At 40.2% G+C, this 144,179-nt stretch overlaps 1 protein-coding gene across 3 annotated transcripts; it reads left to right on the top strand.

Moving 5' to 3' along the window:
- Positions 1-68,446: 68,446 nt before the first annotated feature.
- Positions 68,447-139,119, top strand: GC5 (golgin Putative 5). Of its 3 annotated transcripts, none has more exons than XM_087663479.1 (20): positions 68,447-68,651; positions 69,088-69,282; positions 69,420-70,237; positions 70,616-70,687; positions 105,259-105,333; positions 105,604-105,715; positions 106,634-106,695; positions 106,785-106,832; positions 108,618-108,902; positions 108,986-109,045; positions 109,159-109,242; positions 116,498-116,563; positions 116,676-116,774; positions 116,875-117,093; positions 117,220-117,334; positions 117,412-117,650; positions 123,172-123,231; positions 123,309-123,422; positions 138,306-138,380; positions 138,473-139,119. In XM_087663479.1, the coding sequence occupies exons 2-20, from the start codon at positions 69,111-69,113 to the stop codon at positions 138,506-138,508; spliced, it is 2,811 nt and encodes a 936-aa protein (XP_087519605.1). In that variant the 5' UTR covers positions 68,447-68,651; positions 69,088-69,110; the 3' UTR covers positions 138,509-139,119. The 3 variants fall into 3 exon arrangements, with proteins under 3 accessions (XP_087519605.1, XP_087519603.1, XP_087519604.1); XM_087663477.1 differs by having other exon boundaries at positions 69,417-70,237; XM_087663478.1 differs by lacking the exon at positions 68,447-68,651 and adding an exon at positions 68,869-69,000 and having other exon boundaries at positions 69,417-70,237.
- Positions 139,120-144,179: the final 5,060 nt, after the last annotated feature.

Here is a 144,179-nt window from a genome sequence, read left to right as displayed (position 1 = left end):
GGGCCATACCCAAAGACGCATGTACGAGTGATAGCCTTCTCGCACTCTCCTGTGCAAGATTCTCGCCGTCTCTCCTTGAATGGAGAAAAAAATAATGAAGGGGGAGGGGTGTATTTTCAAAAATTCTTCTTGTTCTTCTTCTCCTCTCTCTCTCTCTCTTCTTCTTCTTCTTCTTCTTCTTCTTCTTCTCCTCTCTCTCCCTTCTTCTTCCTCTTCTTCTTCTTCTTCTTCTCTTCTTCTCCTCTCTCTCTCTCTTCTTCTTCTTCTTCGTCTTCTTCTTCTTCTCTCCTTCTCCTCTCTCTCTTCTTCTTCTTCTCTTCTTCTCCTCTCTCTCTCTCTTCTTCTCCTTCTTCTTCTCTCTTCTACTTCTTCTTCTTCTTCTCCTCTTCTCTTCTTCTCCTTCTCTCTCTCTCTCTCTCATCACAGGGGGGGTGGGGGGTGGGGCTTCCTTGAGGGGGGGTGCACTTCAGGAGGGAGGGGAAGGCTGTTGTAGGCGACGGGGGGAGGGGGCGTCCTGGCTAACGACGAGGGGGGGAGGGCGCTGCCTATCAAGCCGAGGGAGGGGGGCTGCGCTTCAGGAGGGAGGGGAAGGCTGTTGTAGGCGACGAGGGGAGGAGGCGTGTTGGCTAACGACGGTGGGGGGAGGGCGCTGCCTATCAAGCCGAGGGAGGGGGGCTGCGCTTCAAGAGGGAGGGGAAGGCTATTGTAGGCGACGGGGGGAGGGGGCGTCCTGGCTAACGAGGAGGGGGGGGAGGCCACTACCTATCAAGCCGAGGGAGGGGGGCTGTGCTTCAGAAGGGAAGGGAAGGCTGTTGTAGGCGATGAGGGAGGGCTTGCCTCCTTATATGGCGGGGGGAGGTGGTAAGGGGGGGGAAGACGGCCGTTAACGGCCGCCACCCCCTTCCACCTGGGGGGCTGCATGCCCCCATCTCTCTCTCTCTCTCTCTCTCTCTCTCTCTCTCTCTCTCTCTCTCTCTCTCTCTCTCTCTCTCTCTCTCTCTCTCTCTCTCTCTCTCTCTCCGCCATGCACATGGCAAGGGGAGAGAGAGGGAGAGTTAAAATTTTTGAAAAAAATATTTTAAAAATTAAGGGGGGTTCGCATGGGGGAAGGCACAGGGGCACAAGGGATATTACACGTGGATTGGTGGACAATGTGCTTCAAGTTGGTGGTTCACATTTTCTTCTTTGTTAAAATTTGTGGGCATGCTTGTGTTCCTTTGGATGGTGTTTTGCCTTGTTCTCTTTTGAAGTCAATGTGAAAGATTTTTTGAAGTGTTGGTATAAAGAAAAAGTTAAAGATGAGTGTGAAGAATATGGTGTCTTTGGATGGGTATTGATTAAGGTGGTCCAATTTGAAGTGAAGTGAAGTGAAGTGAAGGTTTGTAGTTTCTTCATCAACATGAGGTGCTTATTCTAAGGCAAAAGTGTATTTTCAAAGTGCTTGTGAGGATGCTCACAAGATTGGAAGAGGAGGAATGATGACCGGGAAATTTGTGCAAATAAAGGCACCAAAATGTGCTCACATGGAAACAACTTTTTGTAAAATGACTCATTGAAAATGTACCTCTTAGCAAAAAAATAATAATTATGAAGCAATATAACAATGTGAGTCCTTAGGCTCACATCTTAAAATATGGAAAAGAAAAGCAAGATCAAACACCTTTTGTCCCATCACAAAAATTAAAGGGTCTTTAGGCCTTAGCCAAGATGTATGCAAATTCAATTTTATATATCGAGAAAAGAAAAGGAAGAGGCTTATCGGGTGATTCGAGGAGGTGGGAGGTTGACGTGGTTACACCCTCTCTCTTCCTTTATCTTCTCCTCTCACACTTCATTTCTCTCTCTCCCATTTTTTCACAACTCTTGCTCTTTCTTTCCTTTCTTGTGTTGTCTTGCTTTATCTCTTCCATGGAAGAAGGAGAGAGTGAGGATGAAGATGATGGTCATATTTCTTGTGTTCTAGATTCTTGTGTGTGTGAGCATGGTTTCTTGTTGAGAGCAAGGGTGTTTCTTGCATCTTTTTGAGGGCACGAGCATTGTAGATGCCACCATGAGGTCTATTCTCTTGGTAGATTTGGTGTTGTCCATTGGGTTCTTCAGAAAGAGTGTCTCTTCAGCTAGTTTCATGACATTGGAACCAGTTTGGTGATTCATTAGTGAATTATGTTTATGAACAAGACCTCTTTTTCAATTGTGGTCCTAACTCGGATATATCTCTTGATAATGAGATGAGACCTAGTTGATTATGGAAACTCTTATCTGAACATGCTTTATATGGCAAGTGATGGCTAGTTTGAGTAATGTAAGTATTCGAGACCTATCTATCATTATTATCCTCAACCCATAGGCTTGTTAGATGACATGTTATATGTATATGCCTCTTACTGTATATGTAGGAGATATGGATTGTAATTTGATATACCTAGTTTAGGGCTAGGTGTCCTATTTTCTCCTTGGAATGGAGCATCTTGTTGCATACCCAATACTACTAAAGAGGGCTAATTTTTTTGGATATAAATGTTTTATTTCATTAGGCCAAGAGGGCCACTTCTTTTATAGTAAAAAATTTTACTTTGTTAGGCCACAAGGACCATGTGTCTAATTGGTGCACGTGCATTTGATGGTTGTTTGTTTTATTGCTACATTAGACAGGTTTGAAGAATCACCTAGAGGGAGCCAATTGCTTAGTGGAAACTTATTGTGGCTAGTATAGGTTGTATCTTTACTTTTCGAGTTCTTTCCCCTTAAGTAGCATGTATACGTGTATTTGGGGATATTTCTTTCTTTGTTGGGGATTGGCAGTCAAGCATGAAGTCCCATGATTAGGTTAGGTATGTCTCTGGGGGTTTGAGTAGTTTTTATCCTCCTACGAAAACATTGTCGACTATACAAAGATATATCTTAGAGGTAGCCCTAGTGACCTTCTCCTCTTGGCCTACTAGGAAGTTGGTTCTATGAATTCATGTTAGTTGTAAGGCGACTAGAAAAGCTTGATAAATAAAAGAAGAAAATGATAAATATGTCTGAAATGCATATAATACGGAGATGTGTAAAAAGGGATTCTAACTCCTAAAATAAGAACATAAAGAGAAGAATCAGAAGAGCAGATGCTTATGGCCTTGCTGGTAGATTCTTGGGGACAAATCAAACTTGAGAGTGATGCCTTGTCTTTCTAGGGGTAGCATCTAGCCAGAAGAAAATAAGGATGGTTGGAGCAAAAATAAAAGTGAGTGGGAAAAATGTATTTAGTGTTGTATCACAAGAGCTTGGTAGATTCTTAGGTGCCGAGACAAGACCTAAGGCCAATGTCGTGTTCTCCTTGGTCACAATACGCTCAGTTCTCTCCTTTTTACACATCCAAGTACCAAATAATGAAGAATAGAGAATGAGAAAAATGAGAATCTATATGAATTCAAGTGAACCAAGCTATAAGAGTCCTCGCCTACTACTAGTAGAAGTTCCTGGTACAATTGTCTAATGTTATGTAGATTAGTCAAATCACCACTTAGAATGACCTTTTTGATAGATTGTTTAGTCAATTTGTGCTAGAGCAGTTGGTTAGCAACTAGCTCTTGATCTCTTTGTCAGATTATGCCTGGCCTATCCTTTGTGGAATTCATGCCTTGATCTTTGTCAAGGGGTAGAGCGTGAGTTGTGTCCTATATTATATTGTGTATTTTATTTGAGGTAATCTAATGCTTGCTAAATAAAAGTAGTCTGATGCTTGCTATGTTCTATTTGTGTGCAAATCAATCTGTGGGTTTGATGCCCTAAGTTACCATGCGACTAGGTGCCAAAATTAAAGCAAAATATGAAGCATTTGTAGTAAAAATAAAGAGGCATCATAGTTTTCTAAGCAAAAACAAGTGGCTCACAATACTTTGAAAGGAACCGTTTGTCAATCGGAGTTCATTAGATAGCTCAGTTAAAGAGATGTAACTTTAGCATTACAAAGTAGCTACCTGATCCAAAGGCCCAAAATAGCATACAAGAGGCCAAGTCAGTAGAAAATGATGCCAGGAATGTGCTTGTACCTTGAGATCTCAAAATTCGAGCTCATTTGCTCCTCCAATTTTTTTTAAAAACCACTTGTTGATAGTGTAAATACATGAGACAAGAAATAGATAATTGTTAATTGGAAAATTTATGGGGCTAAAAATCTAAAAAACATCACAATGGAGAGGGGATTCTTTTTTTGTGCCCCTCATTTCTCATGAAATTAGGTTTTAAAGAGGAGATAATTGTTAATTGGGAAATTTATGGGGCTAGAGGATTCTTTTTTGTGCCCCTCATTTCTCATGAAATTAGGTTTTTCTAACTTTTAAAGAGGAGATGAGCACTCCTAGCCATAGATTCATGATTTTCTTTGCCTCCAATTGCCGCTTGAATTGTGCAAAATGATGCATTATGTAGAAAATTGGAAATCTAGTCTTTCTCTCTCCTCATAGTGGGTGTTCATATGAGCTGAGAGGGAGAGGGGAAAGGGTATCACTGTGTGATATGATGCAAGAAATGGAGCAAATGAGAATGAAGGCAGTTATTAGGAGATATGTGGAGCATCAACGAGCTACCTAAGCAATCCAAAATCAATTAAAAATAAAGCAATTTTATGGAATATTTTACGATAAGTCTTGTTTTATTTAAAAATGAAAGAAAATAAATGGTATGTGCATATGAAGCATTCTTGCTAAGGAAAAAATTTAAAAACATTTTCTAAATGCTTGATTAGTGTGTAAACTATAATAATAATTGGTTTTGATTTTTAAAAGGCATTCATATGAGTAAATTGAGTAAAATTGTAAAAAATAGAGTTTTGAGGAGAATTGAATAATTAGATGGATCCCAATTTTGTGGAATAATAAATATATTTGTGCAATGTTTGTATAGATTCCACGACATGGAGATTACTTCAATGTGGCCTCATATGGTGTGTTAAGGTGCATTCTTATGCGGTTTTTCTCATTTCACTACGTACCTAAGAATATGACAATGCTTGCAAAATTTGTTCAATAGGGAGTGGTGAGAAGGGAAAAATAAAATTAAATGTGCTGGTTTTTTTATCTCTTTCATGTGCATATCAGTGTAAGAAAGATAGCAACATGGGTCTTCTTAGTGTTACCTTCTATATCACAGCAATATGCGTGGTTAAAAGCATGAAAAAATATGATTGTGCAAATGGAACACGATGTTGTTTTTCTTTTATTTTTGCACTTTAGAGAATTTCACCTGCATAGAAAGAGTATAAAAGCATGATATCATAATAAACCTTTTGGATGCATAACAATTGCTTGGAGTGGAAGAGGATTCCTAACCGTAGATTGGTACATTTATTCTTGCGAAAAAGATTATGTGAGGTTATGAAAAGTATTCTGGAATGATAAATATCAAGAGAGGAGTATGTTATGATGTTTTATATATTTCATATGACACATCCTGAGGCCAATCCCTAGGGTGTAAGAGAGTCATAAGAACCATAGTAGTTGGTTGGGAGGTGCATGTTGTGTATGTGATTCGAGGTAAGATAGTCACCTACATGTGGCACACTCCTTTGCTTGGAGTTGAAGGGGTAGTTCGTTGGACAAAATCCAAAATTGCATCTACAAATACAGCAATTAGAAGAATAATTTATAGTACCAAGATGCTCCTAGCCATGTACTATAGGTACAAGACATGGATTTTGATTGAGCAATGCCTTGTAGAATAAGTACAATTAAAATACACTATAGTTGAAGGCATTTACAAGAGATTGTGGTAAATTTGGAGGCAATGTGACTTTTCAAGCCACATAGATAGCATCATTAGCGATGAAATTTACACTAATTTATTGGCATGGAGAGTAGCTCAACAATCTATTATACCTTAGATTTCAAGCTTGAAATGTCTTCTCTATCTTGCTAATAAGTGTAGCAAGCTTCTTGGTTAAGCGTTGAAGGTTATGGTGGAAGCTTTTGTGCTATATGATTCTTTCTTTGACTATATGAATACGGATAACAAGCTTTAATCTCAAATTTTATGTTTAATCTCTTCTATTTGTGGTCTTGCATCTTGGTAAAGATCATTGGTGGCTTCTATATTAAAGATTTAAGCCTATTACAACCTCTCTTCTAACCATTCTTGAAGTCGAGATTTGGCTAATTTCTTCTCTTCTTAAGCTTCATTCCTCTCTTATGAAGCATGGACAACAAGGTATTGTTGAAATTCTCATAAATCCTTAAAGATTTATCAAGAAGTCTAAATAAAGGCAAATGATACTACTTGAGAAGGTACTGAGAAGGTATTGTTGAACTTCTCATAAATCCTTAAAGATTTATCAAGAATTCTAAATAAAGGAAAATTATACTACTTGAGAAGGTACTGAGGAGAGATACCTTCAAGATTGCAAACATTGAAGCCATTGACACTCAAGAAGGCATTATTGGGCAATATTTTGGGGATTTTACATCTAGAGCTTCAATTTCTCATTAGTAAGCTTTCAAGAGAATTGAAGAAACTTCTAAGTCAAGGATTATATTCTCTACAAGCATTGGATTGAATTAATCTATGGAGATTGTGACTATGAAGCACTGTGGAGTATATGGGAGCTACTTTAAAGACAATTTTGTTGGAAATTGATCCATCAAGCTTCATTGAATAACAAAAGCTACTTAATTCTTGGTCTCTCTTCCTTTCATCCTATTCTTGAGCTATCAACCAATTGTCGGAGAGACTTAAGAATTAATTGTGCATTAGATTGAAGCCTCATTGCTTGTATCAATCATACATCTCTTCTCACTTTAGTAATCATTCAATTTACTATAGTGCTACATTGAATCCTTTTGCTTAAGAGTCATTTATAAATGGATTTCTCAATAACATATTGATGGTTGGTTGTGTGTAGTAAAAATAAAAAATCTATTTTAAAGGGTAAGTCATGTAGTGAGTCACTATATGGTAAATCCCTCTTCCCATCTATTTTTTTATTTATACATTCTCTAATTTATTAGATTGCATAGATAGAGCTAAAAGTTTCTTCAAAACTTTGCATTTCATGCTAGTTGCTTAGAATAGCATTGAGATGGCATGTCTATGATACCTATAAGGAAAAGCGAATGTTGGGTGAGATGTGAGACAAAAGAGAGATGACCCTCCCTCACATCGACAATCCCAAAGGGGTGCACAACCCAGCTTGAGGAGGAAACTTGCACACCCCTCAAGTCTTGGAGCCCATTAAACCCCTTTCCAAACACAAATAATTCAAGATGAAGTAACTTGCTAAAGACTCAACCATACCTCAATTTCCATAAGGTATTTCATATTTTAGAGTCATTTGATGAGGGAATACAAAGGATTAAATATCAAAGCAGAATAAATAAGGCACTTTACAATATGTTGAAGAGTTTACATAGGTTATTATAGATAGAGTCTTCATCGTTGGAGATGAAGTACATGTGTTAAGATTTCTCACAGGTCCTTTTCAACTCCCTAGAGGGTTGGGTAGCTTGAGAGAGTACTTATGAGGTCAAAAAATTAAAAAACATTACACTTTTAAGTTAAAATAGGGTGCAGGACTAGATAGTTCAAACTCAAAGTTTAGATGTGGGATTTTTTATTTTAAAATAACTATTCTTTGATTTGAACCAAAAAGTTTGGTAATCAAAGTTTCCTAACTCAAGTTATAGCCAATTTACTAATAGGGGGTCCTGTAGGACTGCACCACAATGACATGTCACAAAGGTAAAAAGAAGACCTAGGAGGAATATGCTCAACAAATTAGGGATTCTATGCTACATAAGACATCCCAAACAAGTCTTAAAGAACCTCAAATTTAAGGAGAGCTTGGCATCCTCACCCACACCATCTGTGAATATGAAACTAGGCATGCCCATAAACATACAGAGTTTCTCTCAAGAGTGGAACAAATGGTCATATATAATAGCCAAACAAGGTCTTCCATGGATAAACTCATGGAATCAATGGATCAAATGAAGGCTTCAATTGACAATCTTGTTGATTTCAATATTCAAATCATGATATAATTTACTGAATGGATGCAAATACAAATGGGAGATAACGATAATAAAGAAAAAGTTCAACGAAATAGTGAACCTAGAGTTCCACTTTAGCAAACTAATTCTAATTCCCAAAGGTATTATTGGATGGCAAGGTATATCCAACAGTCATGGTGAAGTAGGAGAGATTTCATAAAGGAATGAGGAATACTTGGGTAATATCAATTGTGGTAATGCACAAGCATATGTGTTGAATTATCAAGTGCCAAGAGGTCCTTTGCCTATGGGAAGGTATTAACAAAATTCTCAGCCACCCTATGAAAGAACATCATTTAATTTTGGAGGCCCAATAGGTACAAATCATGATCAACCTATTTTGGGACAACAACCTTTCCATGAACAGGTGTTAAGAGAGAAAATTATGTTGGCAAAGTATAATGGACAATCATATTCATCCTCCTCTGACATAGATGATTGGATTGATCATACTTTGATGCATTCCCTAGAAGTAATTATCAAAAAATTCACTTTTCCATGTTACATTTGAAAGGGTTTGCACACACTTGGTGGTAGTATATAAAGAAAGAGAATTTATTGGTGGAATCTTGGGAACAATTCAAGACACTTATGGCTCTAGATTGCTAATGTATCCATCATTCAATGCTACTAAACAAAGAGTTGATTCTAGGTCACTCAATGATGATAAAGTAGTCAACAATATGTTAAAAGAAAATATACATCAACTTCTCTTCTAAGTAATGTCAAGTTTATTCCTTTTGACCTTTAAGGAGCACAAGGAGAAGGGACTTTGCATCAAGTGTGAAGAGAAGTTTACTATAGATTACCCATCAAAATGTACCTATAACAAACCCAAGGTGAATAGCATGATAGTTCTTGAAGATTTTGACTACGAGCCCATGATCTGATGGTGACATGAACCAATTTTATGATCCAATGGATGCCTTTGATGATAGGTACCATTTTGATCCAAGTGGATAAAGTATTTCCATTGTAAAAAGTCATATTTAGACTGCAAGCATCTTAAAGTTCTTATTGTATCTTCTAATACAATTTTCAAAGAAGATTGTGTCAATTGATGGGCCTTGTTTCATTACAGTTGCTTGCTGGAAAATTCTCTATTTTGGGATAGATTTGACTTTGCATTTATTATAGAGAATTGAGTCATATATGTGCTGAAATTGTTTAACAAGAGCTTCATTTTGAATTATAGCATGCTTGATTTGAACAAGCTAATCAAAAGTTGTGACACATTTAATCTAGCAAGGTATATAATAGACAACACTATGTCTACCTTTTGCAAGAGCTCATTCCTGAAAAAGTTTGGGCCAAGTCATCACTTTCATGGTACAACATAGTTGTACATATATTGTATTTGGTCTTGAACTTTAGATTTATCTACTACTTGAATATTATTGAAGATTAGGATATCTTTTATGATGTCTAAGCAGGGTACTCTATCATCTCCACCATCTGGCATATTCTATAATAAGTTCTTATTTTTTCTTTAAGGACAAAAATATCTATACATGGATGGATTGTAATGAAGAGGAATTAGACATATATTTTAGAAACATTTCAATAAACACTTGTTGTCAAAATGGCATAAGTATATAGGCTACAATAGGTCATTCAGTTAAGGGGAATTTAGTCAATAATACAAGATTCTCTTTCATATCCAAGCTTCTTCTCTCAACTTCCATGGCTTCTCTCACCTCTCTCCTATCTTTCTAGCCTCTCTTGCCTTGTCAATATTTTTCTCTCCTTTTTTCTCTCTCTTTTACACTCTTCTCTCTCCTCCCTAGTCCCCTTCTTGACAATAATACTCTCTTGGTTATGAAGCCACCCTCCAAAGGGTATGCTTGATATGAAGAGTCACCAAAGCCATTGTAGTATCCTTTCATATTGTTCTACTATCAGGGTTAATTAAAGCCTTCAGCTCAAGCCTTCATCGACTACTTTCTTTGATCGAACTAGCTGAGATGAGCTTCCACTCTCCTCTTTCCAAGGAATCAAAAAATCTTTAAGCCACTAGCACATTTAGCAAAATCTATACAAATATATATATTAGGCTACAGAGGCATGTAAGAGCTTGGCAAAAAAAGGTAAACATATGGCAATAAACCCTAGTTTTAAAAAAACCATATCAATCATCCAAATAATCTCAAGGCTCATACCAATACTCTCAAAAATACTCACAAGAGAGGTAAATCCCACAACATCATAGATCAAATAAGCAATATAACTCTAAACAACAACAAAAAAAATTTCAATCATTTCAAGCATGCCACAATTTTGTTATCAATGCCTCTAAACTCAACATCATAAGATAAGCTTTGAATATTTATCATTTTCTCATTAGTATAATAGTAAATCCTACATATTTTAATATACATGTGATCAGTTTGGATCTTAATTCTTATGCACATACATACAGTAAATGTGTGAATGGTTGACTCATAAATTATGAAAACAATTTAAATGATTGACAAAAGTGATAAACAAAGGAGACAAGGGATAGTAGAGAGAGGAGAGAGTAAAGAAAGAGAGGAGAAGGTCCCAAGCTTAATAGAAGTGTTATTTTGGCTTTTGGTTGCATATTTTAGTGAGGACGTAGTCTATCTATTTATTGATGCATTTAATCAAGGATTTTTTAATGCTTTAGCAAATAGATAGATTCCATACACAAGCCTCAAACTACATCTTCATTCTTATCCTCACCAAAATATATACCTTAGTACTCCTTTTTTAGTTAGCCCTTTTTCAAAGGTCTTGATGTCTTGGACCTTGATTTAGAAGACTCGTGGTGTATCATGATTCATCTATGTAATGGAATTGCCTCTCATTTATTGGATTAGTCGAGTGGCTTCTCAAGCACTAGGTTTAGATCTAAATGTTGAATTCCTTGGGCTCTAGGTATTAGATTCCATGCATGTTACCATACAGTCTTCCCTTAGAAACTAGTAGAATTAGTTCGACATGAGAAGTTTGGTTTTACTTCACAAGGGAAGCATGGGATATCACCCCCTAACAATAGGCTAATACCACCTAAGAAGGGTCACTTTGTAACCAATCAAAGGTGAGAGTGGGCTAACACCACACTTAGGAGAGTCGAGCTATCTTTTAAACTTTCATAGTCACTAGAACATGTGCTCAACCACACTTCCATCTCCTAGAACAATGTTAAGAAAATTCTATACTATCGAATTTGAAATGCCATATTCTAGTAACCTTAACTAATGTTTAGAGAAGTTACATGATTTATGGGGTCCCCCATCTAAAGGAAATTGATAAGCAGGATCAAGGTCTCGCACATTCCTTTATAGATTCATTTTAGATACTAATTAAGCAAGAATATGATACCACATTATTTGACATATAAGAGCACCATTTTTTAATTAATCCCTTACACATGGTTCATTAATACCATCTTACATTATAAATAATTAGAGAAACAACACTTCATACTAATTCATCATGTATATTCAATAGCATCACTCTATCAAGATTGGAATAAAATTTCTCTCTCACACAAGAGTAGACAATAGTCCTGGGACCTTCTAACACCACAAGGTTGGTTCACATGTAATAACACTCCTTGTGTGATCACAAGAAACTTATGAGCTCAGAGTCCCACCAAGCTTCCCTAAAACTCTAGATCCCTTATATATAACAAGCATACTTACCACTTGATCCTTTGCTCTATCAGGTATTGGAGTGATTTAAAAAATTAAAACACCTAGCTCTTGCAAGAGCATAGGGGTGCTCTTACTCTACGAGGTAATTTTTTGGCATTCCATAAGACGCTCATGTGCATTTGTGTGGGGATACCAATGGCCTAGACCACCATAATATCTTTTCAATGGAGTTGTCACAAGCACAAATTTTTAGGATAAGATTACATCATATCCAAAATTCAAAAGAAGTCACATCACAACCATTAAACAATGCTTTTATAAACTTTTCAAATTGTGTTATGCATTAAGTATTATTTTCTCTTTTCTATGTCACATTCTTAAAAAGAAAATATTATTTCAAATTGATTTATTGGTTTTTAAGTATATTATTTAGTCAATTCTCAAATATTATAATTTTTAGAGCCAAAACAACACTTCTACTTGCCTTTTTTAATCATCTTAAGTTTATTATCTTAAATCCCCTCGATAAACTATTTTATTTAAAGATAATTAACGAAACCTAATTTATCTAAGCCTCCTTATTTTTTTTTGGGCATTTTTCATTACCTGAAATCATCATAGCTTTAAGTTGGCATGTGTCCACCAATATTTCAAGTTTCATGAGTTCCATGGCCTTATTAGATTGCAGTTCAACTTTGAGATGATCCTTAGCTTCAATGATGGCTTTGTTGATGGTGAGAGCATAAGCATTCTCCCTATGTCTCTTTGAGGCCATTGAAAATAGTCCTTGAGATGCAAACTTCATGGACACATAAGAATGGCCTCTAAAATTATGTCTGCTTTCTATTGTTCAAGGTCGAGCAAGGATACAGCAACATACACAAATTTTTCAAATATAATTCAAATTATTTTTATTTTTAGATTAGCTCTTTGGCAGGGATGGAAAAAACACGAGCTATACTAAGTGGTTAGAGTAATAGATGATGTGAATAGACTTTATGCAAGGCATAACATCACTTGTGGCTAAATAAGAAATCAAGAATAGCCAAAAAGAAGGTGCCATTATGCTAGGATACCAGAGAAGATTGCAAATAATATAGGCTACATTAACTCAAATGGATTCTCGAGGAAGTTACTATATGTATATCCTCTATATCAGGTGCATTCAAGGCCTATTTATAAATTTCCTTATCTATGAATTTTTATTAAACAAGACATAACCCTTTTCTATTCAGTTTGTAAATAACCCCTTTATATTACACCCTTTTGTATATAAAAAATGTATAAATATAGTATTTTAAAAATACCTCATTTCGAACCCACATGATGCGCACATATATTCATGAGTAACTTACCCGAGAATGGATTGTACAATTCGAATCCTCTTATTCTTGTACTCAAGTATCTTTAGGGGTTCAATCTCTCTCATGAAGTTGAGAATCTATGGCTTTTTGCCTAAAGTGGAAGGTTTATATAGACGTTTGAAAGAGAGAGAAGAGAAGATTGAGTCCAATATTCTTTTTTTCTTTTTCGTCTTTATCACTATAAATTGAGTTTAGGTTTGTTGAATATGCCCTCTCTACAAAGAGTCAAGTTGTTTTTAGCCCCTCTATTTGTTTCTTTTCTACTCCTAATTTATTTTCCCTTCTTCTATTATTTTATTGCACCAAAAGCATCTCTCTCTCTCTCTCTCTCTCTCTCTCTCTCTCTCTCTCTCTCTCTCTCTCTCTCTCTCTCTCTCTCTCTCTCTCTCTCTCATAGTGTGAGTGGTAGGAGTAGACTTGCCAATTGGCATGCACCATTAATTTGACATATTTATGTCATGAGGCAATCCTATCCTACCACTTAGTATATATGTATGTGTATGTGTGTGCACATGTGCACATATACTTGCATATGTGTGATAGAAGGGGCCATCCGATTGGCATGCACCATGATTTCAACATATGCATATCATGAGGATTGGTATGGCAATCCCCTACTATCACTTATTTTGTGTATGTATGTACGCTTTGCATACACTTGTGTGTCAAGAGAGATATTATTGATTGGCATGAATTATGCATGTCATGAAGTTATTCTCCCTTCTCATGCGTTACTTATATGTGTTATATATGTGTTGTCTTGTCACTTGTAAGTTGTTGAACATGTGAATTGACATGTGTCATATATTTGCATATAGATGTCATGATACATCTATCATGTGATGTGTGTGCATAGGACTGAATGGTGATTTGTCAAATAGGCACTTGATCTTGAATTCAGCAAGTGAGTGTCTTTTGACAAGTTTGTCTCAATCAGCTCGGTATTGTGTCATGAACTCGGCATAGACATGTTATTTTGATTATTACATCATTCCTTCCCCATTGTGCATGGATGGGCACTTGGTCATGAATTGGGCTAGATAATGTTGATATGCTAGATACAAAAAAACAAAGTGATGGAATTTTGGTCATGTGTTTGGCTAAATAACTCCTTGATACATAAATTGTTTGCTTGATGTGATGGCCTTTTAATTATGTACTTTGCTACAAAATGTCCTCACACTTTACTTCTTTGATAATACTTGATGCAATGGACATTTAATTTGTATATTTGGCCTAAAAATCAATAATGAGCACATACAATTGCAATTTTTTATTAAATAATATATACATCTCTAAAAAACTTAAATTGATATCATGCAATTGTGTTTAGAATATAATAGTATATGCAATGGTTAATCAACTTAAAACTATTTCATTCAATTGCTCATCTCGATGATTTTCATTGTCTTGTTTATATTAAGAAAAAAATAGCTCTCTCTCTCTCTCTCTCTCTCTCTCTCTCTCTCTCTCTCTCTCTCTCTCTCTCTCTCTCTCTCTCTCTCTCTCTCTCTCTCTCTCTCTCTCTCTCTCTCTCTCTCTCTCTCTCTCTCTCTCTCTCTCTCTCTCTCTCTCTCTCTCTCTCTCTCTCTCTCTCTCTCTCATGTAAATAGTAACAACTTAATGTGACCCTAAACCAACGCCAACTAAATGAGTGCTTAATGTTATGCAAATTCCAATGACATTATAGATGTCCTATCCCTAAGTAATTTTTATCAAAAGTAGAAGTATGGCTCTCTCTCTCTCTCTCTCTCTCTCTCTCTCTCTCTCTCTCTCTCTCTCTCTCTCTCTCTCTCTCTCTCTCTCTCTCTCTCTCTCTCTCTCTCTCTCTCTCTCTCTCTCTCTCTCTCTCTCTCTCTCTCTCTCTCTCTCTCTCTCTCTCTCTCTCTATCAAATACAATCTCCCTTCCCAAGCAATTAAAGACCACCATCATAAGTGGAATTCCATGCTTGGTCCCACAAGTCAAGCAGATGGTTCATCAAGGGTGGGGTGAGTAGCATTATGGATACACTTTGAAAGCATCAATGTCAACCATCAATTGGTATCCCTTTTGATACCATCAAGCTTGGCAACATGATAGGCCAAGGTGCCTTTGAAGAGTGTGTGGAGGTCACTATAGAGGGCATCACTTACTTCCCTCCCAAAATTATATATTGTGCCAAAATATACAAGGGATTAGATAACACAAAGCTATAGCAATTCTAGGTGGAGCATGGCATAAAGAAGGTCAATACATCATTATCTGATGCATTTCCTATACCTATGATACCCCCTTGTGGGTTATTATATTTTCTCTCTTCAATGGTGGCACATTAAATGATATACTTTCATGGGTCCCCCTTCACAAAATGTAAATAAAGAAGAATGATTGAGTGCATCCACAAGTCCTCATATGGTTTTGAACCTAATCCCGATGTGGAGCCTAATGCTGAGATGAAAGCTAGAATCCTAGGTGTCATAATAGTATACCTAGCATCATTCATGCACTCATAGATGGGATTAAGGCCATGCACAACACCAGCATCATCCATACTTTACATGAAAACCACTTAGTTTTAGACTTCACTAGTGATAATACCCTCAGGTTGGGCATTATAAATTAGGGCTTAATGCTCACTGCAAGCATGGTGAAACTAGCTCTTAATTTGAATGTTGTGAATCCTAATGCTGAGCAACATATCATTGAAGAACATCAATGGAGAGTAGAAGTAGAAAGAAAAAAAATGCCATGGACTGCACTTGAAATCTATGATCTACTTTTCTAGTCTGCCTATAGTAAGGAGTCTAATGTCTATTCAGTTAGTTGGCTCATTGAATTTTGGATCATTGGCACCATGGCACTTATGGCTACATAGGGAGGTATGGATTATCCAAACAAGGATATCCTTTATGCACTAGAATGGAGGGCCAAAGACCATATGATTCTAGACAATACGGCCACATAAACATCCTTTGTAGATCTTGATGCACGTTCTTGAGAGCGGAGCTCCACATAGATCCTCCAAAGGCGTAGAGACCCCTTGTTGAGCTTGGTGCTATCATAGCTCATCCTCTCTAATTCAATTTTGTAAAATAGGTTATCAATTTCCCTAGTGTATGGATATAATATCGATATAGGGTAAATATAGAGGGCCAAATTTGTGCAACACTTTGTACTCTATACACACAAAAGAAATTGTTAAGGAGTCACAATTTACCATTTGCACCTCAAATGATTTGAATTACATTGCATGAATGAGATCTCAAATGGTAAGGAGTATGGCCATGCGCAAATGCCTTCATGATGGCATGAAGGAGAATAGTAAGTCCATGTCTCTTGAGGTTTTCGGCTAACCTCTTCACAATGATGATTCCCCATTAAACCTAGAAAATATATCATATATGTATTTTATTATTGGCCAATCAGTGAACTTATTTTATCAAAGAAGACCCACCATTCTATTAAGAAAATATAGGCATATGGTGTAACAATCACTCATGATTATGATTTGCAATTGGCATTGTAGGGTATAACATTTAACTTGCATACAAGAGAGGAGGCCCTAAAAAATAAGCTAGTTGAAAGGAAACTAGAGTTTTAATAACTTCTGCAATCCCAAACACCACCCCGAGTGCATGCTTGAATTGAGGGGTAGATTGAGACACTGATAAGGACTATTGAGCATGTGGAGCACCATGTCATGGAGTGCACTTCTCAAGGGCGTGACCATGAGATCACCCCATGAGCACCATAATGTAATGTAGGAAAAAGCCTTGTAAAAATAGCCTACACTAAGCCTTATAAATATTGCACTAACTAAACTTGGGGAGATACTTATAGTAGCCATGGATTCATAGTGGTGATATTATTGGCAATTTAGCATTTTTTGTTCCCTTTCTTCTTTTCTAGGCATTAATTGTTAGTTTGTTTCAATTAGAGCAAGGTTTCATTTCATTGGTATCAAAGCAATAGTTAGATCTAGCTAGTAGGTCATTTTCAAACTTTGGATACGATGTCTATAGTTAGAATAGGTAAGTGGAGCTACAAATCTTGGTTGTTGTGCCAAGTTTTTGACTAGGGACAAACTTCTATAGTTATTTGTGGCTATAGTTGAAGGCATTATGGAAATTATTGGCAAAAGAATGTTGGTCTTCTTACTATTTTGGGAGGTCATCATCAAATCTAGAGCTATTTTGAAGGTTTATTAAAAAAAGAGGGCTACATGAGGCTAGATGGAACTAAAGTGACCTCTAATTTTTGGGAATACAGTGTCTTATGCTTCTTTCTTTAAGCTTGAAGCTTCCACAGCTATCACAGTTCTCTCTCTTTATATCTCCTCACTCCTAACTTCAAAGTCTTAGCAACCTTGGGAAAAACTTCCTTGTTCCTTGCTCTACCATTTGAGCATCCCTTTCATGAAGTTTGATGTTCATTCAACAACCTTAGGGGGGCTATATGAAGTAAATGGGTTTCCAACATCTCTACCTCCACAAAATTCATATGTTTTTCTTGTTTAATTACTTTTAATGCTTATCTACAAGCATATGCAACAAGCTTTCAAGAAACAAGGCGCTACATAGTGGGATTCTTGGCACCTTAATCTTAAAAGGAAGCTCCATTTTGACCACATTTTGTGCAGTGTATTTCATGTTGTTTTAGCAACCTTAACTCAGGAGTATTTTGCAAAATGTGCTGATGACTAGCAGAGAAAACACTTGTAAAGCTTGCAGTAGTAGCACTTTCAATTTCTACTCCAATTATTACAGTGGATAGATCTCTCTATTTTTGTCACCACTAATAGTAGAGACAACACTTGTAAAGCCTACAGCAACAACACTGGCAAGACTACAATTTCCATTTATGGTCCTAAAGTATATAGGTTGCATGTGGTCTCATGATTCCATGTGAAAGATCAAGGGCTTTAAATTATTTAGCAACCTATATTTGTACACCTGGGAGTTGCAAAGAAATGGGTGAAATTGGAGACGCATATTCATAGAGCGCTTTTGCTGGTAGATACAGTATCTCATTCCCTTTTTACAAAAGACAAATCTTTTTATCTCATTTCAACAAACTTCATGAAGTTCCAACCACGCAAGTTTCAATTGAAGAAGTAGGAGATCTTGCACCTTCTGATTCCCCTTGCCACTAAGAATTGTAGCCTGGATGGCAACACTATAAGCAACTATCTCATCAAGGTTAATGCTCTTGCAAAGATCTTTCCTATTGAAGAAATCCTCAAGTGGTTGATGCACTTTGGCCCATTGAAGAAATCTTGGCACCCTTGCTACACTTTGGGGAATGCTAATAGAACCTCCTACCAAAAACCACATCATGAATGCTGCTCTTATGCATCTTTGCTTCCCTCAACTTCTCCACTAGCTCCATACATTTCTTGAATAGATCCATGTTGAGCTCCTCAAATCTAGCTTGAGTAATGGTGGAACAGGCTTATAAATCAAGCTTTCATTTCATTGCTAAGCTATAACCTTTGAACTTCTTGCTAAGAAGACCACATCTGCTTATAAATCTGCCCAGGACATTGCGACTATTGAACTTGCTCCAACTCATCCTATTCTCTTGGAGCTTGCTTTAAACTTCTAGGTTTTCTATTAAGAGATTTTAAACTCCCCTAATAGGGCTTGCATACTTGCAAAGCAAGCTTTTGATGAAGTTATATTTGAGCTCAACACATTGGGAGAGGAATCGTATAAAGATAGCATGTTGATTATGCAACTTCTTAGAGATAACTTGATACTATGGATGTCTGGCATGTAGAAAGACATATAGTGGAGACCACAAATTTAGAGCCAAGCATATCTAAATTGAAGGTAATACATGTCATTTCTAGAGAACTTGAAGTGCAAGGCTTATGACTTGTCAACATGAGTGAGTCTCCATCTTGACGGCTATAAGACAAAAAATATATTTAGAGAAATTGACAACCAAGCAGTGCTAAATCCTCTATAGAGACCCAAAAAGACCTCTATCTGAGATTATCCTAACAAGAGTCCTAACAACAAATATTTGAAGTGAAGTTTGAGACTCAATTATAGTCTTCACTATGTCTATAGGATGTAGGCAAAGGCTAACACAAGCACCACCATCTAGAGCATTATCATGTGGTGGCAATAAAAACCATGGGGACTTGTTTTTAAAGCTTTCAGCATGATTGATATATTCCCTATTCTTAGATATACTTACAAGATTGTGAAGCTGTGTACTTGAAAGGGTGGTTTTCCTATCCATGGACATTGTTTCACCATGTGCAATACTCTCAATTTTAGACTTGGCTCTATCAACAACATCCTAGCTCTTGATGTATACATGACCCAGTGTGCATTTTATGTCTGAAGCCTTTGAATGGGAGTCTCCTCTTATTAGCCTGAAGTTCTAATTTTCAAGAGGATGTGCTTGGGAACCATACTTGAATATGTTTGCTCATTTGTTGAATTGGAACTATGAATTGGCTTGAGCTCAAATGCTACCCAATTTCATTACATTGCTTATTTTAAGGAGAAAATTTATCTTCGTCTTCTACAAGGCATTGTCATTTTCAACATCACAAGTCTGGGCTCAATTTGAAAATGATCAAATAGATTTATCTCCATGTTCTACAAGCAAGTTTGGTGCTTTGACTACAAAGCCTTGAAATAGATGCAGCTGAGCAACAGCAGGTTCTTTTACTTTCATGAGGCATTTGTAGGGCTGCAAGGCACATTCCAACTAGGTGATCTCTCTTCTATAGAGCTACAAACTAAATTATCTTTATCATCATAATGATCAAATTTGAATAATTTTTATCATCATAATGATCAAGATATCATTCTTGATGTTCCTATAAGAGCATTATTGGCTTTTGTATATAAGTCTTGTTGAAGACTACACTAGGTTGATCATTTGTACTATTTGAATGGCAAAGCTCAATGTTAGTAGAGGGGGTATCCAAACTAGCTTCTGAGTTTTTCAAAGCTAAGAAGATTTCTAAGGATTCATACATCAAGGCTACATACACTAAGATAAACAAAGTCTGCAAGCTATAGGAAGAGTAACTTAAGAGGGCAACAGATTAATAGTGGAAGGTGACTATAAGAGCCACCCATGTCAACTCCAGAACTTAAACTTCTTACAAGGTTGGTACTGGTAGTACTTTTAGAAAGGACAAGATTGTTGGATTCACTCTATTTTTCGACTCAGCTATAGCTTCTACTCTTCTATCTAGTGAGAAAGGTAGCTTGGAAAAAGATGGTATGATTGACAAGGAGATAAGGCAACTGAAGGAAGTGGTGGATCAATTTGGCCATATGCTCAATTCATAGCTACCTTCCACAACATGGAGTCAAATCTTGATAAATTGATTGATCTAGTTATGTCATTTACTAATCACTCCATCCAAAGTTCAAACCTTCATTCAACCTCTAATGAGTTCTTTTTTTGTGACTCGCAACAACACTATTATGGACAACAACATTATGCTAATGGGTATGAACTGCCATCATTTGATTTTGGCTAGCAACATGGTGATTATGCTTATGATGGTTATGGATTTGGAAAAAATGTATGCTATGACTATTGACAAGATTGTGGGAAGCAATCTTGTGAATCTAGATAACAACATAGCTACTACGAGCCTTGTATTACTAAGTATATGTTTACTCGGCATTATAGTTCTTATGAGGATTTCTATCTGAATGCACATCATGCTACTTCTTTTGATCCATATCCTAATGAGTTTGGGTAGCATACTTTTATGGGAAGAAACAATGCAAGGGTGAACATTTTACTTGCTGATGTGAGCAGTGCAAAAGTTAAAGATGAAGATGAAGATGAAGATGAAGATGAAGATGAAGATGAAGATGAAGATGTAGAAGAAGAAGAAGAAGATAATGATGATGATGATGATGATGATGATGGTGAGGAAGAACAAGAAGTTGAGGAAGAGGATAGTGAAGAGGAAGCTAAAAAAGAGAGTGACATATGAAAGGTGAGAAGGATCAAGCAAGAGAGCACAGAGGTGAGAACTATGGCAAATGGAGCAAGAGCAAGAAAGAGAGAGACTCCAAATGTGGGAACTCCAACAGTCACAATGTGTGACCGACCTTCCCTTTATTCAAATCTCATTGAAAGAATAAAGAATAAAGTGACAGTGATGGGCACCCATTGCCTGCAATGTGCAGGTGCAGCAACTATTAGTGTAGTAATACACGGGTGCCTAGGCGGAGGTGCCTTTACGCCCAACAACCTCCCACTTAAAGGTGAATTTGCCTTAGTGAGGAGTGAGAAGAAAAAAAAGAAAAAAAAAACAGTACAACATGTACATAGATACATAGATACATTTATACAAGAGGATGAGGAAAGACGTCATCTCATCCAACACCCATAACTTCTTAAGGAAGGCAAAGCGCTCTATAGAGAGGCTTTTTGTGAGCAAGTCTGTAGGATTCTGGTCAATTGAGATCTTGACAAGGTCAACAAACTTGTCCTCAATGACCCCACGAATGATGTGATACCTCACCTTAATGTGTTTTGTCTTTGCATGGAAGACTGGATTCTTGGCTAACTGGATAGCACTCATAGAATCCAAATGTAGTGTAGGGATAGCATCTGCAATACCAAGGTCAGCAACCAAATGGCCTCCTTTTTGCAAGCTTCAATGGATGCAACATACTCAGCCTCTGTAGTAGAAAGGGCCATAGGTGGACTTCCTACTATTTGCATGTCTTGCATAGTCAGAGTCAGTGTATCCCACCCCATGACTCCTGTATCCTAGCTACCATAACATATATATATATATATATATATATATATATATATATCAGCATTGCCCTTCAGGTACATGATGATACCATTCATGGCATCCCATGCCTCTTGCTAGGTGTAGCCATATAACGTACCACAACACCAATTGCAAAAGCAATATCTAGACGGGTGGCTATCATGGCATACATAAGACTGTCCACTCCAGATGCATATGGAATCTTGGCCATCTCGGCCCTCTGCTCATCTGTCTGTGGGGACAATCGGCCTGTGATACCTTCACATGAGAAGGCAATGGATAGCTAATAGGCTTTACATCCTGCATATGGAAGCACTCAAGGACTTTATGAATGTACTCTCTCTATGATAGATAGAGTAGTCCTTGATGCCTATCACACGTAATGCACATACCAAGAATATGAGAGGCCTGTCCTAGATATTTCATCTCAAAGCTCTTCTTGAGCTAAGCCTTAAGAGTGTCTAGCTCATCATGAGCTTTCCCTACCAAAATCATATCATCCACATAGAGTACCAAAATCAATAAAGATCCATCACGGGCTTTCTTTGTGTACAAGCATGGATCCATAGCACTATGGTTGTAGCCTTATGACTACATAAATGCATCGAACTTATGATACCATTCCCTAGGTGACTGCTTCAAGCCATAAAAACTTTTCCTCAATCTGCACACTAGGTATTCCCTACCAGCTCTGCAAAGCCTTTAGGTTGCTCCATGTAAATCTCATCATGCAAGTCCCCGAAAGCCATCTTAACATCCAACTGATACAAGTCCCAAGTCAAGTTGTGCAATCAAAGCCAAGACTAAGCATAGGGTGGTCATCTTAACCACAGGAGAGAAGACCTCATCAAAGTCAACACCATGCTCTTGCTTAAAACCCTTTGCTACCAATCTGACCTTGTATGCCGGTCTAGGGTGTCCAAGAGTACTTTTCAACTTGTACACCCACTTGCAAGGCAAAGCCCTCTTGCCACTAGGCAAGGAAACCAAACCCACATATGATTCCTATACAATAAGTCAATCTCAGACTGCATAGCCCTCTCCTAGGAGTGACTATCACCCCTGTTCATAGCATCATGATAGGTGAGAGGCTCTCCTGCATCTGTAACCAAGACATAATTAGGAGGTTGTCTATCTCTACTAGTCGAACACCTCAATGCAAGCTGTGCTACATATCCAATATCATGTCTGACATCCTAGCTGTAAGGATCAGCTAGTGCAGACTATCTAGGTAGCTGTGCGGGAGCATGGGGCTCCTCTTGAAAGATAACCTTGCATAACTCAACAACTTTCTCAGGCTTCATATGCATTTTGTCCTCATGGAACACAACATCATTGTTGCAGATCACTTTCTGCGCATGCGGATTCCAAAGAAAATATCCCATTTCACTTGCATCTCCATAACCAAGAAAAATGTGTTTCACACTTTTAGGATTCAGCTTATTGGGTTTATCATTGGGCACATGGCAAAAGGCCTCACATCCAAAGACACACAAATGAGCATATGAGAGAGGCTTTCCTATCCATACCTTCTTTGCAACCTGGAAATCAATACCATTGCAAGGTGACCTGTTAATGAGATGCATGGCAGTAGAGACTGCCTCAACCCAAAAACGTTGTGGTAAGCTTGGTTGGCTAAGCATACTGTGGACCCTCTCCTGAATAGTCCTATTCATACACTCAACCATACTATTCTAAGGAGGGGTGTAAGGGGTGGTCAACTGATGCTTAATACCCCACTCGTCACAAAACTGCTCAAAGGCACGCAAGACGTACTCATCCTCATTATCAATCCTTAGGCATCTCAACCTATGCCCAGACTGGTTCTTAGGTAAAGCAAGCCAATGCTAAAATACTACCAAGACATCAAACTTCTGCTTTATGGGATAAGCCCAAAACTTACATGAATAATCGTTAATAAATGTGACAAAGTACTTTGCACCCCCTAGTGACTGACAAGGCATGGGTCCACAAATGTCAGAATGCACAAGAGCCAATGATTCACCCATGCGTGACATACCAGACTTCTTATGTGAGTTCCTAATCTGCCTACCATATAAACAATGATCACATGATGCAAAGTTAGAAGATTCAAAAGGCGGGATATACTGCAAAGTACGAAGCATTTTCATTCCTTTAAGAGACATATGCCCCAAAAGAGCATACCAAAGAGATACATGTGGGATAGAACCCGATAGAACCCAGCCCCAAAACATGATCAAGAGTAGAACCAAATACAACCAAGGGGTAGACGCTACCAGACTTAGCACCTCTTGCAAGAACAAGCTTGCCACGAGTTATCTTCCATGCAGAATCACCAAAGCATATATGATAATGTGCATCATCAAGCTACCCGCCAGTAGACATAAGGCTTTTAGTTAGTGTGGGTACATGAGGTACATTATATAGAATAAAAGTGCTACCAGAGGGAAACTGTTGAGTGACATCATCAATGCCATAATAGCAAGAGACATATCATCACCTAAGCACATAATACTAGATACAGTGCAATAGGTATGAGACCACTCACAATAGGTGGTTACATGAAAAGACACACTCGAATCCAAGAGCCAACATTGTGCATGAATAGAATGAGCCTCAGTCAATTGAGAGGCATCACATGAAGAGGCTACTAAGATGTAGTCACCATTGGACTCGTCAGCTCCATGACATTTATCTCCTCAATCTTTATGCTAGACTTTGCAAGTATAATGCTACAATCATTGGATTTCTCATGCACTTTTTCTTTAATTCTCTTTTATTTGCGCTTGTCATCACACATCTTATGGCACTGTGGCCATATGTATCCTGCTTTCCCACAATAATGGCATGTAAGATCAGACTTGCGTCCATGGGACTTGTTGCATCCACTTGACTTAGACTGGGACTTCTAAGAGTCCTTCCCATGACGATCATTATCTTTCTTGCCACTTCTACCACCTCTAACAGATAAAGCATGTGAATTGCGGGAAGTATCATTGTTTTTCTTGTTAGTTTCTTTAGTCAAAAGAGCACTCTCTACATCTTGCAATTTCAACCCATCAAGTTTGTTAGTACAAATTGCAGTGTGAAATACATCCCAAGACTCAGGTAAAGTGCCAAGTAGAAACAAAGGATGCAAATTATCTTGAAACTCAATATCATGTTGAAGCTGATTCTTCATGATAGAATGAAACTGGCTAAAGTGAGCAGACAATGGAGTCCCCTCCTTCACAAGGAGATCCATCAACTGTTTAAGCCCATACATTTGTAAACCGGGGCTTCGTTTTGCATAAAGTTCCTGAATCTTTTCCCATAAATTCCATGCACTTTGATCTTCATCTTCACCAACATTATTATGGACCTCTTCAGAGAGTGATAAAATGATAATGGACTTGCATAGTGCATCTAGATCAGCCCAATCATCATCATCCATATTATCGGGTTTAATACCTTTGTTTCTTAGTGGCTTAATTTGCAATTTCTATAGCAAAACTTGCCATATTTGAGATTTCCAGTAGCCATGGTTGGGGCCATCCAACTTGGCAATGTTAAACAAAGCCATATCTTTGAGATGACTAGTCATAATGAGTCAAACAAAGGCAGACTATGCAGAAAACAACATGTTATAATTAGCAGTAAACAGGTCAAAACTGCTGCCAAAACAAGTTGAAAATAAGAGAAACTACTAGAATGACCAATTGTCCACCAAATATTACCAAAAGTATATCAAAAGGACATGATTAAGCTTAGTAAATACATCACAGTACGCATAGAACAGCTTGCTATAATAAATGACAACAGTGAGTAAATGAGAGGAAACGGTGAGCTAATAGAGATCCAATGACAACATTGACTGCCAAGTCCAATCCTACATCAAGTGGGCATAATAGAGGCACTATGGCAGTCAATGAACATGAGCCAAACACCCAAATGTGTCAAGAGAGCCCTCAGTACAACCAATACATCCCCTGAGTAATAAGCGAGATGTATACACCATTGGCAAGACCTAACAAAGGTCGGTGTATGCTCAATGAAGACGGATCAAATCAGCTCATAAGCATCCAAGAGCAGACATGGAAGCATCTACCAAGCAAATATCATGGTCAAGGGCGTGTAACACATCCGAGTCTCAAATCTCAAGTAATAGCTCAAATGCATAACCCGAAAGCTCTGGGTAAATCCAAGACCATAAGCATAAAGCTTCCACCAAGAAAAAAATCGATGGAAAATGATCAACCAAGCTCACAAATAGCATATAAATGCATAAGACATCTCACAGCCAAGACCGTACATCATGAGAGCACCCAGAGCATGTAAGTGGTCAAGCATTTGATAGCATCCAGGTACATCATATACGAACCCAAGTCAATCTCTAACAAGCCAAGAAACATCCAAAAGAGGTTCCAAAGTATCCAAGTACAAGCCCAACTAAAGCTCCAAGTGGCAAAGAAGCTCAAACAATGTAGCTAGCATGCATCACTGACATATACTTCAAAGCATGTACCAACAGGTCATGTATAGACCATAGGTATAACCTCTATCACAAAGAATGTCAGTGTAGACCAATAGTAAGTGCCAACAAATATGGAGCTCAAACAAGGCTCAAAATACATTTCAGAACCATCCAAGACATTTTCCAAGCTCCATTTGCATCCAAATCCTCATAACAAGCATTCGCAAAGCACCCGAGACCAATAGGCATAACATAACCTGAGTTAAATAGCTTCAGCCCTGCTCTACTATAGTAGTAAATTCACTATCAAATTTAGGATAAACAGGGCCAAAATTAGCACCCAATCAACGGCATATCATATGCATAGCTTCCCATAACATCCGGGCAGGATTCAGGTACCAAATGGCATCAATAGCTGGTACCAAGCGTAAACATCAAATGCTAATGTAGCATTGTTTAGGGCTGCCTATGGACTGTTATGACAATCTTGGACTGAATTATATCAGACCCAAATGTCAATTCCAAGCTCAAGCCTTCAATGCCATGGTTGAAGCATGCTCCTATGCCTCAAGTGAGACCTTTGTGTAGTGCCAATGGCCTGAAGAGGTGCTGGAGATGAAGGCCCACGTTTTTGACAAGCTAAGAAAATGGGGCAATCTACTAAAATTGTGTTTTTGATGTTGTTGAGGGAGCTAGGCACTACTTCAATGGTTAGGGAGCTTTTATGGCTCCCAAAGAAGCTTTGTAAGAGGCCTCAAAAGGCATAGAAGAGAGAGAGTTCAGTTCCAAACCTTCATGGGCTGATGAGCCATGGTTGCCCTCTTCTTTAAACCTTGTGGACTAAAATGAAGAGTGGAATGAGAGCTCCAACACTTGTAGATGAATGCCCTGAGGTTGCCCAAGAAGGCCCAATGCTTGCCTAAGAAGGATGAGACCGACCAAAAGCTCGAAAGGTGTGGCTATGGCTACCAAGAGTTAAGACAAGAGTGTAGGTATTCGAATGAATGCTGAAGGAGTGCCCCTGACCACGCTCAAGACCTTGAAGAGCCATGCTCTGATACTAGTTGAAAGGTGAGAAGGATCGAGCAAGAGAGCATAGAGGTGAGAGCTATGGTGGATGGAGCAAGAGCAAGAAAGAGAGAGTTTCCAAATGTGGGAACTCCAACAGTCACAATGTGAGACCAATTCAAATGTCACTGAAAGAATAAAGAATGAAGTGACAATGATGGGTGCCCACCGCCCTGAGTGTGCAGGTGCAGGTACTATCAGCATAGTAATACACGAGCGGCTAGGCGGAGGCGCCTTTATCCCCAACAACATAATGGATCCTATAATATAACTGAAGATCTACATGAGTCACTTAAGATAATGGCTGGTTATGCTAATCGTGTCAACTTTGTAGACTTTCAACAACCTCATGATGAGTTTATGGATGGATATTCTCATTTGGATGTATATGATGCATATGGTTTAGATGCATATTATGTGGATGCATATGAAGATGATGAAGGCGTCTTGTCTCCTTTTCATCAAGGTGCTTGTGGCAATGATTCTTCATACCCATTTGATCTAGGTGGTAGAGCACATATGCTTGGTGACAATTTCCCTATTATCAATGATCATTATGTTGGGATTCCCTTTGACTTGAGAGGCTTTCTTTTATGGGTTTTTAGCATGCATCAAGGCATTTCACGTCCAAGATTTTGTGCTACTTTATCTTCATGGTTTACTCATGCTTTCTATGGGAAGAACATTGAAGAAGATTGCATTTCCTCTATAATACAACTTCCTATATTAGAATTATTGTCGTTAAATAAAATGCCTTATCATCATCAAAGTCAAGGTTTTATTATTGGAAATGATAACCTTTAGTGTATACTTCAATATGACACCTCATTTTTCCAAATTGCATATGCCTACTGAGAGTTATGGCTCTTTTTCCATAACCTAACTATTATGATAGCATGCAAGAGGAAACTCAATGCAGTCATTTCCTTTGTACTTCTAACATCTGGGATATTTTTCATCACATAAGTTCTACGATTTTTACATTCTCTCTGTTGTATCCTTTCCCATCTTTCAAGCTTTGAGGACAAGGCTTCTCTAGGTAGGGATGGCTTGTAATGTAGGATAAAGCCTTGTAAAGATAGCCTACACTAAGCCTTGTAAATACTAAACTAACTATACTGAGGGAGGACTATAAATAGGGGAGAGAGTGCTATTGTAGGGACCTTTTCGATGATTTGACAAATATAAAGTTTCTAGCCTAATTTAGAGTAGCACTAATATTAGTTGTCTTCTTCTTTGTACTTGGCAACAACCATGGATTCACGATGCTAAAATTAATGGAAGTTTAGCATTTTCTATTCCATTTTTTGTTTTCTAGGCATTAATTGTTAGTTTGTTTCAATTAGAGCAAGCTTTCATTTCACATAATGCATCTCCATTCATTCATACAAAATGTAGATGCCCCACAAGTTCAAGCAATATGTTTTTGGGCTACTTTAAGTCATTCAATAGGGAAATGAGCTCATACTTTTTGTTGCATGGGCACTACATGCACCTTGCTTGCCTAATGCTGCAAATGATTCTAAACAACAAGTTTCTATCTTCTCTCTTTCCTAGATCTTTGTACAAGATATTTAGAATGCCCTATGCACAATCTAGAGAGGGAGATTGAGATAGTAATCATAGTGCTCCCCCCAACCTATTTCTTGATTGAAACTATTATGTAAACACCAACTTTAAATGTCAAGCAATAGAACCTTTTGAATCTATGTCAAGAATGGATTTCAAACTACAACAATCATGGAAATTGACATAATAAATTGTATCTTTCATAATTGAAACAATAAACCATGCCTTTCATAGTACAAGTTGAATGTAACATTGCAAACTTATTGCTATAAAAAACTCTAGATGTTTACAAATAAATTGTTTATAGCATTTAACATTTTTTACATCAAAGAAAAATAAGAGATGAAGCTTCAAAGTTAATCTAGTGTCACATCCTGATGTTCTAGCTCGATGAATGCTGCCTGTAATCAAGTCATCCAATGAGCGAGATGCTCATTAATGTCTACATCCATTACCTCTAGGTTGGTCTGAATCTCAATATACCTTGCAATGCTGTGACTCTCACTCTTAACATGCCGAATCTCATCAATGTTTGACACCTCAATCTCAATGCCATCACAATTATACATCCACAAGGGTATACCTTTCTTGTAGTTGTTGTTCAAGATTCCACAAGATCCCATCATTACAAAACATGTTTACCAACTTCTTAGTCCTCTCTACCAATAGTTGTTTTAAATGGTGCTATTTACATATGTAAATGCTCCAATTTTTCTTCGAAATAGCATTGTTGGCACATTGCACTAGTTTACACACAGTAAAGGTCTCAAATGTGGACAAGTCTCCCCTATATTCATGGTCCACCATTTCCATGTTAGTTGTTCCTTGACCATCTCCTACACAAAGGGATAAGAAACTGGATCTTCTCTTAGCTTGAATCTAGAGATCTCCTTAACACATTCCTTTCATGCTACCTCATCATCTACATGGAATGTGTTGATCATAGTGAGTCTACAATCACCTCCATATGTCTAGACCCCAATAGTTATGATCTAACATGTATATGACACTATGCAATGGTTTATGGGCTGCAACCCATCTCCTCTTAATATTTTTAACAATATCTTTCTCTAGCATTTCTTAAACGGTTTTTGCCAAGGCTTTGTGGTGGAGTATTTAATGTCCTCAGACCATGCCATCCATTACTTTCCCATTTTTGCCACATTCTCGTGTATGCTACATATAGTATATATGACGAGCATCATTACATGATATGCACCAACCACAAACCACTACTACTTATCATTGTTTAGATAATTAGGGTGCAATTCAACAACCTTATCCCTGATAGACTATGCTTAGCCTCCCAATCATATATGTCCATGCATGAGAATATCTCTATCATAGCACCCTTGTTTTGAATTAAGGACTCTTAAGTATAAAAATGAGTGCAAAACTGTTCCTATGTAGGAAGATTTAACATGCATGACATCTAAGCCTAGTATATATCAAATACTCGATTCTTGTGAGAACAAACTTGATAAATCACTTGCAATCATCAATAAGGCTAGCAAAGCAACTTGTGTTTTCCTTTTCATACCAATCTTTTAGTACCAAACTAAGTAAATGAGCATTGCAACCACTATTGCTAATCTTTGGATATCGCTCTTCTATAAGTCTAGCTGCATTTTTACCATTCTTTACATTATCCATAACAACTTTCACCACTTGATGATGCCCTATCTCTTCAATAGTCTTGCATAAAATCTTTGCAATGTGTTATGTTGACTTGATTTCTCATATTCTATCTATGGCCTTTAAGAATATCTCCTCTTGGTGTTTATCAATGATTGTTGCTAAACATTAACCATCCAATACAATAGTATATCTCAACATAACTAAGTTGCATAGAACAACTCTTTCAACCCACTCCTTCACCTCTTAGTGGCACTTATCAATAATATCATGCCATATTGAAGTAATAAAATGATATGAAAAAACCAACCCTGAACTCATCGATTTTCTTCTATGCATGTTTCCAATTATCATTATTCTTAATTGTCATTACACGGCTAGAAAAAAAAGGCCCTAACAAAGGCCATCTCTGCTTCTTCTAATTGCATCACATGAAAACTCTCATTGAGAAAGGATTGTTAGACACTCCCTTTATTCTTGACTTACAACTTCCCCCATCAAGTCATACTTGCAACTCTCCATATTTAGAAGCATGGGGTATTTGAGATTGAGAGGCATTCAACTAATTAACAACGTTAGTCTGTGAGCTAAACATATCAACTTTAGCAGATGACACCCTTGCAACAAAAGCCCTCTTTCTTTCATAATGTTCTCGAATGGCTTTAATTGATTGTATAGTGGCTAGGTGTTGGCATACATGCATGGACTTCTTCACACTACCAAGGAAATGGTCCCGAATCTAGGGTGCACATTAGACTTCACGATATGACAAAAATTTCACTCCCAATACATATATCCACGAAAACATTTTTGGAAAATTGCTTCTCTATCCCTAATGACTTTTTTTAAAGCTAATATCTTACTTTGCATTAGGCCGGTGAGACAAAGAAGCATTGATTGTCTTTGAAAACTAGGAAATTGGTGCCCTCATATTCTTGAATATTACAATGCACATAGAGGTAACAAGCGATCAATGGTCACTGCTCTAATAATATTATTAGCTACAAGTTACAAAAAACAAGTAATACATAAAACAATCCATGGAGCAAAGACTCAAAATAAATAGACAAATGAACTATATAACAATACATAGAATAATCAATCATTTATATTCTTAATCTTCAACACACAAACTAGGTGCAATTAAAAATAAGAGACATACAATCATATGTGATTGCTATGCCTATATCATTTTGACAACTACATATGATACACAAATACTATTTATTTTGACAAAAATTAAAAACTTGTAATAAACTTTTTGTACACTAATTATAAACATGTAATGCATATGAATCATAACATGAAAGAATTATGGAAAAGATACGTAAATATACAATAAAGATGTGAACATTAAAAGCTTTATACCTAGGGAATCCACATAGGCACAACTAAACATGCAAAAACATTTGAAACATTCATAACTTTTGTCCCGCATGAACATTATTGTTCACAAACTTATATTGTAATATTACATATTTAATTAATATGAAATGTGTATATACACAACTTTTCAATAATAAGCATAACGTTAAAATTTAAAATGCATGTTTATGTTAGATATGATCAATGCCCCACCCTCATTAGGTGCTACCAATGATCCATGGTGCTCAAAGTTGTAAGGCCCCCATTATGAGGAGAAGCCAAATGTGAGCCCGGACATTGGTTGAGTCCTGACTTGTATATCAGATGAGGTCTATGTGACCGGATGGCAAAAAAGGTGACTGTTGTGGGTCTAATCTTTGGGTTAGACGGAGTGGTTAAGCTGGTAGCAACTCGAGGCACATTGCATTGAGTTGCGTGGTAAGGGAGTTAAAAGGGGCCCCTATTGTGGGGTCCGGGGGCCGCGGAAGCGGCCCCTGGCTGGGGGGTCCCAGGGGGGCCAGCGGCCCCCCTGGCGGGGGTCCGGGGGCAGCGCCCCCGGCCCGATGGTAAAGGGAATATTCCCTGGAATATTCCCTGGCCGACTAGTGGAGGCTCATATGGTAGGTCGGTCAGCAGGCCGACCTAACGACCTTCGCGGGCTATAAAAGCTAAACCCCTTCGCAGCCATCTTACACTTATCTTTCACCCAGTCAGAGTTGTTGTTCCAGCTAGCCTTAAGCTCTTCACCTATCTTCTGTCTAGATCGCCATCTAAGCTTCATTCATTGGAAGCGCACGGGTGGACAGAGCCATCTTTGTATCAGTTGTTTGGAGTTAAAGAATTTTACTGATTCTCCTCTTATCTGTTGTGTACTCTCTATCTCTTTCTCAGATTCTGTTCGCTGCGCCGTGTAATATTTTTACATGGTATCAGAGCCCAGGGGGCTCTAGAGATCGGAGAGCGTGCAAGAGGCAAAGGCTTCAACAGCAAAGAGAAACGATGTCGACTCCGGGAAGCAGTTCTGGCGCATCCGGAAGCGGTGCAGGAGGTGGTGCTGCTGTACCGGCTATTCAAACACTGAGGATTCGTCCACCAACCTTCAGCGAAGGCAAGTTAGATGGTACAAACTACACCTTGTGGAAGTTCAAAATTACTACTATCCTTGATTCTTATGAGCTTCTGGAGACTGTGCTGGGGACTGACGCAGAACCACAGCCTACCCCCGACCCATCAAATCCTAGTGTGATGATTCCTCCGAATGCAGATCTTCTACGAGCTTGGAAACGAAGGAATGCAGATGCATTGTGTGCCTTAGTTACAAGCTGTTCTGACAGTGTTTTGACTCTGATTCAGCATACAACCAAAGCGTCGGAGGCTTGGAATGTACTAAGGAGTCAGTATGAAACACGAAACCAAACAAGGATTCAAAACTTGGAGAATCAACTAGCAGCGGAGAAGTTTGCTGAAGGAGAGACGGTTGAAGCATTCATCACTCGGATTAAGAATCTACGCGACCAGATGGCTGGCGCTGGGATACAAAAGACTAGCGAAGAGCTAGCTCGGAGGTGTCTTCGGATTTGTCCACAAAAGTTTGATGGACTAGTAACTGCCCTTAATACTCAGGTGAGACCTCAAGCTTTGACTTTTGAGGAGTTTTGTGCATTATTAATGGAGGAGGAGTTGAGGCTGAAAGCCCGAGAAGGAAGCAACAATGGAGATGCTGCATTCTCTGCCAATGCAAAAGGCAAAGGTGTTTCCTCCACCAAAAATGATGGTGACAAAAAGAAGAAGGGCGGCAAGAAGAAGTTTCAAGGAGAGTGCTTCTACTGTAAGAAGAAAGGACATGCAATTGCAGATTGTCGTGTCAAGAAGGCAGATGAAAAGAATGGTACCCTTAAAAGTAAAGGGAAAGAGACAGCCAATACGGCTGAAGCAGAGTTGGAATTATTCATGGCGACCATTGAGGAAGTGTGCTCCTCGGCGCAAGAAGAATCTACCACTGACTCTTGGGTGTTGGATAGTGGGGCCTCCCGTCACATGACCAACAAGAAAGGTCTATACAGTTCTATGCAGCCTCTACAAGAATCCATCACTGTGACGGTTGGAAATGATGCTAAATGCCCTGCTGCGGGCACAGGTACTATTTCTTTTGTTGCTGCAAATGGTGAAGTCAAAAAGCTTTCAAATGTGTTGTATGTTCCCGAAATCAGGAGAAATCTCTTATCAGTTGCTGCCATAACTGATCTTGGTCATGAAGTGAGGTTCAAGAAGACAGGTGCAGAAATTATTGATAGTGCTGGCACAATTGTTGGCAAAGGAGAAAGAAGGAACAACCTGTATGAGCTAAGTGCTCTTACAGCCACCGCTGGAGTGGGCACAAGTAAGCTTTGGCATGAAAGGTTTGGACACATCGGATTTGCAGTATTGAAGGAGATGCAAAAGCAAGGTATGGTTGCTCACCTACCTACAATAACTGAATTGAAGGAACCATGTGAAGCTTGTATGATGGGCAAGCAACAGAGAAAGGCATTTCCACAAGAAAGCAAGAATAGAGCACATGCTCCTCTAGAGTTGGTGCATGCTGACTTGTGTGGTAAGATGCCTACACAGGCCTTGGGGGGATCTTCTTATTTTATGTTGATTGTCGATGACTACAGTAGGAAGATGTGGGTGTACTTCCTTCGTGATAAGGCTCAAGCTTTTGGTAAGTTTAAAGAATGGCTAATACTTGTTGAGAATGAAACAGGGAAAAGTGTGAAGAAATTTAGAACAGATGGTGGTGGTGAGTTCAACTCAAAGGAGTTTGAAGGCTTTTGCAAGAGCAAAGGGATCAAGCGTCAATTGACGACGCCTCACACACCTCAGCAGAATGGTGTTGTGGAACGCAGGAATCGTACCATTGTGGAGATGGCAAGATGCATGCTAAAGGGCAAGGGATTGCCTAACCATTTTTGGGCTGAAGCTGTTAATACTGCAGTCTACATTCTAAATCGGAGCTACACAAAGGCTCTCAAGGGAAAAACACCTCATGAGGCTTACACTGGTAAGAAACCATCTGTTTCACATTTCAGAATTTTTGGATGTGAATGTTATGCACATGTTCCAGATGAGAAGAGAAACAAGTTACAACCAAAAAGCAGAAAATGTATCTTCTTGGGTTATAGTGATGAGCAGAAGGCTTACAAGTTATATGACCAAGAGGCAAAGAAGATCATCGCGAGCCGTGATGTGGTGTTCAAGGAGGAGCCGCATACAGTGGAGGAGGAGAAGGCAAGGTCTTCCACTTTATCATCAAGCGAAGAAGTAGTCCACTATGAACCTGTCCCGAGAGCTATCCCTATCCTTAAGGAGGAGGAAGCATCATCTTCAGATGATGAGGAAAAAGTTCACCAACCTGACATCACCCCACCGGAAAAGCCATTGCCGCGCTGGGTGAAGCAGCTCTATGACCACAATAATCCTATGCCTGCATCTGTTGAGGAGAAGGCAGACGGACCAAGGAGGTCTCAGAGAATAGAGGAGCAAAGGAGGGCTTCTGCTCACATAGTCAACATGGCCTTGATGGTTGAGATTATGAGAGAAGTAAAGGAGCCAACTGACTTAGAAGAAGCACTTGCAGATCCATCATGGAAGGCTGCTATGCAGGCGGAGTATGACAGCATAATGAAGAATGACACTTGGGAGCTAGTGGATCGGCCAGCAAAGCGGAAGATTATTGGCACCAAGTGGATCTGGAAGGTAAAGTACAAGGCTGATGGTACCTTAGAAAAGTACAAAGCTAGACTGGTTGCCCAAGGATTTTCACAAGTTGAAGGGTTTGATTTTCAAGAGTCATTTGCCCCAACTGCCAGAATGACCACTATTCGCACGGTACTTGCAGTGGCTGCCCACAAGAAGTGGCCAGTGTACCAAATGGATGTTAAGTCAGCGTTCTTAAATGGTGACCTCAAGGAGGAGGTGTACGTGGCTCAGCCACCAGGGTTTGAGGCCCCCCATTCTGAGAACAAAGTGTGTAAACTGAAGAAGGCATTGTATGGGCTGAAACAAGCCCCCAGAGCATGGTACCAACGGATAGATAGGTTCTTTTTAAACCTAAACTTCAAAAGATGTGCCTCAGATGCTAACTTGTATGTTTACAGGGATGGTAAAAAGTCTGTAGTGATTGTCCTATATGTGGACGACCTTCTTATTACAGGTGACTATGAAGATATGATCAACCAAACTCGAAAGGCTTTGAGTTTTGAGTTTGAAATGACAGACTTGGGCTTGCTGCACTATTGTTTGGGGATTGAAGTCTGGCAAGAGCCAGGAAAGATCTTCATCTCTCAGAAGAAGTATGCATGGGAGATCTTGAAGGCATTTGGCATGACCGAGTGCAAGGAGATAGCTACACCTATGGAGGTGAATGTAAAGTTATCCGTTGAGGATACATCAGCACTAGCAGACATTGGGAGGTATAGGAGGTTGGTCGGCAGTCTAATCTACTTGTGTAACACCAGACCAGATATCAGTTTTGCTGTTGGTGTTTTGAGCAGGTTCTCAAACAAACCTCATGAGAGTCATTGGAAAGCTGGGATGCGGGTGCTCAGATACTTGAAGAAAACTCTTGACTATGGTATCACATACAGTTTCGGAACTTCTCTTGTGGGGAACTGTGACTCAGATTGGGCAGGAGACATTGATTCCAGGAAGTCAGTTTCTGGTTATTGTTTCTCTTTGGGTTCAGGAATTTTCTCTTGGATTAGTAAGAAGCAACCAACAGTGGCATTGTCTTCTACCGAAGCAGAGTACAAGGCAGCTTGTTTTGCTGCATGTGAGGCCGTATGGTTGAGAAGGATTCTATGGCATATGGGAGTGCAGGATGAAGAACCAACTGTGCTGAGATGTGACAATCAGAGTTGCATCGCCATTGCCAAAAATCCAGTGTTTCATGCACGCACCAAACATATAGAGATCCAGTATCACTATGTGCGTGATTTGATGGAGGATGGGATAGTGGAATTGGTCTACTGTCCAACAGAGGAGAATGGAGCAGATATCTTCACCAAAGCACTTACGAAGGATCTGCTTCAAGTTCATCTTCAGAGACTCGGCATTGGGCCGAGGAGATAGTTCACCTATGGGTGGACATTGAGGGGGGGTGTTAGATATGATCAATGCCCCACCCTCATTAGGTGCTACCAATGATCCATGGTGCTCAAAGTTGTAAGGCCCCCATTATGAGGAGAAGCCAAATGTGAGCCCGGACATTGGTTGAGTCCTGACTTGTATATCAGATGAGGTCTATGTGACCGGATGGCAAAAAAGGTGACTGTTGTGGGTCTAATCTTTGGGTTAGACGGAGTGGTTAAGCTGGTAGCAACTCGAGGCACATTGCATTGAGTTGCGTGGTAAGGGAGTTAAAAGGGGCCCCTATTGTGGGGTCCGGGGGCCGCGGAAGCGGCCCCTGGCTGGGGGGTCCCAGGGGGGCCAGCGGCCCCCCTGGCGGGGGTCCGGGGGCAGCGCCCCCGGCCCGATGGTAAAGGGAATATTCCCTGGAATATTCCCTGGCCGACTAGTGGAGGCTCATATGGTAGGTCGGTCAGCAGGCCGACCTAACGACCTTCGCGGGCTATAAAAGCTAAACCCCTTCGCAGCCATCTTACACTTATCTTTCACCCAGTCAGAGTTGTTGTTCCAGCTAGCCTTAAGCTCTTCACCTATCTTCTGTCTAGATCGCCATCTAAGCTTCATTCATTGGAAGCGCACGGGTGGACAGAGCCATCTTTGTATCAGTTGTTTGGAGTTAAAGAATTTTACTGATTCTCCTCTTATCTGTTGTGTACTCTCTATCTCTTTCTCAGATTCTGTTCGCTGCGCCGTGTAATATTTTTACAGTTTAAACTAATGTGATAAACAGAGCTAATGACCTAATCTTTGCCCAGTTAGGTACAACATAGCCCAAATAGCATCAAACAACAATCATACCATGAACTAACATTGCCCAAGTTAGGAGATTAACCCATTAAAAAGTTCACATATATTTGATTGCTTATTTCTAATCCAATGCCTCATATCTAGGATAAAAGAAGCCCATAAGAGGACCATATACCCAAGATATAAAGAACTTTATGATTGCTCTAATGTTTTGTTTAAAAACATAAACTAAGACTATCAAACAATCAAGGATTACCTATTGCTCTCGTTGGAACAAGTAACTCAATCTTATTTGCACACACTTTGCTTTTTGTTTTTAAGTATCCCTATTCAAAGAATAGAATTCGCACACTTTGCTTTTTGTTTTTAAGTATCCCTATTCAAAGAATAGAATTTGACTCATCAAAATATTCTCAAAACCATCCACCCAATGCATGATATACTCTTGGGATTGTCCATAGAATATTTCTTCACCTAAAAAGGATATACTACCCAAGAGACTTACCTGAAAGATAGAAAAGTGAGAAATTTGGTTGGAAACCTCTATACACAATGGATTTTCTAGGGTTTGAGACTCACTGGGTTTTCTATATAACACGACAGGCCTGCAAGAAAGTACAAAAACCCCTTCAAGTTGGCCAGTAAAGCAAGTTGCACTTGGTTAACATTATTAATGTAAAAGCACAAAATTTATTATGTGTTATTATTACAAGATTATAAAAATTGTGGTCCTTGATAAGCTATATAGCTAATGGCCCTTATATGTAGTATCTTAAATACTTATGTAAATTAAATAGTCCCTTAAGCTAGGGTTGGGGGGAATGTTTGTACTTCTCTCCTAAGCTTTCAAAGGCTAGTGATCCTTACAATTACTATGATATCATTATGATTCTTATGCATTATGCTCTCAAGGGAATTACTACTTATTGCCAAGGAACATAATAAGGTTTACTATTCTAACTTTCATTGTTGGAGAGCATGATATATGATCCTACTCTGCTAGTAATACATAATACATATTTTAGTCTCCCTTATCTTATGCTTGACATAATTTCCAACTTCAAATGTGGTCAGTAATGTATCTAAACAATTACATTACAACCTACAACCGATGTGAGGCTTGAAGTTTCTATGCTCCTCTTTTGTGCCATAATCGCATAAGCATTCTATTCCATTTAGCAATTATGTTTTATGGTGCCCAAATGTCTTGGTTAGCTACAATAGTTGATTATCACATTATACATAGTATTGAATGAGAATGTTCTTATCCTCTCTCTCTCTCTCTCTCTCTCTCTCTCTCTCTCTCTCTCTCTCTCTCTCTCTCTCTCTCTCTCTCTCTCTCTCTCTCTCTCTCTCTCTCTCTCTCTCTCTCTCTCTCTCTCTCTCTCTCTCTCTCTCTCTCTCTCTCTCTCTTTGTGTGTGTGTGTGTGTGACATGCACTGTCAAGTGCTTTCATGTAAACTAAAAACCCCAAGAGTTGTGTCTTGTTGGGGTAAGATTTTTTTGTATTTGATTGTTTGTGGATTGGTTGTATTGATGCTTTTTGGCTAAATTTTTTGCTTTTGTCTAGAGTAGGAATTATTTGTGTCATTATTTTGGATTTGTTGAGCTTGAAAACTTGATTGTCTTGGTCAAGATTGGTGTTTTTTTAAATATATTGGAGTAGGATTTTAATTGTAGCTATTGGACGTCTTGATTTAGGTATACTTTCTTATTGATATCTTTATACATCACAAGGAATATGGGTTCACAAGCCTTCATGTTGCACTTTTGGATACATTGCACTCGGGTGTCATCTCTTGATTTGTTTCAATTACTTCCATGCCTTGGGTTGGGTTAATGCACTATTGCACCATTGTTGAGCACTGGCACAGCATGATGCATGTTGTAGCTATATGTAGTAAAACTTAGATGCACGTGTACTTGAGAGAGTAGCTACATTGTACATGCACTATTTTTTTACATGCATGAGAGTTGGGATATGCATCACTAAATTAGGAAACTCAAGATGAGTGGGAAAGGTAGTTGGGAGAGTTTGAGGATCATGAAGAAATCCTTCAATTGGGAGATGGGTTGTGTAATTGGTCAACATCATGAGGACTACTATTTTTCAAAGTTATTTTGTGAGATTTAGGTGGGAGGAATAGAGTGCAACATTTATTTCTTCCATTGAGAGATGAGAGGTCAGGTTAAGGATCAAAAGTAATCAAGGAACAGTGTTTGCATCTTGCATGATGCACAAGCACTTATAGCTAGGCTAGGCACTAACTCAAACAAACTCTAGGCAATTGGCCTCTAACACGACTCCTCTCCTAGCAATCGCTCTCATGAGAAAATTAATTCTTGAACAATCACATAACTTAAATCACCCTAGTAAAGAACCTAGCAATGCAATACAATCTGAGTAATCTCTAGGTTTTACCACATAGATGCAAGAGATAAAGCACAAGAACCTGGTGAACCCAATGTGAAGGCCAGGGTGAACGGTTAGGTATTGATGCAAGTATGGATGTAGATGTGCAGATACATTTTGGGCAAGATATACTATAGGTCCTCATGGAGGACCTTACACAACTACTTGAGCTTAGGTACATAGATGATGCAGTTGGGATGCAACTTTTGGTTATATGGCTGATGCTCGTTGAGGCTTATAAGTCCTTTTGGTGACACTAGACAATTCTAGGAATGAATAGATGCTTTGTATGCAAACGATATGGCAAGTGTTGGATGCTAGTGTAGAGATGAGTGAGCTTGAATATGTAACTTATGTCACTTATGAATTTTGGAAGAATTTTGAAAATTTATATAGGAGGCTTGTTGATAAGGATCAATAGCAACAATGGGAGAAACATGAAGAGGAAAAACTAGTGTGCAAATCGGATGTTGTATGCACACGTAGTGAACGTCGGAAGGTCCCCAAGAACAAAGAACTCTACTAAAACTTATAAAGTAAGAAGAAGGTTTTGCATGATATGAAGCAAAAAGACAAATTGGGTACAACCTCCCCCCATGCCTTGTGTGAGTCCTCCACAAGGCATGTATTTATAAATTTATTAATCTCCAAGCTCAAAAATAGTCCAATTTACAATTAGCATGCTTTGGCTTTTGTGTTTGCTTTTGTCCAAATAAAGAATAAAGCGGTTGGGCATCCAAAAAGTCAGATTGTGCCCAAATACAATGTCCAATAATGAAATATTTAAACCGAGTACCTATGCGCATACAAAATAATAAATGTTTGTCAAGTACTTCAATAAATAAGCATGTGTGAATAAATATTAGTTCCATGCCTTTAATGATAAGGCGCGTACCCATCAAAAATGATATTTTCTTCTAAATAATCTGAATACATGCCATCACCTAGTGCTTCCCAATGCCACCCCTGCCTACTCTACACATCAACTGAAGCATTCACAATTGTTAGAAAATAATAAAATTAAACCGACAAAAGTGAATACCTAGCAGTCTTCAACTAGAAAATAATAAAATAGGTTGGAACACTATCCTAACCTTAATTCAATATGAGTGCACTCTAAACTCATAAACATCCATTAATTTAAATATGTATTTTACAGAATTACCCACTGTGGAATCACCCACATGCACATTAAATTAATCTGACGAGCGAAAAAGACAGGCATAGGGGGGATATTGTACCCAATTTATCTTTTTATTTCATGTCATGCAAAACATTCTTCTTCTTACTTTATGAGTTTTAGTAGAGTTCTTTATTCTTGGGGACCTTCCGGTGTTCATTACGCGTGCATACAGCATCCGATTTGTGTACCAGTGGTATCAGAGCGAAGCTGAGATCAAGGGCTTCCAATTGCTTACCATCTCATGCGAAGGCGAAGCTCCAAGAACAAACGAGATCTACACGCAAGAACCGTCAATACCAGTGTGTTCCTGGTGGTGAAGAACCCCTTGCTATGTTGTCAAATTGTGAAGGACCACTCTCAGGCGATGGAGGACCACATCCCAAGCTCCTTTGCAAGTCGTTTTTTTTTTTTCAAAGAAGCAAAGAAGAAATATTATGAATTTTATAATCAATAAGCTTTATAAGCTTAAAAAGAAGCTAAAGCTCCCAATTTCAACAACGAACGGCAGCATGATGCACTAGATGGCGTTGATTCGAATGATGACATCCTAATGTCTTGTCGCAGATCAAAACAATTACTCAATGATTTTTTTTATAAAGCTTAAAGCTAAGCCTCCTAAAGCTTAAAAGTTTCAATCTTAAATCTCTTTTCCATAGCGGGCGTTTACTCCAAACTTTTCCCAAACTACTCTCAAAAACTTCAACAAGCCTCTGTTCACACCTGCACCATGACAAAGTCAATTCCCAGCAAGCAGACTATCACACGCAGTCTATTTCCCACTTGGAAGAAGATTGTCATCAATTACCATTCCTGCAAAAGAAGCAAGATTGCAAAAAGTCTCTTTTTTTTTTAAAGCAAGCCTTGTAAACCCAAATTTGAGCTATGCTCATCCCTGTAATGAGATTTCGAGTGTGGGAGGTTGTTTGAGATTTTGCAGAATGTCCGATCAAAACATGGAAGATTTTATGGCCGAATGTGATTTGCCGGAACCAACCATGGAGCAAAAATTGGACCTAATTATGATGCAACTTCAAGAGGAATGAAGAGCACGTCAAACTTTGTAAGCACAACTGGCTACACTTCAACGATCCATTGTCGATCAAGATGGAGCTCAACCCGAATATGTTATTCGACATACAATTAATGTGACACTCAAAGCACGGTCTCTCAAAAAAAGAAGCCAAGATAAGTAAAATAATTTCAAACTACATACATTTAATGGGCAACGTGACGAAAAAACTGTTCTCGCTTTTATCAGTCAGTTTGATTATTATCTCCATGAAGAGCAGTATGCTGAAAAAGATAAACTCAAATGCATCACTAACCATCTAGTAGACAAAAGCATCATTATGGTAGAGTGTTGTCCGCAAGAGTATTGATTGTCCTACTACTTAGGAGGCCTTTCAAAAGAAATTTTTGCAGAATTTTCTTCCACCTCAATTCCATGAAAAATCAATCAAACAGTGGGATCTTCTGCAACAAAGAGATCGTGAATCCATTCCGCAGTACAGTGAGTGTTTTTTGAGTGTCTTACTACAACTTCGAATGCTTGAAGATGTTCTTGAGGTGATCCACAAGCACAAGTATATGTCTGATTTGCTTGGTCACTTCTACGCGGAAGTGAACATGTTCAAGCCAAAGACTTTGGAGGATGCGATTTCTTTAGCCCATAATGCTGAAGACAAAATTCATGGACGAGAAAATTGACCACAACAATTTCCGACTAACGTTAACTTTGGTACAAAGCAATTCAATTCTAAGTTTTGAAGATTCAATCAAAATTACTTTGTTTCTTCTTCTTTCCATAAACCCTGGACTCGACCCCCTCCTTTACCATCAAACACAAATTCAAATCCTAAGTCATCTCTCCACCCAAATCCCAACATACCCAAACTCTCAACCGTTACCAATAATGTTTCCACAACGAAGTCTATAGTTTGCTACAAGTGTCAACAACCTAGGCACTTTATGATAAACTGTCAATCCAAGAAGCCAACTGTTCAAATCAACTACTTGGGAGCGACTGAAGATGAAGACCCTGAAGAAATGCCAGATTTCACGACAGATGATGATGATGTCGGTACCATTTCAAATAGCTTACCACGTATGCCAAATCGTCATTCATTATTAACAATGAAATGTCTTGTGCATGGTCATGAAAAGATTATTTTGCATGATGATGGAAGCACGCATGATTTTATTTCTACAAAGTTGGTTAAAGAATTGAATTTACATACTGTTCCAACTCATTATTGCATAAAAGCTACATTCTTAGACACTAGATACAATGGTACACAAGAAGTTCATGATTTAGAAATTAAAATTGGCGATTATGTTAAGCACAAAAATTTATTGGTTGTACCTTTGCAAGCTAGTGACATTATTTTAGGAATGCCTTGGTGTCACAAATATAATCCTAGCATAGATTATTTCACACATTCCATGAAAATTTATTCTAACAAAAACAAATTGCATTACATGGAACACAGACCTTTGATAATCTTTCCTTGCTTAGTCACACACAGGCTAAATGTGCATTGAGAAAAAGTAGCAAATCATACTTAGTATGGGTGAATGAAATTGAAGCTAAGAAAAATCAGATGCATCCTAGGCATGCACAATTTCTTTCACAATTTAAAGATTGTTTTGCTGCTGATTTACCCCCTGGTTTACCACCTCCATGTCCTGAAGATCATAAAATAAACTTAATCCTAGGTTCTCAACCACCATGTAAAGCAACTTATAGACACAATCAAATTGAATAGAAAGAAATCCAAGCCCAAGTTGAAGAACTGTTAACCCGAGGACTCGTTAGGCTCAATAGTTCTCATTTTGATGCACCTGTCCTATTAGTTAAGAAGAAAAATAATACCTATAGGATGTGCATTGACTATCGTGCCCTAAACAAGATCACTGTTATAAATAGATATCTGATCCCTAGGGTAGACGACCTCATGGATAAACTACAAGGAGCCACTATTTTTAGCAAGATAGATCTCAAATCTAGATATCATCAAGTATAATTGGATACACCTGACATTTTCAAGATTGCATTTAGAACTCAATTTGGTCATTATGAATTCCTTGTTATGCCTTTTGGTTTAACTAATGCACCAGCTACATTCAGTCGTATGATGAATCGTACATTTTTTAAGTATCAGCATCGTGTAATTGTTTTCTTTGATGATATATTGGTTTTTAGTAAGAATGAGAATGAGCATTATGAACCTTTATATTTGGTTTTCAAATTATTAAAAGAGAATCAATTATATGCTAACCCTGACAATAGTAAATTTTTCCAAACCCACATTGAATACTTAGGACATATTGTTTTTTCTAATGGTATTCAAGTTGATCCTAACAATATAGAAGCAAATTTGAATTGGCCAATCCCTAAAAATGTGCATGAGTTACGTTCTTTCTTAGGTCTTGCTAGCTTTTATAAAAAAATTTGTGAGAAATTTTTCATTACTTGCATTACCTTTAACAAAATTATTAAATAAAGGTGTTGTATATCATTGGTCTGATAATCAGCAAAAGCCTTTTGATTTATTGAAACATGCTTTAACACATGCCCTTGTTTTGCAATTACTTGATTTTAATCGACCAAAATTTTCTTTTGAAAGGCCTCCCAAGTAGTAGGACAATCAATACTCTTGTGGACAACCATAACGATGCTCTATCCACTAGATGGTTAGTGACACATTTGAGTTTATCTTTTTCAGCATACTACTCTTCATGGAGATAATCATCAAACCGACTGATAAAAGCGAGAATGGTTTTTTTGTCATGTTGCCCATTAAAAGTACGAAATTTGAAATTTCTTTTACTTATCTTAGATTCTTTCCTAAGAGACTGTGCTTCGAGTGTCACATCAATCGTACATTGAATAACATCTTCGGGTTACACTCCATCTTAATCAACAGTGGATCGTTGAAGTGTAGCCAATTGTGCTTGCAAAGTTTAACCTACTCTTCGTTCCTCTTGAAGTTGCATCATAATTAGGTCCAAATTTTGCCCCATGGTTGGTTTCGGCAAATCGCCTTTGACCATAAAATCTTCCATGTTTTGAATCGAACATCCTACAAAATCTCAAACAACCTCACACACTCGAAATCTCGTTAGACGGATGAGCGTAGCTCAAATTTGGATTTACAAGGCTTGATTTTGTTTTAATATGACTTTTTGCAATCTTGCTTCTTTGTAGGGAACGATAATTGATAACAGTCTTCTTCCAAGTGGGAAATAGACTACTTGTGATAGTCTACTTGCTGGAAATTGACTCAGTCCACGGTGCAGGTGTGAATGGAGGCTTGTTGAAGTTTTCAAGAGTAGTTCAGTAAGAGTTTGGTGTGAACGTCCACCATGGGAAAGAGATTTAAGATTGAAACTTTTAAGATTTAGGAGGCTTAGCTTTAAGCTTTTTTAAAAAAAACATTGACTAATCGTTTTGAACTACGACAGGACGTTAGGACATCGTCATCCGAATCAATGCCATCTAGTACATCCTGTCAACGTTCATCATTGAAATTGGGAGCTTTAGCTTCTTTTTAAGCTTATAAAGCTTATTGATTATAAAATTCATAATCTTCCTTCTCTACTTCTCCGAAAAAAAAACGACTTGCAAAGAAGCTTGGGATAAGGTCCTCCGTCACCTGAGAGTGATCCTTAAGAGCCCGTTTGTTCTAGGAGCTTCACCTTCATACGAGATGGTAAGCAATTGGAAGCCCTTGATCTCAGCTTCGCTCTGATACCACTGGTGCGCAAATCGGATGGTGTATGCACACGTAGTGAATGCCGGAAGGTCCCCAAGAACAAAGAACTCTACTATAACTCATAACGTAAGAAGAAGGTTTTGCACGACATGAAGCAAAAAGACAAATTGGGTACAATCTCCCCCCATGCCTTGTGTGAGTGCTCCACAAGGCATGTATTTATAAATTTATTAATCTCCAAGCTAAAAAATAGCCCAAATTACAATTAGCATGCTTTAGCTTTTGCATTTGCTTTTGCCCAAATAAAGAATAAAGTGATTGGGCATCTAAAAAGTTGGGTTGTTCCCAAATACAATGTTCAATAATGAAATATTTAAGCCAAGCATCTATGCGCATACAAAATAATAAATGTTTGTCAAGCGCGCTTAAATAAATATTAGCACCATACCTCTAATGATAAGGCGCGCACCCATCAAAAATGATAATTTCTTCTAGATAATCTGAATACACGCCATCTCCCGATGCTTCCCAACACCACTGTTGTATGCTCTACATATCAACTGAAGCATTCACAATTGTTAGAAAATAATAAAATTAAACCGACAAAAGTGAATATCTAGCGGTCTTTAGCTACAAAACAATAAAATAGGTTGGAACTCTGTCCTAACCTTAATTCAATACGAGTGTCTCTAAACTCATAAGCATCCATTATTTTAAATATGTATTTTACGGAATCACCCACGTGCACATTAAATTAATTTGACACCTGAAAAGGATAGGCGTCTCTGTCAACTTCTCTTACACAAGGAATCCACCTTGTGTACAAGCCCCGTCAAATAAATATAGTTTTATGCAATCCACCGCAAAACCTCATGGAATCCACCATGGAATAAAACCTCACGAAATCCACCATGGTCTCATGGAATCCACTGTGGAATATACCTCTTGGCATCAAAAACAAAGGAGGTGGGAAGAGGAAGAAGCACGAAGACAAACAAAAGAGGCATATCAGATGTGGAAAGAGGAGCAAATAAGGATACAGATGCAGTCGGATATTGAATGTATAGAGAAAGTACTCTAGGCTTCACTACTTGCTATCGAGACTAAGCACCAACCTACTATGGAAGTTTCTACTAAGCTTACTAAGAATTTGGGTACTTATGTAGTGAATGCCCCTAAAGAGGATGCTTATGCAATGACTAGTGATGCTTTGAACTACCATACTAATGATGTCTCTACTAATTCTAGTGATGTTTTGAGTCACCATTCAAATGATGTTTCTACACATACTATTGATGCTTTGAGTCTTTACACAAATGATATTTATGTTTCTACACATACTCTTGATGTTGTGAGTACCCATGCAGATGATACCTTACAGGAGCTGAAAATGGATGATAGGAACAATGCATATGCAAATTTTCTAAGTGCTTATGAGGAAGCCTATGAAGCTAATGTATTATTGGATGGAAAAAAGACTATTGATGTGTTGACTAGTCATGCCACAGATGCCTTGGAAGAGCCTGTAGTGGAGGAGTCAGCCATTGCATATGTAGATTTTCTTAGTGTCTAAAGAGGCTTATGAAGCCCATGTTTTACTTGCAATAGGGACTCAGGGGGAGATTGGTACATTATTGGATACACATGATTTGCAAGATGTAGTTGTAGTCAATAAGACCATTCATGAGTTAGAGGCTATGTAGATGGTGGCTACTGAGTGTTATGCTCCACAGGTGGTGATTGTTTTAGGTGCTTTGGCCGATAACTTGACAGAGTTTGTTGGATATGCATGATGCATGATGCATTGAGTATGCTAGATGCATTGAGCATAATGCATTGAGTATGTTAGATGTGGATCGAAAAGGTCAACAAAACTAGCTTCCAGGGCAATGGATGAAGAAAGAACATGCATGTCGCTATGTCTTTGTTGATGGGTGCATTTCGAGCATGCATATGGAGAGTCCAAAGCCTCAAATATATGTTTCCCTCTTGTAGTCTCTCCCTTCTCTCCTTCTCTCTCCTAGGTCTCCTTCATTACATCTAGTATCAGAGCTTGGATCTTTGGTCCCTTCTTCCTTCTCTTTCCTCATATCTACTTACATTTTACAAAAAACAAAAACCTAGTTCAGATAGTTATAGCAGAGACAAGAGCTGTAAGGAGCAATGATGGAGTACCATAGGATATTGGCAGCCTTTCTTGGAGATCTCACAGGAGCCATGGCCAAGTTGCAGGTACTCATATCAATTTTTGCAGCTTCCCACTAACTTTGAGGTAAAATTTTAGGGGTTCTTGGGTAAAGAAAACTCATAGGACTGGGAGAGAGTTTTGGCTGTAGTGTTGGGGGTAAAGGCGCCTATGCCTAGCCGTCATATATTAGTTACGCTGACAGTACCCGCATATCTACACAACTATATATTGCAGGTGGCAGGTGCCCTTCACTGTCACTTCATTCTTTATTCTTTCAGTGATATTTGAATAAAGGGAAGGCCAGTCACACATTCTGATTGTTGGAGTTCCCACATTGTGTGCGCCTCTCTCTCTTACTCTTGCTTCTTCCACCATAGCTCTTACTTCAACTCCTTGCTTCAACTTCAGGGCACACTCCCTTCAATTGGTATCAAAGCAAGATTGCAAAGCTCGAACCGCTGGCATTCAAATATCTACAATAGAGGTTTCATGGCAGTCATGGCTTCAGTCCAATACATTGTGTTTACCCTCCCCACTCCCGAACTTGTTTGGCATTGCTTCAATGGAGCTACTTTGAATCCATCTTGAGCATCCCTATGATTAGCCAACATTGCAATAGCTCAGCATGTTCTCAAGTTGTTGGCGCCTAATCATTAGATAGTACAAGAGAATTCTGCGATTGCTTTGGTTGACATTTGTGCTACTCAAACTCTTTGTCTTCACTCGAAGGCTTGTTTGGAGACCACATTGGCCCTCCCTTGTGCCCTCCCTACTCTTCAGCACATGCTATGACCTACTTTAGTCAGCGTGAGCTAAGAAATTTGTGCCTGTTGTTCAACTGATCCTCTCGATTATATATTGCAGCTCCTACTCATCACTTATAATTTGTGAAACCTTTAAGCATTGATCAGTACTCTTGGGCATTGAGTCTTGGGCTTTTGGCATTATATGTATTAACTTTGAGCTCCTGTAATTCAATATGTTGTTGTATACAACATTCACCTTCCTAAAACCTATCAGAAGAAGTACAATTCTCCATGTTTGGAGCTCATATAATGATGCCATTGCCTCCCATATACAATTTCCTTGATGATAGGATGTTATGGTAAATTTTTTCCATGCTTTTGGGATTGATCGGAGCCCACATTTGGCTCAATATTACATAAATATCATTGCTGAAAGCAAAGCAGCATACCAGTTACTCATAAGGACAACCACCACTAATTCATGTCACAAGCTTCATTGATGCTTATTGTGGACATGGCTATGATGTCGAAAGTTATGATAAGGCTTGGATATGCTTTGAGCTTCATATTGGGTTGACATATGTCAATTTATATAGAGATTTCTACTACTGGTCATTGCTTCCAGCGTGTCACTTACTTGGGCAACTCTATGTATTGAAGCAGTTATGCCATTTGAAGATTACATTGGATGCCATTGCTACCACACGTTCAACTATGCTATGGCAAAAATTTGAGCTTCATATTTGGGCTACATTTGCACGTTTGGAGTTGCAATACATTGCCTTGGATGTCATGGGGATTGCCACTTCTTGCATGGGTTATGCTTTAATGCTACATTGGTTTACACCTACGAGCTTGAGGTTACCTTGAGGTCTACAATCCTATCACATGCTACATGATATTGGCAGTATGAATGCCTTCCCCATGATGTTTTGAGCTTTGTTTGCTTGTTTGGAATTCAACTTTTATTCTAATGGGAGACGCTACCTGACACTTGGATAGAAGAGTGAACTGAGTTGACATTTGTCTCGGCCTTACAATGACCTTTGTGAGGTCTTGTCAGTTATGCATACACCTATCTTAGCTTCTTATTGAGCTTCTACTATCCCGCTCAATCCGTTGTGCCTTTAGCAAGTCCCCCTCAGTTACCCTAGGGCCTTGCAATACTTGCAATACCTTAATTTGCTTGAGAATAAAGTGGATGATTTGTCTGGCTCATTTGTAACCCAATTCCAAGCGGCTACTTCTCTTGTATTCCTAAATCCTAAAATTGTTCAAGACAAGGTGGACTTTTAGGCTTTTGAATAGCTTGTGACGAGGTGCATGAACTTGAAAAGCTTGAAACTAAATAGGTCTGCATCATTGGAACAATTGTAGGAGTTCCTTTTTAGAGCTCTCCAGTTATCACCTCATTCTCAAATGTTGATTCCAGATTACGTTTCTGAGTTAGTTGTTTTGGATTGTTAAAAACAGTTAATGCCCTTCCATTTCTGTTGTTTACCATATAAACGAGTGGAGCATGGGTTTCAAGTCTCCAGATTTTGATTGTCTAGCTTGACTTTTTCATCAATGACATTCTTGGATGGCTCTCACCTACGGTCTAATTCATCATTTGAAATATAAACTACCATACCATCATCAGTCATTTGATTCTAAGATTTAATCACTATTGATTGCTATCGGGCATCGCTTTGATCAAACTCATCTCCAATGTCTACTATAGGCCTAAGCTAGTAACTCTCTGGAGTGGCATCATCCTCTAGACAGCCCTCTTCATCAAAGAATAATGTATGCACAGTTTTCCAAAACCTTTTTTGCCAAAGTAACCAAACATCTTAGCTTGTTTTAAAATAGTATTTAAACTTAAATGGAAAGGAAAACAGAAAGGCCCAATGAAGCAACATACCTCTCCAAAGCTTTTGGACTCGAACAAGAAGTCCCACTAGGCTGGGAGTCTAGAGAGCTCTGCGGTGTATGATGATCCTTGACTAATGTCCCACCATGCTCACACACTGAACTTGAATGCAAGAGTTGTACTGCTTACAAGCCGAGGTCCAATAGTAACAACTTCTATCATATTTCCAAGTCAGTTTGATATACTCAAGGTACAACTTCTATCCTATTTCCAAGTCAGTTGTGGTATATTGCATATATTCATTCAAGAAATGAGCATAATAGCAACAGGCTAGTTCATAGTTCAAATGCAAAAATAGTACCAGTGAAATGCATTTGCAAGTAGTGATTTCACATCAGTTCCTTGATGTGAACATGCATACCCATCATGACAAATGTGAGGAGATTGAATGGAAAGCATTTCAAACTTGAAATTTAAAAGTACCAATGTAAACTAGTTTGATTCTTCTTTGCATTATGAGTCACCCTAGAATTATTGCAATTCATGCAGAAGTTTCAAATCAAGCTCTTTTCAATAAAAAATAAACTGCATGCCTAGGTGTACTCCTTGATGTAGCCCCTCTTCTGTAAAGCACTGTCACTAGTTGTTGCTATTATGATATGAGGATGCATGTGCATATAGACCTACAATTTTACTATTATTGTTGCACTGAACTTTTGAAGTTTGTCTTAAAATGATATCAGAGTCAATTCAATTGCCAATGAGAGCTGGACACTTTCCGAGCGATGCAAAACTTTGAGAAAAGAGTTTTGGAAATGCAAATACATATTTGATTATTGGTGACACAATTACCATGAAGGTAAACAGTAAAAAGTTACCAAAACAGCAAACAAGCACAATACCTTCGAGTCATGTGCTTGTGATGGATTCCCAGAGGTAGCCCTTGTTGCACAAACAAACCTTGGTGAGGCCAATTGTAGAGGTGGGCAAGCATGTGGAGTTCCCACCACACTAGCTGTCAAACGAGCAGGGGGGCTCATGGGGCTCGTTCCACTGCAGCAGCTGGAGGCCAAAGTGCCAAGAGCTAGGTTGGGAGCCACTGACCCAATTGACTAGGCTCATGTATCCAGTGTCCTAGCTCGTGACAGGGAACGAGTATCGAAAAATGGTAGTGGTAGCAGTGGCAAAGGAGCAGTAGAGGAGGTTGCAACAGCTCTTCTAGGGGAAGACTGTGCAGATCTGGATGCAAGGCCTCTTGTCCTTACAGGAAAGGATGGGGGAGGATAGCATATGAGAGCCTAGAATCTGCCTTCAATCATCACCTGTGCATGTCGAGTTTCCAAGGCTCCATTTCCATTAGCACATAAGACTTTGTGGCATCCATTTTCTCCTCAACCTAACATTATAAGATTGAAATGATCCGAATTGGCACACATCATCCAAGAGTTGATGCAACATAACCAGAATAAAAATTGTTCTTGCTTCTATGTTCTCTATGTTTTTGTTCACGTGTGTTTCTCTCTTTGATGTATTCTCATCAATTTAATTAAAATTTTACCTTTGATAATGATAATTATAATTCTAAGTTGGAGCATGTTTCAGCTCCTAACAAGCCAACAAGGGTATGAATGGACTTGGAACTGTGCTACAATGTCACTTAGACGTACTAGGTTAAGGACATAAAGAGCCAAAGGTAGGTTGTGAACCCATGTCAAGGAGCCCTAGCTTAGTTGGCTAAGGTGGGTGTATGTGTTTCAACTGGTCAAAGGATCGATTCTTCCCAATTGTTGCATGGCTCTAGGGCACTTACTATCCCTACGTAGAACATATTAGGAATGTCTTCTAGATACAATGGTGGAATCCTTTGTCCCAACTTATGAAGATTTATTGTTTGAATTAGTGTGTCCATTTTCACATCGTATCTACGTAATGGATGGGTGTTTTTAAAGCTATGGTTGATATGCTTGTAGTAATTAAGACATGCTTTTATAATGTGGGTTACAACAAGGCTAAAGACCTATTGTGAGAATCTATTCCTAATTGCAAACTTGGACATGCCAATATAAACATAGTCTTGGTCCTACACCTCATATGCTTTGGATGAGAAACCATCAATTGTTGTAGTGTTTTAATTGCTTAGTCAAATGGTTGAAATTTTTGGGGCATCCTATTGATCTTAGTAGAAGAAAACATACTCTTTAATTAAGGATGATGTTGCTCATCTTTGACTACCATAGTGATCATAAGCTTCCAATGAGCTCTAATTTTATTGTAGCATACAAATGAAGCCAAAAGTGTTTGCCATTTGGATTCATGCTCTAGAATGGTTAAGCCAAAAACTTTTTCTCAAAGTGATGGGTTCACAAGTTTTTTTCTATAATCTGTTGCCATATGGCTTTTTATTGTGGAGCATTGCGCCTGAAGACCCTCGAGAGCACCATAGAGAGAGATAGAGAGTGTGTGTGTGTGTGTGGGGGGGGGGGGGGGGTACCAAACTAGTAGGGAGAGGGGGAGGGTAATAAAAGCACCCAAGTGATGCCACATTGGCAATTGAATAGAAAGTGTTATTTTTCTAAGAGTTTTCAATAGTTTTTTAGGTTTGGGAGGCATCTGATGAATGACACATAGACATGGGTTTTCCTTTGGTGTCATATTCAATTATAAAGTGGTGTACATATATCCAAGACTCTAATGAAGGGAAACTATATGATGCATTTTTCTCACAAATATTTTAGGTTGTACAAATGCATTTTTCTTGGTTATGGAGATGCAGGTGAGATGGGCTATCACCTATGGGATCTGCAAGCTTGTAAGGTTATTCATAGCAATGATGTCATTTTCCATGAGGAAAAGATGCATATGCAACCTGCATAGGTAGTTAAGGTACATAGGGTGATCTTTTAGGAGGAGCCTCCTGCTACCATCATGCAGCCAGCTAGACCAAGATTATGTCCTTGCATGACCTAGATTATGGTCATCATTTTTATTCAGAGTTTTTTATGTCTGAAAGAATTTTCAACTAAAAGCAACGAACCTAAAGCTAGAAATCAAGGGAAGTCATGTGCAGCTGCACCAATTGCCTTTGATAATCAGTAGTCTGGTAAGCACCTTTGTAGTAAGCAACAGTATTGCAAGATAAGAACCCAAATCAATTTCAAGCTACCTACTCTGAAAACACTAGGCAAGCTACCTACTTTGAACTACTATGACACCTAGGTAGGCATCCAATATGTTATAGCTAGGTTGATAAATGTCATTAATTATTTCTCTTGTTTTAGTACATTCTAGTAGTTTGTTTTTTCACCTTCAAGCTTATTGAAAGCTATGTTTAGACCCTAGAGTTTGTGCAAAACACCTAGCCGCTTTGGAACATTGCCAATTAGAGCGTTGCTCAAATTGGTAAGTTAGAATATATGCATTGGAATGACTTCAAATAATTGGTTTGGTATTTAGGTACATGACCACCACCACAATAGACTTCCAAGTTGAGTCTAATATGCTTCTTGACATGAGAATCTTAGGCATAGCTTCTACTTAAGATGGATAGCTTCTAGGGCATAGCTTCTACTTAAGATGGATGCCTATTGAAACCCAAAACAACTTACTTGTACCAAGCTACTCAAGAGGATTACCACACAACCTACTTGTACCAAGCTTCTAAAGAGGATAGGCTGAGGAGTGTACTAGATAGCCTGCATGCACCAAGCTCAGAGGTCTATGCCAGGGGACTATGTTCAAGGACTATGTGGTGAACAATGCATTACATGAATTTATGCAATGGGGGTAAGTCTCCTCCTAGTGATCTAGAATTGTACACATGCTTTAGTCATTTACTAGAATTTTTTCAAACTATTTTCATAGAAACATATATAGATAATTGCATGTTAGGCTTTAGATTTGCAAGCATAATCACTACATAAAGGGCATCATTAAAGTTTTTGGTTGTTATCTTTAAGATAACACACAAATTCAGGTGCGTCCACCTAGTGGTCTGGATCAACTCAAGCTGGCATTGACCATCCCTCTCTCATTGTTGGCCATCACCCTGGTTACAATACAAGAAATAAGAGTCCTACTTCACTTCTAGTGTCTTATATGATAATCTAGGCTATGGATCTTCAGCCTTCATTAATCTCATTGGATTCATGATGCCAAAATTAGGCCTTTCCTATGCATGCAATTGGTCATTATTGCATATTACTTGACTCACAGCATACAGAATGTACAAGATAATCAAATAAATAAGGTCTAATGCTAGAAAACTTGAAATCACCCAAATTCTTTAGAATCAAGCAACTACAAAGCTAGATAATAGGGAAAAGTAAAATATATAACTTTGACGTGAAATCCAAAGCATGGAATCAAACATTACTTACAATCTCTGATCGAATACACTTGATCTTTTAGAAGTGCCACAAAAACTTGAAACCAATGTTCCAGAATTGCCCTTGTGTTGTAGCTTTTAGAGAAACAAATGTTTTAGAATTGCTCTCATGTTGTGCCTTACAATTCTTTGATGCAATACGAATGATTGATTACAGCTTGTTGATAATCGGAGTATTGCCACAAAAAGTGTCCTTCAATGCTTGATAACAAAACTTGTACTGAGCAGCTAATGACTACAACACATGCATGCATCCCAGGCAATTGGGGGGTGGTGTGAACAAGGATAAGATTGTGTGCATGAGAGAAGATGGACCTAGTTGTGCGCGGGAGAATGGATGATGAGATTGTGTGAATGTGAGAAGCTATGGGACTTGGTCGTGCGCGAGAGAATGAACCTTTCTTGAATCAAATAAAATTTTTATATTTTCTTGAATCTTGGAGGAACGTTTAGCTCCCATTTAAGAAAATGGCTAATTTTATTTGTGTCTTTCTTTTTCTCTTACATTGCCCAAGGTTTAATGACCTTTTACATGTGTCTTACTACCTATGCCCAATGGGCATCCTAAGTACCTAATCCCTTGCTCCAATTCTACTACTTGGAAGCCTATCTCCCTTAGTAACTTTGCTAACTCATTCAATCCTAGGTAAATATGCTTGCATTTTCTCACATTAGTCACAACCCTAGATAGCTCTAGAAACTTTCATACAATTTCATCAAATACATCTACTAATTGCTTCTCTACTTGCACAATATTGGTAAGTTATTGTTGGCAAAGAATGGGGAGACCAGGTGTTTTCTTAATGGTATAGGAAGCCCCTTGCTTGCTCCATGTTACACTTTCAAATCCAAATTTCTAAGCAAATGGTTGGTGATTATGGTGGCAAAGAGTAACAGGGCAATGGGACACCCTTTCGCATCAACCTGTTTACCTCAAATGGACCTAAGCATAGGCCATCTACAAATACATTCTAAAGAGATTGAAACATCCCTATAGAAATTCCACGATTCCTCCTCCATCATCTATCATAGTGATGAACTCTTATTGCTTCTTTTGCTTCATCAATTTATAAAATTAATTGGTCAAAGCACCAGCCCCATAAGATACCATTTCCCTTAGACCAAATTTTGGCAACTTCACCTTTATGTTTTTGCAAATCCTCCATCTAATGCTCCTCTTCTTTGAGATGTTGATAAAACATCCCATTACTAGAACACTTAGCAAGAGTCGTAATAATATACTCCCTACATTGCTAACTACTAACATGCAACCCTCTTTGAAGTCTATCTTGATATTTGCCATACATCTTGGTAATCTCAATGATGATAGCTATGGATCTCATCTAGTTCTACATTGGATTAGCCATTGGATTGTTGGTTTGTTTCTAAGCATCCTTCAACTATAGGTTGAATCCTTCCCTTTCCAAAAAATGAGTTGTTGAAAGAGAGGGGCTTCCATTTCTTTCTCCTACTAAACACATCCTTCTTGGATGGACTTCCTAGGCACCTCACATTCCAAGAGATCATAGTAAGCTAGCTAATTAACATTATATCTTTGTTCGAACCCCCATAATCAAAAATAGAAAAATAGCCTTGTCAACAAAACATTTGCAAGAAGCTTTTTAAGGGAAAGTTTTTATTTATTACCTCCATTAGACTTCAAAAAAATTTGGTAGTTGAATTTATTTGTTTCCATCCTGCTTTAACTTCGGCATCTCTAGGATTGCGACTGATAATTAGGTTGCTCCTTAGGTTCCTCCTTCTAAGGCTTGTTTGTTTCCTTGAATTTACCCTTCTCAACCTATGCTTTTTTCTTTTTACTTCTTTTGAAGTTCTTCCTTATCTCCACTATTTTCTCCTTGGGTTCTTCTTGACTCAATTCCTTTTTGGGCATTCCTTTGCAAAGCACCCATCTTCTTGACATCGACCAACAACTCAATCCCATTAGGATCAAAAAGCTAGAGCACCTCAAGGATCTTCTTCCTCTTATCCCAAAGTACGAGAGGCCACTTGCTCCACTAGTTGATATTATTGTAAGAACATAGAGCACTCTACCTAGCACTTCTACTAGCACATTAACTTTTCCATCTAGCAAAATAGGAAGTCCATGAAAACTAGCCCATATTGGACATTCAATTTGCAAGACCTCCTCATGAATAAAATCAACATGCCATGGAAGCATGAAAACAAGGCTCACTTTAAGCCAAAAAAACTGAACCCAAAACCCAATCTCTTTTTGCTTTAGATGAAAGTAAGACCCAAAAGAAACCTCATGGCAAGCAAAACAATGTGAGCATTTGACCCAGAGGTGAGCCAAAACAATCTAGCAAACTCATTTTAAAGGGGGGACCTTTCCTTAAAATGCATGTACATGTTGCATAGAGAATACTTAGCATTGCTTTGCCGAATGCATGGCAACAAGGATACCACTCATGCACATAGCACTTGCTCCCCAAATTCTATTGTGGCTCTCTTTTAATTCTCATTGAAATATTTTTTGTCACCCCACATCTTCTTCTCCAGCTCTTCCATGTTCATGCTAGCAATGACAATGTTAGCATAATCCATCTCCATCCCATTGCCATGCTTCTATTGCTTTATGTTTGTGCTACGTGTTCCATCATCTCTTACTCCTTGTTCACCCCCTTGAATATGCTACATGCATGAAAGGGGGATCATATACCACATGTTGATAGGAAATTTTGTGTTTTTAATGAACTTAATACAGCTACCCTAGTTAATAGACCATGTGCCATGACTGTCTATTGAGAGCTCCCCTCTTCAAGTTTCCTCATACTCAAGAGGTTCTATGTCTTTCATTTAAGGAAAAGGCTATTACAATTTGAATTGTTTCTATTTTGCTAATGCATGGATATGCACCTAGTTTGTAAGGGTCTCAAATAGCTTTTGATAACTATTTACGCTTATATGGATGCTAGGTATATCCCACACTTCAGGGGGGATTTGAGGGGAATTTCAAGATTTAGAGCCATGGCATTGAGTTGAATTCAATGAGATTCTTCTTTGTTTTAATGTGACAATGAAATATTTATATTGTTAAAAATGATATTTTATTTGTGGATGTGTAAACTATTTGTGCTATGTGAGTAAGAATTAAAAGTTATCAAAATGCACAAATGTATCTTACAGCACATGTACATTTTGGATGCATACAAACATATCCATTACAAGTGTGTATCAACATTATCTTATTTGAGATTGACTACATGGTTAATGGTTAGGCCTCTCAATTGTAATGTATATTACTTAATATGACTATACAAGCATGACTATGTTAGATGTTATATACAAACCTATTTTGATTTACTGTGCATGCACATTATCCTATGATCAATAGCTTCATAATTTTATCCAATAAACATGGCTATATTAGGTGATATGTAGAAATTCGCCTTGCTTCACCATATACACACTTATTTTGCTAGTTATAGCTTCACATCTATCTCGTAAAATTAAAAACCTAGTTCCAATATAAAAAACCCTAGTTAGTAACTAGAAAAAATTTGTGCATTTACTAAATATAGCCTACTTACCATCTAGTTTAGTGTCTAAAGTTCCTTGTGGTAGCAGCATGCTGTTTGTGTAAACCATGTGGCCATACAGCTGCGAAGGCTCCCAAGGCAAGGCCGTCTATGCTTGTGTTTGTTGCCAAGTTTAGGCACACATCTACAGGTGTGTTGTCTATAGCTAGACTGGGGAAAGAGGATCATGTGAAGAGACGGGTTAGAGGATGACAAACAGGGAGGTCATCTTCATCAAACAAAATCAGGCATCTCATAGCTTGAGTTTTCAAGTTGTTGGAAGGCGTCTACATGGCCACCAACGATTGTAGTTGGAAGTTTAGGAGGCTAGGGAATCCCATCCATCAACTCTACTGCATAAAATATGAAAGATCCCGATGGACCTACTGCTATTGCTAAATCATACTAAGAGCACCGAATTGTTATCTCTCAAGCTTCATTTGCATGGTAGCAGATGACCCCTATTACTCGAATTCCTTCATTTTGCATTCCATTACCTTCAGACTATGAGCATTCCCTTGTAGAAGTTGAGATCTAGAGAAGCCGAATTAACTATAATGTACTTGCTTAATTGTGTAGCTAACATCATTGGCATGCGTCTATTCATCAAGCTTCCATAAAGATCGACAATTACTCCTTGTATGTGGCAATATGAACATGACTGCAAAGTGGGCTAGTTGCCATGGTGCTTTCCTAGAGCCTTTGGCCTTAGCTAGTGCTTACCCCTTTGCTCAATGAACTTTGTGTTTGATCTTAAAAGATTGTTAGTAGGGAGATCATACCTCTATGGATCCTAGAGCTACAAATCCATCTTCCTCCCTTTTGACCTTGATGCCCAATGTATATGATTGAGACCTTTGAGTATCCATCTTGTACAAGCTTCAGATTGAGTATTCTAATCTCTTGCTCCCTAGGTGAGAGAGTAATCTAAGAGAAGAAGATAAAAGTAACACTTGTGCCCCTTAGTTCGTTTGGACATAGTAGAGAGCTAAGCAGAGTTTATATATTAGCTACAACCACTCCTAAGTGTAGTTTTCTTAGATGAAGTGGAGGGCTAATAGCCTTGAATGTGTTTCATATGATTCTTATATGAGAATGGAATGTGGATCTATTGATTTGATAAGGCATGATGTCATCGATGTTTGCTCTAGTTTTCTCTCTTATTTTCACAAATTCCAGCTTCTTACTTGTCGTGTCTGCTTCACGAAACCCCATGCCTTCCGGTCATGAAGTGCACAATGCCCCAATAACACTTTTGAAAAACACTTATTTTATAGGGGGAGCACTACAAGTTATAGACCTCATATCGACGTTCAAAGAGACAAAAATGTTCATTAAAAAATTGTCCCTGTCATCGCTAAACACGTAAGTAAGTATCAACATCTCCATAAAACCATTGGTGTTTGCGTCACTATTTGCCTCATAAATTTTATCGGTTTTGCAATGCATATAGTAACAGTTTGCGATGCCAATAACGATGCGTGCAGTAAATTTGCGATGCTAATAGTGATGGTTTACAGAGAAAAAAAATTTGTGGCAGGGCAGCACATATAGCACCATGTGCTGTGTTTATATTCTACAAATGAATTACATGTTAGGTGTGCAATAGTCGTCAAGATGAGAACAAAATGTACTTGAATCAACAAGACTGATACATATAAGTACAAGATCGCTGATGAAAACTCATGGAATTATGGCAAGTTACAAAGGATGATAACAACATAGTACATAGAATATGCCTGCATAAATCACATGACCAAAAAAGAAGAGGATGTGCACTCCACCAATCCAAGCACGAGCTATAGATCCTCGCCATCCAAAAGTTCACCATGACGCAGAGTATCAAATGAACTCTGCAAAATGAACAACTACACATCGGTCCACCATACATAATGCATTTTTTAAAAAATAGTAACTACAGACAAGAAAGATGATTGACTTATTGGGCTACCGTGTGTATACAATCTATCGATCAATGTAGTGAGACTGTGTCTCTTTGCATATTGAGTCTCTAGACCGGTGGGATCATGGTTTGTAATAGAGTGCTGCAAAGAAAACATAATACAACTGTTAGAAACACAATTGTCACAATACAAGTGATACTGCAAATAAGAAAGCGAGAAGAATAAAAGAAAAACTTACAAAGTCCTCCATGTAAGTCCTATGGCTGCCACTCCCTAGATGATGCACAGCCCTTGCATGACCCCTGCCTCTAATTGTGCCCTCGCTGCCTCCCACTATTGTCACCAATGTCTTGGAGAATATGTAGCCTCCTCCCTGAGTCTTTGCCAGTCATTTGTGTCTAGCCACTCGGGCTTTGAGGCGCCACTCTTGAGTGCCTTGCATGCATCCGATCATCTATGTGACATGTACATATGCATGCACTCCATCATTCACCCAGTGGAAAATCTCTTTGTCATGGTAAGTACCGGAAACTCCTAGTGTAAGGATGCTGCTAGATAGTCCTTACTCCCCTCAGGTATGTTCTTCCAATAGTCCAAGACGTTGTGCCAAAAAACTTGTTGGCACAACTCTCATGAGAAATATCACCCTCCTCCCCTCATCATTCATGATCATAGCTCTTGTCCTGTTATCTACGAGGTATCCATATCCCTCTGGGGTATGTCTAAGGTGTATCCTCTCCCACCTACGACCGCGGTCATGGGCATAACTAGGAGGCCCTTGTATATCTAGTGTGCCCATGGGGGTAGTATCTCTTAGAGTAGCACCCATAGGGGTGCCACCTGTGGATGGCTAAGCAGAAGTTGGAGTCACTAGAGTAGATGTCCCCACAAGTGTGACAAATCCTACAGGTGACATGCCTCCACCAGAATGACAAGACGGAGACACTGCATTAGTGCCTCCACAACACCCACCTGAGCCATCCTCTCTCAAACCTATATGAGATAGAGGACTAGCACCCCTATCTCAAGTCGATTGTAGGCTCATAACACATCCACATCTCCGTAGTAGCACCCCCCAAAACCACTCCCTCCATTCGGGCCCAGTCTAGAGCATCGACCTCGTCTATTAGAAACCGAAGCATCAAAGCGTGCCAAAGTAGATCTAATGGAACAACCTGATGGTGTCTAAGATAGTTCCTAGTCTGTCATATCTCTGAATCGGGCCATCCGATCTTGAGACATATGTGAATATCTCCTGCAAACTCCTCGCCGCTCATCCCTCGACTCATCCTGCTCTCCAAATATCATGAAAGGTAACTTGCACAAAAAAGATATTAGCATAATCAATATAAAGATTCAAGTAAAGCATGATAATATAACTCTAAAAAAATGATGTTACTTAAAATGCATATTCTAGAGTACCCTTATAAGCGATTCATCAATTAATTGAGTAGGTGGATACTACAAGTATGACATAGCTTATGGCCCCATGTCAATCTCCTGGCACAACTCCGCATACATTGGAAGGTCAATAGATAGGTCACCGCAAAAGAAAGAGTCCATGTCGTTCTCAAAGAATTCCTGGCCTCATGTCTTTCCGTCATCGTTACCCGAATCTGCCTTCTCTACACGCTCCAAGCCATTTTCGACCTCCACCCCTTGCAATATCAACCCCTCTACCTGCATACTCTCCTCATCTATGCTAGGAACATTGCTTTCACCATACACTCTTGCACTCCGAGGAGCTAAAGGCACAACATACCACCATTGAGGTTGTCGGGGGTTTGAATAGGAAATTACCTATTCAAAATCACATATAAGAGAGATTCAACATTTATGACTGTTTTGTGTCGTGAAAAATTTTTAAAAAATAGTTCATGCAACAGTTCACAATGGACCGACAAGACAAACATGTCCCACAAATCCATCCATCTTTTCTCGAAATCTATTTTGTGAAATCCAGATGGACCTCACCGAATGGTTGCCTCAGCTCCTTCCAATACCACTTTAAACCACTGTACATCGAATATGATTATGGAGAAGCTACAGTAATCCATTAAGATAACACTTTACAAGTTTTCAAAATACTCAATCTCATCTATAACGATGTTTGGATCTGTGGCTCACCGTCGGCTCTCTTGCTCGAACTTTGCCATGACACCACAATCCATTGTGGAGCACATTTTGCCGATGCGCTCGACGAGGAAATATTGCCCGCGCAACCATGCCGCACTGTATATTTTGTATTGCACATTGAAATGGTTAGATTAGTTATCACATATAAAATCTAGATATGATAGTTGATAAAACATGCGGTCACCTTCAGACTACATCCCCTCAAGAATTTCCACTCCTCAATAGAGATCTCCACCCCTTCGCAAAAAGCTGCAATCAAAGCTCCATGTAACCATCGCATAGACATAAAATGTGGCATCTCCTCCATGCCCTCAAGATATCGAATCAGTCGATGGCACACACTGCGTTGAAATTTCGATCGCATTTCTTTCCAATCTTTCCTGGCCTACTCATACCTAGCAAGCCATGTCTCCATGGACGCATGATGCAACATACAAAAACGATTCACTTTCTTCTCCATTGTAGCATCTGTTCTTTTTTCTACCCCATTTCCAACCTCCACATCTCTGGTTAATAGTCTATCATTGTCCTTCAGCAACCATAGTATATTGTTGTCTGAATCCACCATTGGTAGCCACTATAAAATATGCACTAACGCTTCCGACACTAGCCAACCATCAGCCATGCTACCTTTTGGCTGAGCTTGGCGGACAAAGCCTTTCAGAGTTTTCATGAACTGCTCCAAGAAGAACATACATTGCATATGGACGGGTCACAAAATCTCTACTTCATCTATAATATGCACCAGGAGGTGGGTTCGTATCGTGAGCATGCTGGTTGGTAGGTACTTCTCAAAGAGAGAGACTGTCTCCACTGCTCCCTGCCTTGCGGATTTAATAGAGGATGTCTTGATCTCCTTCTCTGAGATCCATTGCATTAAATTCGACAACTTGTAAATCTCCTCTCGTATTTTTGGAGTGAGTTATCCCGTAATCACAATTGGTAGTACAAATTGCCACAAATGAAGAAGCATTACGAACACTGACTAGACACTTAATAGCAAAATATGTAGGTCACTTACAATCGAGGCCAGTACAAACCTGACATATCTTATGCCAATCATGGGATTTTAGCCTTGATAGTTGGTCATCTTTAGAAAAAGTGGATCTAAGGGAACACATCATACTTGTTGGGGTGTGAATAGACTTGATAATTTGCTTCACAATGTGCTTTTCTTTAGTGGACAAAACCTAAGGAGTGCAAGGTAGTTGGAAGTGAACATTGGCGATCGATTGCGGGCAAAATGCCTCCATCTTGCCTACCTCCTTCAAATCCATTTGTGCCCCTGCAATGCCTCTCTTTCCCATGATATGATCCCATAGTAAGCTATTCACATTCTTGAAAATATGCATGGGATCCAACATTGGTTGATCTGTAAGTGGGTCCAATATGGCAGCCTTGTAGAAAACCGAGAACCGCCGCATTCGGTTTGGATGTGACTACGTGTGGACCATTTTCAACTCTACCAACTTTGGGCATTCATTCGTGTTGAAGGTCGTCCAAGAAAACCTTCCTTCAGTTCATGACCCTCCGGTAGGAAAACAATATGCCCTTGATATACCATCTTTTTCATGGTTCGTGACCTTTGAGAGTCTAACTATGGCCCACACAATGGACATGCATGATAACCTAAGGTAACCATACATGTCCCAATACCCCTATTTAGTTAACACAAACTTGAACGAGCTATGTTAGATATCACCAACGAGAATGGAAGCCTACTTACCTGAGCACTCCGTAAATCTCGGAAAGTCATGCACGGTCCACATGAGAATGGCTCATATATTGGCAGACCGTCGACCATCGCGCTTGCTCATATATTCCACGGCAACCCCCTTCTCCCATAAAATCTTAAGCTCATTAACTAATGGACAAAGATAAACATCCATATTCTTGACTTTGTAGTGCCCAAGAACGAGCAAGCTAAGGATCATGTGTCCTTTCTTCATAGAAAGTCATGGAGGGATATTGTAGTTAACAAGGACTACAGGCCACACATTGTAAGAAGTTGAGCGGAGACCAAATGGGTACATGCCATCCATAGCAATATTAAGCCAAATATTCCTTGGCTCTTGTGCAAAGCCTGGAAAAGTAGAGTTAATGTGGCTTCATACACATGAATCCGCTGATATTTGTTGGACTCCATTTGTGGATCTATTCTGCACAATGTCACATTGTTAAGCTCGCCATGCCTGACGTACGAAACATATGATGTATACTCGAGATAAGTGAAAAGCCAAGATTTTGTAAAACATGTTGCGCATCATCACTAGATTCATGCATGGTATTTTCAAGTGATAATATGTGATACTTTAGCAACCTTTAAAAAAAATCATAAAACGCTTTGAAAAAGCACAAGTATTTTTTATAATGGATTTAAAAAATCAACAAAGTGTACATAAAATGTACCTGAACAACTTAATCACACTCGCATCGCTCCACCCGTATTTTACATGCACACTTGGGAGCACAAGCAACATCTTTAGGCGAGATACTCGGCACCCATCATATAATGATATGGATGCTTCCTCTCTTGGTGGATCAGATGACTTGGCATCCATGGGCATCAATGTATTGATCATTGTCTCCATCTTTGGCTCCAAGATCAGAGGAAGGTTCGAAAGGCTACATGTCTCCTTTGGTGTTGAGGGTATAGATTGAGTCGAGCCTTCTAAGTGGTGGATTGGCTCAGGTACTCAATCCATCGCATGCCCACAAACCCTTCTAACTAGCCACAATAGGTGCATTCCTCCTTGGGATAAGACGTCACCTCCATGTATAAATTTTACGGCACATCTAATGTTTTTGTATATGATATTCAATTAGTTTGCAAATGTAAGACATGATTGATACACACTTTTCTTACCGTTTTCTCAAAGTCTAAAATCACCTAATCAATGATCTCCGATTGGAACTCGTCGAAGTGTCGTACGTATTCTATAAACAAGCGACGCTTTCGTCTGATTGCCAGCTTGCATTGAAAGCAAGGACACGGGACATGTTGATTAAGATACACCTCTCGATCTTGGACATCACGACCATCATCATTTTCCATTTTATCTACGTTATGACAAACAATAGGTTTTTGTTCTCTCTTTTTTTCTTTTTTTATTTGCCTCCCTTCATCCTTCTTTGCTTCTCTCTCCCCCTCTATTTCTATAAATGTTTCTTTATCTACCTATCTTCCCTTCACACTCTTACTTCTTCTCTCTTTTCCTTTTCCTCCCTTCTTTTCTTTATGTCTTTCTCTTGTTTTCTCTTCATTCGCACTCAATGCATCTCGCTAAAATCAAAATCAAAGATAACAAATAAAAAACTCAAAAAACAAGGCATTGAATGACTCTCCCCCCCACCCCTCTTGAGCCTCTCTTCGTGCATCTCTTCCCCCTCTACCATTCTCTTTCTATAATTTTGTTCTCTCTAATTCTATTCCATTTTTCTCTCTCTTTCTCTCGTTCTCTATTTATTGTTTTTTCTATCTCTCTTTTTCTCCCTCTTTTTTTCTCTTTTTCTCCAATTCTCTTTCTAGCTCTTTTTTTTCACACTATCCTTCTTCTCTTTACTTCACTCTTTTATTCACCTCTCCCTTCACTCTCCGTTTCGTGTTCTCTCCCCTCTCTCTTTCTTTGTTGCCCCTTTCTTTGTTTCTCTCCTCCCCCTCGTTGTTTTCTCTCATTCTCCTCCCTCCCTCCCTCCCTCTCTTTTCCACTATCATTCTTCTCTTTACTTCACCCTTTTATCCACCTTTCTCTTCACTCTCCATTTCGTGCTCTCCCTCCCCTTTCTTTCTCTCTTTCTCTTTCTTTGTTGCTCCTCTCTTTGTTTCTCTTCACCCCCTCGTTGTTCTCTTTCTTTCTCTTTGTTTCTTTCTTTGTTGCCTCTCCCTTTGTTTCTCTCCACCCCCTTGTTGTTTTCTCACTCATTCTCCTCTCTCCCCCCCTCTCTCTCTCTCTTTTTCCCGCTATTCTTCTTCTCTTTACTTTACCCTTTATCCACCTCTCCCTTCACTCTCCGTTTCGTGCTCTTTCCACCCTCTCTTTCTCTTTCTTTGTTGCCCCTCTCTTTGTTTCTCTCTGCCCCCTCGTTGTTCTCTTTCTTTTTCTTTGTTGTCCTTCTCTTTGTTTTTCTCAGCCCCCTTGTTGTTTTCTCGCTTATTCTCCCCTCTCTCTCTTTTTCCCACTATCCTTCTTTCCTTTACTTCACCCTTTTATCCACCTCTTCTTTCACTCTCAGTTTCATGTTCTCTCCCCCTCTCTTTCTCGTTCTTTGTTGCCCCTCTCTTTGTTTCTCTTCATCCCCTCGTTATTTTCTCACTCATTCTCACTCATTCTCCTCTCTCCCTCCCTTTCTCTTTCTCTTTCTCTCTTTCTTTGTTATGCTAGGTATGAAAGCTTCTTATGAGTACTTAGTGTGTTTGGCTATGAGGCATATATGCATAGTTTTGAGGATAAGAGGTGCACACTTGATCCTAAGTTATATAAATGCATTTGTCTTGGGTATCAAGATTCAAGAGAAATGGGATATTGTTTATGGATCTAGAGGCTAGAAAGATAGTACACAACCATGATGTGATATTCAATGATGAAAAGATGCATAAATGGCTTGTGAAGTATATTAAGACACGCAAGGTGGTATTTTAGGAGGATGAATAGCCAATATATGAGTTGTATGCATGGCCTGTCCTATGTGGCTAGTAATTGTTGAGTCTCCAAGTGGAAGTTTGATAAAACATGCAACTTTGTACATAATTAGAGTAGCTTAATATTAAGACAATGTACATAGACCCTCCTTTTGAGGAACTTGGATATTGCAGGTTTAGGGATACTAATTTAGCAAATAGTTTTCCCTATCTCGAGGAAATGGTACATGGTTTGAAGAGGGAGATGCCCTCCATATCTAGAGAGAAATACTACATAGTTTGAAGAGGAAATAATTTGGTTATTTTGATGCAATAAGTTTGACATCAATAGTGAGGCAATAGCCTAGTTAGGGCACTACACTTGATTAGAGGGTCCTTAGTCCCATGTTGGAATAAGTGTATGATATCGCTTGACAAGATTGTTGAGGCACCATCACCTTCTTAAATGGAAGGGCACAAAGTCTATGCTTCTCAAATGCAAGTTGTTCTATATCCATAGTGGGCTTCTTCAATAGCAATGATGGTGGCGGATGCTTCAGCAGTCTCCTAATCTTCATGCCCTCTAATTTTGGTTTGAGATGGCTAGATTTCATCACCGATACAATGTGCCATCTCACTCACAACGCCGCCCCCCCAACCCCCCCCCCCCCCCCCCCCCCTAGGTTTGAGATTACTATTGGTTTATAGGAAATAGGTTAGGTGACAATCTCACTAGTATCAATATTATTCGAGCAACAAAAACATTATAGGCTAGTAGGCTGCCTTCCTTTTGCCATGTAGGTTAGAAAATAGATTAGTTGACACTTTCAATATTACATTATTAATAATTAATAATATATTGAGTTATATTTGGACATCATTGCATAATAGCTAACGCTAATTTTGTATAAATTTATACATAGCTAATGTATAGATATTGCACATGTTATAACTTAGATGTATCTATCGATATATATTGTGATGAATAGAAAACACATAAAGCATTTTCATTTACTATGACATCAACAAAACGCAAGAAGGCGATCAGTGGAAGTGCAAATGTGTTAAATCGGATTTTCATCAGTACAGGCGATTGGTAGAGGAGATCAATCAGAGCTGCTGCCTTTGAAGCTTAGATCTCTCTCTCTCTCTCTCTCTCTGCCCGCAATCTCCTCCCGGCGCTCCGATGAATCGATAGCAAGCCAGAACTGCGAGTAAGTGTACTCGCTCACTCTCGCTCCATAAGATCATCAGCATTGCTGTTAATTCACACGGAATTGCACTGATTAGCTCGCTCAAGGTAGATCCTTAAGCATTACTCTTTTCTTTCTTTCTTTTGTTCTTTGTCTCAGAGAAACTTTTAGTAAGAAGCACAGTCAATTGATCAGAAGTATAATCGTCCGGAAAGACTTAAAAAAGACCATGCCAGTGGTTTTATTGCAGAAGGTTTTACGTGCATATCAACTTGCATTAGTTGGAATTGATGAAAAGGACAACAGTACTGGAATATTGATGTCTTGCTTGTTTCCAATAAGAAGTACGAAATTGAAGTTGGAACATCAGGTTTCTGGCAGATGTAACCGGCAGAGGGATCACTTCTGTAACGCACACATCTGAAAATCTCTGATCTTATTGATGGTTTTTGAACAGGTAATATTTGAAACAATATAAGCATGGCATGGCTTGGGAAAGTTTCTTTGGGAAATTTTAGTGATATTGCTGGAGCTGTCTCCAACTTTGGTGATATTGCTGGTGCTGTCACTAAATTGAGCGAAAGCGTAAAGAACATCGAGAAGAATTTTGATTCCGCTCTTGGATTTGAAGACAAATCCAAATCTTCTAATGGTACACATTGCATTTTAGTTATTGGTTTCTGTCTATGCTGTCTTCATTGAAGCGTTGCCTTACTTAAAATAGAATTATGAGAAGTTCTTTTCAGTTTCATACTTTACATAAGTAATGAATTGTTCGAATAATAGCAGAGGCTCAAACCTCCAGTGGAGATAAAGGGTTGCATGCTGATCCAACGTTAGTGCTTGCTGGTCAAGGAGATCCACAAGAGGAAGTCGACACAACAGGTGCTGATGATGAGCATGTTTCTGAAACTGGTTTGAGTGAAACACAGAAAGCAAAGCGAGCTGATCTTATTTTGGAACTAAAAACTCAAGCTAATCCTGTTGAACACGAAACTGGGACTCTTTCTGAACCAGATGAGAAAACAGAGACTTTAGTAACTGCAGTGCCATCTGAAACAGTTCATAACGAGGATGTAACTGAAGAGCAGCTTCAAGTCCAAGAAGAAGAAGGCTCACTCCTTTTACAACAACAAGAGGAAGGGGTTAAAGAGAGAAACTACGAAGCATCAATAGTAGTCGAGGAGGATGCACAAGCAGCAGAAGATATCAAATTAGAAAACAAAGCTTTAGGGCAGAGTAATGACAAGCTGGGTGCAAGCTCAGATGTTTCTAATGCTACCCAACCAGATGCTACACATAGTCTTCAAGGTCCAAATGTCATCAGACAAGATGGCTTTGAGTCAGGGGTTTCCTCAAATATTACAGATGATGATGTGGTTTCAGCTAAAGACATTATGAATAATGCTGATGTTTCTACTGATCAGCTGCAGATTGAACACGACATCCCAAATGAAGTGACACATTCAGAAATTGATGGGCCAATGTCTATAATTCTGCCAGAAGAACCATTGCTAGTTGGTAAGGAAAGTGCAGAAGTTGAAAATCTGAGGCTACAGATTAAGAAACTGGATGCAGCCTTGCAAGGTGCAGCCTATCAGTCAAAGGTCAGTTCATTTTTCAATGTGTTGATAGTTAAGATGCAATTTCTCTCTCTCTCTTTCTTTTTTCTGGCAATGACATTGGTTCACCATCCACACAAGACAGAGTTACAAGAATGGTAGTTCAGTCCCTTCTTCATAGTTACATTTTCATATCTATACTTCCTGCTGCTACTTTCAAGAGTGTGGATTTTTTCTAGTTTGTTGTGATTTCAATGGTTCTCCAGTGTTGTATTTTAACTCTATATATTTTGCCACTGTAATGCGTCTAACAAGATTATGGCAGGAAACCGTTCAAGGTAACCAGCGTTAGTACTGTACATTTGACATTCTCTCCATTTTTAGCTATGATTTTCTTAAAGGGATGGTGATTGTTAATTGCAGGCGAAGGCAGATGAGATGTCAAGGTTATCGATGGAGAATGATAATCTCAGATCTACAGTTGAGGAACTGAAGGTACAATTGTTGATGCATTACGTTAGTGGTTACTTTTGAATCAAGTATTTGGAAAAACTTCTTCATGTAATTTTAGTCTCACTAATGGCTTTTGAGTGAAAATTCCGACTGGACTTTTGTCTTCTTCTTATTAGTTAATGTATGATATTAAATGGTAAATATATTTTGATATCATATACATGTGTGTGCATGGGGAACTTGGATGAAACATATAAACTTTCATTTTAGGGGAGATCAAATATACAGTTGGCCTAGGATTATGAACCATAAAGTGAACAAGGAAAATAGTTAAATGGATAATGATCCACCATATGTATACTAGCTAGGGTATGGGATGAATTCGAAGAGTGACCTAGGGCATCATAGGATATCAAGAGTGATCTAGGGTATCAAATTTTAGAATGAGATAGGTGATTGGGTTAGGATCTTGACAATGGTCTAGGAAATCATTGTATCCAAGAAGTTCTGTAGGTACTCTACTCCCATATATGGGTAAGAGTAAATAGGGAAAGAGACATCTTAGAAGGTAGAGGTAACAATATAGATACAAATAGTAATTGCAACAATGTTTTTTGCAGTTAAGCCAATAGTATTGCAATGGTAATAGAGGCCAATTTAGGCTATTAGAGCTTGAGGTAGGTCTTGTGATAGAGGCTCTTAGTAGTCTTAGTAGTGTAAAGACCTTGAATGTCAATGTTGTGGCAAGGCTTGTCACATGCAAGAAACAAAATGATTTTAGGATAAGTCCCAACAAGGAACTTTGTGCCAAACCATGTGACATCCCGAGTAGAGAAGGTGCTTAGGTCCCAGATAGATAGGAACTTTGAAAGGCATCTCTTCTCCTTATGTGCTCAAAGTCTCCCTAAATCCTCTTCCATCTTCCTTGGAGAGAGTAAAAAATCTCTGTCCACATCCTAGAGAGAGTTTTGGTAGTAGCAATGTGCTACTTCTTGATGGCACGATTGTAGTTTCCTTTCTGAATATGTCCACATCCTAGAGAGAGTACTAGTAGTGGAGATGTTCCATTTCTTGATTGCAGCTTGTCATCTAGATATGTCGAGCTATGACATGGGTGATCAACTCCATTTGTGATAGTGGCCTGTTGAGAAACCAAACTTTCCATAATTTTCTATCATTTTTTTGCTCATTAAAACAGCCCCAAGAAGTTAGCCATTGTCCTCTAATTAATGATGAGAATAATAAGTGACATCCTCTGAAATTAGAGGAAGAAGGCCTCTACTTGGAAGCTCCCTTTGAATTTCCCTTTGAACGAGAAGACTGTAATATCAAATGCATGTTGCAATTCAGCCTTCAAGGCTGCAATATGCTTCTCATGGGGCCAGTCAATAGCATATTATCCATGTAAAGATTCTCATCTCCATTCTTGTGGATATATAGCATACTCTTAGTGTATTAATTATTGAAACCAAGAGCAATCAAGTGAGCATGTGTTTTCTCATACCATGCCTATTTAAACCATACAAGGCCTGATGCAACGAACATACCTTGCCTTTGACCCTTTCTTAACAAAGCTAGGAGGTTGACATAAACCTCCTCATGTAAATCACCATTTGGAAAGGTAATCTTCACACCTAGTTGATGCAAATACTGATCAAAATGGGCAGCCAAAGCAATAACATTGCAAATGGTAGCCATACATGAAGTGGGTGCAAACATCCCATCATAGTGAATCCCATGTTGTTGGGCATACCCTTTGGAAAAAAGATGTTCCTTGTCGTGATCAATGCTACCATCAGATTTGAGTTTTAGTTTGTAAATCCACACACTTCCTAGGAGGCAAGTCATGCAATCCCATGTGCCATTTTTGTGTATAGAATCTAACTCTAGTTGCATTGCTGTCATTAAATGCTCACTTTGAGAAGCATCATTTAAAGATATGGGCTCTTTAGTGCATGTAGTAGCAACAAGAGCCTATGCAACGAAATGACCCTAAGCGTGTTTGGTGGCTGCTTGAGTTTTAGCAAGAAGTAGAATAGGCTGTTTGTTCTCTCGTATAGTATCTAACAGCCATCTAGGAACATGTATAGCCTCTCGAATGGCAGCCCTTTCATGATGAACAATATCATCAATAATGTCTTGACAATGGGCTGAATATTAGGCTGCTGATTTTCATGTAAAAGTGGCTGATTTTGCTGCTGTACCCCTTCAGTAGGTGGCTATAATTGACCGTGTTTAGGTGCAACTTGCTGGAACAGAGGCAACAAGCTGTTAAACATATCCATCGACAAGTGGCCAATTTTTGCAGTTAAGAAAGGGCTTCAATTTAGTGCAGATTTTTTCCTTTCATTCTCTTCTTTCATTATAGTCTTTTTTTTCCCTTCTCTCTTTGTGTTTGTGTCTCCTTTTTGTTGTGTATGCCCACATAGTATCATTGCCAAGTGAGTACTTGGAGGTTCTATGAAGAGAAGACCACACTCAGCTTGTTGTTTGGAGTAGACGTGTCATTGCCAAAGTGAGGGCTTGGAGGTTCTATGAAGAGGAGACCACACTTAGCTTGCTGTTTGGAGCAAATTTGTCATGAACACATATTTTTTGTATTGTTTGGGCCTTCTACGAAGTGTGTGGGGCTGCTACAACTTCCTTTAGCAAGGTATAGCTGATTTTCCCTTCGTTCGGACATCCCAACACCAAAACACAAATTATCCTAGTGTGTTTGCAGGCTTTCAAAGATGGATTACTACCGGTTTAACGTTTTTGGTGATTCCGAAGAGGAGCTTCTCTCTTTTTCTCTTGATAGGCAGTCACACCAATTAGACCATCGCGAAGAGTGATGCAAGGATCGACATTTAAATTTTAGAGCCTTGTTTTCACTTTGTTAGTAGGTTGAGAAGATCAGAGCCCCCTTCTCCCCCTTGCTTCATATTTCCCATAGGGCTCATACGTCTAGTCCTTATATAGCCATGATGGCACATTGTATTTAGGTGCCCATAGTCCCTTCCTCACCAAAAGACAATTGACTTGATGGGTCGAACTACTCCCTTTAGTCATGTAAAGTGGAGTGTATCCTTGATACCTTTGATCTTCGGGATTTTGTTACCACTCCCTATTTCCTGTCTAGTGCAAGTTCCTCTCATTGGTTCGATGATGGATCAAGTTGCTTTATATGGGATCAGCTCAACTCTAGAGCCTAGTCTTTCCTTTTCATGTGTAATGTCCCCATTACTTGGTGTATATACATTCCAAAGAAAATTAATTTATGTTGCACATTTTTAAAAAAATAATGAAACTAGCTCTACTTATGAAGATAATTGTTATTATTAATGAGATATTATATGCAAATTCATGGAAGAAAGACTTGGGAAACCCTCCTAAGATTAGCTTATTAAAACTATGTTTGTAGTATAGAATAACAAAAAAAACTAGCCTAGTGGATAGCCACTTGGCAGTTAAGTGCACTTGGGTGACGACACTGCCGGGATGGGTGACCTTTCGGGAACATTTTCCTACAAGCTAGTGGGAGGTTAAGTAGTCAATGTATAAAAGGAATTAATAAAATAATCACACTCGTTTGAAGAAAACTGTTGTTAACTATCTTGTACTAACACTAGCATACACATTGTGCCCATATGAACTTAACGATGAGGAAGCTACACGTTTGCGGGATATTTTTCCCATCATGTATCAAGTAGCCTTAGGGTTGAATAATTTCTCATACCGCGAGGCTATATTTGAGATAATGGAGATGATCTTAATTCCTCCAATTATATTGCAACCTCATTCTAACTAATGGTACATAAGAGATTTTTGGCCAGGGAATAGGTCCCATATGGGGATATATCGTGGGCGTAACATCCTTCTTCATTACAAACTATGGAGGATTCGATGGGCTGAACGATTAAGGATAGTTAAGATATACCTTTTGTTCAGTGCCTTTGCTGAACGGTTACTAAACATTGGGAATGAGCCTATACCTGAAACCTTGTGGGTATATCGAAAAGTGCTACAAATAGTACCATGCGAGAGAGTTGTTGTAGTACTACCCAAAAGGCCTTATTTTGGTACGGGATGTTTTGGTTATCCCTAGAAACCACCATATTATGTTGTTTGCCATGTACATGAGAATCCCCTAAGATATAAGAGCATAGACCCTGATACTTTTCATGAGGAAAGGATCCATGAGATGGTTTATTGGTAGATCATAAATATGATTAATATATCTTTGTAAATACTTTTCATAAATATAAAGTCTCGTTAATTATTTTTTGAAGAGCATGAGTTATGAGCTTATGATGATAATTGAGTTGCTTTGACAGATAAATGGTAAAGTACACTTTATGCGATTGATTTAGACGCATTTGCCTTTAAGTGGTAGGTTGTTGGGAATAAAGGTGCCTATGCATACACCGCCCTATATTTACTTCATACCATGACCACACACCTATACACTGCAGGTGGTAAGCGCCCATCATTGCCACTGGTACCGTATCCTAAGTATAAATACATTCTTTAATTCTTTGTGTGTACCACACTGGTACACACCTATCCGTCAACTCACTCTCACTCTATCTCATTGTTCAATACTGTTCAGTTTCGGATCATTGAGCACCTCGATTAATGCGCCTACTCTCTGTTCTCTCTCTCTATTTGCTTCCACTTCAACTCTACAAATTGGTATCAGAGCCAATGGCTCACGCAAGTAGGTAATCATGACCGGTAGCCACTGCTGACAATGCAGTCGTCACCATTGGGACCAACAGGCGTAACAGTTTATTGGGTTGTTAAGGAGTAGGTGAGCAGGTAATAGACGTTAGCAGGCGAATAGTGCACTTGACGGGCGCCAGGCGACAGGGTTGGGTGTAGGTGAACGAAGCAAGCAGCTGACGGGTGCCAGGCGACAGGGGCTACACGACACAACGGGTAGCTGACGGGGACACGACAGGCAACAGGGGCCATGGCACAACGCGTAGCTGACGGGTGCGGCAATCGACAGGAGTCATGCGGTTGGATTAGGCACCGTTAGACCTGATGGGTCAATGGACCCATCATTCCGTGGGTATTTTTTTTTCCCTCTGCAAATGGAAATTCGGGGCTTTTCCCAGATTTGGTGCCATACACATATATTAGTGACTCTTGATCCATCAATTGCAGACATTGAGTGCATGGGTCTCAGAAATTTTGGGGATTCTCAGATACATGTGAAAATTTTTTGCTTGTTCGAGGCAATTTCTTGGAAATTGTGCACTCTTGGATCTTGAAATTTGGGGCTTTTGCAGAAATCATGAAATTTCTGCAACATTAGCCCGAACTTGATGTTTGGGAAGATGTATTGATGCAATTGGAGTAGATTCACTGCTGAGTGGGAGTCTTTTGAGTTTTGGATGCTTCAAATGTTGAAAAAGGGCAGCTTCTCTTGATACATGTATTGTTGAATACTCACTATGCAGTGAAACAGTGGTAAATACAGCATTTGGGTCATTGTATTTGGGAATTTTGGTGATGTATTATTGAAGTGGGAGCTGTCTTTAATGCAAATGTATAAGTTCTGAATAAACCTTTTGAGGTTCATACGGATGCGAGAGATTATACTTTAGGTGTTGTCCTTTATCAAGAGGCTAACCTATCGCATTCGATAGAGCCGTACGCTCATGCCCAAACACATTATACCACTCGAGAGAAGAAATTATTGACAGTTATCCATGCCCTTAAAGTAAGGCATCATTGTTTGTACACCACCCTGTTTGTTATTTGGATGGACCACCATTCATTGAAATACCTATGTGATTAGCCCAATCTTCGTGGCCACAAGGCAAGACGGGCGAGGCTTATGCAAGAGTTTGACTTCGAAATTCTCTATAGAAAGGGCACAACTAATATGGTTGCCGATGCTCATAGTCGAATTCTTGAAGTCATTACCTTATCCTTCTTCGAAATTTTGTCTAATTTCTATCTTTTTCTCAAAGGGCATTGCCAAACATCTTTACTTTGGTAAGATCTTGTAACTAATTCAAGAGGAATCTAGTAGCCCAAGAAGCTTTGGCGATCCAACTACTGCCTAAAAGCTGGCTACCGAGAGAAAGACAGCATAAAAGTATTCCATTCGTAACGGCTTACTTTGACACCTTGGCATACACTGGACTTTGGCCTTAGTCACCAATTATTTTATTGGCCGTATTTTAAGACTATGGTCAAGTCTTATGTGCATGAGTACTTGCAGTGTGAGCTTAATAAAGCTTAATAACATACATAAGCAAGGATATTGCATCCTTTACAAACCCTTGATAAGGAATGAAGTAGCATTTATAGTAGGATTGTCCCTTATGAATTGAGGTTATGACGCAAGAGAAGAAAAAGTGACAAAGTACAAATATACATAAATTACAATAGGATGAGGAATAGATATTATCTCATCCTATGCTCCTCATCTTTCTAAGAAAGGCAAAACGTTCTGCTAAGAGACTTTTAGTAAGTGGATCTATAGGATTCTCGTCGATTGAGATCTTGACAAGCTCAACAGACTCGTCCTCTACCATCTCCCTGATGAAATGATAGTGTACCTCAATGTGCTTTGTCTTCACATGAAAGATTGCTTGGCCAATTGAATAGCACTGAAAGAATCTGAATGCAATGTAGGAGTAACAGTAATATCACGGCCTAACCATTGGGCTTCCTTGCAAGTCTCAGTGGTTGCAACATAGTTTGCCTCAGTAGTAGATAAGGTTGTGCATTTCTGCACTCTGGATATTCAAGAGAGAGAACCCCTAGCTAAAGTGAAGACATATCCAAAGGTGGACTTCCTACTATTTGCGTATCCTGCATAATCGGAGTCGTGTAATCCATGACTGTAGTATCTTGACTACCATGGCAAATGCTCATATCTGCAATGTCTTTTCAGGTAACTCATGGTACCCTTCATGGCATCCTAATGTCATGGAGTAGGTATAGCAATATAGTGTGTCACAACTCCCATTGCAAATGCTATGTTTGGATGAGTGGCTATCATGGTATATATCAAGCTATCCATTGTGGATGCATTAGGGATCTTAGCCATCTCAGCCTTTTACTCATTTGACTGGGGACAATTCGCCTAACTAACTTTCACATGGGAAGGTAAAGGACAACCAATAGGCTAAACGTTCTGCATATGAAAACACTTTAGGACCTTATGTATGAACTCTTTCTGTGACAAGTAAATGAGCCCCTTAGAGCAATCGTGCATGATGTGCATTCCAAGAATATGTGAGGCTTGCACCATGTTCTTTGTCTCAAAGCTTTTCTTGAGTTGAGTTTTCAAAGCATCCAGCTCATCATGAGCTCTCCCAATAATCAACATATCATCCACATAAAGTACTAAGATAATAAGGTTGCTATCACGAGCCTTCTGTGTGTAGACATAGATCCATATCACTGCAGGAGTAAGACTTCAACTGCATAAATGTATCAAACTTATGATACCATTCCTTAGGTGCCTGCTTAAGACTATATTGGCTCTTTCTCAACTTATACACTATGTATTCCCTATCCTTTTCTTGAAAGCCATTAGGTTGTTGTATATAAATCTCATCATACAAGTCTCCATGTAAGAAAGCTATCTTAAGATCCATCTAATAGAGATCCAGATCTAACTGAGCAACTAAGGCTAATACTCAGTGTAGGGTTGTTATCTCGACTACAAGAGAAAAGATCTCATCAAAGTCAACATCATGCTTTTGCTTAAAATCCTTAGTAACCAATTTGGCCTTATATGCTAGCTTGGGGAATCTAGGGATACTCTTCAACTTGTATACCCACTTGCATGGCAAAGCACATTTTCCACTAGGCAAAGGAACCAAATCCCATGTATGATTTTTTTTACAATGAGTCGTACTATGACTGCATGACCCTTTTCTAAGAGTGACTCACCTTTGTATATGATTTATCTTGCGTAGCTCAACTATCTGCTCAGGATGCTTACGCATTTTTTCTTCATGGAAGACAACATCATGGTTGTGGATGACCTGAGCCTACAGATCCCATAGGCGATAGCCCATCTCACTTGCATCCCCATAATCAAGAAATATGCATTTTATTAACTTGGGATCCAACTTATTGTGCTTGTCCTTGGGAACATGGTAGAAAGCCTCACAACCAAAGACATACGAATGAGCATATAATGGAGGTTTTTTGTACCATATCTCTTTTGCAACCTGATAGTCAAGAGCAATGTATGGGGATCTATTAATTAAATGTACGGCAATAGTAACTGCCTTAGTCCCAAAATGTTGTGGTAAGCCTACATAGCTAAGCAACTCTCTCTTGAATCATTTTGTTCATGCTTTCAGCCATATCATTCTGGGGTGGGGTGTAGGGAGCCGTCAATTGACGCTTAATGCCCTTCTTATCATAAAATTGCTGAAAGGTCTTAGAGACATACTCACCCCCATTGTTAGATTGTAGGCATTTCAGTCTATACCTAGACTGGTTCTCAACAAGAGTAAGCTAACGTTGAAACATAGCCAATACTTTCAATTTTTACTTTATGGGATATGCCTAAACCTTATGTGAGTAATCATCACTGAAAGTAATGAAATGCTTCGTACCACCTAATGACTTGCAAGACATAGGTCCACAAACATCAGAATGAACAAGAGCTAAAGGCTTATCCATACACGTAATGCCAAACTTTTTATGTGAACTACATATTTGCGTGCCATAAAGGCAATGATCACAAGAATCAAAACATTTATAGTCAAATGGTAGAAGATACTATAAGTAGGTAAGCATTTTTATTTCCTTTAATGATATACATCCAAGGTGACCATGCCATAACTATACATATGGTATTGCAGTCAGTGCTAAAACATGGTTGATAGACCCAGATACAAGTAAGGGATAAGGAGTGCCAAACTTGGCACCTCATGCTAGGATAAGATTTCCATGAGTAATCTTCCATGAGAAATCACCAAAAGATACAAAGCAGCCTGTATTATCCAACTGTCCAGCAGAGAGTAGGCTTTTGGTCAAAGCTGGAACATGGCATACATCATACAAAGTAAAGATGCTACTTGAAGCAAACTGCAACTGTATATCTCCATTATGAACAATATCCAATTCCAATTCATTATCCAATCTGACAGATCCTGTCATGTTGCGATAGGAGTGGAACCGCCCACTACGAAACATCAAGAGAAGAAGCTGCAAGTATGTAATTATGATCAAAATCAATGTGTACAACATTAATCTCTTCAATTTTGACCTTGGACTTGTTGGGGACAATGCTGTGATCATTAGACTTTTCTTGCACTTTGTCTTTTGCCTTTCTCTTTGTGCTTATCCTTGTGCATTCTATGGCACTATGGCCGAATATGGCTCTGCTTCCTATAATAATGACATGTAAGAGAGGCCTTACGACCATGTTATTGCGAGACTACCCGTGAGAGTGAGATCTCTACGAGTCTCTAGTGCGGCAGTCATTGTTGCTCTTACCATCATGTCTATCCCTAACAGTCAATGCACGAGAAGTACGAGCTGCATCCATATTCGTTCTATTTATCTCCTCTGTGAGTAAGGGACCCTCAACATCTTGGAGTTTCAAACCATCCTTAGGTATATTAGCACACATGGCAATATGGAAAGTGTCCCATGACTCCAGAAGTGTCACAAACAAGAAAAGGGGAAGGAGATTATCCTTGAACTCAATGTCTTGCGAAGGCAATTGGCTGAAAATAGAATGAAATTCATTCAAATACGTGGACACAATAGTCTCTTCCTTCATACGAAGGTCTATGAGCTATTTCAACCAATATAGTTGTGAAGCAAGACTTTGCTTGTCATTAAATTGCATATCTTTTTCCATAATTGCCTAGCATTATCCTCAAGTGTCACAACATTGAAATAAATGTGTTTTGACAATGACAATATAAGAGTGGTTTTACATAGCTCATCCAACTCATCCCAAATATCTTAATCAATGCTTTTGGGCTTTATACTCTTGGTTTTCAAAGGCCTAATTTGCTTCTTTTGAACTAGTAGCCGCCATATCTGCGTCTTCCGATAGGTAAACTTTGTGTCATCAAACTATAGCACTGTCATTCAAAGAACCAACCATAACAACAATATATCAATGTAAAATCCATGAGAATGGACTGCTTTAAATGATTGCAAATGCCTGTAAAACTCCGCCAAGAAATATCAAAGCATAGAGTTGTCCAGCAATCAACTGCAAGCAATAGACTGTCAAAGTCTAATGTCCGCTCTCTAAAAGAATGTTGAAAACTATAAGTACAGTAATGTTGAAATAAAGACAATAGTATATGTCAATCCAACTATGGGCAAATAGCCAACTAAGCAAGCTCCCACTACTAGGGATATCTGAGTAGCAACTGAGATACAAAGAATGCAACTAGCACTGACTAAGCATCTACCAATATCAAAGATTGTCATGAACTCATAGTGTCAATAAGCCATACATCCCATAAGCATATAAATCATTGACAAACTGCTGACAGAGGTAAGTACCAATACCCAAAGCATATAGAATTAAATGATCCCACGTGGAGATAATCGTGTCCAATAGCATACAAGAGAGCATATACGTGAACCAAGAGTCTCATTGTCTTAAAGAACTAAGCTCTGCCAAGTAAGTACAAGCGTCTCCCATTGGAAGTGAATTTGGAATGCAAAGTGAGCAAGCAAAGCTTAAGACATATACATTAAAGCATCTAGGAAGCCCAAGGGCATCACAAATACATCGGGAGCATAAGATTTCAATGAAGCTTCAATATCCGTAAGTGAGTAAGCATAAAAGTTCAAAGAAACCGATCAAAGTCCAAGTACATCAATGTAGTTCAAATCCAAGCGTCAAACCATGTCATAATCATATTTAGGCTCATATATCAATGCTAGACATCATCGTAGACATGTAGCATATCTGAAATACCATGTAGGCACCATAGGCATTCAAAGCATGAAGTTTACTGCTGTATGTTTGTTGTCCAAATTGTTATGACAGTAGTAAATCTCTAAAAAACTAAGCTAATTAAGCTCTAAACAATCCAAATAGTATCCTAAAGCATAACCATACCATATATCCCTGAAGGATCAAATATGCATTATGGAATTTACTGTTTGCTGTCCAAACCAAAACTGTTATGTTCTGTGTGAAACAAAGGACTTAAAGCTGCACAAAATAAGTGTCTGAGTGCTCAAATCTGTAGCCCTTGTCGTGATTTTCGTTTCTAGCTATAGAATACTTGAATCTGATGTCGTATACAAAAGTTATTGCCAAAATATGAAAGTGTTGTCAAGCTGCGATAACTGTCCATGACTTTTGCAACATGCTTTGTAATCACTCAAAATGGATAGAATGGCTGCTCCTTAGCTCAACAAGTTCTCAATGAGGCTCAACTAAGCCTTAGGAAGCTCCTTGACAAGCCAGGAGCAAGTTGGAACAAGCTGGGAGAAGAGAAGACTTGTGTATACCTTGGGAGGAAGAAATAATGGTTGCAATTAAACCTTGAGCTGAAGCTTTGAATTTGGACTAAAGCAAAGGATGAAGAAGCTCTTTGAATGATTGGCTCTGATATTAGTTGAAAGGTAAACCGTAGAGCCCAAGTGGAAACACACAAGTAGAAGTAAAAGCAAAGCAAGAGCTATGGCAGATGGAGCAAGAGAGTAAGAGCGAGAGATACCATATGTGGGAACTCCAATGGTCACAATGTGTGACTGGCCTTTCCTTATTTAATAGTCACTGAAAGAATAAAGAATAAAGTAATAGTGATGGGTGCCTGCCACTTGCAATGTACAGGTGTGCGGTCACAGTGTGAGGTGAATACAAGGCAATGTAGGCACATGTGCCTTTACTCCCAACATCAGCTTTAACCTGCAGACTAGTGTGAGAGATGAAATATCATCTCGCTCTCTCTCTTTCCCCTTTAATATCCTGCGAATAATTAAAAAAAATATGTGCTTCACAAATAATGCCTACATAGACAGGAGAGTTCTCTCTTCATGATGATCTCTCTCACTTTCTCTCTCTCTCTTCAATTTGAGACTTTCTCTCTCCCTTTTGATTCTTAGTGTACTCTTTCCTTGACACTGAAACTAAACATTGACAGTAAGGTTGGTGTTAACATTAATCACAATGTCAACATTATTATTGATGGTATAATCAACATAAATATCAAATGTTAAAATCATAATAATATTTAATATCACATTAACATTAAATATTAAATTAGCAAAAATTAATGTCAAAAATTTTTTTGATGCTCATTGGGCTACAAGGTTTCAACTTCCAACGATGGTTTGCCATTGCCTTGGAGTGGCAGCTTCTTGAACTCCGATTGTTAGAACTATCGAAAATCCTTGCTACAAACATTGCCCCAATACAAAACCTGAGCATGAGTACAAAAAACAAAAGACATACCTTGCTTTTGTGCCCACCATCCGCAACACGTGCTTCCCTTGCACGTCCCTCCCGCCGGTAGTGTCCTATACCACCCTTAACGAGATGAAGGCATACTTGTTAGGTGTGAACCATCACGGTTTCGTGAACAAAAGTGGTTTTTGGCATGTCATCGGATCTTGCGTTCGATTGCAAGTTGACACTTTGATACCAATGAAACCTTCCCATAGAATCCAACCTGCACATGAAACACGATGCAAGCCAAACTAACAATAAAAGGGAGTGGACATCAGACTTACCTCCTATCCATAGAGCCAAACACGCTTACCCCCGAGCCTAAGAGGTAGTAGCACTTTGGGTCATGATCACATCCAAAGGGTTGGCATCCCATACCATAGGCCATACCATCCTGGTGTTTGGATGCGTTGGGCAACAGACCAAGAGTCCAAGAGTGGTGATCACACAATGAATGTGCGCAATAGAGCCTTGAGTTTTACAAATAGGACTTGACTATCGTAACCTTGAAGTCATAGTAATAGGGGATGGCCATTTTCTAGCTTCATGTCCCAGTCCCATCCCGTTCCCATACCATCCCTGTCTTGTCCCCATGTTAGAGCCCCCTCTCATGGTAACAAGGGATGGCAATTCTTGCCCCCATCCCCGTTCGCGTTCCCATTCCCATCCCCAAAACTCGTTCCATGTTACTATGCTCGAAGTGTCCTTAGGGCATTTGCACCAAGTCAATTCGTAACCATTGTGATTGATGCTACTAGTGCCCATCTAGATGTCCAGGGTTATAACACCCGCCATCTCCTTTGGCGGTTTTCTTGCACCCCTCATTCCTCAGGGAGACGATATTCGCAATGTGATTGTGGATTCCTTGGCCCTTACTATCTTAGACGGGGGTTTCCAAGATCGTGAGGACCTTTTTCATCAACAGACTACATTGATGGACTTCATCAGCTTTGGCACTTCTTTTGCTACCCTTAGATCCATTCTGTCTTCTTTGGCCTTTAATCACATTCAAGATCTGAGGGGAGTGTTAGTAGTCATGTTTGTCATGCACTATCATCTCTTGCTTGTGAGCCTTAGTCTGAGTCAGACGGGACATTAGGAGCTCTCACATTTAGTGTGTCATGGGTTTGACGGAGGAGGCAGCTCTTTTTAGAACATGCACTTCTCTTTCAAATGGTTTTAGGTGTGTTCACATTGGTTGATTAGTTTCCAGCCTCTGCATTTCTTTTTCAACGATTGTTGATTGCGTTCACAACACATAGGATGAGATGATCAGCATTATGATGGTGATTAGCATTTTTCTTGGCGTTTTCACTATTCTGTTTGCTAGATGCAGGTCACCCAGCATTTTCACCCCTTGTTTAACCAGACTGGCCAGATTTTGGTATTTTCTGCTATTTATAGCAGTGCCCCTCAGTTGGCTGGTCATTATCCCTTGCAGATTTCCAACACTCCGAAATTTGGAGCATTCCTCTGTATTTTGGTGCTGCTATCTGTCATCAGCTTGATCTGGTGCCCTCACCTACGCCTTGGGGTGTGTGCAGGGATTGATCAGTCCTGTTTTGTATTCAGCTTTCATTCAGTTCAGTCCAGATTTTCTCCTTCCATTCTCTCCTTTCATTGCAATCTCTCTCTTCACTTCTCTCTCCATGTTCGTGTTTCCTCTGTCGTTGCGCACGTTCATAGTACCAAGGCATATGCCAAACAATCAAAGACATGCATATGGTTTGCCATTGGTTTAGAGCCAAGCCAAGGCTCATAAGACATACAATCACTCACTGCTTTTGTGGGGCTTCAATTCAGCACATATATTGCACACATAACAACATTAATCCAAATTTTGTGTAGAAGCTTATTGCCTAACTAGTAACAACATACAATTTGTCATCTCCATAAGGGTCCGATTCTTTCTTTCAGCCACATCGTTCTTTTGAGGTGTGTAAGGTATAGTACATCGATGTTTTGAGCCAAGAAAGTGTTAAAACTCATGTGACATGCATCCCCCCTCGATTAGTATGGAGAGTAATCAGCTTGTAGCCACTACCATTTTAAACCAAGGCCAAGAGGTTTTTAAAGCACACAAATATCTCTAATTTGTACTGCAATGCATATTACCTAGCAACTACAAGTTGTATCGTCAATGGAGGTGATAAATTACAAGTATCCCTCAATCGAGTTGGTGCACATGGGTCCACAAACATCACTATGCCCAAGCTATAAATTTTGATCAACATACATGGATCCACTTTGGGAAACAAAACACGATGCATTTTGCCAAGTATACAACTCTCACGTAGTTGTGAGTATTGGCTTTCAACGGAGGGAGACCAATATTTTTGCTTCTTAAGTGAAGAAAATTGCCATAGTTGAGATGAATAAATTGAGCATGCCATAGCTTGGTGCCATTCATAGTTGTGGTATATCAACTTTGTAGTACATCCTTTGATGCTTTCTTCTTATACAAATCAAGCTGATATTGGCCATTGTACAATGTGCATGTAACGATGAGAATCCCGATCACTACAATCATAGAGATTGCATCAACCTATGTAGAATTGAACCATTGGACCCTTGAGACCCTCCAACTTGGGGCCGCTTCCGTGGCCCTCAGACCTTGAAATAGGGACCCTTGATAACTCCCACATCCCACTTGATGCATTGTGTCCTTATTTTGCTATTAGCTGAATTACTCTATCTAACTTAAAGGCTAGATCCACAAAGGTCACCTTTTTGCCATCTGATCACATAGACCTTATCTGATATACAAGTCAGGACCCATTCAATGTCTATGCTTACACATGGCTTCTTCTCATAATGGGGGGCTTAGAACTTACAGTACCATGGATCATTGGTGGCACCTTACGAGGATGGGGCATTGAGTATATCTAACAACCATAACATCAACACATGCAATGACTAAAATTGAAAGCAAATTTTTCTTTATGCTTGGTACATACAAGTCTTAAGACCTTTTGAAGCATAATTGAAATGTCCCCTAGGATCCAACTTGTATACAAGACACCAAGCCATATCCACATATCCATAAATAAAAGGGATTGGACATCAAACTCACCTCCTTGCCAGAGCTAATTGGGCTCATCCTCGAGCCTAGAAGCTAGCAACACCACGGGTCATGACCACATGCTAAGGGTTGGTGTCCCATATCACTAGTCCACATTATCTTGGTGTATGGATACATCAGCCAATAGGCCAAGAGTCCAAGAGTGGCGATCATACAATGATGTGCATAATAGGGCCTCGAGTCCTATAAATAGGACTTGGCTGTCCTAACCCCAAAGTACTCTTAGTGCATTTGCACTAAGTCACTTTATGACCACTGTGCATAGTTACTAGGAACGGGGAACGGGACCCCCCGAAACGGGAGGAACGCCTAAAGTTAGGGAATGAGAACGGGAACGGAGGGAACGACGTATATATATATATATATATATATATATATATATATATATATATATATATATATAGAGAGAGAGAGAGAGAGAGAGAGAGAGAGAGAGAGAGAGAGAGAGAGAGGCAAGAGAGTCAAGGCGGGCAGGTAGGAGAGGCGGGGGGCTGCAGGCCAGGTAGGTAGGAGAGGCGGGAGCATATGTTGTGGTAAGAATTGCTCTTAGCCACTCAAAAAGCCCCAAAACATGCTTATTTTAGACTTATTTTAGCCAAAACCCTAAAACGGGGAGCGGATCGAGAGAGTTAAGTGAGAGGATCTAGAACCCTAATTTTCTATAAATCGGGAGCTAGCCCTCCACTCTTTCCTCAATCTCGTTTATTATCAGCTTGCTTCCCACACCCCGTTCGCGGAGGACATCTCAGCCCTTGCTGTCCATCACTATTCCCTACAGTCAAGCGTATGTTTCTAGCCCTCCACACATTGATTGCTGTTGTTTCTGCCTGGTGACTGATTGCTGGTCATCTGCACTGCTGTCGTACAGCCTGCCATGTCAGCAAACTGCTATGTTTGCAGGCCCTAGCTATCGCGCTGACAGTTTTCTCTCTCCTATTGCAGTCGCTGCAGTTTTCTCTCACCTGTCAGCTGTCATCTGCAATTTTCTCTCTCCTCAGCTGCGTTTGGTAGTTCTCTCTCTACGTGTTACGCGTGACAGTTTTTCTCTCTCCTCAGCTGTTGCCAGCCTCTACACTGCCTCCGTTTGCTGTCTACCTCCCTCTACAGCCTGCGTTTTCTGCACACACTCTCTCTAGACTGCAGTCTGCATCAGATCCAGCTCACATTGCTGTGTTTGCTGGTGTTCGACATCCGAAGGCTGCCTTGCTGCAATTGAGGATCCGTTCGGAGTACGACACACTCTCCAGCTCATTACCCCTGCCCTGATCCTTGAAAGTTGAGATACAGGAGTTCGAGATTCAGTATTCATTCACTGTATAGTGTGTTTGCTGCATGAGCATCATATTATTAGTAGTTAAATCATTTCATTTATTCACTGTGTTCATTGTCGCTGAGTTACCCTAACCCTAACTGTGTTCTTTTATCAGTCTGTGCTTTGTTGTACGGTTTCTATTTATGCTTCTGTGTTAGGGTATTTTCTTTACATGGTATTAGAGCCTGGTACTCTTTGAGAAATCTAGGCCTTTGATTTGAGAGCTCTTCGCAAGAAGCAAGAACAAGAGTAGGTTCAAATGACTTCGAACACATCAACTCCGGTTCAGTCTCCAGAAAAGCCTATGTCGAGAACCGAGCGAGAGTGGGCCGATTAGCTTGCTTCACAAAGTTCTGACATGGTGGAAAACACATCTGAGTACACGAAAGAAAAGATAGGCAAGCTGACCTTTGAAGAATATAAATTGATCATAGCCTATCAATGAAAGAAGATTGAGTAGCTTAAACGAAGGATTGCCCTTCAAGAAAAGCTTCTGAATGAAGGCATGCATGATTTTCACTCTTCAGATGTTGCGCATAAGTCTGATGATGTTGCAAGGCCGTCGAGATCTCCATTAGGGATGGGCCGGGGGCCCCCCTTTTGGAGAGCAAGATCCGGAGTATGTTTCATTTTTTCAGACTCTACCGTTCTCTCCGGTGCAAGATACTTTTGATTTATCTTTTGTGACTTCTTCTTTTACCTCTTTTGTTTTGCAATATACTGATAGAGATCATGTGGAAGAAAGAGTCCAGTCTGTTGACTATGGAAAAGGTTCTCTCGAGAACCAATTCTTGTATGTTAACACACATCGAGGGGATTATAAGAAAAAGCCAGGTAACTCTTCTTTTGCCCTTCCTTCTTTTTCGTCTACTTCACATAATCAGCATGAATTTGGTGTTCCTTTTACTTCATTACAAGGTGCATCATCATCTTCATAGTTTTAATTTCAGTCTTTAAATTATAAAAATGAACAAAAAGAATCTGTACCTTATACACCTCACTTTCAAAACCCACCCATCCCACCATCTTCTTCCGTTGCTTCACCACTTCCATTTATACCATTTACATTTCCATTTCAGACACCTCATGTCGCACCGCACATCACACCGGGGGATTATGGAAGCATAGGCATATCCTTTAGGACCTCATTCTTCCCTCAGCCGGGTGGTGTTCCACCTACCTCATGCACACTTTCGGGATCATTGCAGCTTGGGTATCCCACTTAGTCTCTCCCGAGTGTGGATCAGTTGCCTCCACAATTTGCCTCCATGGCATTGCCAAGTGGACCTTTTGGCCATACTGCTGTGTCCCAGCCTCACTTTGGACAAGGTTACCGTGTCCCAGTACCTCCACCTACACCGGCACTTTATGGAAACATTTATGTTCCAGTGCCTCTGCATTAATCGGTACTCATTGAACACTCACAGCCTACTTTTGCCTACCCACCTCTTCCCCCTTTCTCTTTCTTTTATCAGACACACCCACCTCCACCATCTTTCCCACCATCATCTTACACCACCTACTCGACACCTCATGGTTCTAGCTCATCTTCTGCCAAGAATGCATTTAATGATAAGACTCGTTTTAATGGGTCAAGTTTTACTACTTGGTCGAATTTGATGAGACATGTCCTTGACTCATAGAACCTATGGGATCTTGTGTAGGGGTTGGAACCCTAACCTGATTCCGTATTTGTTCCATACGAGGTCTTCTGCTCATGGAAGGCTAGGAATGCCTCCGCTATTGTTGAGCTGATGTAGAGCTTATTGCCTGAGTTTCATTCTCAGCTTCAACATTTTGACTTAGCATCATAGCGATGGGCATACTTGACTGACCGCTATGCGGCTCGAGATAGAACCTGTCGTATTAATCTTGACCATGAGCTTCAGCTTTTCAAAATCACTAACCGGGATGACTTGAAAGTCAAGTTGGTTGAGTATCGGCTTATTCTCGCTAAATTCTTCACTACGGGGACTCCCAAGTTCTCTTACGATCAAGTCACATTGTTCCTCAATAAACTCCCCAAGAAATACTTCAATTTTGTGGAAGGAATAGTTTCAAAGCCTACCATACCTACATTTTATGAATTTGAGTGTCAGGTGTTTCGTTACCCACGGTTGTTCGATCAGTTTCATATGAATTCCTCTTTAGAGGGGGCTCTTCTTGCTCATTCTCAGAAAGGGCAACAAGGGAAGGGTAAACCAAACCAACCCTCCACTCAAAATCAAAATCAAACTCAAAAGCTAAATCAATCTGGGGATTCTCAAGGAAACTTCCAGTCACAACTTAAACCAAGGTGGTAGAATTACCTAAAAAGAATAGGTATTGTCAACATTGTCAAAAGGTTGGCCATTTTGACGACGAGTGTCGATCAAAGGCACGAGGCACAACACCAAAACCTAAGTCTCAGACCCTTGCCTCACAGTCGGGCAACCCCTAGCAGGGAAGGCAGGGTGATGGCAAGGGGCAGTTTAAAGGTCAGACTCACACTACCACCGCATAGCCATCTCAGTCGACAACGTTCTCAACTCCAGAGGGCTTGTTTGACTGGTTTGCAAAGGCCCACATCGTCTCCATAGAGACATCCGATGCGAGTCTCGTCCACATTTGTGAGTTGCCTCCTAACAAGATTAGCTGAGCACTTCAGCTCCAGTTTGGGTTGTGGACAGTGGAGCTATACATCACATGACTTCTATAGAGGACATTTTCCGTATCTGAGCCCCTATAGCCGAGCGGGTCCGTATAGGAAACAACTCCTCGGTTAAGATTCAGGCTCAAGGCTGCGTCAGTTTTGCCACTGACAAGTGTTCGGATCTGGCTTCGATGGACAATGTATATCATGTCCCTCAGCTTGGGGTGAACTTGTTATCTGTTTAGCAGCTTTGCCGGTTGGGGCGAGCAATTTTCTTTACAGTGACCACAGTCGAGGTCCTTGACTCTCTGACTGGTTTAGTGATTGCTTGCAGTGAGGCACAGCCTAATGGCCTATACCACATGATTCACTTTCTCACCAAGCCGACTACCGAGGGCTCCGTGTTCCATAGCTTCCAGGCCTTAGCCACCTCTCGGGAGCCTACGCACAATGAGCGACTTTGGCATTTTCACTTAGGGCATCTTGGTTATGACTCACTTTATGAGTTGTCATGCCGTGAGCTGGTTGAGGGCCTTCCACGCTTGAAGCTAGCTCGAGATGTCTGTAAAGCTTGTCAACTCGGCAAGTAGCACCGTACCCCATTTCCTCAGCAGTCTATACATAGAGCTAAGAAGTCTCTTAGATTGATTCACGTTGATCTTTGCGGGCCAACATCCACTGCCGCTTTGAACGACGCGCTATACTTCTTTTTGATAGAGGATGATCATTCTCGATACATGTGGGTGTACTTCCTCAAGCATAAGTCGGATGCTTTCACATATTTTTCTGCTTGGGTGCTGCTAGTTCATAACCAGACTGGTCGTCGTGTCGGGTGCATGAGGAGTGATAGCGGTGGTGAGTTTATCTCCCACGAGTTTTCTGAGTTTCTACATAAGCATGGCATTTCTCGCCAGCTCACGTCTACCAACTCCCCCTCTCAGAATGGAGTCGTAGAGTGTAGGAACCGCACAGTCATGGAAATGGCATGCTCTATGCTGTTCGTAGCAGAGCTTCCTGAGCGCCTTTGGGTCGAGGCTGTTAACACTTCGTTGTACATCCTCAACTGGTGCCCAATTGCAGCTCTTGTTGGGGGTAAAGGCGCCTCCACCTAGCCGCTCGTGTATTACTACACTGATAGTCACCGCCACTGTACACTGCAGGTGGCGGGCGCCTGTCACCGTCACTTTATTCTTTATTTTTTTAGTGATAGTTTGAATAAACGAAGGCCCGGTCACACATTGTGACTGTTGGAGTTCCCATTTCTTGTCTCTCTCTTTCTTGCTCTTGCTCTCCCGCCATAGCTCTCGAGTGCAAGCTTCGATCCTTCTCACCTTACAACTGGTGTCAGAGCTCGTCTTCCCGACTCTTGAGCTTGGTTTGTGGCATTCTCAGCTTCCCATCGACTCCCCACTCACATTGGGTCTCCTTCTCGGCAGCCATATCCGACCTTCCCGAGCTCCTGTCACTCCCCGGCTTCTCGAGCTTCTTTCCGGCCTATTGAGGCACCCTCAAGGCATTCAAGCAAACGTATTTGATCATTTTCTTCAGGGTTTACTTTAGTTCTCAGGTCTCACAGGCTGTAAACAAGATTGGGGCAGCCACCATTGAAGCTCCCTTGCTTCATATCTCACTTGCCTTTGAACAAGACTTGTTGGGGCTCATTGTGGACCACCATTGGCTACTTCTCTTGCCCCCCAACACTTCAAACTTCAGCCATGTGAGCAGCAGGCCTCCCCTACAGATCTGGACCTTTTGTGCATCTTTTTGTAGCTTGTGTACAGCATCAAAGCAGCCCCCTACTTCCTAGTGGTCATTGGGATGATGTTTGGGCTTCATAATGCACTCTTGACATGGTCTATGGCTTGGTCTTGAAGACTTGAGCATTGGACATCGATTTGGGGCTGATTCAAACACTGTTTGGGATTGTTTACAGCAGTTCACAGTCATGTTATGCTGATGCTACATTGACAGTAAATGCTATGCTTGTCTAGGCATATATAGTCAATCGGTTTGATGCCTATTGGATGCCGATCGACTTGGGGATGGATTGCACATGTTATGCCATCATTTTTGGACTGATTTGCATACTGAAATTTCTCAGTTTTGACAGTCATTCTTGGCTGTAATAACAGTGGGCTGAAGCTCATTTGATTGCTTTGGGTTATGCCTATTGATTCCGGGTTATGTCTTGGATATATGCAATGAAGTATTGATCTTCGGGGTACGACTTCGAGCTTGGATTCCATTCTGAATGCTTTTGGAAGAGCTTTGACATTACGCACTCATTGATATGGTTCATGCTTGACAGTGATATATGCTTTGACGGTGATGCTCTTTGGATCTATGCATACCCGTTGCCTACTGCTTGATGCTCATGTCTCGGTTGATTACGCTATGCATATGTTGAGCTTGAGTGCTCATTGAATCTCTATCTTGGATGCATTTTGGATTATTTGGAGTTGTCTTGGATGTTACTTGGCTTGTCAGAGTTTATTGGGATGTATGTCTTACTCATGGATGCTACCTACAGTTGCTTTGTAGCCGTCATGCTCTTGGGATGCTATTGAGGCATTGTGTTGGTTACTTGTCTTTGGCATTTTGACTTGGTTTGATTGAGCTGTTGAGCTCGTTTATCCGCCTTTTGTGCTAGTGGGAGCATCTTGTATGCTTGACCGACATTGAGCAGCAGGAAGTTTATGCTATTTGAGCATTTTGCAGATACTTGAGACTTTGGGATCTCTTACACTTGGATGTTGCATGGTTTATGCACTGATGTCTTGGAGTTGCTTTTGGCTTGAGCTTGGGCTTTGCACTCTTGTGAGCATACATCTACTGGTGTCAGGTCTTGTTAGTGTTATGTATACTTTGCTCTATTGTACAGGGGGTATGCCTACTCACTGACGGATGCTTTGGTGACATGTTTGGGTATTTGCTCAGGGTCTTGATGACTGTTTGGTGCTGATTTATGCCCATTTATGGCTGGTCATGTCTTGGCTGTTATTTATTGACTTGGTGCAGTGATTTGGTCGCAGTTAACTCTCGCAGTACCCTACTGTCATTTATTACAGCAAGCATATAACTCCAGACTGACATGGATTTTTCATGCTGAAATATTTTGAAAGATGTACTTTCACTAGTACTTGGTGGGCAGCAGCTTTGGTTACACTTTTCTCGCAATTTTCTCTCGATTTTGGTGATTTTTTGCAGTAAACAGCAAGTAGTTTTGAACTGTCTACAGTCTTTCAGCCTGCATTATGGCGAGTTCATCCACTGATCATGCTATTTTCAACATCACTAAGCTTGATTGTACGAATTACTCTTATTGAAAGAGCCAGATTTGACAGGTGTTGGTGCAGAAATCACAGATTAAACCATTGAGGTTCAGCGGGCAGCCGTCTGGAACTATGCTAGATGAGGAATGGTTTGAGCTTGATGAGTTATGCAAGTCCACCATTGTATTATCTCTCACAGAACAGGTTCATTACAATGTATTTGAGGAAGAACAGAGTGCATGGCAGTTGTGGGATAAAATCAATAATCTCTATGACAAGAAAAGTCCAGCGAGTCAGATGTATTGACTGAAGCAGCTTATGGATCTGCGCATGAAGGAGAATGTGACTATGTCTGCTCACTTGAGCCAGTTCCATGCTATACTCAAGAACTTGACTTCGCAGGACATCACTTTTGCAGAGGATGTCACTCCTCTTTTCTTGCTTGGTACTCTTAATGAGTCACGGGATGTATTCCGCATTGCATTATGTGCCTCTACTGCTACCTTGAAATATTATGATATTGAGAGTGCTCTTCTATAGGAAGAGGTTAACCGTAAGAATTTGGATGCCTCTCGTGTGTTGCATGCTATGACAGTTAGAGATAGGAATGATAGATATGGAAAGCATGGTAGTGGCAGTGGTAGTAGCTGTGGACGGGATTCTTAGAAATCTCGGTCCAAGTCTCGTGGGAAGTCACGTAGCAAATCCTGTGGCAGGAATGCAGATGTTACTTGTCACCATTGTGGGAAAAAGGGCCATATTAGGTCACAATGCCATGAACTGCGCAATGAAAGACGCAAAGATAAGGGGAAAGACAAAGTGCAGGATAAGTCTTCTGATCGTAGCATAGTGCCTGCAAAGTCTAGTATTAAAATTGAAGAGATCAATGTTATGCAGTCCGAGGATGTTGATGATGATTATATCCTTGCAGCTTCATCTAGTGCTTCGTAGATGACAGAGATACACTCTATGTATGCACAGTGTTGGCTCTTGGACTCCGGTGCGTCCTTTCATGTGACACCTTGCCGAGAGTGGTTTCATTAATACCATACTGTTTCGGGTTTTGTGCGTTTGGGTGATGATAGGTCTCTTGATATTGTGGGCATTGTAATGTTAGGCTACAGTTTTCTTCTGGCAGCAGTTTTGTTATGCAGGATGTACGTCATGTCCCTGCTTTGACACGCAGTCTCATGTCAACTGGACAACTTGATGACGCAAGATATCATGTATGTTTTGAAGACTCTGCATGGAAGATCACTCGTGGCAGACTTGTGATTGCGAGAGGTGCTAAGGCTGGCAGCCTCTATCCCTTGATTGTATCAGCTTCTTTCCTTGATCATGTTTTGTCTGTGGATTCTATCCCACATGTATCTCTTTGGCATGCCCGTTTGGGCCATATGTCTTTGAAGGAAATGAAAATGCTTTCTGGTTTGCAGTACTTACCGCCCCTTGATTATGCATGTTTTGATTCATGTGAGCATTGTCTTTATGGCAGGTAGACTAGGTCTATGCATAAGAAGTCTGGTAGGCCACGCATGAGTGAGCCCTTGGCATTGGTTTTTTCGGATGTCTGTGGGTCCATGCCTTGTCAGTCTATGGGTGGTGCAAAATATTTTGTTACTTTCATAGATGATTTTTCACGGAAAGTTTGGGCTTATCCCAGTAAGCTGAAATCCGATGTCTTGGCTGTGTTTCAGAGATGGCTTGCATTGGTTGAGAACCAGTCTGGATATAGGCTAAAATGCCTAAGAACAGATAATGGGGGTGAGTATGTCTCACGTGCTTTTGAGCAATTATGTGATGAGAGGGGTATTAAGCGTCAGTTGATCGCCCCCTACAAACCCCCCCCCCCCCCCCCCCCCTAAAGAATGATTTGGCTGAGCGGATGAATAGAACCATCCAGGAGCGTGTATGTAGTATGCTTAGCCATGCAGGCCTACCACAGAGCTTTTGGGCTGAGGCAGTTAGTACAACTATGCATGTCATAAACAAATCACCTTCTAGTGGTTTGGATTTCCAGGTTGCAGAGGAGGTATGGACTGGAAAATCTCCCTCTTATGCACATCTCTGTGTCTTTGGATGTGAGGCATTTTGCCATGTGCCCAGGGACAAGAGAAGTAAGCTGGATCCTAAAAGTGTCAAATGCATTTTCCTTGGTTATGGGGATGCAGGGGAGATGGGTTACCGTCTTTGGGATCCGCAGGCGGCGGAAAGTCATCTGCAGTCATGATGTAGCCTTCCATGAAGACAAGATGCATCGGCAGGTTGAGAGAGTTGTTGAGATCCGTAGGGTCATATTTCAGGAGAAGCCGAGAGCTCCCGCACAGCCAGTTGGACAGCCTACAGTTGCAGCAGATACTCATGGTCAAGGTGTTGGAAAGGCAATTGGGCAGGTAACAGAGCCTGCCGTGAGACGGTCTACTAGAGACAGACGTCATTTGATAGATTTCAGCCCTCGATGCATTATGTCTTGGTTACAGATGCAGGAGACTCTTTCACTTATGATGAGGCTATGCGTAGGGGTAACAGCCACTTCTAGGAGAGGGCTATGCAGTCTGAGATAGACTCCTTGCATAAGAATGATACTTGGGATATGGTTTCCTTGCTTACGGGCACGAAGGCTTTGCCATGCAAGTGGGTGTACAAGCTGAAAAGTACCCTTGGACATCCGAAGCCGGCATACAAGGCTAGATTGGTAGCAAAGGGTTTTAAGCAGGAGGATGGTGTGGACTTTGATGAGGTATTTTCTCCTGTGGTTAAGATGATCACCTTGCGCTTAGTCTTGGCTTTGGTTGCTCAACTTGACTTAGATTTATACCAGATGGATGCCAAGACGGCTTTCTTACATGGAGACTTGCATAATGAGATTTATATGGAGCAGCTTAAGGGCTTTGCAGAACCTGGCAGGGAGCACCTAGTGTGCGAATTGAAGAAAAGTTTTTATGGCTTGAAGCAGGTACCTAGGGATCACAGGTTCAGATTCTGTTGCCATAGCGGAAATTAAGACTAAGCTTAAAGCTACATTTGAAATGACAGACCTTGGTTTGTTATCCTATTCTTTGGGGATGGAGGTAGTTCATTTTGGAGGATGCATTTTTGTGTCACAACAAAAGTACGCACTTCAGCTTATGGAACAGTACTCTTCGGATTAGACACTACCAGTGGCCACGCCTCTTGATCCTACTGTCCACTTGTCGAAGGATACCCTAGGACAGCCCTTCGATGCACACACCTATCGTTCTGTCGTAGGAAAACTTCTTTGGTTAATTCACACTAGGCCACTAGATTTAGCTTACTCTGTTAGCGTACTCAGTCAGTATTTCATAGCACCTAGGATGCCACATTGGATTTCATGTCTTCCTGTGTTGCGTTATTTGCGGTGTTCTTTTTCTTATGGCATGACATATGGTTCTGGTTTATGTTTGCAAGGGTATATTGATTCTGATTGGGCAGGAGATCTTGACACCCGGCTTTTCCATGGCGGCTACCTCTTTACCTTGGGCACGGCTCCCATTTCTTGGTCCAGCTGTAAGTAAGAGACGGTGGCGGCTTTCACGGCCGAGGCTGAGTACCGAGCTCTCTTCGATGGCACCACCGAGGCCATCTATCTGAGGAGTTTACTGGTGGCGCTTCACTTTTCATGTGACTCTCCCACAGTTGTCTACTATGACAACTAGAGTGCCATTGCCCTTGCGGGCAATCCAATTATCACACCACGGTCATGGCATGTGGGAGCCCATTTTCACTTTTTCAGAGAGCAGGTTGAGCTAGGCACTATTCGCCTAGAGTTTGTACCTTCATCAAATAATTTTGTAGATATCTTGACCAAAGCGGTCAACCGGCCGGTTCTTTAGTATCTGCTACCCAGGATCGGCTTGGGTACACTCTTCCCTACTTCTTCAGCTTGACGGGGAGAGGGTGCTTTCCTCTTGCTTTCCCTTCCAGTTTGACAGGAGGCGGCTTTTACTCTTGATTGTGACAATGATGATGCTTACAGTTTTTAGACATTACATTCACTTATTCTTTTGTATTGTATTATGGGCATTTGTAACTTCATCTGCACTGTCAGGATGACCTAATTGTAAAAGGGCACTTGGACAAATGAACAATTTCCCTGCGAGGGCACTGTCCTAGTGGCACTGTTGCATAGTATATTGCATGAGCATGACATCTTGCATCTCCCTTTGCATTACCCCATGCATTGGCATTCTGTTCATGTAAACATGCATCTGTGCAGATTTATCCCTTTTCGGTCTTTTGGAGTGGTCGACTCTAGGATCCACCATATTCGTAGCATAACACATGGCAGTTCTTCTACATGTAGTTTTCCTATCCTTGCTTGCTTGTTTTGCTTGTCTTGCTAAGCCCACCATTCTTTTTTTTTTTTTTTTTTTTGGCCTTTCCACATATTCACCACCTGATTGGCACATATACACACTTTTTCTCATCCTTAGGCACTTATCCTAGTCTGTGCGAGGGATTGGTTTGCTAGTTTTGTGCTTGACTTGGGTTTAAAACTCTCTTTATCTTTTCCTATCTCTTAATCGGCCGCAACCCCTATATTACTTATGTATTTTCAAAACATTAAAAAAAAAGTCTATTGATTCCATCCGCCTTTGTAGGACTTGGTAGGCCCTTGGGCAGCCGCCGAGCACCCTTGGTCCGATGCCCTGGCCTCTCTCGGGTGATCACTTGGGCTCCCTTGTTAAGATAATAATCGCCTTTGTAGTCTTGGTAGGCCACTGGGCAGCCAACGTGCACCCTTTGTCCGATGCCTTGGCTGCTTTGGGGTGGGACGCCTTGGGGTAAATCAAAATTAAGGCTGGCTATTTTTCTTGCCCTATTTTGGGCCTAAGAGGGGGTGTTGTGCTAAGAATTGCTCTTAGCCACTTAAATAGCCCCAAAACATGCTTATTTTAGGCTTATTTTAGCCAAAACCCTAAAACGGGGAGTGGATTGAGAGAGTTAAGTGGTAAAGGATCCAGAACCCTAATTTTCTATAAATTGGCAGCCAGCCCTCCACTCTTTCCTCAATCTCGTTTTTGCAGGTTTCAGGTGTTATCAGCTTGCTACCCACACCCCATTCGTGGAGGACATCTCAGCCCTTGCTGTCCATCACTATTCCCTACAGTCAGGCGCTTGTTTCCAGCCCTCCACTCGCTGATTGCTGCTGTTTCTACTTGGCGATTGACTGCTGGTCATTTGCATTGCTATCATACAGGCTGCCACGTCAGCAAACCGCTGCATTTGCAGGCCCCAGCTGCCGCCCTGACAATTTTCTCTCTCCTACTGCAGTCGCTGCAGTTTTTCTCTCACCTATCAGCTGTCGTCTGCAGTTTTCTCTCTCCTCACACCTGCGTTTGGCAGTTTTCTCTCTCTACCGGCTGCGCGTGACAGTTTTTCTCTCTCCTCAGCTATCTCCAGCCTCCACACTGCCTGCGTTTGCTGTCTACCTCCCTCTACAGCCTGCGTTTTTTGCACACACTTACTCTAGACTGCAGTCTGCATCAGATCTAGCTCACATTGCTGCGTTTGCTGTTATTCGACATTCGGAGGTTGCCTTGCTGCGATTCGGGTTCCGTTCGCAGTACGACACACTCTCCAGCTTATTACCCCTGCCCTGATCCTTGAGATACAAGAGTTGGAGGCTTGATATTCATTCACTGCATAGTGTGTTTGTTGCATGAGCATCGTAGTATTAGTAGTCATATCATTTCATTTATTCACTATGTTCATTGTCTCTGAGTTACCCTTACCCTAACTGTGTTCTTTTATCAATCTGTGCTTTGTCGTACGGTTTCTGTTTATGCTTCTGTGTTAGGGTATTTTCTTTACAACAGGTAGGGCCCAGGCAAGGCAGGCGGGAGCAAGCAGGGCCAGGTGAGGTAGACGAGAGCAGGTAGGGCCCAGGCGAGGCAAGCGGGCAAGGCAGGTGACAGAGGCAGGAGCAGGCAGGATAGTCTGATTCCAAGGAACGGCCGTTCCAAACAAGGAACGATTGTTGGAACAGCCCGGAACAGGGCCGGGAACGGGCAGGAACGTTCCATGGGCGTTTCGCCGGTAGACACATGCCGGAACACGTTAATCCGTTCTTAAGGCCCGGAATGGGCGTTCCCTGTTTCTATGCTACTGTAACCAATGCTATTATCACCCATCTGGATGTCCAAGGACGTAACACTTCCCCCCTTAATGAATGATTGCTGTCCTGATCAGAGGCGAAGTGAGAAAAATGACTCTTCAATGAATGTATTGACTCACAAGTAGCCTTCACCTTTGGGTGGTTTTTTCACTTGATCAAGTACTCAAGATAAACAATTGGAGGGGATTGTTTAGTCCTAAGGTCAAGAATCAAGGTGTGGAATATATCGAGTTGTCATGGGGATATGGAATTTTTGGATGCTAGAGATATTTAATTAATTTAATACTCAAATGTGCAATGTTGTGATGCACATGTGATGTGCAAGCAGACATTTCATGGTAATAGGCCAAGGACCTTGAGGAAGTAGTGGGTGTCGAAGTCAAAAGTTGTAACAAGCTATGTCAGCTAGGTTTTGGATGGTGGTTGGTGTCAGTTTGGCCTTGGGACAATTAATTGGTCAATAAGTGTCAGTGGTGACAATAGGGACTAGACATCAACTAATTAATTAATGCATGTCCAAGTGCCAATTAAGGTTGGGGACCACTTGAGGCTGCAAATCGCCTAGCCAATTAAAATTGTGGATGGGTACATCTAATCTTTAGTAGGGTCAAAAGGGTTGAAATTAATTTTCAGAAATAAATCAATTTTGAAAATTAATTAAATGACTGAAAATAATTGAAAAATGGGATTAGAAGGCTACCACTTGGCAAATTGCAGCAAGAGACCCAAGAGAAGGAGGTGACAACATTTGATGCCTACAAGAGTTGGCGATAGCATTTAATGCAGGTGGCAGTAGTTTTGGTACTCCCAAGCATCACTCAACAGCTTTTGGGGTGGTTACGGCAGGGCAGCAACCATTCTCAGGGGTTTTTTGCGAAGAAATTCTGAAATTCTCTCTACAACTTATTGTCACCTTCTCTAGCTCCTGCTCAGCTATTCTTAGCAGATATCAGCCAAATTTGGTGGACAACAAAGGAATTTCTATTGTAAACCCTAATTTACAGCAGAATTTAGGGTTTAGTAGCCACCTTAAGACCCATGCCAGCAATTGGAGGCATTGAAGACTGAAATCAGCAGTTGGAATTCAAGGAATTGCCAGAGATATTAGATGCGAGCCCATCCCAATCAGTTGACGTAGCATTTGGCTAGTCAACGATCCATTTTGGACAAGTGCTGGGTGAAGATCAAGGGGCAAATTGATCAAAAGACTTGCTGATCATTTGTGATAGCAAGGGGCATTTGGATCAAGGGAGGAGATTAAGGAATCTCAGTTGTACTCTGTAACCAGCCTTCCTTCCGTGGATGGGTGGTAAATCCCTGATTACAACTTAATTACAGTAGCAAACAATTAATGCAAATCTGAAAATACAAATTTATCAACTAATCTTGGACAATGCACACCTGATTGGCCCCAAAATTGGCGCCCCTTTCGGTATTTCTTTAGCTTTATTGAAGAAGAAGTTGATTTACAATGGGATTTTCCCAATTCCTTTCGGTATTCCAACTCCCCTTGCTGTTCAAAATGGCCAACAAGTCTTTTAATCCGATTTGCCCCTTGATTCGGGCATACAATTGGCCTTCACCCGCTTTGATGGAGATGGAAAATGCCTCAAATTCAATGGCTGGCTAGTCCTCCACCTAGATTTAGCTGAAATTCACCTTTAGCCCTAAAGAATCCAAGTCTTGGAGCTTCCAATTTATGGCACACTTCCCAAGGCTGCTGCTAAACCCTAATTTCTGCTGTAAATTAGGGTTTACAGCAGAGAATTTTGCAATTTCTTAACCTCCAAGGGTCCAAATAGTGAGATCTTCGGAACAAGACTGTGAAATGGTTAGGAGATGAGAGAGAAAGCTGTAGAGAGAGAAAATTCAGAGTTTTGTCGCAAAGAATGACTGAAAATCAGTCAAATACATCTGCTGCCCTGCCACAACAGCATGTAGATGCAAAGAACTAAAGAAAATCAGTCATTTACAACTGCTACCTTGTCTCAATAGCGTGTAGATGCTATCACTTGCTGTTGATTGGTCTTCTCTTGCCCTTGACTGCCTCAGAAGGTCCTTCAATGGCTGCAAATCAGACCAGCAACATCTCCTCCCTCTCTCTTGCAGGCTGATTACACTAAAAATGCCTCTCTCCAGCCTCTAAAGACGTTTTTCAAACTTGCATGGGCATTTTTGAAAAGTGGCAGCCTTCCTAAATAGTTTTTCCAGCGTTATCCATAATTAAATATTAATTTTCAGTCTTTAAATACTGGAAATTAATCTAATAACTATTTTGGTGCCCTAAAAAATAATCTGATTGGCCAATAATTAACTTGGCTAGGCAATTTTCATTCCTGATTTTCTCGGGTCCCGGGCTTGTAAATTTACTCTAACCCCAGTTACACCTCACATGTGCAACATTTACTTAACCATGTGATTAAAAATTAATCCACATGCTAAAGTTTCAAAAATATATGTTCTCATGACATACTACATCCAATTACAATATATGTTAGAAATAGCGAAAGGGGTGCCAAATTTGGGGTCAATAGAGTGTCCAATGTCCATGATTGTATGGCAAAGTGTGCATTTCAGTTTTGTGAATTTGTTAATTGCTGTAATTAAGTAATTAATTAGGTCTTCACCACCCTCTCTAAGAAGAAAGCTTGGTTTTAGGAGTAATGTCCTCAAGTTGGGGGACTTCTTCAATCGAAGAATCAATTCACCTTGTTCCAATTGTTCTTTCAAATGACTAGTGTGGAACCCAAGGTGAACTCGAATTCCAAAAGGTAAATCCAGCTTGTAGGATATGCTACTTATCTTCTTGGTAATGCAGAAAGAACCACAATACCTCCAAAACTTATAACACTTGTTGGTAGTCATTGAATTAGAGTCCTTGGGGACTATAAGGTAAATCCACATATTCTCTTGGAGTGCTTGAGGAGTACAATGTTGGTTAGCATAAAATGTGGCACAATTCTTGGCCATTTTAATGCTTTTCCTAGCAATCATCAACGTCTCTTTCATATCATGCAAAAAATTGACCATGAATTGCATCTTCACTCTCTTGAGCTTGACAATCAGTGGTTTTGGCTCAACCATACATAAGGGTAAACGGGTTGTAACTAGTAACCAAATGTTTAGCATTGTTATAAGCAAACTCTATTTGAGGAAGATAATGCTTCCAATCAAATTGCCAATGGGAGACATATGTATGCAGCGTATCCTCCATGGTTTAATTTGTCCTTTTGATTTGTCCATTGGTTTTTAGGATGCTTCAAGGACAACATGGACAATCGAGTTTTCAGTTTTTGGAAAGTTGTTTGCCAAAAATGGGTGTCCAACGCTTGGTTCATTGTGACTTTAATAAAATTTTATTGCGGATATCCTAATCATTAGGCATATACAGTTTGCCTTGTTTAAAAAGTAATCCATTACAAATGGAATACTTTTTTGCCGTCTTTCTCTCAGTAGTCAGCTTTCGGTTGTCCAAACCACCAAAGCTTCCTAGGCTACTAAATTCTTCTCGAACTAGTTGCCAGATCTTACCAAAGTGAAGATCATTTTGACAATGCTCCTCGAGGGAAATATAGAAATCAATTGAGATTTTGGAGAAGGCATTGACCTCTGTTATTTAACTAAGAGTATCGGCAACCATATTAGTCATACATTTTCTATAATAAATCTCGAAGTTAAATTCTTGCATAAGCTTCAACCATCTCGCCTTGCGGCGGTTATATCGGTTGATCACAAAGATATATTAATGAATGATTGTCCGTCCAAATAATAAATGGGGCACCGTACAAATAATAATGCTATGTTTTAAGCACATGGATGACTGCCAATAGTTTCTTCTCTTGGGTGGTGTAATGTGTTTGGGTGTTCGTGACCTTGTGGCTCTCAAAAGCATTAGGTTGGCCATCTTGATAAAGAGCAGCACCTAAGGCATAATCATTCCATTTGTGTGAACCTTGAAAGGTTTATTTAGATTGATAATCTGCAATATTAGCGTAGTAGTAACGAGCTGTTTCAATGTTTGAAAACATTAATCAAGTTCACTAGTCCAAATGACTGGTAGACTAATGTGCTTTTTGTGCTTCAGATATCCTTAAGCAAAAGTGTTAAGGATTAAACAATATAAGCATAGTTCTTTATGAACTTTCGAAAAAATCCAATAAAATCTAAAAGAACATTTACTTGCCTGATGGTTCTTGGAATAGACCAATCAAGCACTACTCGAATATTTTCGGGATCAATTCTGAAGCTGTCCACATTTGATGATAATCGGATCTAATATCGATTTTGGTGAAATATTGCGTACCACAAAGTCATTCTATAAGGTCATTCATCTTAGGTAAATGATACTCATTCTTCATGGTCAACTTATTGAGACCTTTGTAATTGATACAGAAGTGCATTGTACCACTTTTTTTAAAGCGAGAAGAGGGACACCGCATGGGGATTTACTTGGCTCAGTAAAACCCTTATCTAGATAATCTTGAAGTTGCCTAGCTATCTTGTTATCCTCTTTTTAAATAACCTATAAGGTTGTCGAGAGACCGAATGGCTACTGGGTAACGTCTTAATTCTATGGTCTAAGGCTCTACGAGATGAAGAAGTCCATCAGGTAGCATGGACGGAACAAGGTAAGCATATTAAAATAAAATTGGATCCAAGTACTCACATTTGAATTCACATTAACATTATTATTAAAAGAAATCAAACTACATTGTGAATTAGATGATTAAACTTTTTCTACGAAACAATTATATGTGATAACATTTGGATCAAGAAAACTTCACTAAAGTCCAATGCAGAAATTACATATACATTAGTTTTTGTGATCCTTGAGGGTAGACGATTCTCAATCACATGGAAATGACCATCAAGTTTGAAAAAATAGTACATGAGTTTTGTAGTCAATGTACAAAGAGGAATATTTATAAAAAAACCATGGCATGCCAAAAATGACATCGACATGGTTAAGACTCATAAGTTTGCCGCCGGCTCACATGCCCATGATTCACTTTATGTGGATTTTCGAGCGAGTTGTCCTATAAAAATCTAAAAATTCATAATTTGTCCAATTTAATGAAGCTTCTTTTTGGGGCTGTATGAGAGTTGAAGGTATTAGCCAATAATATGAGTTTTATCTTTTAGGCTAATTCTGAGGTAGCATGATATAGCCGAAGTGATTGCCTTGTTGTTAGGAATTCGGGTTATAACCATGAGGTTGTGGGTTTATATCTCTTTGGTGCTAGTTCTAGGGGCTCCTATATTCTTTGATGTTGTACCCAGTGTATGTGGCCCTAGCCCTTCCCTAGAGGATTGTCATTGTATTGGCCTCATTTCTGAACCAGGTTACATGTATTGCAGGCCACTGTAAGGACTAGGTGCCTTGATCCAATATGGCTCTTGCCCAATGAATAGTTTGTGTGTGTACCAGGGTACATAGAATGTGACAGTTTGGCCATTAATAATGTCCAAATTATTGGCAATTACATAGCTATGACTGGGACATGTGTTTGGCAAGGTTCTTTTGTTGGGGTTAAACAGACATTTCCAAGGTCCATAACTATGGAGTATGGCTTACACCTCTTGGCCAAGCCTCTCTTTTTAGTGGGTGATTAAGGTGTGGAGGTAGACTTCTTAAAAATTTACCTAGCTGTTAGAAGGTAAGGCTTTGTTAGCAAGTTTCACATACTGGATGCCTTTTGTCTGCAGGATTTTCTTTGAAGTGGGACAATTCTTTTCACAGATTTCAATAAATTATTTCATTGTTGATTGTCAGCAGAAGAAGTTGAGTGATGGCGAGATGGAGGCATTGAGGGAAGAATTTCAGCAACGGCTGAATGCTGCAGAAAGGAAGGTTTGCTTTAGCTTTTTGAATCCTCCTTTCCCTCTATTTATTTATTCCACCTGCCGCCAAGTTCCCCCTCTCAAAAATCCAACGCTTTTCTTTTCTTTGGTAATGCCTTTAGTGCTATTGTCTTACTATCATATGCACTGTCAACCATTGGCATTGTGGATATTCCCATGCGCTTGGCAAAAATTGCATAGATAATTTCATGTCTATGGTAATGCATGTTGTTTTTTGCTTTGAAGATGGCTATGCCCTAATACTACTTTTGGGTCTTAGGTGTATGCCTTGACAAAGGAGCGTGATATGCTGAGGAGAGAACAAAGTCGTAAAGATTCATCTATACTTTTGAAAGAAAAGGATGAGATAATCAAGCAAGTGATGGCAGAAGGTAGAGTTTTCATGTCAGTGGATTATCCAAATTCAAATTATGCAGTGCGCTAGCAAGTCAAGTAAACAGAGAAATCTGAACTAGTACCAGCAGTAAATTTTCCAGAGTAGTGATAGAAAATGAGATTATACAAAATGCTAAGAAAATGCAAAGAAAGGCATGAATTGCAAAGTCATTGTTGAGCATCTATAAAGTTCTGCTCATTGTCATATGATCAGAGAATAATAGTAACAAGAAGACTTTTTACGACCAAGCCAATGCTTGATGGAAAGTTACAAAAATGAGACAGTAGCGAACACTTGAGTCTGGAGAGCTTGAATCACTTTTGCACATCTGAACTTTCATGGTAGAATTTGTTTTCTCTGCAGTTCATATTTGCATAACACATATGGCCCTTTCCCCCACCCCTTTTTTCAGCTATTACAGTAGCAGTTGACAGAGGGTGCACTCGTGGATTGTTAGACTGCTTCAGGCACCTATGCTCAGGAGGATGCTGATTTACAACATGGTAGTTTGATCATCTAGCCTTGGGTAGTTTGATGCTTGCTCCTGTACAAACATATTCTGACTCAGTGCTAATGTGTCAAACAAGCAGTTGATGCGATTGTTCTTTAGAAAAGTTTCATACAACTATAGTACCCAGCAAAGCAAGGGTCTTGTTGGTTAGGACAGTTTTAAGTTATCTTGAGTGGTAGTGGTGCAGCAATCCATGAGAAGGATCTTTAAAGGGAAAAGCACCTTTCGAATGTTGACTGGATTAACATGTTCAGTCTGCTTGCAAGCTTCTGTATGGAAGAAATAAGCCATTAAACAAAGATTGAATAATGTGTTCAAGTTGTTGATAGTCAAATTTTATAAGGAAGCTAAGTCATCAAATGATGACTGAGAGCTTCACCCCTTTTCTATGTATTGACACAGGTGAAGAACTTTCTAAAAAACAAGCTGCACAAGAAGCTCAAATGAGGAAACTACGTGCTCAGGTAAATGATTGTTATTTGAAAGAGCAGAATCTCTTTGTACCAGGACCACTGCTAGAAAAGTCATATTATTTTCTCTCATCTACTTTTAGATTCGAGAGCTGGAAGAGGAGAAGCAACGTCTAAAATCGAAGTTTCAGGTAACCATAATAAATTATTTGAAAGTTGTTGGAACTCACATATAGAGCTAAATTGGTCTTGTAATACTCACCATTGATTGCTTTGGTGATAGGATTAGTAGATATGCCATGTTATTGCAAGTTCTATCTAGGATATATGGATCAAGGTTGTGTTTGAGTGGGCTTCATAATTAGAAGAGGCAGCAGGAAACCGTGCCGATGTTTGCTCACCTTCTTTGGTATCGTCCATAGAGGTAGCGCGAACCAATAAGGAAGATTTTTGCCCCAAGGTGTGGCAATCCGGTGGAAAGGCATTATGTAATTTGATATGATCTCATCTTTGATCAGCAGCACAGGCTGCTTGGCTTTAAGGATACAGAAGCAGTAGCCCGAGTGAGAGCATGCATCAATTCTTGAATGGAAAACCCTGTTGGATTGGCTAGATGTGTATAGACAGCAGCATCCTCTGTTGCAGAATCTCATGGAAATAGGCAATAGAAAAGATGTGAAATATGTGAACGTCTTTTGAATAGTTGATGGTTCAAGCTGATATATATTAACACCCAAACCAAGACTTCAAAAAAGCTTTTGCACTGGACGTTGGAGTTATAATATTACCCCTCTGAATGAGAGTTTTCCAGTACTGTATGAGAGTTTTTCAGTCTACCCCTCTGAATGAGAGTTTTCCAGCACTGTATGTTGTAGTGTTTTGAGGAGTCAGCCAGCCCTAACCACAAATAACGCCTTATGCACCTTCTCAACTTCTGAATGTAAGCTTTGTCTTAACGCAGCATATAGTGATAAACCAAGTATTGGCCAACATGACTTGACTTACAATAAGGACTTTGGAAAGAAAACCTAGATCTTTACTGCTTCAGTACAGTAATTTGATTTGAATACTCAATATAGAAAGTGCAAATTGCTGAGCAGATGAATTGTCCATGTCAATCTGGCATGGTGCATCCTCTATCCATCCATGTGAATCTTCTTCTGCCTGGTCCAGTCTGGATTGGATTCATTGCTGTGTCAAAAGGCCACTGGGTTATGCAAACAAATTAGTGCTCCTGCTGCTTAATAAAATATCTAGGAGGCACGAGAGCATTCAATCATGGCCGAGATGCTTCCAAATGACTCATTGTGTCATTAGAAAACTGAGAGTCCAGCAACCCCAGATTTCTACAGTGTTACCTGGAAAGCAGCTATGGCTATTGTTTATCTGAAGAACATAGTCATTGCATCTGCCTCAAAAATGTACAAAAAAGGGCACAATAACAAGCCAGAGATCTTAAATATATCTTGTTTCCTCTAACAGGCCAACGCTAAAGGGTGTACAAGCAAGGTACTCCTTGAATCTATCACTGAAAAAGGTTCGATTGATTATGCAATGGAGAAAATAATGACAAAGTCTCATGTGCAATGTCCACTAAGAGTGCCTTATTAAGAAGCAGAAATCAGCCATGTTTATGAGTAGTCAGACTGTTGTGGGGAATTTGCATAGCCCAAAGACCTAACAAGCTTCCGCTTAATTTTGAAGCCTCAACACTCATGGGCCTTGAGTTTTTGAGTCCTTTTAATTGCCCCGTTTTAGTCAGATATGAGAATGTATAAGTACTGTAATACTTGTTACTTCATAGGTCTTGTGAGTCTTGACCTCTTGAAGGTTTTAATGTAGTGAGTTTTTCTCTCAAGTTCTCTCACCTACTGAATGCTCTGGTCTATGGTCAATTTACGGAATGACATTTCATTCTTTATTGGATGAATCATTCCAATCATTTATGTATTTAATGCATTATCTCTTGTATATAGGTGGAAGAGGCAACAGTTGAGAGCTTAAGAAAAGACAAAGCTGCTACAGAAAAAGCCCTTCAGGAAGCTGTTGAGAGGACACAAGTAGAACTTGCTGCACAAAAAGAATTCTATCTGAATGCTCTGAATGAGGCTAAGGAAGCTGAAGCTCGAGCTGGAGTTCGTGCTGATAATGAAGCAAAGATGGAGTTAGAACGTAGGTTACTTGATGCAGGAGAACGAGAGAGAGCTCTTGTGCAAGCACTTGAAGAGCTCCGCCAAGCCTTAAGTAGAGCTTCACAACAGGCAAATATAGGTTCAATATTGAATGAGAGTTGCAATCCTATGCAATTGTTGTTACTGCCTCACTTAACAAACAATTGATACAGGCAGCTTCTCGTGAAGATACGTTGCGACGAGATATCGAAGACCTTGAAAAGCGGTGTCAGGTATGCTATCTGATGTGAGTTCACTTGTTTGTATCTTTCAAGTAATGCTTCTTGATAGGCGAACACATATGAGTGTTTTTTCCCAGATCAAATTATATTTGTTTTGCTTCTAGGCTGCAGAGTTGCGATATGAAGAGCTTGTTGCAAGTGTACCAGAATCAACAAGGCCCTTACTACGCCAGATTGAAGCGATTCGAGTACTTCCTTCCATTACCTCACATTCTCTCTCATGTCTGGATGCATTTTTAATGCTAAGATTGAACCATTATGTCTTTATACTTCGAAGTGTGTGAGTTCCACTTATGCAGCTTCCCTGTTTCAGAGTTAGTTTCAAAGCATTAATAATGGCTAAGGTACACAAATAAAGCCTATATCAGGGCCCTAAAATAACTTGGTAAAGTCTGCATGAATCTGACTTTCATGATAGTTTTCTCCAGTTTGTATTACAGTGTTGTTCAATCATTTCTCCAAGTGTTCTTAGTTCAGATGCTATGATTTGAGGAGCCAGATCATCATCTCTTTGTGTCCAGCAGTGTACTGAATGTGAGGAAAGGTGAAAAAAGAGATAGAAACTTGCATTAAGCTCAAACAATTGCTGTTATTCAAGTGCAGAAAAACGGGACGATTAGAATGCCTGATAGCCAAGAATGGCAGCCAAGGCAGCCCAAGGAGATGATGTGGCAGCTGATTGACTGCACAAAACAGCAAAACGCAGCCTAGGGAGACTTGAGGAAGACTGGACGGCAGCTGAACGGTGCAAATATTGCAGTCAAAGGGTTATACAGGGCTGGCAACAAGAAAAGACAGCAAACGCAGCAGTTTGACAGTCACCAGCTGTAGTTTACAGCTGTTCAAGGCTGAACCTAGGGTTGGCAGCAATTAACACAAGCTCCCAAAGGTGTGCAGCAGTCGCTTTGACGATCAGCAAGAAGGAGATGGTTGGAAACAGTCCAAATCTGCAAAGATGGAAGGCTGAGATATAGATGCCAGTAGATGGAAAACAGTCTTGGATAGCTTCGGCTGAGATATCCTCGAAAACGGGGTGTGGACATCAAAGCTTCAGCAATTGCAAATTGCAAAAACGAGATTGGCTGAATGGAGGGCAGCCTGTCTATTTATAGCAAGTTTGGGTCCTTCCAAATTAGGGTCCACATGTGGGACACACAAACCCTCTAGGACCATGCTTCTTTTTAATTAAATGTCTAAATTCATTAATTAATTTGAGTCTTGGGGCCATTTAATAAAGCTAATGCATTTTTAGCTTAATACCCCCCTCTGAAGTCCAAAATTGAAACCAAAATGGGACTACAAACAAGCCCAAGAATTTTTTCTTTTCTTTTACCTCAAGGCATCCCACCCTAAAGCAGCTAGGGCATTGGGCAAAGGGTGCACGTCGGCTACCAATGACCTATTAAAACTATAGAGGTGATAGTAATCTTACCAAGAGAGCCCAAATTTTCACCCTAGAGAGGCCATAACATCAGACAAAGCGTGCATGTCAGCTACCTAGTGGCCTACTATGTCCTACAAAGAGGGATGGAAACACAATGGCCTTTTTTTGGGTTTTTTGGAGAGTTTATTTTTTTTTTGTTTTCAAAAGATTTATCATTGAAGTGAGGGCTTTCAATGAGTTTTTGTCCTATGAGTATCTCTGTTCCAAACAAAGAATGATAACAGATGGTCAACCCTAAGACCTTCACAAAACAAATAAACTATCCCTACCACTATTGGGTGTCAAATCTTGATGACAAAGAAAAGTGGAATGTGGGGAGTATATGGTAGAGGCAAAAAAGAGATGTGGAAGCGAGCTAGGCAAGCTGAGCAAGCAAGGGAGATTGCCCTTGGAGATTGCCATGTAAGATGCCGCGAATATGGTGGATCCAAAGCCAACCACTCCAAAGACCAAAAAGGGATAAATGCGCACAGATGCATGTTTACATGAACAAAATGCTAATGCATTGGAGTTATGCCAGAGGCAATGCAAATGATCATGCTCATGCAAAATGCTATGCAACAGTGCTACTTGAACAGTGCCCTCACATTGGAATTGTTCACTTGTCCAAGCGTCCTTTTACAATCATGGTCATCTTGATGATTCAAATGATGATACAAAGCACAAAATAAATACATAATTTTTGAATCAATTTGTAAGCAACATCCTATCACCATCAAGAGAAAAGTTGCCCCCTCTCAAAGTGGAAGCTAAAGCTAGAGGGAGTCACCCTCTCTCCGTCAATCCGAAGTAGTCCGAGAGGGTGTACCCAAGCCAATCCTGGGAAGTAGGTACTGGAGAACCGGGCGATTTACCACCACCTTGGTCAAAATATCAACAAAATGGTCACATGATGGCACAAACCCTGGGTGAATAGTGCTTAGTTCAACTTGCTTTTTGGCGAACTGAAAGTGTGCTCCAATGTGCCTCATCTGCGGGGTGATGATGGGGATATTGACCAATGCAATCGCACTCTGGTTGTTGTGATAGATAACAATCAGAGTAGCACAAAGAAACTGGGGCACTGTCAGCAAGCTCGTCAAACAGATGGCCTCAGTGGTGCCATCATAAAGTGCCCTATACTTAGTCTCATCCATGGAAACCACCACCGTTTCTTGCTTACGACTTGACCGAGCGACAAGAGGTGTACCCAAGGAAAAGAGGTAGCCACCATAGGAACCTCGGGTGTCGAGATCTCTAGTCCAGTCAGAATCAATGTAACCCTGCAAGCATAAACAATGGCCAAAAGTCAATCCATAAGAATAGGTACATTGAAGATATCTCAAAACATGTAAACTAATAGTTCAATATGACATCCTAGGTGTAGTGAAACATTGACTAAGCGCTAATTGAGTATGTTAAATTTGGTCTAGTGTGAATCACTTGAAGGAGCTTCCCTACAACAAGGCTATAGGTATACACAAGTATCCTTAGATAAGTGGATAGTGAGATTAAGAGGCATGGCCACAAGCCATTTTTGATTTGTCCAATACTGTTCCACTAACAACTGAAGAGTATACTTTTGCTATGATATAAAATTACTTCTCTCGAAATGAACTGTCTCTATCCCCAAAAAATAAGACAAGTGACCAAGATTAGTTTTCTCAAATGTAAAACTAAGTTGGGTCTTGATTTCCGTATGCCAGTAGAATCTGAACTAGTAAGAAGGAAATTGTCTCCATATAGTACGATATAGGTGACCCCTTGTGAAGTGATACAAACATATAAGTTTGGGTCACAAGGGGTGGAATGTTGTCCGTAAGTTCGAAGGAACTCGTCCATCCTATGGAACCAAGACCGCGGTGATTGCTTCAGCCCATAAAGAGGTTTTTGCAAACCAAAGACCTTATCTTTTCGGTCAACAGAAAAAAATCCAAGTGGCTGCTTCACATAGACTTCCTCCTCTAGATAACCATTCAGAAAGGCACTTTTAACATCCATTTGATAGATCGTCCAGTCATTGTGAGCGGCTAGTACAACCAATAGATGGAATGATATCAACTGTGTAGTAGGGGCAAAGTTCTCTTCATAGTAAATACCTTGCTTCTGTCGAAACCCATACACTATAAGGCGAGCCTTGTATTTATTTAAAGTCCCATTAGCTTTTAGCTGGTCCAAAAAATCCACTTGGTCTTGATGACTTTCTTGTGAGTTGGACAATCCACTGAGATCCAAGTCTCATTTCGGTCAATAGTCTGTAGCTCATTTTCCATGGCCTCTCGCCATTGGAGATGTTGAAGAACCCCTTGCCAACTTTTTGGCTCAGAATATGCTATTTAGTCTGCTGTAAACAGTGATGCAAATGAAGCATGTGGGGCAAGTTGGGAAGATCTTCGAGGGCCCTCCAGAATGGGATCCAGTGAAAGGATCCTCAAATCCCGCATGGACTATTGGTGCTAGCAAGTAATAGGTCTCGCAGAGGTGTGGGGGCTAAAGAATCTACAAGAAGGTCAGGAGCGGGTAGTAGACTTGGCTCAAAAGGCACTATCTTTGATGGTATATCCTGAGGAATTGGCTTGATGTTGGGTGTGGAGGACTACACAATGTTCCTCTCACATCTCTCTGTACCATCACCTTGTTTGTTGGAGGATCAAACAAACGATAGGCTTTTGCCGCAATGGAATATCTCACAAAAATAAGATCAGCTTAGGGAGTGATATTTTCTATCTTATCATCAAGAGTGTGTGTAAACATGACATCCGAAAACTCTCAAGTGGGTAAATAGAGGGTGAGAGCCAAAGAATGCCTTATACGGGGTCATCTGAGATGCCATTGCAGTGGGGCTCCAGTTAAGAATGTGCACCAATGTGTTAACAGTGTGGACTCAGGGAGCTCTAGTGCAAATAGCATAGAGCGTGCCATGTTTATGGCTATCTGGTTCCTATGCTATATGATTCCATTTTGAGAAGGGAAGTTGGTAGAGATGAGCTGGCAAGAGATGCCATATAGGTATGCTATTCGGTTTGGGACGAAAGTCCTAAAGAGCTCTTCAAGTTGGGAGTTGTCACGGCTCTCAAGAATGACATAGAGTATTTCATTGGAGTTGATGTGGTGGTTAAGTCTGATTTTTTGTCTCTTCTAGGTATGATCATGAGTTGTTTGGTTATGAACTAGTAGCACACATGCAGAAAAGGAGGTGAATGTATTAGATTTGTGCTTTAAGAAGTAAATCCACATGTATCTTGAGAAATCATATACAATTAACAAGTTATGTTCAAGGCAACAGTGGATGTCGGCCTACAAATTTCCATATGGATCAATCTAAGGGCACCTCAACTCTATGTGTAGACTGTTGAGGGAATGGAGTACGGTGCTGTTTTCCTAGTAGTTGATAGGCTTTACAGACATCTCTAGGTAGTTTTTGGTATGGAAGGCCCTCAACCATTTGTAGGTGAGACAACTTGTAAAGAGAGTCATACTCAAGATGCCCTAAGCGGAATTGCCAAAGATGCTCATTGTTCGTAGGCTCCCGTACGGTGGCCAAACCCTAGAAGTGGTGGAATTGTGAGCCCTCAGCTATCCGCTTGGAAAGAAACTGGATCATGTGGTAAAGGTCACTAGGCTGTAAAGAAGACTGCTTGCCCCAATTGGCAAAGCTGTTGAATGGATAACGAGTTCACTCCAAGCTGGGACACATGATAGACATTGTCTAGTGTAGTGAGATTCGAACCTTGATTAGTGGCAAAACTGATGTGATCGTGAGCTTGAATCTTGATTGAGTAATTCCTAACTTGGATATGCTTGGCTGTAGAGGCTTGGGTGAGAAAAATATCTTGGATGGGAGTCATGTGATGTGTAGCTTTACTGTCCACAATCACCTCGTTGGGAGGTAACTTGCATCCTCAGATATCTCTAAAGAGACGAGATGAGTCTCATCAAATGAGTTAGACAAGCTCTCTTACATTGAGAACAAAGTCGAGTGTGATGGGTAACTGATGGCAATGTGGGTTTGAGTACACCATTGCCCTTGATTTTGTTTGCCACCGCACATTCTCCCTTATTGGGGGTTACTCAATTGAGGGGTGGGGTCCTGAGTCTTTGATTTGGGTTGTGTGCCTCTAGCCTTTGATCGACACTCATCATCATAATGGCTAAGTTGACAATACCTATTCTTTCTAGGTACATTTTGCCACTCGGGTTTGAGAGAAGATTGGGAGGTCCCTGGTGACTCACTAGCTTGATTTTGGTTTTGATTTTCTTTCAAATGTTGATTTTGATTTGAATTTTGTTTTTGTTTGCCCTTCCCTTGTTGCCCCTTTTGAGAAGATGTAGTGAGGATCCCCTCTAAAGATGACTATGAAATTGATCAAACAATGGAGTGTAATGCAATATAGTTGACACTCAAATTCATAGAAATTGGGCATGGTAGGCTGTGAGATCACATGCTACACAAAATGTAAGTATTTCCTTGGTAGCTTAGTTAAAAAACAACGTGACATGGTCATTAGAGGGCTTAGGAGCCATGTGGTAGAGAATTTAGCGAGAAGTTGTAGACAGTTAACCAACTCGACCTTAAGGTCATCCCAATCAGTAATTTTGAAATTTTGAAGTTCATGGTCAAGTGTGATATGATGAGTCCTATCTTGAGCTGCATAGTGGTCAGTCAAGTGTGCCCATCGATTGGATGCTAGGTCAAAGTGCTGTAACTTGGTGTGAAACTCAGGGAGAAGACCTTGCATCAAATTGGCTATGCCTTGCATCAAATGCAAGTGCTCAATGCCTTCCTTGGAGAGTGCTTGAATTGGTTACCCTAATCCATTACCATGGGCATCAACTCTTCCCATTCGATGGTGTCTACCCTCTTGGAGGTGGTTAAAGAAGAGTAATACCCACCACACTAAGAGGGTAGCTGTGCAAGTAGAGTGGCAGTCATATCTTTGGAGGAGATCACCTTTCTACATTGAGAATCTCTTGTTGTAGTGCTTGCAGCTTGTTGATATGATCTTTCATGGGTGTAGGTTGTTGGGGTCCATAGTCCACATTTGTACCTCCATAGGCACCTGCTTCAGGGGCATCATCCAATTGTAGAGCTGCCCCAAGTGCAGCCATGTTTGTTGCGTACCTGTCATATGCTTGACATGGGCAATGACTGCTGGTGTGTGTGTGTGCATGAAAGAAAGATGAATGAATAGATGCAAGCATTCAATTTGTTCCAATGCAGTTGGGTATTTTCCAAAAGTCGAGAGATTTGGGATCCTTTGATGTTGGACGGTCAATCTTTTTGGTCACCAACTCCGCAGATGATATGACTCCACAATGCCTTCCAGATACTGAAGTTGTCTCCTTCTAGCTTTTGATCCTGAGGAAGTGTAGGTAGAATAGGGACCTTACAGTCCAGCAGGACCTGCATATCTGTCCGAATTAGTAGACATCCTTCTTCCGCCTTGAAAATGCCGCACTTCATGGGTAATCTCCTTTGACTCTGAAAATGCAGCCGGCTTGGACTTCCCTTGATTGATCACTGGATCTTCTTCACCATCGAGGAGATGAGAACACAAAATCTGCTCTGAATGCTGGAAACACAGCCTTTTCAGCACTTCTCTGCTGAATCCTTCACAAAATCAGGTCTGCATGCCTCCCTCTTCCATGATGCAGGTCCAGGCAGCCCTCCTGATTAGCAGTAGCCTGATGTGCAGCCCTCCTATTCGTGCACACACAGAATACTGCTCTTGTGCATTGAAACTCATTCTCGAATCTCCAGATCTGTCCACCTTTGCTGCAGCGATTCAGTCTGTTTTACTACTGTTTCTGATAATTTGTGTACTAATCTTGTGTTGAGGAAAATAGATTTTGTAAGGCATGATGATGAGAGAAAAAGTGGTTACAAGGAAAGTCTGTGTGTGTGAGTGATTGCGTAAATAGTATTTAAAAAATAGCATGCACAACTGTGAGCATGCATCTAGGTGCAGACACATACAGTTTTTCAGGAGTTAAGACTGACAAAGTCTTGCTGGTTGCAGGAATCAACAGCCTTGCGAGCAGAAGCATGGAGTGGGGTTGAGCGTGCACTGAATGCTAGATTGCAAGTGATTTTCTAACTAGTTACACTATGGTTGATTTGATTTGATTTTCCTAACATAAGCGATCCCTCGATGTGTAATGACTTGCTAGTTGTTTTTTGCTTGAGCTTTGCTGAAGGAAGCAGAAGCAAAGGCTGCAGCTTCACAAGAAAGAGAGCGTGCCATTAATGAGCGTTTAACACAAACTTTGTCACGAATGGCTGTTCTTGAAGCTCAGGTTATTCATATCTGTTGGCTTTTAAGTTGCTTATTCATAAGTTTTAAATATGACTATTTGGAAGCTTACTTTTGTTTTGGATACTTGGAATTGCCGAAAGGTTTCTTGCTTAAAAGCCGAACAGGCCCAGTTAACTCGATCATTGGAAAAAGAACGTCAAAGAGCATCTGAGAACCGACAGGAATACCTGGCAGCACTTGAATCAGCTGCAACCCATGAGGGTCATGCAAAGCAGCTGGAAGAGGAAATGAAGGAGCTTCGAACCAGGTTCAAGAGGGAGCTGACTGAAGAAAAAACCATGCGAGAATTGCTACAGCAGGTGCTTTGCAATCTACCTTCTTATGAAATGAACTACCAGGGTTTCTCTTTGAGGGGATTACTTGGATCAAAATGTGGTTATATCACAGTATTTACCTATGAGTTTGCCTGTGTTTCAACTTCAAAGGAGGTGGAACGTGAGAAGAAAAAGAGAACAGAGCATGAAGCACTACTAGGGAATGGAAACTGGTCACTTGCAGACAAAAGCAATGCCTCTCCTGTACAAGCTCAGCCTGAATCTAGTGAGTTCATTTTCACACCAACATGACATTTCAAACAATATATTCAGCATTCAGTGAATATTCTTGCTCTATTACAGGTCCAAGGAGAATGTTGAGGCGATTTTCTAGTGCGAGCAGTGCAAGTGTGGAAGAGAGCTTATTATTGCAGGCATCATTAGATTCAATGTCAGATCAAGGGCTGTCTGATCTAAGGAATATCCAAATGACACCTCCATCGTATGCTTCAAAGGGTGTTTTTCCCAATGCTACCATAGAGCAGCTAGAGGCTTTGCTAACTCAGAGAGAAGGTGAACTGGCTTTATACACATCACGACTGGTATGTAGATCATCCTTGTGATTGGCCTTCTTATTGTGGGAATGTTTGTATATGTACAGAATCACATTCTGCAGAATCCTCAGTAGCTGATGTGCTAGTGTACATGTAAAATGCGTGTCTTTATATGTGGACAAACTAGTATAGCAAATGAAGCATTCGATAGATTATAAACTTTGAAACAGTACATTGGACGATTATGGATGAATATGCAAAAACATATCGATATTGTGACCCTGTTTTAAACGTCCAGAGAAAAACACAGTTTAAGGCCATCATAGTTCTGTGAGTCTATTAACCCTTTAGGTATCCACACTGTAATGCCTGGGGATCCTGCTCAAATGCTATCCAATGATGAGAAAAGAGAGTCCCCCCCCGAAAATCTTCGTATCCCCATGCTAGGCCTCCATCACCTATCTAAGCTATATCCTTCTAAGTCACAACCATGGTCTTTGTTCATTTGCATTGTATAGAATCATGAATCGTGATCAGATTGTGTTTGCAATGTTACAGGAGTCATACCCAACGTGCATATAAAGCCTCAAAGTTTTTCCATCTCCAATGAAACCCATTTCTAACTTTTGTATGAAACCTATGAAACTTGTTTCTTGCCTCCTGTTATTGCTGGTCCAGTAGACCAATCTGACATCCCCTTTGAAGTTGAGAAGGGCACAAACTATGATGGTTGTCCAATGGCAGCATGACTTGAGTTTTCCATTAGCCTTATTGCCCATTTGAGTTCGAATGAGCAGGAGATTGGCCACCACTCAGCCTCCCTTGATAGGGTTAGCCATAATAGGTGGGGTGGACATATGAGTTTTTTGGGTGTTTGGGTGGGGGGGGGGGGGGGGTTGGGCTAGGTGCTCTTGGCCGCCTTAGATCGCCACTTATCGTTGAAATGGCCAGCCTTCTGGCAATCCTAGCAATACCAATTCTTCTTGGGTACATTTTGCTAAACCGGTCTAAGTTCTTGACTAGTTATTCCCTTGTTCTTCACTAGTCTTCTTAAATTGAGAGTTGTTCTTGCCTTCCCTTGCTTCATCTTTTGGAAAGAGGAAACAAAAGTCCCCTTTGAAGATGACAAAGAGGGTTTCTTATGAACTCTACTCAAACTCCTAGGAAGTAAGCAACTCAGATTGTGAAGTGATTTGTTGCATAAAATTAAAATTCTTTGGTGGCAATTTATTTAGGAACAAGGAGACTTGGTCATCATCAAACTTGAGAGGTCCAATGGTAGGAAGCTCCGCAAGTAATTGCAAGTATTTATTTAGGAACGAGGAGACTTGATCATCATCAAACTTGGGAGGTCCAATGGTAGGAAGCTCCGCAAGTAATTGTGAGTATTTGGCCGATTTGACCCTTAAGTGATCTTGATTAGAAATATTGAACTCTCAGGGCTCATGGTCAAGGTTTATATGGTGAGTCCTATCACGAGTTGCATAGTGGTCAGTCAAGTGCGCTTGTAGATGCAAGGTTAGAGTGCTGTAATTGAGAGTGACATTTGGGTAAGAGACCTTACATAAGCTTAACTATGGCTGCAGTTTTTGGGCTTCTCCAAGAGTAGAGAACCTCGTATGAGGACTGAAGGGGGTTAGGTTGGATTTAGCCCCTGAACAAGGTCCCACAAATCTTGAGATTCCAAAACATGCAGTAAGGTTTGACCAAGTGGTGAAGTTTGACTATTGAAATGAGTCTTGTCATTGAAGGCATTCTTGTCCTTGGTAGAAGAATGGAAGGATGAGTGAGGTATTGAATGTGTGGGTTGGGTTGGATAGATAGATGTTTGGCCCAATAGTACTTGCATCATCAAGATGCTTGGCATGGTGAGGTCCCACAGATCTAAGTGTCCAAAACATGCCAATAAGATTTGACCAAGTGGTGAAGTTTGACTTGTTGAAATGAGTCTTGTCATTGAAGGCATTCTTGGCCGTGGTAGAAGAATGGAAGGATGAGTGAGATGTTGAATGTGTGGGTTGTGTTGGATGGATAGATGTTTTACCTGATACAACTTGTAGCATCAAGTTGCTTGGCATGGTGACTCGCGGTAGTTGACTTGTTGAAGGTGGTAAAGCTTGATAGAAGGTGGATGGTCCACTAGGCATAGGCATTTGTGTGAATTGTGCGGCCATTTGACTCATGTTTAGGGCTTGATACAGACAAGATGGATACCCTTGCATGTAGGTCCCTTGTGGGTGCTCGGTTTGAAGGATAAACCCCCACCATTGGTGCACTTCCACCACCCAGTTGAGGAGTGGTTCTTGTGGGATGTGTGCCTAAAGTACCCCTTGATGTGGTGGATTGTGTCATGGGTATGTGTGTATATGCAACAGATGGAATGTGTGAAATAGGTGGAATTTGAGTGATTAGATACACCAAAAAGGAAAAAAAAACTAGAATTAGCAAGTGAATGAGAGGTATATTCATGTTTTGCACATTAGATAGAGTTAACAAAGGACTAGTAGAATATAAACTGTGTGTACCTTGCACTGATTCTTGTGAGACTAGATAGATTGGATGTGGTGTTATTCCCATGTCGGTGTGTCCTTGTGTTGTGAGTTCTGGATCCTCAATTTCGAACTCAGACTGCCGTGCACCTTCCTCCTAAACATGATTGATAGGAGGACACATTGAAAGGGTGGGTAGGAGTGTGATGGAGATCTTGATAATAAAGTCTTAATCCTCTTCAGACTCTCTCACGTCCTTGCCTTGGAATGTCCACATATTCCATGTTAGTGAGAAGGTGCACAGATCTTGGAGGGATACCTTCAATCTTGTAATTGTTAATAAGAGTGTGGGTACCGTTCCTTTAGAGCCTCTAGTGAGGGGGATATTGGCGTGGAAGAGATAGGCTCCAAGGGGGATTCCTTTGGTGACCAAGGTTGAGTCATCCCTTGTGTTCTCACATGCTCTTGAATGTCAAGGTTGTTTCCAGATTCATGTGTCAATTGGGAGCACCTAGCTTTGATAGCATGTAAAAAACAATAGGGCAAACAAAGATTAATGGAAAATTTATGACAGCAATGGAGCATTGCTTGTAGTATGCTCAATGGAAATGAATGTGTAAGAATATGACAGGGGCCTCAACTCCGTGTCTGGAGTACCAGGCATGAGGTGAGCTGAGAGTTGTGTTAGAGACTTAAGATAAGCTCCAAAAGAGTGTTGTACTTGAGACGGTTCTGGAAATGGAGCAGCACTGGTTCATCGGTGTAGATGGTGTGGTGGCAGTAGTGGAGTGAGCAAAACACAGTCCTTTGGGCAGTAGGACATCTGAGACGACTTTGGGAAGCAAAAACACAGATATTCTGGCTGAGATGGTAGCTCCACAGCTAGCAATAGAGGAGGAATGATGATGTCAGCTGGCTCTCCACAACCAGCAGCAGAAATGCAGGCTATAGATGATGAAATGCAGATGGCAGCAGCTGCAAATCTTCTGAATGATGAAGATGCAAACGAAGAAGGGCTGATGATTGCTCCAACCAGTCGGGCAAATGCTAGAAGATGATGGAGAAAGCTGGGAAGACCTCTGAAATGGCTAGCAACTGCAGCAGAGGGCTGCATGGATCAGGCTGGTTATGGTTGGAGCAGGCTTCCTCTAGACTGGCGATGACTTTCTGAGGTTGTGGGCAGCACATAGATGAGGCTGGCTGGTTGGAATGATCAAGAATGAGATATATAACATGTTCTGTTTATGGATGATTTCTAGGCATTTGTCCTACTGTTAGAAAGTAAAGCCTTTATTTTTGGTTTGCTTTTTGGGCCCTTTTAAGGAGAATAAAATAGGCATCACTACATAGTAATATTTAATTAATGCATGCCTTAAATTTAGTGGCTCTACGATGGAGACACTTGAAGAAGGCACCACCACATGTGATTTCCGTGGCTACTTTATAGATCTCCTTTTAGTACACAGTTATTGTAGTTTTCAATTCAGTGTTTCAACAAGTTTTAATTCCAGCTAGCTAGCTATAAAGTATCCTAAAGCGAGGGCTGGATGGTAGCCGGTGAAGAAAGGGATTTGGTGATTGAAGTGGCAATGACCATGATTCGCTTTTGTAGAACTTTTTGAGCTAGTTGTTCTACCATGGTACTAGAAACACATTTTAATGTCATTGAATTTTGGAATGTATGTTGGGGCTATATGAGAGCTGAAACTTGAAAGAATTTAGCTGAAAAAAATGAGTTTAGCTTGTAGGCGAATTCTGCCTTTTATTAGACATTGCTTAGCTATACAGCCAGTTTGTCCACATTTGTTTGAGGGTGTCAAATTGAAGTGGAGGGCATTAGGACGTGCATAGGGTTTTTTTTTTTTGGGGGGGGGGGGGGGGGAGGGGGTTTACTCTCCCCTTTTCTGATGTTTATCCTTCTTTAGGGGATGAATACCTTTTAATTGGAATGATTTTTACTTTGCCTTTGCATGCCTCCATGTTATGTCTCAGCGCTCATCTTGTGTGTCAATTATTTAGTTACATCTTGCTCAAAATTCATGGGCAGCTTCAGACATCAAACAATTGCCATATCAGGTCTCATTCTTGCTATTTTTCTCACTAGCCATACAACAATCTGCTCAACATTACACAAATAAGATGACAATCTACTGGGTTTGACCATCTCTTGCTAGATTTGCCCTTGGCACCTTGCCCCATCTTCGTTGCATGTCCAACCTGCTAACTCTCATGCAAAGCCTGCCACGCTAATCACATAGACACCTGTCAAGATCATTGATGAACTAATTTTCATGTTTGACACTTCCTGCTTGTATAAATAGAACCAGTCAATTCTTTGCCAGAGAAATACAATGCATCTTTTGAAGGCTTCCAAAGCTTAAGCAGACTTGAACCAGTCAATGCCACTAGGGCAATGCTTCACCGGAGAAACACAATGCATCTTTTGAAGGCTTCCAAAGCTTAGGAAGACTTGAACCAGTCAATGTTACTAGGACAATGCTGCACCATAGAAATCCAATGCATCTTTTGAAAGCTTCCAAAGATTAGGAAAACTTGAAAGTTCCAAGATTTTCAGACCTTTCTAGAAAAAAAGAAGGGGTTGTTCACAGGCTTATCTTTATTTTTCTCCATCTTCTTTCTCCTCACCCACTATCACCAACCACTAGTGACCAGCATAGAGATCAAACTCTTCTTGGTGATATTTGTTTTTGTTAGATGTCTGATTGATCCCTTATGTATCAATGATCTTGGTGGATTGACCCAAAGTGAGGAACAGCTTGTTGGAGGGTGGCATGTGGTGGTTGAGACACACAGGTTATGATTACAAAGTGGTGGATTGACCCAAAGTGAGGAACAGCTTGGTAGAGGGTGGCAAGTGGTGGTTGAGACACATTATGATTACAGGTTGGAGGAAAGTTGAAAAATAGTTGTGCGCCCAAATTGCATGATAGATGTATTTTATGTTGGCTTCACGGATTTTGATTTGTTAACATCTGTAATGTTTATAAAAAAGTTGCAGATCATTAGATAATTTTAAACACACTCATTTTACCAAAAGTGGTGAGACCTGTTCCATGCAGGCTTCTTTGGAATCAACACGTGATGCATTAGCAGAGGAGCTTGTAAAGGCTACCACACAGGTTTATTGCTGTTTTCTGTATATAATTGATCACAATGTCTCCAATTATTGAAGTGAAGAAGATTCTGTTTTTGGCAGTGTGAGAAGCTTCGAGCAGAAGTGGCCTCCTTACCGAGCATGCGTTCAGAGTTGGAATTACTGCGTCAGCGTCATACATCTGCATTAGAGCTGATGGGAGAAAGAGATGAGCAGGTATCATCGCTTCTTTTTAGAGAAATGGCTGTGCTTATGAAACCATATGTTGATATATCATCTTTTCCACTTTTTCATCTGGTGGCAACACCTAGGCACTGAGGGCACTAGAAATGTCCTGTGTGAACACACATTATTGTGTGTAAAAGTGCGTGTTTAGGTGTGAACATCTTTTACACCATTTAGCATTAAGTAAGGGTCAAAGGTGTAGGTGGATACCTCACCTTATATATTCAGGCCCTATCACTTGCACTTTCATCAACGGCTATCACATCAATCTATTCAGCTTATTGTGTACTTGCAAGAGTTCTCTCTCTCTCTCTCCATCATGGAGCTTCATCCTCCATAGCCTGATGAGCACACATGAGCTCTATACCATCAGAGCAGGTCTTATCTGTCCAAGGAAGGTCGGCAGCCTATGACTGTTGCTGCAACAGAAGAAGAAGAAGAAGAAGAAGAAGAAGAAGAAGAAGAAGAAGAAGAAGAAAGATAGGAGGCGCTGTCCTGACCATCAAGCCTCTGCCTGTCTGCCCTCGTTCCCTGTGCCCTGCGCCCTGGTCAGATGTGCCAACCTGCATCGACAGCTCTGCCTGTGTTCCCTGCACCCTGGTCAGATGGACACATGCCCTGCGCAATCCGTCAACCTGCTCCGCGTCTGACTCCAGGATAGTTGCCAGGCCATGTGTTGTCTTATTGGCTTCAACCTATCATCTATTGAGTGCAACATCACATCGACCTGCCACATCTTGATTATCACTAGCCCATCAATTTGTATCAGATAAGCCCACAACTAAAGATTTAATTAACTTTAAACATCGGATTCTTAAAGTTTGTTCATATGCAGATTGGGGCGTTTCCAATTGGAGCCCAATTTCTCCAAATTTGATCACCGAAATTTGGGGCTTTTTACACCAGCCATTAAATCTTAGTTCAAATCACTTGAATATTCTCAAACTTATCCCTATTTTTCTTTTGCCCTTGAAAATTCTCAAAAATTTTATAAAAAAAATTGAGTCTTTTTCAATCTGAGCTGTCTTCATGGCATCTACCATTGGGACATCGAGATATGGCATCTCAATTGAAAAATCCTTTGGCATCAGGTTCTCATCTAGAAGACAAAGCTAACGAGCCGGAGCACGTTCAGGGCAATGCACAACTTCATCAAGAATGGCTTGGGAAGAATGAGAGAACACTCGCCATCATCAGGCTTGGCCTCTTTGGCAACCTTCTTCATCACCTTGATCTTACAAAAATGGCAAAAGAGGGATGGGATGGCCTTCAAATCACATGTAGGGAAGATATTAATAATTCCAAATTATTTGGGAAGATGCAGTTGTTTAGTATCTCCTACAATTCTTCGGAGACTCTTGAGTAGCATCTCGATCATTTAAGTCTTCTTTACCAACAATTGACCACTCTAAATAGCCATCTAGATGATGATGATAAAAAGGTTGTACTTTCTTAATAGCTTGATGAAAGAAGTACAATTCCATGAAATTGTGACAGCTCTCAAGGTGGCTCGAGAGATGAAACATGAAGAAATGGTTGTTTTTCTTTTGGATGACGAAAGGTGCAACAAAGATGTTGACATAGTATTGGCAGTCTTCTACATCAAGAAAAAACTGCCCAAGTCTTGATATTGCAAGTGTATTGGCCACATTGCTGACCGATGCTACAAGAAGAAAGAGAAGTAGCAAGAAAATCAACATGTCCAATATGTTGCTACCAATACCTTATCAGATAGTGACCCTAATGAGCCATCTACTACTTTTGACAAGGTCCTTTATGTATCTGTTCAATCTTTGTCTCTTGGCAATGGTGAACCCTATTAATATGCATTTTAAATTACATCATAAATAAATAAATAAATAAATAAATAAAGTGTTTGGAATTAGACGCTGACCATACCAATGCATGTGTTAAGACATTTCTAAACACATCCATTTACTTTGTGGGATACTCTATCCGGATTTTTATCCAAAAAGATTTGTACTTTCCTTTTATGATTCTATTAGAAGCTATATTTCAAGGGGGACTGTAACCACTTACCGCATGACCTTTGTGTTGATCTTGAAGTTATATCCATGTATTTGGCCTCTGGTCATGTGCCTAGTGTTATGGGAACACTAGACTGTGCTCAAGAGACTAGACTAGATGCAAGATTTGTTATAAGAATTTTGATTACAAGATAATTCCATGTAGAGACACAAGGTACAATGATAACGTATCAAGATACAGAGAATTCCACAACTTGGGACCGTAGGTATAGACAATATGACTCGATAGGATATGAAGGATTCCACAATGCGGGACTATAGGTATGGATACAAGATATCAGAATTACTCCCTCGACAGGGATAAACAAGATACAAGATAGTACTAGACAAGATCTCGTACTACGAGATTACAAGGTGACAAGACAACAGGAGTATAATGGAAGATAAGACAAGACTAGATACCATGACTAGACAAGAACTAGAATTGGAACTTGAAGTTACTTACTTGGAGGTCTGGACTCCTTGAGCTCTCAAGATTGGCATTGGCAAGATTGAGGAGCTCTATGGCCAATCCCTCCTTTTATAGCTAAAGATCTTCTAGAATATTCCATGATGACATCATTGATGATGCAGGCGATGACATGGTATATCTTCTAGAAGGTTCTATGATGATATGGCAAGGGTAGGTTCACATGCTCGACCTCAAATTCTTCATGATCTTTAATCTGGACAGGTGGTGGGGGATTAGATCTCTCCTCTCTCAGTGATGAGCTATGGTATGGCTCGACCAAGGAAACATGGAAGACTGGGTGGATCTTCATGGTGATGGGGAGTTGGATTCGGTAAGCAACTAGGTTGATCTAGGCTACAATAGTGAAGGGCCCAAATCTCTGGTGGTCTAGCTTGGTGGAGGGCCTTGTTGTTTGGAGGTTATGCTTGAGTAACCGTACTTTATCACCGACTTTGTATGCTGGATGTTGGAGACGATACTGGCCCGCATAGTGCTTGCATTGATTCTGAGCCTTTTGGATTTGTTGCTTGAGTTCTTGGTGTATATTTGCTACGTGTTGAGCTTCGTCTCGGGCAGCAAGGTTCTTTACTTGATGGGAGAGATGTACAACCATCCTTGGATGCTGACCATAGTTCGCAAAGAAAGGAGTTTGCTTGGTAGATGCATGGACAAACTTTGCAAAGGGCAAGAGCTCAAACCAATCATTTTGATGGTAGTTGATGGTGCAATGGGGATATTGTTCTAAAACTTCATTTACCTGTTCTGTTTGACCATCAGTCTGTGAATGATTGGTTGTGGATAACTTAACTTAGACTCCAAGAAGGTTGCAAAGGCTCTTCCAAAAACTAGATATGAATTGGGGACCCCGATTTTTGATGATGCCATTTGGGAGTTCATATAATCTGAAAATGTATCTGAGGAAGAGTCTAGTAGTAGTTGTGCCAGTGATGGTCTTAGTGGTAGGGATGAAATGTGTCATTTTTGTGAATCTATCTACCACAACAAGAAAAGAGACATATTTGTCCGATTTGGGAAGATCTGTTATGAAATCCATGGACAGAGAAGTCAGGGTCGTGCTGGAATGGGCAAGGGTTACAGAAGGCCATGTGGTTTGTGACGAGTTACCTTGGCCCTATTGTAGGTATGGCATGATTTTATATATTCGTTAACTTTTTTCCACATCTGGGGCCATCAAAAATCTCTTGAAATAAGCTCTAAAATCTTACAAACTCCAAAGTATCCTGTTGCTAGGATATCATGGCATTGTTGGAGTACCTGGAGTCTCGGCTTTCCTGGAGAGATGTAAAGTAGATTCTTATTGTATAACATAACAATCCATTCGTTTTCTGAAGCTCGCAAACTTCATTTTATTTTCTCTCTTGATTTTTTCTCTTGACATTGTTGACCAAATCATCATGCGGTAGGGCTTCATGGATTAACTGGATCAAGGTAGGGTCGTCTTGGTGACAACTGGAGATAGCTGCTAGCTGGAGGTGCTCTGGCTTGAGTAGTATTGCTCGTTGTTGATCAAAAGCTTCTTTCTTCTTTTTAGGTGCCAGGTAGGATTTTCTTGATAAAGCATTTGATTAGTATTGTTGGCATCCTGGGTGATAGGTGATGACAAAGTCAGACCTAGATAAGAAGTTACTCCAGCGGGATTGTCTTCGATTGAGGATGCGGGTTGTCATAAAGTATTCTAGATTTTTGTGATCTGTATAGACAATAACTTCATGGGTTGAACCTTCTAGGTGATGACATCAAGTATCAAAGGTATCTACAATGGCAAGTTCTTTTTGGGATCCATGAAAACTTTGAGTTTCTTGTGAGTCTGGTGAGTAGTATGACTATCTTTGAGTAATCCTTGATAAATATCCTGTAGAAGTTGGCAAAGCCAAGGAAACATTGGACATCACGGACACATGTGGGTGTCTGCCAGTCAAGAATAGTCTCGATCCTCTTGGGGTCCATGAAGATTCCTTTCTGAGAGAGATTGTACCCCAAGAATTCCACTTGTCTGGTGGAAAAAACACTTTTAAAGTTTTGCATATAGTCCTTTTTCTCTGAGCTTTTTTAAAACTGATTTTACATGGTGCTCATGCTCCTATCATTCATCATATGTTGAAACACTGCAGGAGCATTGGTGAGACCGAATGGCATAACAACATACTTGAAGTGACCATACCTTGTGTGGAAGGTTGTCTTCCATTTGTCTCCTTTGATTGGTACAAGAATGTAAGCCCCTCATACATCAATCTTTGTGAAGATCTTGGCTTTTCCAAGGCGTTCCAAGAGCTTTGGTATCAGTGGCAAAGGGTATTGATTCTTGACTGTTATCTTGTGGAGTCCTCGATAATCCACACACATTTGAAGTGACTCGTCTTTCTTCTTCACAAACAAAATTGGAACTCTAGCAGGAGACTTCTGGTGCCCAATGAACCCCTTGGTTGAGTTCTCATCAATGTTCTTGCATAATTCAACATATGGATTATTTTTTTAAAATTCCAACTATCTCAAGGTAATCATGCTCATCAAAAGGTGGAGCATCCGAATCCTTTGTTAGTTTAACACTCAAATTTAGTGGGGTAGCCAACAATAATCTTTGGAAAATACGTATAAAATCTTTTCCAAAGTCCTGGCGAATCGGCTCCACAAGCACCTTCCAGCTATTGTGCATCCTCTTCAATATGGTTTCATTAAGGGCCGCAACATTCTGCATAATATCTTAAATGTGCAAATGGCCATTGACTATGCAAGGCACTCTAGTCAGGAAGTGGTATTGATTCAATGGGATCTGGAAAAGGCCTTTGACTATTTAGACTGGTCTTTCATTGCTGAACTTATGTCTGCTATGGGTTTGGGTACTCGGATGTCCTGATTGATCTATACCATTAGTGTTGCGGCTTCTTCGCGGGTTATGCTCAATGGTGGGTTTACAGAGCCATTTGTCCTTGCACGCTCGGTGAGACAGGGTTGCCCTTTGAGTCCTCTCTTCTTTGCCCTGGCGACCCACCCAGTTCTTTCAATGTTATCTTCAATGGCAGCTTCTGATCAGTTGGACGGATCGTCTCTTCCTTTGGGACATCACTTCATTAGCCAATCTTTGGCTGATGATAGCTTTATGATTTTGCGTGCAGACAAGGACAACATTTGCAAGGCATTAGATGTTTGGACACTCTTTGGTCATGCTTCGGGTCGTCGCATCAATGCCTTCAAATCAGCCATTCTCAGCTGCACGGAGTCGGATTTACAGTCATTGGGCTGGCAGGGTCAGGTTGTTCACTGTGGCTCTATTGTCAGGCATCTTGGGTACCCGTTGGGTGTTGATGTTCAGCCAAAGCAACTACTGGAGTGGATTTCACAGAAACTGGCAGCTAAGTTTATGTATTGGAAGTCGCAAGCGTGGCCCTTCCATGTCCGCCTCAAAGTGGCTCAGACAATTATGCTTCCAATGCTCACATATTTCTTGCCATTGCTGCCGTGGACTCCTACTACTTTGAAGCCTCTCACTCGCCCCATTCGTTTCATGTTATGGTAGAAGGATTCATTGCACGCAGGTATTTCGTGGATTTCGTGGTCACATACATGTACCCCCAAACGTCTGGGTGGTGGAGCTATTTTGGATGCTGAAACTCATATGCTGGCTCTTCGTTGGTCTCTTTTTCGCGCTATGTGTGTGGATCATCACCCCTGGACCATTATAGCCCGTTATTTTCTTGAGGACAGCGGGCTTCGGCATGGCAATACACAAATTCGGGGTTCCTGGTGGCATGTCCTTAATGCAGACTCTCGGTTTTCCAGCCCCTCCTCTTCTCTGTTACTGCATTTGGTCGGCTCCTGGAAAGTGGTGCTCCAAAAGGCGCGTTGGCATCCAGCGGAGGACCGCGTGCATACTAACTCCTTTCAACTGGAATTGTTGGCAGTCTCGAGATTACTTTCATGTGAAGACAAAGACCAAAATTTAAGTGCATGGCCCATCTAGGTGTGACTTCAGTTGCAGATGCCACCCTTGCCAATTGTAATGTCTTCACATCGTTTCGTACGGTGAGGAGACTTTTCAGAATCCTGCGTGGATACCATGACTTATGGGAGCAGCTTTTGTTGGTGCTTCAGGGCAGGACTAGGTGTATCATCTTCTGATTAAAGACCATCAATGGCTGGGTGTTAAAGCTAATACTGTATGGGGATTGCGGAAATCTCTATCATGGTGGAAGGCAACTGTGATGGAGGGCTGGTTGAATAAAACTCCCTTCAAATGTAAGGTCTTTCTTTGGTGGATGATGATTGGTGGTCTTCCTCTTGCCTCGGCCCTTTCCAAGCGTCGAATTTTGAATGGCAATTGTTTCTTTTGTATCACTACTGTGGAATCGGCCCGACATCGATTTATTTCTTGCCCGCTCGCCAAGAAGATCTGGTCGCTCTTGTCACAGGTTTGGCGTATAGTGGTGGGGTCCTCTCTAACCCCTTTCGATTGGGTTTTTGTGAGGCCAAAATACCCCACATCGCCACAGTTGCTTATGAAGATCTTGTTCCACTTTTTCAGATACTGGGGATGTTGGCACAATTGGACCACTCGGAATGCCTTCCTTTTTGATTCGGCCTCTAATGTACCGACACACATTGCCCGGCTTAAAGGTCTCTTGCATTGGTAGATAGATCTCATTCGGCGCTCCGACTTGCTCCCTCGGGAGGACTTGCTTCCCTGGCATATGGCAATTTCCTCTGGGTCTTTGCCATGACTTGTGTACCCTTTTTGGTGGTTTAGTACTGGGATCTTACACATGTGCTTAGAGCCCTCGTGTATCTTGTAATCATGTAAACTTGTACCTTTTTTTCATAATTAATACAATTACCTTTTACGAAAAAAGAGAGAGAGAGAGGAACGAGACTGAAGACTAAATGCAGTGATGAGCTGAGTATAAGGAGTGTCTGCATGAATGGTGAAGCACATTAGTGGGGGCACCAGAATGAGAGGCAGGTGCTTAAATGAGGGGAGGAGACTCTGGCCAACCTGCTGCCCAAAAATGGCTGACCGACTGCTGGAAATCACAGGTGTGGATTATGGTGGACCTGATGGCTGCCAATAATAACACCAGGAGATGACAGCAGAGATACATGGAATGCCAATACCTATGGATGTCCTGAAGCTTGATGCACAAAGAGTTGTCTCAAGATGGGCAGCTTTATGGTGAGAGGATTTTGGTGCTGACAGGTGTGAGCTCTAGGAAGTCAAGAGTAGCAGTGTAGGATGATGAGGATGAGGGAAGAGATCGTGGTCTGGATTAGCATATAGCATTGCTTACTACTGTCTAAACTTTAGTGACCAAGTGGCTAGCAGTAGCCTTTTATGGTTCATGTTTTTGATGGCTTATGGTGTGGGAAGTTTTGAGTCACTTGTAACCATGCTCCCAAGTAGGTTACAATTGTGACTGTGCAGGTACTTAGTGGACTAGCAATAAATGGCTCGTGAGCAACAATCTAATTAGCCAAGGTGTAGTACTTCTAGCCCTTAAATACTAGTTTGCATAGCTTACATTAGACTCTGTGATTGTAGTACCTGGACTGTATGCTAATACTAGACTTGGTATGATCATAGTGATTCCTGCTAAACAATCATGTCATGAATGGTAGTGGAGTCATATAACTAGCACTTATGTACTTGCTCTATATGTGTGGCTAGCAATTCCTACTAAAATATTCACTATGATCATTGATGCAGTTAGGTATGTAGCCAAGACAAAGTGCAACTTTGTCCATTGCCTAAAAGAACCTGTTGAATGGCACCTCTTTACCTCACCCCATAGTGTTGTCTATAGAAATTATCACAATCCTATTCAAGATTTAGTCATCCCTTGGATGGGCACAAGCAATGCACTATTATACAGTTAGTACTCTTGGGCACAGTTACACATTTCCTATATATTGGTGGGACAGCTCCATGCAGTCACTAGTTGGCTCTGTTAGGTTTCACTCATGCCTATGCTCACAGAGGAGTGTCAGTTATTAGTAGGACACTGGGGCACCTTTTACTCTCGGTACGAGAGGTTTTTTCCCTTAGACTTATTGTCTTTTTTCGTATGTGCTTATGTCACACACTTACGGGCACTTATCGTGTTCAGGTGTGAATACCCCCTACAACCCTAAGGTTTAAGGGTTGTATTGTGTACTTTTAGCTTACACTCTTTTAGTCTATTGCATTGGGTGCCGTGCTTCACTCTCCACACTGTCTACTGTACTCTCAGCAACTGAGCTTCGATCCTCTCACTCTCCCACATTTGGTATCAAAGTAGGGCTTAGCTCTGCTCAGTCTCCGGGAGTTCTCACATAGTCCAGCTCTGCTCCAGTCTGAACGCTGCCTGAACCGCCAGCCAGGAAGCAGCTGCCACTGCCCAGCAGGTCCGTCACCTGTGGCACCAGGTCCACCACAGGAGCACCACCGTCTAGCAGCTCGCCAGTTCGCCTAGGATATCGCCTGCCAGGCTGCCTCTGCCCTCACCTCCTTGCCTGCGACGTCCGTGCCTTGGATACACCGCCCTTGGTCAGCGCCCACCACGCCCGCCTTTGACGACACTTGTCAGCGACCATGCCACCCGCCCAGCCTTGCACAGCCCCTGTGCCCACGCTTGCCTATGGCCATGCTCGTCCGCCAGCCTGCCTCCTGTGCTGCCTATGCCTCTTGCCCGCTTGTCGCCGCCTGACACCTAGAGATGCCCCTTTCCTTGTCGTCCGCCGCCCAGTGGCGCTCTACTTGCTAGTGCTGCCACCAATACCACTGCATACAATTGCAGCCTCAGTAGCACCTGGTCCAGTGCACCTCCAGCATGAGTAGTACGACAGTTAAATTCAGGGCAAAGAGACATTTTTTTAAATTTCAAATCTTATTCACAGGAAGCATTGTGCTCGAGCAGCACATCTTTGCATTTGCAAGTGTCTAGGACACATTTCACGCAGAGATTTTGTGAAATTTTGGGGCTTTTAAGGTTTTTGAAGACATTGGCATATGTATTGCAATCTTAGTCACACAGATAAACTGTTTTGGACAATTTTGAGGCAAGAAATTTTGAAGCTTTTGCTTCTACAATGTTGCTAAACATTGAATGCACCTTGGATTGTGTGCATTACAGACAATTTTGACAGAGTGTACCTCAATGTACTAATTGCAGCAAGCTATTTGCTGTAATTTTTGGAAATTTTGGAGATTTCTAGGTTGGTCTAGCTTGGACATTGCTCTTTTGTCTTCTCTTGGTATTGATTATCATGGCAAATCAGGAAGATGTATTTACCTATATATCCAAGGAGGACAGATTGGATGGTAAAAACTACTCACTTTGGTTCTTTATGATGAAGAATGTGCTTGTTGCGAAAAATCTTTGGGACTACGTTAGTGGAGAAGAAGAAAGGCTTGAAGTTGTGGCTCCTGCTACTCCTCCTCCAGGAGGACGTGGACAACGAGCACCTCAACCTGTTCAGCTTGCTCTACTTTATCCACTTCCCCAAAGATTAGCAACTCAAAAAGCATGGGATACACGGGATGCACAAGCTTTGTCGCTGATTGCATTGGCAGTTCAACAGTCCATCATCCCTCACATTGGGTGTGCAACTTTTTCACGAGAAGCTTGGCTAACTTTGGAGCAGATGTTTGCTGGTAAGAGTGAGACCCGCATCTCTTTCTTAAAGAAAGAGCTTGAGACATTGAAGATGGATGAGGGTTTTTCTAACAGGATTACTTGAATAAAATTCAGGACTTGTGTAAGCGACTTATGAATGTCAATGAGTAAAATTTAGATGCACAACTGATATCTACTACATTGAATTCATTACCTCCTTTGTACTTGGCTTTTTATACAGGCCTAAACCTCACCATGAGGATTGCCCCACAACCTATTTCCTTTCCTTAGTTAGTCAGTTTGCTTCTAGAGAAGGAGCAATTGCGATTATTTCAAGAAGCCAAGTCACTACATCGTTGAGTGTAGAAAGGGCATCGCCAAGGAGAAGAAAAAAGAGTTAGGGATGTCTATTTCTGATGCTCCTTCCACTGCTACTGAGTCAGTGTCCTTTGTTGCAAACAGGGACGATTGCTTTTACATATGCAGGTATGACTCTTCTTGGGCTGATAGAGCATTTAGCTCTACTGAGGATGTAGGCACTTGGTTTTTTGATAGTGGTGCTTCTAGGCACATCACATCTCGCAGAGATTTATTTGCTTCTGTTATGCAGCTCCAGTCGGCAAGTCTGTACAGTGTGCCAACAATGCATCACACCTTGTTCGAGGTATTGGGGAGATTGTGCTCACAGCCATTGACGGCTCTATTCTCTGCCTACGGGATGCTTTGTTTGTGCCACGTATAAAGAAGAATCTGCTCTCTATTTATTCTTTGGTACATTGTGGATTGCAGGTCACCTTTGATGATGACAGATACATGGTGAGAGACAAGGAACACATGACTTTGGTCTTGACTAGCACTTTATGTCATGGGTTATATGAGTTGGATGCTCTTTCAGTTGATTAGTCAGCGTACTTGGCATCCACTCTTACTCCTGCTATGATACAGACAGAGTTATGGCATCCTCGGATAGGGCATGTGAACTATGGTAGCTTGATGCTCTTACAGCGTATACAGATGCCAGATGGATTACCTCTTCTGGAGAGACCTCCTGAGTACTTGTACGAAGGATGTATTTTGGGAAAAATGCACCGGTTTTTATTTCCCTGTGATCTTGCTTTTAGAGCCACAGCCAGGTTATAGTTAGTGCATTCAAATGTATGTGGGCCTATACAAAAAAAAGTCATTGGGAGGATGTTACTATTTTGTGACTTTTATTGATGACTTTACTTGTTTTGTTGGGTCTATTCTTTGGTGAAAAAGTCAGAAGTGTATGATGCATTCTTGGCTTTTGTAGCACTTGTTGAGAATCAATCTGGCTGTAAAATAAAGATTCTCCATTCGGACCAAGGGGGGGAGTATATGTCCTCTATGCTGACTTCTTTTTGGAAGTAGAAGGGCATTGTTCATCAGCTCACTATTGCTTATACTCCACAGTAGAGTGGGGTTGCAGAGAGGAAGAATCGGTCACTCATGGAGATGGCAAGATGTATACTGAAAGCAAAGAGCTTGCCACACAATTTTTGGATGGAAGCCGTTATGTGTGCTTGCCATGTTTTGAACATATTCCCCACCAAAGCATTAAAGAAAATTACACCTTTTGAGGCTTGGAACAGTTGAAAACCTTCTGTTGGGCACTTTCGTACCTTTAGGTATTTTGCATATGCACATATTCCCCAGGTACTTAGAAAAAAGTTGGATAACAAGATTGTCAAATGTATTTTTGTGGGATATAGTAGTGAGAGAAAAGGCTATAGATTCCATGATCTTCTCTCTAAAAAGGTGTTTGTTCCCTAATATACTATTTGATGAAAAATCAGAATTGTCCCTTGCTGGTTTTAACACATATCAGGCTGCCCGTGATGTATTTGAAGGGCTACTACCCATTTCATTTGGTGATTCAGCTGAAGTTTCAGCAAGTGAACTTAATGTTCAGCCAACTGGTCCATTGGAAAATGCAGAAAATCAGCCATTGGCTGATCTGAATATTCAACAAAGTGCTGAAAGTAAAATTCAGCAAGAGCTTGTGCACAGTCAAGAGGCAAGACAAATGCTTAGATGGTATTTACAGACTATGAAAGATAGTCATCTGGATCCACCCATGGCTGGTCGTACTACAAGGCAAGCTCGTATGCATGATACTGCACATACCATGGAGTTTGTTATGACAGCAAGTACAGTTGATGATGAGGAGTTTGAATGCTTTGAGGATACACAACAAAGTATGCATTGGATGGCAGCAATGTAAGTTGAATTTGATTCTATAATTAAGAATCAAACATGGGATTTAGTGTCTTTGCCCTTTGAAAAGAAAGCCATTGGAACAAAATGGGTCTACAAGCTGAAACAGAATGAAGATGGATCCATTGACAAATATAAGGCAAGGTTTGTAGCCAAAGACTATGCACAGAAGAAAGGCATTGACTTTGAGGAGACATTTGCTTCCCCCTCCTAAATGATTACCATAAGGTCTACGGTTGCTTTGGTTGCCTATTACGGATGGACTGTGCATCGGTTAGATATTAAAATTGCAATTTTACATTGGGAACTTTATGAGGAAGTATATGTACAGTGGCCTATTGGTTTTGCAGTTGAGGGATCTGAACACTTAGTTTGCAAGCTGAAAAAGGCTTTATATGGCGTGAAACAAGCTTCTAAAGCTTGGTATGCAAAGATTGATGCCTTTTTACTCAGCCAAAGGCTTATAAACAACTCATTTGAGTCTACTCTTTATGTATGTAAAGAGGGGAGATCCATGCTGATCATTTGTCTATATGTTGATGATCTTTTGCTTACAGGGACACATGCTGATCAGATTTCAGTATTTAAATAAAATTTGCAGCAAACTTTTGAGTTGTCAGACTTGGGGTCTTTGCATTATTACTTTGGCATTCAGTTCATACATGATGGTTGAGGTATTAGTTTATCATAGTCAAGATACATTGGTAAACTTCTTGAGAAGTTTGGCTTACAAGATTGCAAGCCAATCTATACACCAATGGAACCTGGACTAAAACTGTCACTACATGATGAGAGTGATTTGTTTGATATACACACATATGCTTCAGCAGTTGGATGTCTTATTTACCTATGCAACACTAGGCCAGACATACAGTTTGCAGTTTCAGCCCTGAGCAGATATATGCATCAGCCATGCATGTCACATTGGCAAGTTGTCAAGCGTGTTTTTCGTTACTTGCAGGGTACTAGCTCTCTTGGATTGCTTTATGCCAAGGGGGGACCATTGCAGTTACATGCTTACAATGATTCTGATTGGGCTGGTGATTATGATTCACGTCACTCCACTAGTGGCAATTGTTTTTTTCTTGGCTCATCTTGCATATCTTGACTTAGCAAGAAACAATCCATTGTTGCCACATAGTCATGTGAAGCTAAATATAAGGAAGCTTTCACTAACACAGTTGAATGCATATGGATTAGATGCTTGTTAGCTGATCTGGATGTATTTGTTTCGAAGCCTATTCCTTTGTTTATTGGTAGTTAGAGTGCCATTGCAGTGGCATGGAACCCAATGTTTCATGCACGTACGAAACACATTGAGATACATCATCACTTTGTCAAAGAGAGGCTACATGTAGGTAATATCAGCCTTGTCTATTGTCCTACCACTAGTAATGTGGCATACATCTTCACCAAAGCTCTTCCTCATGACAAATTTGAAGCATTTTGCAATGTTTTAAATTTGATCTCCTTTGGTGGCGGATGATCCTTGTACTTGTGATCACTCTTCTCACTCTAGGGGGGTTTGTTGGGTTTCACTCACGCCTACGTTCATAGAGGAGTGTTAGTGATCAGTAGGATAGTGGGGCACTTTTTACTCTCGGTACAAGAGGTTTTTTCCCCTAGACTTATTGTCTTCTTTCATATGTGCTTATGTCACACACTTACGGGCACTTACGGTGTTCGGATGTGAACACCCCCTACAACCCTAAGGTTTAAGGGTTGTACTTTGTACTTTCAGCATACACTCTTTCTGTCTATTGCATTGGGTGTCGTGCTTCACTCTCCACACTATCTACTACACTCTCAGCTGAGCTTCGATCCTCACCCTCTCACAGGTTCCAGCATTTCTGGGAAGTTGGGTAGGCCACACAAGCTGTGTAGGATGCCACATGGCATGAGCATTTATTGCACAGCATTATTTCTCATTATTATATTGCTGTGATCTCATTATGCAGCAGTTGGCCAGTTTTAACCTGATCACATTGATGATTATTTTATTACCTATTTATAGACTGGCCAGCCTCTGGTCATTCTCACACGTTTTTCAGGTGGACAGAGATCGTCCCTGCCGGAAATACACTCAACAATGCTTGTACACATCTGCCTTCTTCATTTACTATCTCTTTCTCTCTCCCTCTTCTTTCCATGTTCATTTTCTTTCAGTCCAGTCACATGCTTCCGCATTCGCTGCACTCTGACAAACCCATGTACTCTCAGGATATGAAACAAAATCTGCGACCTTTTAGCATTGGCATCTCTCAAGTCTGTGTGCTGTTAGGATACGAAACAAAATCTGCAAACTGGGTGGATTTGGTTTGCACACATGGCAATCAAGATGAGTTTATCCGTGGATGGGTTATGCATATGGCAATTTAAAATCTTCTGCCACTCGTGCTGCAGACAGTAATATACAAGCTGTTCTTTATAGTTTTGTAATCTGTATTCTATGCCATTAGCAATAGCAAATAAACTTATCCAGTCAGTGTGTTGGTCTTGCACAACCATTCATTGACACATTTACTGTATTCAGGTTGAGGAGCTTAGAGCTGACCTTGCAGATGTGAAGCAGATGTACAGAGAACAAATTGATATGCTTGTAAATCAGGTGAGCGATTACTTTGTTTTTCGAATGGCAAAGTGCACTAGACAAATGTGAAACCTAACAAGAATACTGACAACGAATTTGGGCTTTGATAGATTCAAAAGATGAGCTCCTCGATCAATGCCAACTAGTGCAAAAAGGATCAAATTTGTTTATACATAAAACATCCCTTGGTATCTGATGTCAGGAAGAGTGGGAAAGCTGCTTTTGCAGAACATTCAAAGCAATGAGTTACCTTTCATTGGAGACAATGGTGCACAAGCTGTGCACACCAAACCCTGTTTGGACAGACATTTGCGATATTGAGTCCAAGAATGGGAAAATCTGCTTTTACATAGTATATCCACTGCAAGGTACCTTTTATCCAGAGGATGCAGTTGCATTCTGTGAGTGCAAGCAGTGGCAATCATCAAGCAAATCACTGCGAAAGCCAAATATTGCCTGGGCTGTTTATCAGCTTAGGAGCTTTATTTGAGGAGCAAGTTCTTCATGTGGAGTTCTTCTAGCCAGAAAGCATGTCTTGGTCTGAAAAGCCACTGTTTGAAAAGTAAAAGGACAAATGTTCTCATTCTGAGCTAGGCATGTGCAACACCACCCTGTTAACTTGGCCTGTCTTTTTTAATCCATGGTATACTTCATCTGTTGTATCCTTCCTGATGCAAGCATAAACATTTGGAGACTTTGACAAGATATGTATAATTCTGCTCAATTACGAGCAAGCTGTGCCAACTTTCATTCCACCAGTCAGCTTGTACAGACTGTCTGCATGCATCTCTTTGTGCACACATGCGTATGCTCTTTAATTGTAAAACCGCTACTCAACTTTTATAAGCTCTAAGGGTCACAAGAAGCAGCTGTAGCCAAATAACTTTTGCTTCACAGCACACACATATGTGTGTGTGCATGTGCACGCGCGCGCGCGCACACACACACACACAGGGTCTACCAATTACAAAAAGAAAAGAGAGAGTCTATTTTATCAATGGGTGGTATGTGTATGATTTTTGCTAAGGCATTGTGTGCATGTGTGCATGTGCGCGTGCGCGCGCGCACGCACGCACACACACACACACACACACAGGGTCTACCAATTACAAAAAGAAAAGAGAGAGTCTATTTTATCAATGGGTGGTATGTGTACGATTTTTGCTAAGGCATTTGCTAATAGATTGTATGATCTCCCAAAGATAGTGCACCTTGCCCAATATGGGTTCATCAAAGGATGGAATATTTTGCATAATATCATCAATCTACAGATGGCAATGAATTATATGTAGTGTATAAATCAAGAGTTTGGACTTAAAGAAAGCTTTTGATCATTTGATGTCTTTTATAGCTCAACTCATATTTTTTAGATGTGTCAACACAACAACTCTCTAGTAGACTTTGTTCAGTACCATGTGTATTGGGTAGTACTAGGCTTGGATTGCCTTTGCCAAAATTTCTTTAGAAGGCACAGATGTTTTGCATGGCAACACTCAAATTCAGGTCTCATGGTGGCATGTGCTTAATGTTGATCAACCCATATGATTGACATCCTCCCCATTGTTCTTAGGCTTGCTCCACAATAGATCTATGCATCTTAGTCAACACATGGCTAGTCATAATGGTCCTATAATTATTGGGTATCATAGGGTTTGCACTCTTGTAGTGGTAAAATAGGTATGGTTTTACTAGCTAGGTGGAAATTGCTCACAATTTGCTCTATTAAAAATATGGGCTAGCATTAGTGCTAGGATATTGCAAGCATGTGCAAAGCACTTCGCTATCAAACCATTATGATCACGAGCTTTCCCATTCTTTAACCTCTATCTTTTTATGTGGAGTTGCAATGTGGTAGTTTAGAGATTGATGAGGGGTATGGGATTGTGACATGGAATGTCATAAAGCATGTGAACATATGCATGCTAGTCATGAGGTCTAGTAATATGTATTGGTATAGTTGACTTTGATGAATCCTCTTCTTTGCTCGTTTCTATGTTGTCCCAATAATATAGAGAATATCTCTATTCTCAATCTAGCCAATTATTCCTATTTTTGTTACTGCATTGGGTGTCTGAAGAGTGTTTTAGTGTGCCTATGCATGCATACATGAAGTGCGACCTCTCGTCGAAGGATGTTCATGTCTCTCTATAATCTTGATATACCAAAACCATTCTATAGGGCTAAGCATTGTGGTGGCATAGTGGATGGCATAGTGTGTGGGAATGCATGGGCAGTTGAACTATATAATACTTTAGTCAAATGTCTTGGGAACTCATTCAATGGAATATGTGAATCTAGCTTCATCAACAAGTTTTAGACTATAGTCACAGCTTTGTACCATGGGAACCTAGGTACATATGATTGTCCTCTTGTATATGATCACATGCCACTGTGAAGGTCAAAATGACCTGATTTATTGCCAAGCCAATTGGTTTGCATGAGACCATAAAACTCCTAATATGTGGTATCAACCATCTACAATCCACAATGCCAATTGAACTTCTATAATAGGCCAAAAGTCTTATGGTGTCATTAGAGTTTCTTTGCTACAATGTTTAGAGATATATCATATGATTAATTTATTTTTATACACTAATCTTAGAGTTGATGTTATATCCAATAAATGTTTGTAAATATGTTATCAGATTGTTATTTGGTTAGTTTACATCCAAAATTGATGTGGTAACAAAATGCAAAGTCTCATTTCCAGTAATAGCAAACTTGTACTTGATTCTAACCCACAAAAATTTCAAAAATGTGCTAAGCATTGATGGAAATTTCATGCAATAAAATCTTAGTGAGGGAGATCCTTTGAATTTAAGAGAGAGGGCTACTTTAGATTTGAATGGACCTAATGAATTTATTGTGTGATGTTGGTAGAGCCTCTACATGAGCATATGATTAGCATAAATAGTATAGATGTCTTGAGATTTTGATAGAAACTATGCTTTGTGTGTGTGTGTGATCCCCTTGTGGCTTATGGAATTCTACTTCTTTCAAAGAATCACCCTTAAGAGATTACTTAATTTTCTAGAATTGCACATGTGAATCTATTCTATTTAGATAGTCTTAAGGAGCTCCTCATGGTCTTATTATTTCTTAATTCCTTTACATTTGGGGGCATCATTTCAAAAGGAAAACATAGCACATAAGTTTCAAGTAATCAAAGCTTAGGGCTGAAAGTCATGAATCTTCTACACAAACATGAACCATGCTAGAGACATGATTGAGTTGTACCCTCCAATGCCTAGGATTTGCAACCACCACCTACAATCCACGATACCAATTGAACTTCTTATGGTGCTATTAGAGTTTCTCTGCCACAATGTTTAGAGATATATTGTATGATTAATTTATCTTTACGTCTAATCTTGGAGTCGATGTTATATCCAATAAATGTTTGTAAATATGTTATTAGATTGTTATTTGGCTAATTCATATCCAAAATGGATGTGGTAACCAAATGCAAAGCACCATTTCCAGTAACACCAAACCTATACTTGATTCTAACCCACAACAATTTCAAAAATGTGCTAAGCATTGATGGAAATTTCATGCGATAAAATCTTAGTGAGGGAAAACATTTGAATTTGAGAGAGATGGCTAATCTAGTTTTTAATGGACCTATTGAATTCATTGTATGATGTAGGTAGAGGCTCTACATGAGCCTATGATTAGCATAGATAATATAGATGCCTTGAGATTTTTATAGACACTATGCATTTGTTAGAGAGAGAGAGAGAGAGAGAGAGAGAGAGAGAGAGAGAGAGAGAGAGAGAGAGAGAGAGAGAGAGAGAGAGAGAGAGAGAGAGAGAGAGAGAGAGAGAGAGAGAGAGAGAGAGAGAGAGAGAGAGAGAGAGAGAGAGAGAGAGAGAGAGAGAGAGAGAGAGAGAGAGAGAGAGAGAGAGAGAGAGAGAGAGAGAGATCCCCCTATGGCTTATGGAATTCTACTTCTTTCAAAGAATCACCCCTAAGAGATGACTTACTTTTTTGGATGGCACATGTGAATCTTTTCAAATTAGATAGTCTTAAGGAGCTCTTCATGATCTTCTTATTTCTTAATTCCTTTACATTTGGGGGCTTCATTTCATAATGAAAAATATCACATAAGTTTCAAGAAATCAAAGTCTATGGTTGCAAGTCATGAATCTACCACCTACAATCCATGATGACAATTGAACTTCTATAATCGAACAGAAGTCTTCTGGTGCTGTGAAAGTTTCTTTGCCACAATGTTTAGAGATATGTTGTATTATTAATTTATCTTAATGTGCTAATCTTGGAGTTGATGTTATATCCAATAAATGTTTCTAAATATGTGTTGGGGAAAGCCATTCTTTGGTTCATTCAAACCATCATTGGGAGACATTGGAAATGAAATGTTATTCTTGTTGCTAGGTGTACATAGATTATGTTAACCTAAGATTGGCCTCTTCAATATTTCTTATCTTTAGTAACACACATATTTTTCTCAATTTCTCTAACACCCTTTATACTCACAAACCTTTTAAACTAGACTATAAAGATTAGAACCCTTGTTGACTCTTACTAAGATAGCTTAGATAGCTTTTATACACTAACTCAAGAGAACATTTTTCACTAGCTAACTTCCCCAAAACACCTATAATTTCATTCTCACATTTGGGATCTAAATTTTCTACATTGCCCTTGTATATGATGACCAAACAAGTGAACATTCCTAAGGTGTCTACCTTAAAATTATAGATTTGATAGTAGTCCAAATTTATAAGAATCATGATTCATATTGTTATGATCGTTATATAGGCTTTTTTCATATTGATTTTAATATGAAATCTTTCTCTATCTTGCCACAATAGTATCCTTTTCCAAATGACTTTTATTTTAATGCATTCCCAAACAAATACTTCATCTTATGCATTGTGAACATATAGGGATATTTGACACCAATTAGTGAGCTTGTTATCACCAAAGATCTTATGCAACATTAAGGAGTCTAAAATACAGGGTGCTCTTTATTATACATCAAAGATGCTCCACAATACTACAGTGTCTAAATAATGGGATGCTCTTTCAAGCTCTATATATTCTCTTTTTTCAAACTTCAATATATGTGGAGTGCTAATACCAAACTTGAATCAATCTTCTCAAAATTTTTGCAATTACTTCTACCCATAACCATCCAATATAACTATAACATAAAGACTAGCAAAACATTTGATGAAATTACACAAGAATTTTTTTTGAGATATTGAGCATTGTTATCAAAACGTTTGTTGGTATATCCATGGGAAGGAGTATGTTGATATGCTCATTGGTACAAGCATCAAAATATGCCAGTGAATAATTGTCAAAATATACTAATGCTTGTACAATGAATGTAGAAAATCATGCCCATGTAATGATTGTAAAGATATTGAAATATGGATTTGGACGCTACGAAGAGGCGACTTCCCTGTTGCTGTCCATGTTTGTTATCTTGTTAGACATTGACTACTTGTTTGCATGATAAAGATCTTAAAACCTAACAAAAATGCTTAATCCATTTAGATGATGAAACATGTACAAACCCAAAGTTTGAGATCTTTGACTTGAGAAACTAGACCAAACACAATGATAAGAGTACTACACAGATATCATATATGCACAATGATGTGTACTCCTTGTTGCCACACACAAGGCTTTCTCTCTTGGAAGTGACTAAATGATAGGCATAGGCTAAATGTATGCTAGGCATAAGCAAGCATACACTAGGTGTGGGCTTCATGTATGCCAAGTGTAAGCTAAGTGTGCACTAGCTAGGCTAAGTGTAGGTTAAGCATATACAAAGTGTAAGCA

The sequence above is a fragment of the Lygodium microphyllum genome, chromosome 22 (genome assembly GCF_053477565.2).
Source record: "Lygodium microphyllum isolate KBCC chromosome 22, Lygodium_microphyllum_v1.1.10, whole genome shotgun sequence".
Taxonomy (NCBI): domain Eukaryota; kingdom Viridiplantae; phylum Streptophyta; class Polypodiopsida; order Schizaeales; family Lygodiaceae; genus Lygodium; species Lygodium microphyllum.
This window is presented reverse-complemented; position numbering and strand designations above follow the sequence as displayed.

What these genes read in the sequence shown, in the direction of transcription:
- GC5 (XM_087663477.1), top strand. Translation starts at nt 69,111, where the DNA reads ATGGCATGGCTTGGGAAAGTTTCTTTGGGAAATTTTAGTGATATTGCT. An exon ending in ACCTTGAAAAGCGGTGTCAG is followed by an intron (nt 109,046 to 109,158) that starts GTATGCTATCTG and finishes TTTTGCTTCTAG; the next exon opens with GCTGCAGAGTTGCGATATGA. An exon ending in CACTGAATGCTAGATTGCAA is followed by an intron (nt 116,564 to 116,675) that starts GTGATTTTCTAA and finishes GCTTTGCTGAAG; the next exon opens with GAAGCAGAAGCAAAGGCTGC.